Source organism: Tachysurus vachellii, chromosome 26 (genome assembly GCF_030014155.1).
Source record: "Tachysurus vachellii isolate PV-2020 chromosome 26, HZAU_Pvac_v1, whole genome shotgun sequence".
NCBI lineage: Eukaryota > Metazoa > Chordata > Actinopteri > Siluriformes > Bagridae > Tachysurus > Tachysurus vachellii.
The window spans coordinates 7,180,590-7,308,317 of record NC_083485.1 but is presented as its reverse complement, the minus strand read 5'-3'; the positions used below and the strand labels follow the sequence as shown (position 1 = coordinate 7,308,317).

General features: G+C 37.3%; 2 protein-coding genes, 1 non-coding gene and 1 pseudogene across 5 annotated transcripts; 1 reads left to right on the top strand and 3 right to left on the bottom strand.

The window, feature by feature from the left end:
* The first annotated feature begins 1,930 nt into the window (after positions 1–1,930).
* ajm1 (apical junction component 1 homolog) lies at positions 1,931–13,041 on the top strand. 2 transcript variants are annotated; one of them, XM_060862386.1, is made up of 2 exons: positions 1,931–2,215; positions 7,290–13,041. In XM_060862386.1, exon 2 carries the CDS (start codon positions 7,338–7,340, stop codon positions 10,545–10,547), a length of 3,210 nt encoding a protein of 1,069 aa, XP_060718369.1. In that variant the 5' UTR covers positions 1,931–2,215; positions 7,290–7,337; the 3' UTR covers positions 10,548–13,041. The 2 variants fall into 2 exon arrangements, with proteins under 2 accessions (XP_060718369.1, XP_060718370.1); XM_060862387.1 differs by lacking the exon at positions 1,931–2,215 and adding an exon at positions 6,330–6,637.
* Positions 13,042–39,116: 26,075 nt separating this feature from the next.
* On the bottom strand, positions 39,117–100,423 carry mvb12ba (multivesicular body subunit 12Ba). 2 transcript variants are annotated; one of them, XM_060862756.1, is made up of 10 exons: positions 100,285–100,423; positions 82,055–82,174; positions 62,427–62,534; positions 55,765–55,861; positions 55,211–55,340; positions 50,531–50,659; positions 46,694–46,785; positions 46,376–46,431; positions 45,913–45,972; positions 39,117–39,801 (listed from the first exon to the last, which is right to left on the bottom strand). In XM_060862756.1, the coding sequence occupies exons 2-10, from the start codon at positions 82,166–82,168 to the stop codon at positions 39,715–39,717; spliced, it is 873 nt and encodes a 290-aa protein (XP_060718739.1). In that variant the 5' UTR covers positions 82,169–82,174; positions 100,285–100,423; the 3' UTR covers positions 39,117–39,714. The 2 variants fall into 2 exon arrangements, with proteins under 2 accessions (XP_060718739.1, XP_060718740.1); XM_060862757.1 differs by lacking the exon at positions 82,055–82,174 and having other exon boundaries at positions 100,285–100,408.
* A 20,216-nt stretch (positions 100,424–120,639) lies between these two features.
* LOC132841419 (5S ribosomal RNA) lies at positions 120,640–120,769 on the bottom strand (annotated as a pseudogene).
* Positions 120,770–120,921: 152 nt separating this feature from the next.
* LOC132841412 (5S ribosomal RNA) lies at positions 120,922–121,040 on the bottom strand. The gene has a single exon (XR_009647905.1). It is a non-coding gene; the product is annotated as a 5S ribosomal RNA (ribosomal RNA).
* Between the last annotated feature and the right edge of the window lie 6,688 nt (positions 121,041–127,728).

Genomic DNA, 127,728 nt, shown 5'->3' with positions numbered 1-127,728 from the left:
GATAACATGCAGTCTTTTGTCATAATTGTGCATGAGGTCCTTAATTCTCTCGGGTGGCATAGCTTCCCAACCTTCATGGCAAAATGCCTCGAGTTCCTGTAAATATTTTGGTTGTCTTGCACAAAGTGCAGGTTTGAGATCTCCACAAAGTGGCTCAATGATATTGAGGTCAGGAGACCACTCCAGAACCTTCACCTTTTTCTGCTGTAGCTATTGGAACCTTGGTAAACTTACCCTGTGCTTTTGATCATTGTCATGTTGGAACATCCAATTCAAATGCTATAAAACTGATATGATGGTGCTTCACAGTAAAAATAAATATTAACCCAAATATACCCCAAAATCAAAATCATCAGCTTGCAAAAAAACGAAATGTTCTTAAATGGCTGAATCAGTCACCTGACTCAACCCAACTGAACATACTTTTCCTTTACTAAAGACAAAATTGAAGAAAGAACGACCAACAATCATTTAAGGCTGCTGCAGTAAAGGCCTGGCAAAGCATATCAAGGCAGGAAACTCTGTATTTGGTGATATCTATGGGTTACAGACTTCAGGCAATCTGCAAAGAATGGACAGTAATTGTCTCACTGTCCAATTACTTGTTGACCTGTTACAATGAATACACAAAACAAACATACATAGATTAATTCCACCTGACTACTACTGTGTATCCTGCATACTATCCCACTTGTACTACAAAACAGCACTGACCTCTTTAAAGCATGGGCTTACAAGACTAATAAAATGGTTCTGTGGTATCTAGCACCAAGATATCATACTGCATCAGAGCATCATACTGCCTCTACCAGCTCGCCTTCTTTCCATAGGGCATCCTGCTACCATCTCTTCCCCAGGTAAGCAATGCACTGATGTAGATGAAAAAATTAATCAGACCAGGCCACCTTTATCCATTGCTCCATGGTCCAGTTTTGGTGCTCGCATGCCCATTGTGGGCACTTGCATCGGGTGACGGGCTTCAGCATGGGCACTTTGACTGGTCAGAGGCTCCAGGCTATGGCTTTTCTGAAGTGAAGTGTCCAGTTTTGCTGAGCCTCTGCTTTCTGTTCTCAACTGACAGAACTAGAATCTGACAGTTTTTTTGCTGGCCCATCAACCTGAATGAGAATCAGAATGATTATCGGAGTTATTGTAGCCTTTCAGTCAACTCAAACCAGTTTTGCCATTCTTCAATGACCTCTCTCACCAACAACACATTTCCATCCACAGATCTCATTCTGTTGACATTCTGTTTTTACTTTATTACACTATTCTGAGTAAACACTAGAGATGTGCATGAAACTCCCAGGAGATCTGCAGTTATAGAAACCAGCCCATCTTGCACTAACAATCATCTGACTAAGATCACATTTTGTCTATTCTGATGGTTTATGAGGACATTACCAAAAGTTGCTTGCACATATCTGCATGTTTTATATAATGCTGACACATGACTGGTTTACAGGTATTCTTAAGAAAGTGTTGATACAGGTTGATACACTTTAACTGTGGCATGGATTCAAACCAGAAGGGCTGATTTAAGTATGAATGTGTATGAATATATATTTATTTGCTTATTACTACAACTACTCATTTTAGTAATAGTAAACATGTTGGATCATAAGAAAATTTACCTGTTAAATACTGAGTTGCAGCAATGTATGACATTTTACTATATATTTAAAAGCAAGTCACTTAACCCTCAACTGCTCAGTTGTATAAATTAAATAAGGGTAAGTCGCACCGAATAAGGATAAATGCCTAAAATGTAAAGGAGTTTGCACCATCCAATTCCAACATTACGATACCCTCTGAATTATTTATTATTATTATCATTATTATTATTATTATTATTATTATTATTATTATTATTATTATTATTATTATTATTATTATTGTACTTTTTAAAAAGCTTTTTTTCCCCAAAAATATGTGAATCGGCTCTTTACGTTAAAATCTGAAAGAGCCGGTTTAAAGAGTCGAATCGTTGGCTTTCGGCACACATCACTGCTAGCAACCCGATTCTACCGAGAAGAGAGGCAGAGGCAGTAATAACGCGACGTATGCAGTTCAAAGATTACTAGGCCCGAAAAAGCGAAATAACTGGCTCTATTTTCTTCTAACTGACATACAGATAAAACACCCATGAAATTATGCGTCATTGTGGTGCACCTGAAAAGTGGATAATTCTACTTATGGCTGCTGGATTTCACCGGTAAGATTATCGCCGTACACCTCGGTCTGTTGTGCTGTCACTCTCATCTTTTGTAAATGATGGGGGAGTAGAAATGTTAGTTCCGAGTTTAGTTCATCCTACTGACTCTACCGCTCTGTCGTGTCCGCGACCACGCTGAGTTATCAGTTAGCCATTTAAAAACGTTACGTGCTACACGGTCAATATTTACGAAACGACGGCACCGCAAACGTATCGATACATGTTTGTGTGCATGTTGCTCTCCTGGGCGGAAGGAATATTAGTCGTGTGCCAAATATCGTGTCATCATGTTTCATCAAGACGTTGCGTACTTCTAATAACACTTTACTAATAACACTTAATGACATCGTTTAATTGAGTTCGGAATATGTATTTTGAATTACGATATGATTCAGTATGATTTTATGTTAGTCAGAGGTACGCTCATCTTAAATGATGCATGATGCATTTTCACGTCACGTGGCAAGAAATGCTGTATTATAGGTATTACACGGTCGTTAGTCCTGGTCCATCCATTAACTTAGCGAGTTAAACGTAGATAAGGCCATCACATTCACCTGATGTGCTGAATCAGGGGAGAAAGACTGGTACTACAGAACCAGCTGAAATTGCATACATTATATATATATATATATATATATACACACACACATTGCTGTTACTCTGAGCATGCTTTGCCAGATGACATACACCATTTTGCAGTAAGATGGTGCAGTGATGTATTTGCTACAGCCTAGAAGATTCTGTAACTCAGTGCTCTGTAAAAACCCTTTGGATTAATTTGCTCCCACAATGCTGGATTACTGTATGTTTAATACCGTGTACCTAAGTTGCTTTAACCACACCAAACTAGTTTCATTATGACCCAATCATTTTTATTATGTATGACTAAGAACAGGGATTTAAATACATTTCAATTATAAAACAAAAAGCAAGAATATAAAATGGAATGTTCATAATTAGATTGATAATAGGTATGTGTTAAAAAACCAACATGCAGCATTACATTTAAATATTATTTACTAAAATTGATTGAATTAGTTATTAACTAATATACTCAATAGCCACTTTTTTAGAAGAACACCAGTTTATTTGCTTTTCAAGCAATTATTCACTGCAGTTATCTTAATAGGGCAACTGCACAATGTATGAAATCATGCAAGAGCTTCAGATAATGTTCATATCAAACATTAAAATTGGGAAATGTGTGACCTCTGTGACTTGGTTGACATGGTTGTTGTTGCCAGACAGGGTGGTTGAACTTTCCTAAATCAGATGTATTTAGTGTCAGCATATGTACCAAAGAGACCCAAGATATCTGGACCAACTGTATGTTTTAGAATAGACTTAGAGGATGCATGAATGTTCAAATTCAAATTGTCTTCGTCATACATACATGTATGACCAATATAATTTGACAAGTGATGTGTGTTTTACAACTGTTCCTTATTTGAAGTAAGTAGAAGTATAAGGAAAAATAGTTCCAGTGCGAGAAGGGCCCCAAAGTGAAATGTGTAATGTATAGTGAGCAAAAGGTCCGTCTGAGGTAGTTAGTGTTGTGTGTGAGGGAGTGCGTCCAGGTTCTAGGTGTCCTGCCAGTTGAGGGCTTAGAATGGCCTGTGGGAATAAGCTCCTCCTAGTTCTCTCTGTGTTTGCCTTCAGGGAATGGAAATGCTTTCCTGACTGCCACAGAGAAAAGAGTCCATTGTTGGGATGGCTGGGGTCCTTGACAATCTTCCTGCAGAACATTCTTTAGATCCTGGGAGATGTGAACACTTAGTTAAAAAACTGTCCGCTCTCTCCATTGGGGTCCCATTGATTGTGAGCAATTGGTAGTTCCTCTCCTGCTTCGTGCTGAAGTCCACTATCAGCTCATTTGTCTTGCTGACGTTGAGAAGGAGATTGTGTAACTGGCACAAAGTCTCCAGGCTTTTAATCTCCTGTAGGTAGGCCATCTTGTTGTTGTTGAAGATGAGGCCCAACACAAGTGTCATCAGCTAGCTTGATGATGTTAGTGAAGCTGGAAGTGGCCACACAGCCATGAGTGTACAGTGAGTACACCAGGGGGCTCTGTACACAACCCTGTGGGGCTCCAGTGTTGAGGGTGAGAGGAGATAACGCATGTTTATCGCATGTAACGCATAACGCATGAGGATTACTCTGGAGGACTGGACACTGCCCTGGTGTTTTGTAGTCCGTGATCATTCTCAGTCTCTGGCATAGGATCCTGGAGTCACCACGGTGAACTGTGACTAGTTGTAGGATGCAGCTTTGTAGTCATCCATGTTCCTGGTGGCAAGCCCCATGTTGTAGGCAGCAGAGAGGGATCTCAGAGAGTCGTACAGAAGTTCTGTAATTTGAGGTATTCTATGTATGCCCATCCCATCCCACAGATGTTTGATTGCTTTAAGGTCTGGGGAATTTGGAGGCAAAGTCATCAAGTCAAGACAACAACTATTTTTCATGTTCACAAACCACTCCTGAACAATTTTGCAGTGTGGTAGGGCATTATCCTACCAAATCAATAGCCATGAAACAAGGGCAAGCTTGTTCTTAAGCCGCCTTCACACTGCACACGACAAACGGACACGACTGTCGGATTTCGCCCCCTAGTGACAGTCGCACGGAATATGCAATATAATCGTGTAGACGTCAACATGGGAGAGAAGTTAATTGTCGCGGTCTCGGAAAACCCATTACTAGATGATCGTGAAAAAAATGTTCTCCATTAAGGCGCAACTCTTGCACTAAACGGTGATACTCACCGAGACTTTTTCTCCGAGTCAGGTGGTGTTTTATACACACTGATTTGCAATGTTTTCTTTGCGTCTCCAGCGTCTCCAGTAAAAGAGAGTAAAAGCAAGAGCCTGTATTCTCCCTCCATTTATCATGGTGAATGAAGGAATTAATTAATGAAGGAGTAAATACAAACAATCAATACAACAATAAATCCAGAAAGACCGTGAATAATTTTTGAGGAAACATGGACACAACATTAAAAATAATACAATATAAATATTAATAATTTATTACTTTTTTATCAATAACAATGTATTTAAAACAAAAAGATTGTTTTTGGTAAAGTTTAAAAATTACTAAAGTTAATATTAATACTTTTCAATAATTCTTATCATCTCGCGCACACAAACCTGATAGGACAACATTAGAATACATCACATCCGGTCGGCATATCGGATGCGGTGTAGTCGCACAAGTTCAATTTTTTTAATGGATCCAACGCTCAAATCGGATCCGAAAATTACGGCTCCGCAGTTGGTCGGCACCTCACGCAGCGACCTTGCAACTCTCCATAGGAAATGAATGACTTCCGGTTTATCTGCGGTCGTTTGTCGTGTGCAGTGTGAAGGCGGCTTTATTCTTTCTAAAAACAAATGCAAAACGAAGAGTAGACATTCACAGTTATTGATGTTATCAATGAATCTAAAATGAGCACACTTGGGAAACAAAAAACACCTGTCAGTCACATGTTCCAATATTTCTTATTTCACATACAAAGGAATTGACTTTCTTGTTTCAGTACATTTGGAGGGGAATACTCTTACCATGGAAGAGTGTAATTGGTCATTAACAATGTTTAGGTATGTACATATTAAAGTACCATCCACTTGAATGCCAGGACCCAAGAATTCCCAAAAGAAAAATGGCAGGAACATCATACTTCCTCTGTCAGCCTTAAGACCATGGTACTTCTTAATGGCTGTGGCATGTTTCAGCAGGATAATGCACCCCACCATGCTGTAAAAATTGTTCAAGTATGTTCTGAGGTGCATGAAAAAAACTGACCATTTGAAATCCCCAGATCTCAGACCCACACCCAAATCCATGTAGGCCCCACCTTGCAATTTACAGCAAACCTTTAAAGGTCTTATAGTGACTGTAACTTGATGGGTCAAGGAGAGCTTCACAATAGTAGGCAGGTGGTTTTAATGTTATGGTTTTGGTCTTTCATGTGTTCAACACCACTTTTGGTCAAGCAACATATTTAAAAGGAATTGTATGTATTTTATGTTTAAATTTAAATGTTAAAATTTTTTACAACTGTATTTTAGAAGGGGCATTGTGGATGTGTAAATATTACTTTGTTCCTCCTCTGTTTTTGCATGTACTTCAACACCATTGATGATCATATAAACATACAGCATATATACAAGGAGCTGTATCTGCAACCAAAACTTCTATTTTAACAGAGGTTACTTGTAAATGTCATCAGCTGAGTGACTGTGTTGATAGATAGATGTGCTGTAATGGTAGCAGGAATATTGCTGTTTATAAAGGACATATTTTTTTCCAGGCATATCATCACAATAAATCTGCAATGGAGTTATAATTATTATAACAAGAAATATCTTTGGTAGTGAAGTACAAAAGCCTGGCCCAGCACACAGGATTAGAAAACACAAGGTGAAATAACTTTTTCAGCTCCCGATACAGAAGAGAGAGATAGCAAACTGTGCATGTTTGAGCTTCTCTTCAGTCTAAGTTCTCTTTAGTCTTGGTTTTGGACAAAAAAGTTTAGCAAGGAAAAAATAACCTCACTTGTGTCAAAATACTCTATTACTATTACTGAGTAATATCTGTACCTCAATAATTATCAAAAATGTATTGAGGATTAATTTACTCAGTTATAACATTCATTTGTAATGTTATGTGATATATTTAGATTTTGAGACCATGTCCTAAGCTTGGGGTATGAATATCCACAGACGATGTGGGTTAAGTTTAAATACTTTTTTTAATTAGTGTTATTAAGTGTTAATGGGAATGTTGGTGTAATGCATCTGTTGATTGCTCTAAGCCATAAAAATGAGCCAAACACCTCAGCTTTGACCTCTTTTAAGAAAAATCCAAACAAAAACATAAAAAGTGCTTGACAAACAAACAAAAAGAGGGTTGTTGTCATTATTATTATTATTATTATTATTATTATTATTATTATTATTATTATTGTTGTTGTTGTTGTTGCCATTGTCGTTGTTGTTCTTACTGTTAGCAGTTGCAGTTAGTATACACATTTTTTTTAATTGAGCATAATTTTTCCTCCCTAATTTTGCAGGGTATATTCACCTGAAAATGATTTGATGAAGAAAAATAATTGACTAAGATGACAATCACAGATCCAACCAATATATTGGAGTCTGCTGTGTATCAAACTGCTAAACTGAATTCCATCTATATTCACATAAAGCTCTACTCTTGCTATAAACAATGTGATTCCAAATATATCAGTGCACTGGAGGATTCCTGGAACAACCAAAACGAGCACAGTCATTTGTTTGATGCTGCATCTCTACACAAGCCCGAATATAACAAAATCAATATGGAGTACCATTGGATAAGGGATGACAGATTTATCGCCAACCCAGATGATGCCTGGAATGTGTTAGCACAACATAAAAGACACAAACTGCACCGTTTTTCATCCCCAGATCTTTATAACTTGCAAGTAACCCCTCAAGTTCTAACTGCTGAAATGGCTGGTGAGGTTGCACTTAGAAGAAGAACAAGATCAAGAAGTGCCTCACGAGTCCAGACCAACTTTATTCCTTTAATAACTGATTCTTCCCCTCCTGCAGTAAGAAGGAATCAAAGATCTCCAAAACATTCTCAGTGCAGGCAAGAGTTTTCTGCCAGAGACACCTTCTATGGACCAACTTATACTGTCCTTAATGAGGTACATCCCATCAAACTGCAACCACAGAGGACTGATACCATTAGGCACTCTCCTTTTTATATGCCTGAAGGTTTGGATGAGGGAAGGACTGTTAAACTTGCTACCAGTCCTCATGTAAAATGTCGAGTGGACATTAAACCTGATGAGGCAGCTTTGCAGCAACGTGGTCAAAAGTCATCCATTACAAAGATGGACATACCATCGCATAGGTATACCAGTAATGGCAGCCAAGGTCTTAGAGTACCTCCCCATGGCTCCACCTTTAGACCGCCAACTCCCACCGAATATTTTAAAGGTGAATATACACCTACCTATCAGTATTCTCAAAGTATGCCAACCAGTAACATGTTGCCATTAAAGACTCCACCACACAGGATACCTTCCCAATGGGAGATGAGACCATATGGAAGGGAGAGAAGAGCTAAGTCAAACCCCAATGTGCCAACTAAATTCTCCAATGTAGACAATTTGGGGAAATATGAATCTTCACCTTCCAAAAGAACGTACTATCAGGATGATTATTTTACCATTCCTACCCAAAGCTTCTCTCCTAAATTACATTATTTCCAAGATAAAAAAACTCATGTGGTTCATACTATACCTGACAGGCCATATATCACAGAAGGAGGTCTTTATAATACTGACCCAGCACAGTACATAATACAGACACCACCTGCACGAACCTTAATTGAGGATGATCCTAGGACACATCAGGTTCAAACAGTTCCTCCTAGGATTTTTTATGTTGGTGATCCCTTTGTACCTGCAATGGAAAGTTACATCCCAGCTCAGGTATACTACACAGAGGACAGGCATCATACAAACATGGTTCAGCCAAAATCAAATGATTTTTATGGCTCAGATGTGTCTGGCTTTTCTACACCCTATCCTTCATACACACCTAATGTTACACTGGCAAAAGTTAGACAAGAGTCTATGTCTACCCCTTGGTACAGTAACCTGTGTATGGAGACAAGATCAGTAACTGACTCAAGGACTCACTCAAGGTCTTGGGACAATATCCTCAATACTCATGTAGCACAGGAACAACCTGTGTCTCATGGAAAAAGTGATGAAAATCTCCTATATCAAAGGAGACAAACTTCAATAAATGACAGACCAAAACCTGTGGTGGTAAATCTGTCAAGTTCACCTCGACGTTATGCAGCTTTATCCTTGTCTGATAATTCCTTGATTGAGAAAAACCCAGTTGATACTAAGAGAACCTCAAGCAAACACTGGTATGTTACTCCGGAAATTACTATTACAGACAATGATATCAAACCTTGCAAAGGCTATAAGGCAGAGGTACGCTCAGCCAGTTGGGATGTGCTTGATTCTAAAATTGTTCCAGATGAAGATGCTGCTTTCCTTGAGACAATTCCCATTTCAACTAAAGATAAGACCTATCATAGCACTTCACTCCAACAAAGCTTAGAACAACTTGACAAGCTTTTAGCTGACCTGGTTGTTGATTATAAACACCCCTCTAGTATACAGGCCAGTGAAGCTGTGATGGATCAATTCAAGCATATTGATGAAGAAGCAGTAGCATCAGGAAGAAAGACTTCAAAGCCAGTATATGAGATTAGCATGTCCTGTGACAAACCATCAACATCCATAACAACAGATCCTCACACCATAAGAGACACTGAGGTGAGATGTGATGGCCTGCAAAATAATAAGGACTGCTCTCCTGACCAGAGTCCAGATGAGGATGAGACAATGATGTGTTCCAACAATAAATGTCGTCGGACAGAGACATTGTTTAATGCTTGCCTCTACTTTAAATCCTGCCACAGCTGTTACACTTACTACTGCTCTCGCAACTGCCGCAGAGAGGACTGGGCTATTCACAAGGAGAGCTGTCTGTATGGAAGAATCGGCAGTATATGTCGCCACATTATTAAATATTGTAGAGAAACCTCAGATGTCCACAAAGCTTTCTCACGTATAGCCAAAGTGGGATACCTGTCACGAGGAAAAGGGGTGTTGTTTTTGAGCTTTCCAAACCCAGGATCATCAACAAATTTCCTTCAGTATGGCCTAGAAAGTCTTTTAATGTCTCCAACATATCTGTCCATACGTGAACTAGATAGTTACATGGATAACCTTGGAGATTATTGTAAAGAGCTCCAGGATGCAGGCAAGGACTATGATCCAAACGAATGTTTTCTCTTGAATGTATCCATTGCTGTTGGTGAAGTGCCTGAGAGATCACAACCAAGGGTAAAGGCCCCAACAGTTAGGAAGTATGCAAAGGTTGCTTTGGCCTCTTACAGCCCAGAAAGGAGTGTTCATGGGAAAGAACGTGAAATGGAGACTTTGATACTTACTCCACCACCAGGTACAGCTGATATTGACAGGGAAGGTGAAGAGGGGAGAAAAGCTAGAGAGATTTGTTTCATTAATATTCAACGGGAACTAAGAATTCGTGGAGTGTTCCTTCGCCATGAATACCCCCATGTGTATCAGAAACTGTGTGAGTTTGTTGAGAGCAACAGAAGGTTTACTCCTACCAGTATTTATCCCATTGACAAGAGAACTGGCAAACAGTTCATGTGCATGATAATGGCAGCTTCTGAGCCACGGACTTTGGATTGGGTTGCTACCCCTCATCTTCTAGATGATATTATTTAAATAAATGCACCTATATATACATTATATAGTTATTTAGTTATGTGTGACAGATGTAAATACATATACAAAACTTATATTATTTTGTTATTTAAACATGTATTAATGCATCTAATATAGTATTACATTGTTACAAAAAAGGAAACCACAAACTATTTATTGACATTTTTATTGACATTTTGCTACAATGGGTATCATGACTCCTTGCCAATCAGTGCTACTTTCAGGAAGTCACTAAATCAGTCATAACTCAACAAGACTACCAAAAATTACCCAAAAAGACAAATTTAAATGATGTATTGTGGCTAAATCAAGTATTTGCACACTGTTACTTCATATAAAATGAATTGAAGAATAAAAACACAAGCAACTGGATCATACTTCGATATTTTGTAATGATAGATAGAAAGACAGACAGAGGCTATGGCCAAAAATATGGGGACATCTGAACTGAAACCATGGGCAGTCATGTGGAGTTGGTCTTTCCCTTTGCAACCCAAATAACCTCCACTTTTCTTGGAAGACTTGGAATATTTTGGATTGTTTCTGAGAATTTAAGCCCATTAAGTCAGATGAGCATTTGTGAGTTCAGGCTTGCCTTTAACATTTCAGTTCATCTCAAAATGGGTGCAGTGGGATTGAGGTCACTTGTCAAAATTGTCAAACCATGCCTTTTATGATCTTTGCTTTGTTCACATAGGCATTAACATTCTGAACAGGAAAGGGTATATCCTAAACTCTTCATATATATTACTATTACCCTTCACTTGAAGCAATCTATTATCTCTTCTCTACCAAATCCAATTATTGTCTGTCACAACCAGATCAGACTCCCAGAAAGTGAAGCATGATTTATCACTCAAGTGATTTTCACCGCTCCACTTGATGCTTGGCATAGTGCATAGTAATCTTAGACTTGTGTTAATTTCACAATAATACAAATTACTGTTGATGGGGCAGATCTAGCAGGGCAGAAATTCCATGTACTGACTTAAGGCAACTTATAAGGTGGCATCCTATAACAGTACCAAGTTTAAAGTCACTGACATCTTCACAGTATGGATTATTCTACTGCTAGATTTTGTATATGAATATTGCATGATTTTATGTACCTGTTAGCAACTGGTTGTGGCAAAAACACCTGAATGGAATGATTGAGCGGTATCCACATACTTTTGGCCATACAATAAACATAGATGTGGTGACTTTGAAGAGTAAGGTATTTGGAGCCTGGAAAAAGTATGTATCAAATGTTAAAAAAAGCTCTCAATGTTAACAATGGTGCATTTCTATTTGTTTTATAGATTATCTTGAGCCATGATTGACTTGAAAACAATTATACTGAACAAAAAAAACCCTAATTGCCTCAACAAATAATTTTTGCTGCATAGTGGGTTACATTTTTTCTATTTCTCTTCCATTTTAAAAACTGCAAAATTAATTTCTTGCATGTTATGAACATGATCCCTATAAACTAGACTTAGAAATACATTTAAACCATTATCAGCATGCTATGTGCACTTAGAAAACAGTGTTTGTAAATCTATTTTTTTATCCTGATACAATGATATATTTTTAAAATATCACGCCTGCGTGTGAAAGTTTTCAGTCACCAAGTAATTTAATGTTTCAAGGAATAAGTATTGAGAGATGGACTTGATATTCATGATGATATTTTGCTAATCCCTGCTATTTATAATCTGTAAATATCTGTGAAATTATATGATGTTGTAGTCTTAACTGGTATGAAACTAATGAAGTTGCAAATTACTATATTTGTGTGTAAAACCCATTTGTATGAAGAAGAAAATTAGTTATTTATCGTGCATGTGCATACACAACTGTATGCAGTGGCCATTGATAAATCTCACCAATTATAAATTGCTTGTTCATGGTAACATAATTTGCATAAAAACCCTCAAATCACCATCTATGATTAAAAAAAACAAACTGTTCCCTCAAAATAGCACAGTAGCCTGCTAATGGTAATGCTTGTTTCAAACGACATGGAAAATGTCTAAAGATGAAATAATGATATTGTTGTATAAAGTAGAACAGAAGCAAAATGGTTTATTTTATTATTGAGTAGTTCATCTGTCTGCATTTTGTGGCCACTGAAATCAGTAATTACTCATTCTTGATGATATGACTGACAGCATATTTCAATTCAATTTATTTGTATAGCACTTTTAACAATTCACATTGTCTAAAATCAGATTTACAGAAATATAGAAACAGAGAAAGAAAGAAATCCATGAATTGAAACTTAAATTTTAAATAAATATTTTTTAATTAATTTTAAAAATACTATGTATCTCTAACATCTATCCCTATTGAGCAAGCTAGAGGTGACGGTGGCAAGGAAAATCTCCCTGAGATGATATGAGGAAGAAACCTTCAGAGGAACCAGACTCAGAAGGGAACCCATCCTCATTTGAGTAACACTGGACAGTAAATAATGTAAATGTAAATAATGTCCTTTCTACAACCATTTATAATTGTGCAACCAAGAGGTCCTTAGGAACTAATGTTTCAGTTCAAATTCTGAGTTCACAGACCCAGCACTAATTCCTTCCTGACGAAGTCTTCAAATGACTTTATGACTCGACCATAAAGCTGACTGATGCAGCAGTGCTTCAAAGAAGGCATGCACAGTAAATTTACCGGTGTTGATTTTCCAGTGTTACAAAAGTGTTATAAAGTGTTAAAATAAAGTGTTGAATTAACACTAAACAGATTAAGTTTAACACCAGAAGTGTCAGCTGTAAATGAGAGCATTGTTTCAAGTCTTAACTCTCCTTTAGTGTTAACCAAGCGACACAGTTTATGTGCAAAACGTCTTAATTGAACCAGACCAACTGCGGACAGATGCCATTTTACTTCTGTTAGAAAAGTGGTGGTAAGTCTGATACTTTCACTTGATAATACAGATAAATCAGAAAAATCATGCAAATCCCAGTATTTATCATTTCTAATCTCAGTCTTATCTTGTTCATTCAAAAAATGAATGAGGAATCTAAACATAATAACATAGTTATTGCTTTTATTTATTTTAAATTGTTATGGTTTTACTTTGAAGATTTTGCTTGGATTTTGCTTGGATTTCTTTTTTAATTCTGTGAGATTCTTAACTATAGCAAGTTGATATGTGAACTTTTAGAACAGTCTGATATGATTTAAACTTTTGTGATTTAACCTTTTAGTTACCTCTTAATTAATAGAATGTAGAATATAGGTAGAAATAGTATACAAAGGCAGAGTTCTCTAATGAAAGATTATTTGACATTCTTGACAATGTCAACATTAAAAAGGTTTGCTGACAGATATTTTAATTAAGTAATCAACCTGTATTTTATAGAAAACCAGTAAGAGTTGTTTCTTCCTCTCAAAGCCAGGAGTTCTCAATACCAGAAGATCTTGCTGTTACAGTCACAGATGAAACCGGTATGGAGGTGGATACAGACATGTTTTCTAATATAGTGACAACCATTGGATTGGATTTTGTCATAAATTATGTAAATGACATATGTAAGTGTCCCAATATCAGAATGACTGCTGGTACTGTTTAATATGTTCAACATTTTAAATGGTGTAGGTAGTGTAGAAATATATTTCTAAATAGTAAGCAAATGAATGTCATTGCAAGTACCAGGACAAATCTCTTTAACCTTTTAGCTAAAGTCCTTTACTAAAAATTCTCAAAATTAGTTTGCTAAATGCAGTGTTGAATTGACATGAACATGACATTAACAGGAACTTCTACACCTTGATCTTCAGTCAGCTTAGATACAGATACACTCTCTCTGACTTCAAAAAGCAGTGAAAACAGTGACTGGTTTAGTCCAAAATGACTCAGAAAGGATGATGAGGCTTCAAAAAACTCACAGGGTGATGATGTGAGTGCCACCAGCTTTATACAGACATATTACTTATGTTTTTTCATATTGATTGGGAATTATCACTTTGTTTCCCTCACTCAGAGATCCCCAAGGGAGGACTGGATATGTAAGTCATTATGTAAGTCATTTGTCTTAAATGTCTTAACCCTCCTGCAGACCTCCTCTGAATTCCTATGCAAATTAGTCAAGTTGCTAGTCAAGTTGCCGAGTCAAGTTGACCTTGTCTGTTTTGACTGCTTATAAAAAAAAAGTTAGACACCTTTTTTGTCTAACTTGTTTACAACATATTAACATATATTTTGCAAAAATCTTTGTTATATGTGGTATAATAAACCTCATTAATATGCAAAGATGCCTCATTTTCTAGTAAAAAGAAAAACAGAAATTTTGAATTATTTTCACTATAGAGGCACAAATGTTAATGCACAATTACAGGCTGGTATATTTCAAAGCCAGGAGATTGCTTTGAAACCATTTTGACCATTTTTAATGTCAGTAAATAATAAAACCTGTTTTTTTTCCAGGTCAAATTGACTTGAATACTTATAAATCAAAAATTCTACAATTATCACCATTCTGTATGATCAGCTTACATTTGTGAACATTTTACACTTATGTCTATTTTGCCTACCAGATGCCATCTGATCACCCAAAAACGGGCTACGCACACACAAACACCACTCAAAAACATGGCATAATTTATTGTGAATAAAACTTCCTTTACACCTCTTATGTTTTTTATTATATTTAATTTATAAACAATAAACCTCATGAAATTATGCCATGTTTTTAAGTATGTTTTAATGTTTTTATGAGTAAAATAAGAAGAAATTATTAAATATTATTTTGGATAACCACTGGCTGGTGTATGTCAAACATTGCCAGGTCAAAGCTGACTGATGCAACTAAATTCATAAATAAGAGAGAGGAGACAAATATGATTTGAATATGAAAACACAATGTGTGTGTGTGTGTGTAAAGCTTGTTGGTAGAAGAAGAAGAGAAGATTTTGTCCCCAGCTGGACAAATGCATATAACAAGTGTGAAATATTTACAAATGAGTAGCTTTTGTTTTTTTTCTGGAGGCCTAATGAATTGCAATGCCCAATGCTTGTGTGTGTGTGTGTAGAATCATTTCGGTAGATCATATTTTGCCCTCTTGCTAGGCAAAGGCATATCAAAAGTGTGAAATATTTACAAATGTGTACTTTTTTTTCTGGAGGCCTAATGAAATGCAATGCCCAATTTGCGTGTGTGTGTGCGCATGTGTGTGAAATGTTTACAAATGTGTAGCTTTTGTTTTGTCTGGAGGCCAACTGAAATGTTATGCCCAATGCTTTGAACAGTGTTTGACTGTGTGTGTGTGCGTGTGTGTATCATCATTTCGGTAGATCATATTCTGCCCTCTGCTAGGCAAAGGCATATAAAAAGTGTGAAATATTTACAAATGTGTGGGTTTTTTTTTCTGGAGGCCTAATGAAATGCAATGCCCAATCTCTGTGTGTGTGTGTGTGTGTGGTGCGTGTGTGTGTTTTGGGTGCGTGTGTTAGTGGACATTTTATGTGTGCATTTTTGTGTCTGTATGTATGATCATTGCGCTGAAAAGGGCAAAAGTGTGACCTATTGCCCCACTAAGTGTGGCCGAGTCAAATTGACTCGGGAGGACTTGAGGAGGAAAGTATTTATTTTACGAAAACATAGTTCAACGAAAATAGACAAAATTAATTTGAAATAAAATAAATGAACTTGCAAAGTTCATAATTTGGAACAATCCTGGTAAATTTCAGGCAAATATGTGGAAGGAAACCCAAGTTATGACACATTAAACTTTCCAGATGAGTCAAATAGACCCCAGGTCTGCACAAGGGTTAAATGTTATAATTTTCAAGGGAGGGTTACCTTTTGAGTTTGAATTTGTCATTTTGTCAGGGACGTTTTTATGAAGGGCCAAAAAACCACCGGATTCTTGTTCTAGTGCCTCAAGGGGACAAAGGGGACAAAATCTTTTGCAAATAAGGATGATCCAAAAACAGAAGAAAATGGGAGGCCCTCTGCTTCACAGACAGCTGAGCTACCTTGAAGATCAGCTAGATCTAATGATTAAAGTCTACATGCCATCTCTTTAATAAACTATTCAAGTGAACATGATGTCATCATGCAGAAGATGAGGGCAAGGTTTGAATGCAGACAGTGCCTTGTCCATCATCCAGAGAGGTCCACCACTGTTGGAGAGGCGGGGCTTATCATGGACGTCAGTCACAACCCTGGAGGAGCCAACACAGAAGTTGCATCTGGAGAGCGAAGCCATGCTCCAAGCTGGGACTGTTTGCCTCTGCGTCCAGTGAAGTGGTGTGCGTGCATGACTAATTGTGTGTACTAGACGATTTTCTGACAGTTATAGTAGCTGTTCTAAGTGGAACCTGTCCTATTAAACCGCTGTATGGTCTTGGCCACCTTGCTGCAGCTCAGTTTCAGGGTCTTGGCAATCTTCTTATAGCCTATGCCATCTTTATGTAGATCAGCAATTCTTTTTTTTCTTTGCCATGAGGTGCCATGTTGAACTTCCAGTGACCAGTATGAGAGAGTGAGAGCGATAACACCAAATTTAACCCACCTGCTTCCCATTCACTCCTGAGACCTTGTAACACTAACGAGTCACATGACACCGGGGAGAGAAAATGGCTAATTGGGCCCAATTTGGACATTTTCACTTAGGGGTGTACTCACTTTTGTGGTTTAGACATTAATGGCTGTGTGTTGAGTTATTTTGAGGGGACAGCAAATTTACACTATTATACAAGCTGTACACTCACTATTTACATTGTAGCAAAGTGTCATTTCTTCACTGATGTCACATGAAAAGATATAATAAAATATTTACAAATACGTGAGGGGTGTACTCACTTCTGTCAGATACTGTATAATTTAGTTTGATATACCATACATGATAATTTATATATATATATATATATATATATATATATATATATATATATATATATATATATATATATATATATATATATATGTATAAGCTGAATAATTGACATTACCTCTGTGTTCCTGAAGCAAAATGCAGTGAGATGTCAGCAGCTTTCTTTCCAGAAACTTCTGAAGTAAAGTTACAAACCCCTTCTGTCTTTCTGTCATACTTGGTGCCCCATCAGTAGCCACTGACACCATGTAATCACATAAAGTCTTTATTTCTTTGGCTTTTACACAATCTACCACAGCCTCACAGATGTTTGGCCTTAAGTATTTGAATAACAGCCCTATTTGCCCTATCATTTAAATCTTTTGACATGCGAATCACAGGCGATTGAGTAGACTAGAGATGAATTAATGTCCTTAATTTGTTGACTGGTGATGTTTTCAGCCATCTTTATGATTCTGTCCTTAACAGTTTTTGCAGAAAGAAGCATATCTCTAATTTTCTAAGCAATTTCATATTTGTTATTGAAGTTCAAGAATAAATGCTCTGATATTTCAATGAATAATTCTTTGATGTATTCTCGATCAGTGAAATGCTTTCCACGCCTAGCAATCTTCTGAACAGCCACAAAACTAGCAACAGTAGAGTTTGTAGACTTGATCCACTTCTTGAAAGTTTGTTTGCTCTGCTCAGCTTTCAGCAGCAGTAATCAAACATTAATCAAACATTAATTGAAGATATGGGAAAGTACTATCTGTGAAAAATTACGTCTTGTGAGATAGTCTCAGAGCATTATGAAATGATTGGAGCCCAAGGGCAAGTGGTGGGATTGCAGGACAATAGGACTTACAGGATCTGTTCTGTTAACTGATGTAGAAAAAAATGTGCCTGCAAAAGCTGCTGAGTTGGAGTTAAGGTCTGGCAAATCTTATTTCATAAAAGTTGGCAAAGTCATCAAAAGCCAGGGAGGACATGGAAGGAAGAGCAAGCAAAAATCATTTTTGTGTTTGTGAGGATCTTGTGCATAAAATGTAATCTTTTCCCTTTAGAAGTGACATCAGGTGAGAATTTGGACAGGAAAGCATGGTAAGTGTGCAAAGTAAGATTTGCATCAAGTTATAATTTCTTCTACTATCTCCGTGTTCTCAATTCTCTCAGATAGCTTGTACAACATACCTGATAACAAAAGGATTGGGCAAAAATTTTCCTGGGTTTTCCATGGATGAAAAAAGTATTGAAAGTGTTAAAGAAAAAAGATAAGATGATGATAATTAGATTTCTGAAAATGGGGGAAAGGTATTGATGGCTAATATTAGGAACGACAGGAAGGGTGATCATGAGGGATATGCTGTTAGTCCCAAAATGACAGAAAACGCAAAATATTCATGTTGCTGGCCATTTCCTTTTCATTTGCCACTTTGCCATTTCATTTTCAAGCTGACCAACATGAATGAAGCAACTAAGGGACTGGCTTCAAACAACATTTTTAAATAGAATATACCTTGAATTGAAAAACAATTTTTACAAGTGGAAAATGGTATATGCAGCTTGGAATACATAGGACCCGCTCATAATGGAGATCACATCTCATTTAGTTTAAAATGCGCATCGGAAATGACATTTGCAATTTGCCACGTCACCATCAAGTCACCATTAACCTTCAAGTCTCAAGCAAGTCCGAGTCAATTTTTGTGAGAGTCAAGTCAAGTCAAGTCGTAGCTTGAGTCAAGCAAGTCACTGGCAAGTCAAACAGATGTTTGATGAACTAAATGTATATATTAAATAAAGTTAAATGTACAGTATTTAAAACTCTATGAGAGTTTTCTTTGCAACAAAACAGTATATGCATTTATTTTTAAAAGTTCACCACATACAGGTGAGTTGTAAATACAATAAAAATCTAAAAATGAATAAAAATCAAAACTACAAAGCCTAAGATGTAAATGTAACTGAAATAAGGCCAACATAAAAGCATGAAAAGTTTCAATATGCCTCAAACATGGCAGAAGACCATGGAAAAGTATATATATATAAAAAAGTGCAATGGTTTCTATGCAACCAAATGGCATTTTTTGAACAGGCATTCACCTTTAATGGGACATGAACACATCCTTAAATTAGATCCTTCCTTTTTAACAACAGAATAACAACAATCACATCAATCAAATCAATCAATGTAAATTATCGAATCACACAAACCTTGAAGTGAATTAACTATTGGAGAGAGAGAGAGAGAGAAAGATGATTGGAGTGAGTGTAATTTATTAATATTAAAGGGATAGTTCACCTAAAAATTACAATTCTATCATCATTTTCTAACCCTCATGATGTTACAAACCTGTATAAATTTCTTTGTTTTGATGAACACACGTGAATATTTTAACGAATGTTTGTAACCAAACCAACCTACAAACTACAATTATTTTTTTCCACTCAATTATGTCATAATAACCAGTCATTAAAACGATATATGTCGTTAAAACGAGATAATGTCGTTTTAACGAGAAAATGTCATAATAACGAGAAAATATGTCATAATAACGAGAAAATATGTTGTTAAAATGAGAAAATATGTCATTAAAACGAGAAAATATGTCGTTAAAACGAAATCCTATGTCGTTAAAACGATATATTTTTGGTAGCAGTTTTCATAGGTGAACCACGGCACGGCCCACTGTAGGCTACGGTAGTCAACATCGCCACAAGACGGTCAGGTCATCATGGATTTTTGGACCTTTCTGGAAAATCAAGGGGTTTCAGATGAACATATTCAAAATATGAAGCTAGACAAAGTAAGCCTTTTGAATTGTGTTCATGCAAAATGTAGGCACATTTATTTAATTCTCATGTATGATTATTGTTTACTATGAGGCGCCGTACACGGTTTAAATCAAACATTGCTTATGAATTATAAACAATAACTCGCATATATAGATATATTATCGGTTGTTCAAACAAATACATGTTAAATACATGTGCATACTAATATGAAATCGATCAATACAATCGATACATCTTATAAGTGCGCATATGTTTAATAGTGATGTGATGTTTCGAGTTTGTATGTTTGTGTGAGTGATTTAAAGGTATATACGCATGGATCATGTTTATAAAAATATGCGAATGCAAAAATATATATATATATTCAAAATGTTTGATTTAAACCCCATACAGCGCCTCACAGTTACAGTGGGCTTCTTAACGTGTAGGCTACTGTAGGTAAACGTAGCAACGTTTTAGCAAATAACGTGTCTATGAATCTATACCTATAAAATCTAAGATTTTATCATCTTTTAACAGATAGATGAAGCTGCAATAGAAGACCTTGATGATGACAGCTTATCAAGGTACATTCCCATATATGGTGACAGGATTGCAGCAACAGGCTTCTACAGAAGCCTTTTTTTTTTTTTACAAAAAAAATGGCAAAAAAATCAAATCACATGATACAAGACAGACTCTGCTTAAAAAACTAAGACAAAAGATGGTAATAAATACCAGAACAGAGGCTGGTTCATCTGAGGACTTTCAACCTAAATCTAGACGACATCTGAGGAACAACAGGATGGCTGAGAAGAAAACAAGAAAAATAGAGATAGGATGGTTTCATGAAGGTAAACAAGTAAGGAAGCGCTCAGGTGGAGGAACTCGAACTGTTGACCTCTCTAAAAATGCAAAGAAATCAGACATTTTAAGTCAAGCCAAAGAACTGTTCTTCCCAAGAGGTGTGTCCAAAAAAGGACAGTGAGAGAACTTTAGTCACGATATTTTTGATTTTCAAGAAACAGTTTTAGAAGATGACATTAGTGTGGGAGAAATCTACACAGTACTGAAAATGGGAATGCTAAGGTGTAGCTGCCCATTGGTATCCATAAAAGAGACACAGAGAGTTTCTGACGGGTGCTTCTTTCTTTATTTTGCTCGCGAAGTACGCCATTAAACTTTAGTTTGCGTAGCACCGTGAAACTACACAAAGAAACAACATAAATACGACTCATATAAAAAATACAATAAATAAAGTTCACATTTACAGAGAAACATATAAAATATAAATGATAAAGTGAATGAAGACAATATGAAATGATTAATTAACAAAAAGAGCTCAATGATTAACATGTACATGCTAACAGGCTCATAGGACTTTGAAATAAACTATAACATGTAACATACAACGTGTCGACATCACATACCTCGCTCCGCTTTACCAAAGGGAACTAAGATGAAATTAAGCAGAATTTAGTCTCTGCTCACTGGAAAACACATATACGTATATGGACTGTATAGGAACTCGAATCTACGCTCTTTTCTCTCTGCTGATCTAATTACCTTTGTGTTACTCCCCCTACTGCATAACCTAACATGCTCAAGAAACATGCTGAAACATGTAACATCCTCAAGAAAAATTTAAAGTGACACAACCATATACGGTCATTTACTGTACACTCCCACCAATCATGGAATGATGAATCAACAGAACAAACTGAAAATGAATCAGAACATGATTCTGGACCTTTACATGACCTCCATTCAGTTTCATGAATGTATGTAATGACTAGAAAGCATTTTAGAAATAATTACTTGGTCTGATGTGAGGTTATCACCCAAGCCATTAACAGTCACTCTTCTTTAAGAAGCACCACCAATTTCTGGATGGGCCTTTCAATGATTGTGGGCTTGGACTGTTGATCACGTTTTCTTCCTCCTACTTGTACCTTCACTTGCCTAACAAATCCATCACTCTCTTTGACAGTTTCAATCACTCTGACTAACTGCCACTGACTTCTTGGGAGCATATCTTCTTTGATGATTACAACATCATTTATTCTGAGGTTTCGGCGAGGAGTATGCCACTTTTGGCGCGTTGAAATGTTAAGAAGATACTCCTTCTTCCAGCGACTCCAAAACTGCTCGACCAAGTATTGGACTCTACGCCATCGTTTCGTAGTGTACATGTCTTCTTTGACAAATTTTCCTGGAGGTGGAAGTGCAACATCAGACTTCATCAATATTAAATGGTTTGGGGTCAGAGGTTCAAGTGAATTTGGATCATTAATGCTATCCACCATTAGTGGACGACTATTAACTATGGCCATTGCTTCATAGAACAGTGTTTTGAGTGAAGCATTGTCAAGCCTACCTGGGCACTGAGCAAGTGTGGCATTGAGTACATTTCGCACTGTACAAATTTGACGCTCCCAGATGCCTCCAGAGAAACACTTGCAGAGCTTTGGGGTCAAATTGTTTCATTGATTCTTTGAGCTCATTTCTGGCTCCCACAAAGTTGGTACCATGGTCACACTGAAGTTTGCGTACTGCTACTCTAAGACTGATAAAGCACCTCAAGGCATTAATAAAGGCATCTGTGGACAAATGTTTTTAAGGTAACAGTGTGATTAATTATTATACATACTGAATAGCGTGCAACAATAGCAAAAAAAAAAAGGAAAAGCGGAAGGGTTTCCCCTTTGTCGAATTAGCATACAGTACACCCTGAGTAGCTTGGCAACCACAGCACAAGGCAAAACGGAAGTCTCTCGTCACTTCTTTTCCTGGCGCTTTTATATCCGCCGGCTGAAGTTCATTGCCAGCAGATAGGTCAAGCCGAGGGAGGATTGACGTCCCCAAGCCAATCAGTACTCCCGGAAGTGTCTAAGAGTGAGAGACGAGAGAGAGAGAGACAAAACACCAACATTCCCCCAGTTCCAACAGTTTTAGGGACGTAACAATGACAAATGGCCCAAAACAATCCATGCCGCAGAATGTGAATGGAGCAGATACTTCAACACGTTCTTTGGGAAGTTCTGCCATTCGCTGTTCTTCTGTTGGTCGTCTAAGTTTTCGGCATCGCACAAACTTGTGTATCAGCTTGGCTCCAATGATCCAAAATCCATTCATTCTAAGCGTAAGAGTTTGGTTTCGACCCTGATGACAAACTTTGGTGTGGTAATGTGACTTAATTAGATTGGTGATGTAACTCTCCTTTGGGAGAACCTCTGGATGTCTGGACTGAGTGATGACCATTTCAGTCTTCCGCCTACACGAAGAATACCTTTGTCGAAAATAGGAACTTGGAAGAACTTCCCCTTATCAATCATTCTTGCTTCTTTGGAGAATGCTTCCTGCTGCATAAGCTTAATCACTGCTTCAGGAGCCTTCTGACGCTCCTCGACAGTCACATGATCGCTGGGGAATTTCTGTTTTGGTCCCAGGCTTTTTATCCTTGCAACAACCTTTAGAAGCATTGGCCAAGAAGAAAATCGGCTGAAACGACTAAGAATGATTTAACTTCAGGGTCATCAACAAGCAGGTTGACAGATTTGTACGGTGTTGGACTTACTTCTTGTTCCCACAGAAATGTGGGTCCTGATAACCAATTCGATGAAGAGATGTCAGAGGCGTGAAGCCCTCTAGAGGCGTTATCAGCTGGATTTTCTGTTGTATTAACATAATGCCAGTGACTCAGATCCATAATGTCTCTTATGAGCTGCACACGGTTAGCAACGAATACAAGAAACCTTCGTGCTTCATTGTTAATGTATGCCAGAACAACCTGTGAATCTGTCCAGAAGAACTCTTGGTCAATCTTCATGTCAAGCTCTGTTTTCAGCATGACACTCATTCTTGCAGACACAACAGCTGCTGCAAGCTCCAATCTTATGATTACTGCTAAACTACTGCTGCAAGCTACAATACTTGTGATTTTTGTAGGTGCAACTCTGGACTTTGCCATCACCAAACTGCAATGCACTTCATTCTTGTCATTTTTGAAACGGACATAAGAGAAAACTCCATATCCGGCATTACTTGCATCGGAGAAATGGTGCAGTTCCGTTCTAATGATTTTATTGAAAGCAGTTGGGTGATAACATCTTGGTATGGCAACTTCATTAAGCCTTTGAAGACCATTTTTCCAATCCTCCCACCGTGAACATAATTCACCTGGAAGCTGATCATCCCATCCTATGCCTCTTCTACAGAGTTCTTGCAGGATACACTTTCCCTGCAGAATGAATGGTGAAACAAACCCTAGTGGATCGTACAGGGAAGCAATGACAAATAAGATACCACGGCGAGTTGATGGCTGATCTTTAAAGTTGATGTTGAATCTGAAAGTGTCATCTTTTGTTGACCACTGAATTCCAAGTACACGTCCTGTTGGCGTCGCTTCAAGGTTTAAGTCAAGGGGCTTAGATGTGATATCCCTTTCTGATGGGTCTATGCAGCAGAGAACATCTTCCTCATTTGAGTTGAATTTATGAAGCCATAAGCCTCCACGTTTACAGAGTGCTTGAGCATCAACGATCAGTTCTTTGGCTTCATTGACAGAATGAACACTGGTCAAACCATCGTCTACATAGAAGTTCTTTTCAACAAACACTGAGGCTGATGGGTGTTTGGCTTTGTGCTGCTGTGCCAGGTACTTTAAACCAAAATTTGCGCACCCAGGAGATGATGTAGTGCCGAAAAGATGGACTGCCATGCGATAGTCTTGAGGCTCTTTCTCTAAGTCTCCAACCCTCCCACCATAGAAACCTTAGAAAATTGCGTTCATCTGGAGGGACAAGGAACTGTTGAAACATCCTTTCTATGTCACAAGTGACTGCCACTAGTTCCTTTCTGAAGCGACAAAGTACTCCCAACAAAGAGTTAATTAGGTCAGGTCCAGTCAGAAGAGTGTCATTTAGAGATATACTACAAAACTTAGCTGAACAATCAAACACAACCCTCAGCTTATCTGGTTTCTGAGGGTGGTACACCCCATGGTGTGGAATGTACCATACAGTCTCTCCTTCAGGTATCTCTGGGGCTATTCAGCATCACCTTTGTTAATGATCTCGTCCATAAAGGCCTTGTAATGATCAGAGTATTGCTTGTTAGACTTGAACCTTTTCTTCAAATGCTGCAAACGGGCCTCTGTTAGCCGCTTGTTATTTGGCAGTGAGGGTTGGCCATTATACTTGAAAGGGAGAGGAAGTTCATAATGTCCATTATCCTTCTGTTTGATATTGGCACTAAGATGCTGTATGAAACGAACATCCTCTTGGGACACAGTTTTACCCTCATAACCTTTCTCGTAGAAATCAGACTCTAGAATCTTCAAAACATCGTTTTTGTAATGGGACTGGTATTTCTTTCACCGCAACTCTATGAACGAATCTCTGATTTCCCTGTCTGTCTAGGTGTGGATTGGAAAGGCCTATAATACTCCAGCCAAGTTCAGTTCTTTGTGCAAATGGTTCATTTTGTAAATGGTTCTTTGTGCAATGGTTCACCACCTATTATGACTTCGAGGGGGGCTAGAGCTGATGAGCAGTCATATCCATTTAAAAGTCCAACTTCATAGTTCTGAAGAGGTGGCAATTGATTGGCCAGATGTCTGAGGTGAGGCCATTGCAGTGCTGTTTTTTTTCTTTGGGATATAAGACTTGTCAACAGGAATGAAGTCTCTAGTTTATGCTTGGTGTAGCTGAATAGAGTTTGCTGCTTGAAGCCCTCGATTTTGCAGCCCACGAACCCTTTTACTTGCAGTGATGGTGTCAACAGCTGTCATAGTGCTGAGTCTAAGTTACTGGTTGAGTGATTGCATATAAGTTATCAAGAAGATCTTCCAAACTGAATGATGAGTCACTCTGCATGTCCAGTAGAGCATAAGTAAGAACTTCTCTTTGTGGCTCTTCCAGGACTGTCACGATACTGGAAGTAGCACAAGAACTTTGTGTGTGTACATGGGCCATGACTTTGTGAACTTCCTGACTTGCTTGAACATCTGTGGAAGTTTTCCTTGATGCTTTCAAAGGCACTTTATCTCTTTCTTCATGCAAGCAGGTAGGGTGATTTCGACCACATGTTCCACATTTATGTCGTCTTTTGCAATCTTTAACAATATGCCCTTTCCTGAGACAACGAAGCAGAGGTGATTTTCTTGAACGAAAGTCTTCTTGTCTTCAGTGGTTCTTTCTGCAAATGTAGAACATTGAGCAATGTTGTGTTTTTCATCTTTACAGATGAAGCAAGTCACCTTTGGCTTAAAGCTGGATGTTTCAAGCCTTTTAGAGCTGAAATCTTTCACATCAGCCTTTGTAATGAGAGCCTTAGCTCGCTTGGGAAACCTTTCATCTAAATTTTTCAGATTCATGAAGACTGGGGAAGTGATGGGGTTGCATGCTATTCTGGTTTCCTTTTGCATGAACTCTGTAAAGTGTTTGAAACTTGGATAGTCGCCTGACGCATCAAGCTTTTCCACCACAATTCGATTCCACTTGCGTATAATCCATTCGGGAAGTTTCTTTAGCAGCTTGGGTTTTCTTCACAGTCATTTAGAATGGCTAGTCCTTTAAAGTGAGGAATTGCCTTGACACATCCTTGAAGGAAGTCTGTGAAGTCTCATAGAGTGAGAGGGTCATTTCCCCCAATTTTCGGCCATCTCATCAACTTGTCTCGAAAAGCCCTTTGCAGTATGAATGGATTCCCATATCTATCTTGCAAGACCTTCCAGGCACCTTGGTATGCATCCTCAGAATTTCTGTAGAAATATCCCTCCACCGCTTTGCAAGCTTCTCCAACAAGGTAGTTCTTAATAGAACAGCTTTTCACCAGGTGGGAGGGGCTTTCGATCAATAAGGGCCATGAAGGACATTTTCCAATCTATGAATTTCAAGGGATCACCAGCAAAGATGCTGGGTTCAGGAACAGGCAGTCGATGTGTGCTTAGTGAATCTGCTATCGCTTGAGCAAGAGCAACATTATCTTGAGATGGCTGGGCTTTATGCTCTTCACAGACTGCTTGCTGGGGTAAGAACTATTCAGCTTCTGGGTTTAGTCGAAATGTGGGTTCTGTCCTGTGACAGCCAATGTGAGTGCTAGTGTCTAGTTCTTCATTATTGCCTTGAATGACACCTTCGAGATCGTTATACACCTTGACACGAGCTGCTGCTACATCTTTGTCTACTTGCAACTGATGTAACTGTTTTCTTTCCTCTTCTAGCTTTAGTTGCATTTCGATCTCCCTTTGTTTTATTTCTGCAAGCATTTTAGTTTCACAAAGCTTCCAATCACTCTCCATCTTATCAAGCTTCAGTTGTTGATCATGGATTTCTTGCATAGCTTTAGCTTGTTCTCGTTTTGCTGCAAGTTCTGCCTCTGCATCAGCTCGTTTACTTGAGATCGTGGAAAAAGTCTTTGATTGATTACAGGATCCATGTGATGACTGAAGTTACTGTGTTTGTTACTGTAAATCCAAAGATAGATCCATACTGATCTTTTTTTAGCAATTGTCTCACTCTTTCCTTCACTCTAAGCACTTCATTATAATCTTCATCTATTGTGTTTACTCACAAGATCACTGATCTGAGAGGTCAGTGTGGCACAAGCGCCCATACGATTGACAATGTCTGGAGATGTAGCATTGTTACGCAGTATTGGTTCATAGTGCTGATAGACTGAGTTTTGCCTGCTTTGAATGTCTTGCAGTATTCTTTCAAGATTTTCACATGAACAGAACATTTTCAGTCTAGATCTAGTCTTTTTTGCAGTCTCCTTCCAAAAGTTAGAAGCCTTATAGAAAGCTTTCTCTTGCTTCTTGGCTTCCTGTTCACGCATCTCTAGACCTTTCTCTGTCAAGCTTCTTTCACGTGAACTTGATCTGATCTGCTGTGCAGGTGGGTTACTTATTTCTACTGCTGGGAGTGACATCTCACTTATTTGTTCAACAATTCTTACAACAGTATCTTCCATGGCCTCCTCTGCATTCACAGCTTCCATTATCGGGGAGAAAACAGTTCAGGTAACTGAATGCAATGTGATCTTAAACTCTCTTATAACTCAAATTCTCACTGCATCTGCGACGTAGAAACGACAATACCGCCACCTGCTGTCCTTTGCTCTTTAAGGCTCTCCAATGACGTCACAACACCCAGCCGCTTGACTCGAAGAATCGCCGTGCTTTAGAGTTGCAATCTCGTGAAGACGACGACAGCAGCGATGTATACATATGCGTGGTTCCTTTAAGCGTCGAGTTTCACTGTAGCTGTCCATTGGTATCCATAAAAGAGACACAGAGAGCTTCTTTCTTTATTTCGCTCGCAAAGTGCGCCATTAAACTTTAGTTTGCGTAGCACTATGAAACTACACAAAGGAACAACATAGCAAATAAATCCGACTCATATACAAAAAAAAATACACTAAATAAAGTTCACATTTACAGAGAAACATATAAAATATAAATGATAAAGTGAATGAAGACAATATGAAACGATTAATTAACAAAAAGAGCTCAATGATTAACATGTACATGCTAACAGGCTCATAGGACTTTGAAATAAACTATAACACGTAACATATGTCGACATCACATACCTCGCTCCGCTTTACCAAAGGGAACTAAGATGAACTTAAGCAGAATTTAGTCTCTGCTCACTGGAAAACACATATATGTATATGGACTGTATAGGAACATGAATCTTCGCTCTTTTCTCTCTGCTGATCTAATTACCTTTGCGCTACTCCCCCTACTGCATAACCTAACATGCTCAAGAAACATGCTGAAACATGTAACATCCTCAAGAAAAAATTTTGTGACACAACCATATACGATCATTTACATAAGGTTTTACCTGAGTACAAAGAGTATCCCAAATGATGAAATCACTCTCTCTCTCTCTCTCTCTCATTTTCTACCGCTTATCCGAACTACCTCGGGTCACAGGGAGCCTGTGCCTATCTCAGGCGTCATTGGGCATCAAGGCAGGATACACCCTGGATGGAGTGCCAATCCATCACAGGGCACACACACTCTCATTCACTCACGCAATCACACACTACGGACAATTTTCCAGAGATGCCAATCAACCTACCATGCATGTCTTTGGACCGTGGAGGAAACTGGAGTACCCGGAGGAAACCCCCGAGGCACGGGGAGAACATGCAAACTCCACACACACAAGGCGGAGGCAGGAATCGAACCCCCAACCCTGGAGGTGTGAGGCGAACATGCTAACCACTAAGCCACCGTGCCCCATGATGAAATCAATGTCAGTGATATTGAGACACAAGAAGAAATGCAAACACCACAAGAACAATGTTCCACTCCTGTCATTTCTGCTCATACAGCTGACGCTTTGTCTCAGTCATCCAAGGTTATAATATGCCCATACTCAGGGGAACCTCTGGCATGCAGTTTGGAAGACACTTTGGTGTATGAACCCCTTGCCTATCACACAAGACTCTGACTTGGTAATCACAAATATAATTTTTCCCTCAACAAGTGATTCAATCAGTGTGATTGATTTGAGTGAGTCAGAGGAGGATTACAGCCCTATCACAGATCAAGCAGAAGCTGCAGCTCATGGGGTCACGGTTTCAGCTTCAGAAAATACACTCCTACATGTAACCACAAAGCTGCATAGGAGCACTCTTTTGGATGAGATGATTGGCCAGTTTAAAGATTCAAGGATCATGACATACAACTTAAAGTACAGCATCATAGATGAGAAGGGAGCTGATGAAGAGGGTGTGTCCAGAGATGTGTACTCAGGCTTCTGGTCAGAATTTTTGGATCATGCAGCTGAAGGGGAGGATATGAGAGTGCCATCACTCTCTGCAAAATGGCAGGGTGAAGACTGGAAGTCAACTGGAAGAATCCTGGCCAAAAGATTTAAGGACCACAGATACTTTCCAACCCGTCTGGCAACAGCTTTCACAGTGGCACTCATTTTTGGATTGAATCATTTCTCTCATACCTAAGTCAGTCAGACAGGGACCTGGTCTCTTTGGCCTTAAAAGAAGATCTCCTTGGTGATGATAGAGATGAGCTGCTGGATCTCTTGGATCGTTTGGGTGTAACCACCATGCCAACACAATAAAACCTAAAAGAACTGTTGCTAAAAGCTGGTCACAAACAAATAATCCAACTGCCAAAATATGCTTTAGACAACATGTCTGGAGAAGCCAAACAGATTTTCAGAGAAACGTTCAATAGCCCAGTGGATGTGCTACAGATGTATGAAGACAAAAGACCCACAACAAGAAGGTTCTTGAAATTGCTGGATGTCTCACCTCAAACTCAAGCAGAGAGCAAGTGCTTGCATTTTTTACAGCAGTACATCAGAGGATTAGATGGAGTGGGATTGAGGAAAATGCTTAGATTTGTCACCAGCTCTGATGTTGTCTGTGTCAATGAAATAAAAGTGATTTTCACATCTTTGGATAGACTGGCATCTTTGTGGCCCAGTTCTGGAGCTTCCTTCCACATACAGCTCTTACCCAGAGCTACGCTCTGACTTCGAAAGTATATTGTCAAGTACACATGCACTTATCATGGACATTGTATGAATCATGACCTAAATGTTAACAGAGGACTATGGTGGTAATTGTTATTGTATTTGCCCTAAAAATTGGAGTTACCTGTTAAAAATGTTACCTCAAACATGTGCACAGCATGGTTTTTCATTTTTGAAAGTTCAGCTTTTTCAAAATGTTTACATTGTTTACAAATGTTCATATTAGGGATGAGCGAGTACAGCATTATCTGTATCTGTATCTGTATCTGTTAATCATATGAATTATCTGTATCTGTATCTGTACTCGGAGTAGGCGGGGCTTGTCTTGAAATGGGCGGGGCTTTAACCGGTATGTTATTTTAAGCATGCAATTGATATGGGTTGATCAGAAATTATTATATTTATTGCTGATTAGAAAAATATTTACAGGACAGCATCAGGATTGAGCTTCAGATCAATGGTTTTGCTCACGATAGCAAACGAACTATATTACAGAACAAGTTTTGCAACAATGAAAACAAAACAATGCAGTGCAATTATGAAGTAAAATGTAATGAACAACATAACTTTCTTTTTTAACTTTTAATTTTTTTATGATCAGTGATTTTTTTTATTTTTTTATTTCCACACCAGGTGTGTGTGTGTGTGTGTGTGTGTGTGTGTGTAGCTTAATAATTAATTTTTAATATTTATAACACTAGCTTACTACCTTTATGCTTTTATGAAATACAGCAAAAACGTGTCAGACATTCAGTGTCTGGTTACTGGTTATAGACAGCTAAAGGCTTAAAAAAGAAAACACAATCAGCTACCCAATGATGATTTTCATTCAATCCAAGCACAGATATTGACTCGTATTACTCGTATAATACTCGTACTCGGCAGAAGTGCTTTATCCGTACCGGATACTCGTTTCAGCCGAGTATCCGACTCATCTCTAGTTCATATTCAGCATATAAACCGTTGATTTGATGTAAATTTGCACAGTTGATCTTATCCTCTTCAAATAATGTAATTAATGTAAGGTGTTCAAGGCTGCTCAGGTGACTTTTTTATTTAAATCTTCAAATGTAATTCAATCTTTCTTTTTTTACAGTTCATGTTAACTGGAAATGTTATAAATAGGTTGCATTTCCTGTGACATAAATAAAAAGAACCCAGTTAATTTTATATAACAGTATGAAATTTATTATTGCAATTTGATTTTACATTGTGCTTGATGTTATAATTGTTAGTCAGTCTCACATTTCGCAATAGATTAGATTACATTGTACATTTTTGCATCATTCACTTCTCAAATTGTAATGCAGATGAACTGATGGATGAAAGATGATTACCAAATTACACAATTACCAAATCTTCAGTCTGATGTACAACAAATGCAAATATGAAAGTCAAACTGAGGCGACAGATTTACAGATTTAGAACTATACAGTTCCTCTCATCACATGAGTATGGTCCACTTTGAAGACATTCCTCTCTACAGGCATCCACAGCATCCTGAGAGACAGGTTTCAGGTAATCTCAATGATATTCAGACAAGTGAATAATATCAATTGTGTGTCCAGAAAACCACCTGTGAAATAATCCTTGTCCTTCAAATTCTGGAAACGATTTATCTCTGTATGCGCTGATTGTGATTGCTTGAACCGTAAACGAAGCAGTTTTCAGCATATTCGTCATTGTGGCCATAACGGAGGAACTTTTGCATTTGTTCCAAGTAACAATTCTCTGTTCCCAGATCTGACCTCAGTCTGGCTGGTGTCCCCATTCTCTCTGCAACTTAACTTAAATAAAGTAGCTCACGATGACCTTCGGGTTAGAATTAGTAGTATAAGCATGTAGCCAAATTACCATCCTAGAAAATCCATCGATTGCGCCGTTAATGCAGATACCAAAAGGTTTCAGTTTGTTATAGGAGTCCAGGTGCCACATAAAATTGGGGCCAGGATTTACATACATACGACATCTTAAGCGATTTCTCTTTCTGAGTTGCACTCCATACGGATCCAGAATATTTAATAAATGTCGAATTACACATTGACTGACAACAAATCCAGCCTGATTAAATTTTAGATGTTGTAGTTTATAGCCATGTAGCTTCCTGTAACGGTCTAGTTCATCAACAAGGAATAATGCCACATCCAATGGATCCGTTTGATCCTTTCATCTGTACAGTCTCAGATGTTTAAGATGCCGACACAGTGTCCTCATACTGATAATAATTCCGTCAACATGGCTTAATGCCATTAAAATCTCTTTGTGGTTTAAACCGATAGATCTCCTTAAAACAACATATTTTCCTGTTATGACATATTTTCTCATTAAAATGACATATTTTCTTGTTTTAACAACATATATCGTTTTAACAATATATTTTCTCGTTAAAACGAGATGTTTTAACGACATATCATTTTAACGTCATATTTTCTCATTATTATGACATAATTGAGTCGAAAAAAATAATTGTAGGTGGCAGCAATGCGCCACCGTACATGAGCCCCATTCACTTCCATAGTATTCTTTTTCCCACTATGGAAGTGAATGTGGCTCATGAATGGTTTGGTTACAAACATTCCTTAAAATAATCTTCCTCCTGTTCATCAAAACAAAGAAATTTATACAGGTTTGTAACATCATGAGGGTGAGAAAATGATAATTTTATATATATATATATATATATATATATATACATACATACATACATATATGTATATATGTATGTATGTATGTATGTATGTATGTATATATATATATATATATATATATATATATATATATATATTTATATATATATATATATATATATAAATAATGTGCAAATATGTGCAAACAGTGGTTAAACCGAATAAGGGGACTGGATCCCCAAAATCCCGGTACCTGAAATTATTTTTGGTGTAGCGCCTTCCATGTTTTGTCTCAACTGTTAAGGTTTATTACTTAGTGCGCGCTCTCCCTCTGCTGCTCTCCCTCTGTCATGTGGTTAGATTATGCTCTTGCGTGCGTTCAAAAACAGATTAAAAAAAAACAAGAAGTTATTTCAAGTCATTTAACTCAAGTCACAAGTAAGTCTCAAGTCTTGAATGTCAAGTCAAAGTCAAGTCGAGTCATTTTGTAATATTTGTCAAGCAAGTCCCAAGTCTCAAATTTGAGACTTTAAGTCTGACTCGAGTCAAGTCATATGACTCAAGTCCCCCATTTCTGGCTATTGCAGAGCGATTCACCCATAGTCTTCCGGATTTATCATCCATGGAAAGCCTTAATAGCTTCAAAAAATCTCTTAGTGCTGCTAGATCTGTGTATTTCGCCAGTCTAATTGAAAATAATCCTAATTTTGACCAATATCAACCCTCCCCTTTATCTCCAAGATCCTAGCAGTTATGCTCATATGTACCTTCTATAGATATTATTCATATGTAGCTGTCAGGATTTAGGCCTCATCATAGCACAGAGACAGCACTGCTTAAAGTTGTAAAGGACCTGCTACTGGCCTCTGATCAGGGTTGTGTCTCTTTTGATACCATTAATCATGACCACTGATTTTACTTACAGTTTTTTCCAATTGCTAACACAATTTTTCAAACTAGTCTGGTTTTATCAAAATACTTAACACAATTCACAAAACTACACACCCAAACTGCAAAATACCTCATATATCCTGCAAAATGAAGCACTGCAACCGAAACTACACATAGCATTATCAAAATCAAACTTTTGCATGAAATGGCACACACTTCCTTCATATTACCAGATTTTTGCCTAACCAACTACACACTGTTGGGCATAATGAAAAGCACCCCATCTTTAGCATGCTTTGCCATAATACTAAAATATGTATCAGATTGTTCACATGCACAGAAATATTTGCAGATACACACATGCTGTTGCAACATTTTTTTTTCACTACAGTAAACAAGTCAGTGTATCATATGCACAGCAGATATATTTACATGGGACTGAACAAAAATATTCTTACAAAAAACAGTAAACTGAAAAAGAAAATTTCAGAAAAAATATATTACAGTAAAAATAAGAGGCAAGAAAAATAATTAGGCAGCATCTTGCCGCACAGCCGGGTCTGGCCACAACGCCTCGTCAACATCACAGGCAATATCTTCCCTTGCCAGACATCAAGGGAAGAAGCGCCTTGAGTGCCTTATCCATCCCTGAATTGCACCCACATCCATGGCCTGCACAAGAGGCATGCGCACAAAGGGCTGCCGGTCGTATACCTTCCACCGCCATGCCGAAAAGAACTCTTCTTTGCTAGGTTGAACCCAGCCTCATCTATAAAGATGAACTCATGTGGGATTGCATGAGCATCCATTTCCAGTACTCCCTGAAAACAAAGAACAAAAATCAGTCAATATGGTGTTATCTAGTACACTGGGAAACAATGTTGCGTGTAGTGTGCTGCAGTCAATATAGTACTTACATCCACATATGCTCGTCTGAACTCTTTGTTTCTTTGAGAGTTTCTCTCAAACGGCACCTTATATAAGTTGTTTCATTCTGATTTGGTTTCGCTTGAGAATGCGAGCCAATGTGGACAGACTGACTCGTTGAATGTTGTTGAATAAGGTGTTGTCTTGAATGATGTGGCTTTGAATTTATCGTAATCTGATTTCATTAATTTCCAAAACCAAGTTTACAATGGCAGCTTCCTCCACCATGGTGTCGTCTCTCAGTCCTTTAGAAAAAAAAAAATAAAAATATATATAGGGCTTGGACAATGCAGCCTAAATATTTTCCCCCACAGTAAAGTACATTGTACAGGAAACTTGTACAGTTCATGAATGGCTGATGTCATACACTAAGTAAACAGGTGTCACCCAACTGAAACACTATGACAGGGGTATACTACATGTGTACTACATGAAATTTTGGTTACATACCTGTTCTCCAGTCTAAAGGTCCAGATGACAGAGGTGACAGTAAAACGGCTCAGGTTTGGCTGCACTCATTGTCCAGCCTCACGCATTGTCAGCCTATGGTTGATGACATGATCTACTAAGGTTGCTCTGATTTCATTTGAAAGTGTTTGTCTTCTTTGGCCATGAACTCCTCTACCTGCTCTACCCCTACCTCTCACTCTTCCTCCCCCTTTTATTCTCAACCTCCTTCTTCCTCTTCCTCTCGCTGCAATGTCTTCCATTGTTGTTGTAAAAAAAAAAAAGGTTCTCACCTGTGGTCTTTTCATAGTGCTTACATCCTGATTGAAGTGATAACAATTAACCATTGAGGTGTTTGGCCAGATGGCACATGTAATTGGCCAATTAGCTCATGTAGTGTAATTTTGAATGGCAGTGTTTTGAAATGGCAAACATGTGACTTTGTCAGATTGTTGTGTCTTATGCAGAGAACTGTGTTCAGTGCATTTAAAAAGTGCCATTTTGAAATGCAAAATGTGTGTAAAGCAGAAAATGTGTTTAGACTTTTGGAGACTTGAGAAGAAGTTTTGCTCTCTGTGTGTCAGTTTAAATCAGGGGTACTCAATAGGCGGACACCGGTCCGTGTGCAGACACAAACAGGGTTAAATCTGGACCGACGCCCAACCCAAATTGCTATTTTAATCATAATCCAAATGAGTTTTCTGTGCAGCATGCAATCGTGATTCCTTGCTATATACAGTATCTTTGAAGCGTCTACTACTCTGTTTGATTCATCTATGTCCAATCACAGAAGCGGTAATAGCATCGCCGCTCGCTCGCTTGCGGCAGCCAGACCGGTCACGTGCTCAGAGGTCAGACATGTGAAAAGGCAGACTCATTGTGCAAATAACAGTGCAAATATCGGTAACTGACTCACTCACTCACTCATTTTCTACCGCTTATCTGAATTACCTCGGGTCACGGGGAGCCTGTGCCTATCTCAGGCGTCATCGGGCATCAAGGCAGGATACACCCTGGACGGAGTGCCAACCCATCACAGGGCACACACACACTCTCATTCACTCACGCAATCACACACTACGGACAATTTTCCAGAGATGCCAATCAACCTACCATGCATGTCTTTGGACTGGGGGAGGAAACCGGAGTACCCGGAGGAAACTCCCGAGGCACGGGGAGAACATGCAAACTCCACACACACAAGGCGGAGGCGGGAATCGAACCCCCAACCCTGGAGGTGTGAGGCGAATGTACTAACCACTAAGCCACCATGACCCCATCGGTAACTGACATTTTTATTAATTTCTTTTGCTGACTAAAAGTGAAAATGGCTTGTTTATAGCTGCCCGTTGATAAGAAAAGAAAAGTTGATCTTGAAAACCGCGAGTTTAAAAGTAAGTGTAAAAAATATGCATTCATGCTCCCCGGTGAAAGCAAAAAACCAATGTGTTTAATCTGCAACGACACGGTAGCAATCATCAAAAGTGGTAATGTAAAATGTCACTATGAAACCAAGCATGCATATTTTGAACAAAATTGCCCTCAGAACACAGAGTTAAGGACAACAAAAATAAACCAGCTGAAATCATACTATGAAGCTACAAGCAGTGTAATAGTTAGATCAGGCCATCACACTTTTTATGCCCAAGTTTAAACAACTGGTGGCACAAAGAAGGTGTCACCTTTCACACTAAAAGACCTACCATGATGTTTTTTGTGTATAGTTTGAAAGTTCTGGGCATTTTTTTGTTGGAGTTCTCTATTTGTAATTTGACGATCACTTTTCCGGACTTCGGACTGAATGGAAATTTGGTAAGTGGACCTCTCAAGTTTATATTTGAGTACCCCTGGTTTAAATAATAGTGCTATGCATGTCATTTTACTGTGTTAGCAATTGGAAAAAACTGTAATAGGCTAGAACATGTTGTTGGGGTTAAAGGGACAGCCCTCTCCTGGCTCAGGTCTTATTTGACTGATTGCTATCAGTTCATAGATTTAAATGATGACTACACTAAATAAACTAAGGTAATGTTCCGCAAGGTTCTGTTTTAGGCCCATTGCTTTTCTCCCTATATATACACACACTACCCCTTAGTGGAAGCAATGTTTACATATAATTGCACCGTTATGCTGATGACACAGCTATATGTAGCAGATCTGGTTCATGGGCAAAGGGTGTTTGGTGAACTGGGTCTGGATGCTGTTACCTTACCACCCTTACAAGTCACTCAGACTGTGGAGTGGTGGGACACTTTATGTTCCAGGAAGCTTTCATGTCTGTGTCGCCTTCTGGTTATGCCTGTTTTTTATGCTAGTCTTGCCGGAGTCCCTGTCTTCACTTTGCACATAATGTAATCATGTGACAATGTACCATCATACCTAACATCTATCTCTCGCTGCCACTATCGAGCTCTCACTGTTCTGAGTGCCTAGTCTCATTGTCCCTTCTTATGGACCTACTTCTTCAATCCTGACGTTCTACCCCTGGTTGGAGTCTTGTTGCCCGGTGTGCACTCTGCCGGGGATTTATCTGCATGGTCAACCAGTGACTCATGGGACTGTTGTGGATGGGCCACCCAGCGACTGTCATGCCTTCTTTGAACCATTGCTGATAAAGACCAGACCATACAGCTGACTGATGCAATAATAATTTGAAGACTTTGGCAGGAAGGAATTAGTGTTGGGTCCATGGTGAACTCAGAGTTTGCGCTGAACCATTAGTTCCTCAGGAGCTCTCGGTTGCACTATTATAAACCGTTGTATAAAGGACATTATTTACATTTACATTATTGACTGTCCAGTGTTACTCAAATAAGAATGGGTTCCCTTCTGAGCCTGGTTCCTCTGAAGGTTTTTTCCTCATATCATCTAAGGGAGATTTTCTTTGCCACCGTCACCTCCAGCTTGCTCATTAGGGATAGATGTTAGAGATACATAGTATTTTAATTTTTAAATAAATATTTTAAAATTAATTTTAAAGTTTCAATTCATAGATTTATTTATTTCTCTGTTTCTATATTTCTGTAAAACTGCTTTTATACAATGTGAATTGTTAAAAGTGCTATACAAATAAATTGAATTGAATGGCATGATCAACCTGCCCAGTGATAACAAAGAATGACTTCTGGCCAATCAATGAGACCGAGAGCTGCAGAGAAAGATGTGGTATGTGGGATGAGGTAGCCTAGTGGTTAGGGTGTTGGGCTACCAATCAGAAGGTTGTGAGTTTGATTCCTACGTCCACTAAGCTGCCACTGCTGGGCCCCTGAGCAAGGCCCTTAACCCTCAATTGCTCAGTTGTATAAAAATGAGATAAAATGTAAGTCGCTCTGGATAAGGGCCTCTGCTAAATGCTGTAAATGAAAGAGAGAGTGCAAGCAAACATTTCCATGTTTCTTATTTTTGTACACCAGTGCTTATGCATACATAAGCACTGGTCTACTCCAATGTTAAACTGTGGAGCTACTACAGAAACCAATTACAACAACTACAACTACAGCTGACCCCCATCCCCCTACAACCTCCTCTTTAAATAAACAAACATACACAAACATTTGTACACACAGATGAAATTACATTACACAAATTACAAGTGCATTTATTGTACAGCATATTGGGCTACATTTTTAACAGCAAAACACAGAACTCTATACATGTTCTTAGAAAAGTTAAACTTTTCTCATTAGGCAGTGAATCAGGCAACAAAAAATACAATAACTCCTCGCATTTTATTCAGATTTAGTTCAATTTAATCTACATTTTTTCTCCTTTTTTTAAAACTTTGTTAACTCAAAAGATTTGAGAGTCCATGCTAAAGCCTTTAAACACTACAGTTAACTCCAGCTGGGATAAGACATTTCACTGATCAGATGGTGATGCATTTTGTGTAGTGATGTGTAGTTCATACGTAAAAGTTCTGAGAAATTCCCACAAGCTCCCTGTTTTGCCCTCCTTTTTACTTCAATAGTAGATCTGATTAGGTCATAAATTGACATAGTGGTTTTGACTAGGTCCTGAATTTTTGCCACTTCTGTCAGCAGTAAATGCTGGGCAAATGTATACTCTCAATTTCCACAAAAAATAAATCATATTAAATACCAAAGAAATAATGCTGGGGATGTTTTTGGGCCTGGCACTCTTTTCCTCCCTTGCTGCTCCTTTTCCATGTGTTTATGCCTCAGAACCTAGAGAAGTCCTGGTAGGACTGGGGGGCAGGCGGGCAGCTGCGCTGTGTTCCGTACGAAAGCTATACTCATACTACGACATGAGAACAGGCACACACACGCACAGTCACCCAGTAAAAGAGAGAAAGCGAGAGAGAAATGTAAAATTTCAATGTCTAAACATTGTGAAAGTGAAATTCAAACATTTTAGGACATATAAAAAAAAAGAAATCAGTAGCAATACCATAGGTGCATACCCTTTTATAATTGGGGATGTGGCTGTGTTTCTCATGTCATCTTCAAAAGCAATTATCATACAGCAGATAACAGTGAAATTATTTTAATTAATTCCAAATAAAGATTATCAATCAATCAATCAATCAATCAAATTTTATTTATAGAGCACCTTACAACAGCTAAAAGGAGCACAAGATGCTTTCCAGTGAAACTAAAAAATAAAATCAATAAGAACACAATGAACATAAAATAGCAGTTGAAACAGGGTCTACATGTTAAAAGCTTGTATGAATAAATGAGTTTTCAACTGCGATTTAAAAACACTCAGCACAGTGATGGATCGTAAGTGTGCTGGAAGTGCGTTCCACAGCTTTGGTCCCTTGGTGGCAAATGACCGGCCTCCAAACTTCTCATATTTGTATTTGGGAGTGACCAGAGAGGTATGTCCAGAGGAGCGGAGAGATCTGGCTGGTTGGTAGACCTTTATTAATTCTGTGAGGTAAGCCGGGGCCAGACCATTGATGGCCTTAAACACAAAGAGAAGGACCTTATACTCCACCCTAAACCGCACCGGAAGCTAGTGAAGCGAGTGGAGGTCAGGGGTGATGTGTGAGCGTTTGGAGGTGTTGGAGAGAAGACGTGCTGCCGCGTTTTGTACCATTTGAAGCCGATTGAGAAGTGATTGATTAAGTCCAGTGTAGAGAGCATTACAGTAGTCAATCCTTGAGCTGCTGAAGCCATGTATAGCTTTTTCAAGGTCAGCTTGAGACAAAAATGATTTTACCTTGCTGAGTAGTCTTAGCTGGTACAGTAAAAGCTCGCCTTCACTACTGCACTGATCTGCTTATCGAAGTGCATACTTTTGTCAAAGATAACACCCAGGTTACACATGGTAGGAGCAAACTGAGGTGTTAGAGGACCAAAACTAAGAGAACTGCTGGGTGAATCTGGGCTAACACAGGATGTACTCAGTCTTTTCTTCATTCAGATGAAGGAAGTTCTGGGAAAGCCACTGTTTGATATCCTGAAGGCAATTATGGAGCGGGTCCAATGCAGAACGATTACTCAGGATCACAGGAAGATAGATCTGGAGGTCGTCAGTATAGAAATGAAATTGAACGTTGTGATTGGAGATGAGTTGACCAAGTGGCAGCATATAGAGTGAGAACAGAGTAGGACCAAGAATAGATCCTTGAGGCACACCAGATGACAGAGGAGCAACCGAGGAAGAATACTCATTAAGCATTACTGAAAAGGTTCTGTTAGTGAGGTATGATGAGAACCAATTTAGCACCGCACCCTGCAGACCAACAACATGTTGAAGACGAGAGATGAGGATGGCATGATCCACGGTGTCAAATGCAGTGGTTAGGTCCAGTAACACCAAAACCACAGCGCTTTTACCATCCAAGAATGTCATTATGGACCCTCAATAGCGCTGATTCAGTGCTATGTCTTGACCTGAAACCGGACTGAAATGTATCACCAATGCCGTGCAGTTGAATGTGAGACTGAAGCTGCGCGAAAACAAGCTTCTCCATCAACTTAGTCAGAAATGACAGGTTAGATATAGGACGGAAGTTGGAGAGTATGGAGTGATCAAGGTTGGGTTTCTTGAGCAGCGGTCTAACAATAGGGTTAGGGTTAGGGTTAGGGTAGCGTGTTTGAGAGCAGCGGGAACAGTACCCACCCTAAAACAGCTGTTTATGAAGGGGACAAGGATGGGTCCTATGATGTCAATAGCCTCCTTCAAAATCCTGGCAGGAACAGCATCTAGGGGGCAGGTGATAGGCTTCAACTCGTGGACAGCTTTTTTGAGGTCCACCAGAGTAACTGCATCAAAGTTCTCTAACACACATTGTGCCGCACGAGTAGACATGGCAACAACAGGGACTTGTGTAACGGTTTGCCTAACAGACAAAACCTTGTCCAAAAAATGTTGCTTGAATGCATTGCATGCGTTTACAGATACGTCATCCAAGGCGACAGACACCGGATTCATAACAGAATTGATAGTGTTGAATAAAATTCCAGGGTGGTGGCTATTGCTATTGATGAGAGCAGAAAGATACTGTCCTTTAGCTTCCTTCAGAGCACTCTGAAATGTGGCAAGACTCTTGCCTCTCAAGTCTCTAAACATCTAAAGTGACACCTGCCGCCTGTCCTTCTTCCATTTTTGCTCGGCCTGTCTACACCGGCGCCTGAGGGCCCGAGTTGTATCATTGAGCCAGGGGTCCAATGCACCATTGGTCGACTTTACCTTGTAGGGCGCAACAGAGTCCATAATCTGGGAGCAGATGGTATGGAAGGAGGCGAGGAAACGGTCCGGGCAAAGAGGCAATGCTAATTCAGCAGTAGAGGCGAGATCAGAAACAGAGAAGGCAGCAACAAAATCATTGACTGTGGATGAGGTAATAATGCGACGGCGATGGGGGCAATAGACGTTGGTGCAGGTGGAACAGCACAAATGTCAAACCGTATGAGAGAGTGGTCAGAGATAGGAAAATCCATGACCTCACAGGTTGACAGAATCACCCCATGAGAGATAATAAGGTCAAGAGTGTGGTCAACCTATGGGAGTGTGGTCAACCTATGGGTGGGACAGGAAATGGATTGAGCCAGATCTAATGAGTCTAAAAGTGCCTTAAATTCATTAGCAGGTTTATCAGAGGGGCAGCAAACATGAATGTTAAAGTCACCACAGATTAGAATATCGTCAAACTTTGCTAAAAACTCTGTCAGAAACTCTGAGAACTATTGGGCTTTCGCCCTCCAGCTTGTACTTATGCCTGAGATTTCTTATCTCCGGTTGGCCCATCACTTGTCTCGCTGTTTTAATGCATCACATATTAGATGAGGTGTGCACACATTCATTTGGAGCATAATAAAAAATATATATATTTTATATATTTATAAATATATATATAAAAACTCACACATAGGGTAAGTGTGGCGCGAGCATGGCGGCCTGGGCTTTGCACTGGGCTGGTTCCATGCTACACGCCATGCTTTTTTAATGCATCATACACTAGTTGACATAAACATATCATGATTATAACAATGAAAGCCAAAAAAAAAAACAAAAAAAAAAACAAAAAACACACACAAACAGGGTAAGCGGGGCATGTGTGGGACGGCTGGGGATGGGGATGGATTTTGGGACCCTGGACCCGGCAGCACCTCACTTTGATAGCCCGTTGTAATATGACGCTGGCGGGGGTCTATACTATGCCATGGCCATGAGGGGTATCAGAAGCAGCTTTATAATACCTAATCATTAATAGCCGTATCAATATTACCATTATTATTATTATTATTATTATTATTATTATTATTATTATTATTATCGTTGCTATTATAAGTACTACTATTATCATTACTATTAATGGCTGTATCAGCATTATTATTGCTATTTGTCTTTTTGCATTATTAAATGCTATTTGCATTATTATTTCTATTTGTCCTCTTCCTGATCCTTTAACCTCCCCTTCACTCTGGAGGAAATGAGTATATTTGTAAATATGTTTATTATTACTACTACTGCTAATACTATATTACTATTTCTTATTAATTGGGTTTTTCATTATAATTATTATTATTATTATTACTGTTGATACTGTCACTTTTTTTTTTTTTTTGTGTGATACTATTACTATCTTTATCATTATTATTGTCATTATAATTATTATTATTTAAATTAATATATATATATTCCTCTTTGATTTATATATATATATATATATATATATATATATATATATATATATATATATATATATATATATATATATGTATATATACGTATACAGTTTATATTTGTTGTACTTCCCTACATGCTCCTTCATTCATATCCTTCATGCCACTCCCACACCCAGTTACACTTACAGTTTTACACAAACACACACGCACGTTTTGTTTCGTTGGTCTTAGTATTTGTATTTTGCATCTAAGAACTCTGAGAACTCAATTAAAAAATCCTTATTTAATTTGGGCGGCCAGTAGATTACTGCACATAAAATTGGACAGGGTAGTGTAAGCACAAATACTTGTAACTCAAAACTGGAAAACCCTCTAGTGGACAACTGGCAGCACTTCAGGGACTGTCTATGTATGGTGGCTATCCCCCCGCCCCTACCCGTTTGCCACGGCGTGTTTAGGTAAAGATAACCAGAGGGGAGGATTTCCGAAAAGGCGCTGACGTCACCTGGGGGAAGCCAAGTTTCGGTGAGGATAAACAGATCCAGATTGTGAGAGGAGATGACATCATTGAGGACAAATGTTTTGTTATTGAGCAATCTGGTGTTACAAAGTGCCATGCGGAACGTGGACAAGTTGACAGACGAAGATGTCACACAAGGAATTGGACGGAGGTTTCCTTGGACACAACCCCGGGTGGATGTTTCAGCGCGGCGGGGACACGGAAATGGAAAACCAGTGTTGGAGCCAACCAGCCGAAGCCATCGGTAGTATTCCCGCGATCTTCTAGCATTTTCTCATCCTGGTTGATCTTGACCTCTCGGAGACGAAGAATCCAGGTGAGTCTTCAGCCTGACATGTAACCCGCCTCTCCAACCGCGTCTTCTGCTGCGCTTCCTGCCTGGTAGCAGACAGACAGGGCGTCTCAGGAAAACTGTCTCAGGAATTAATGTCAACAGTGGCGGTGGTGGTTTAAAGGACTGGGTATTTAAAAGGCGATTAGTTGTACAACGCAGTTCCATCAGCATGGTGCGATCATACACAATTAACGACGAGATGGTAGCAAAAACAAACATGAAAAAACAGAGGAGCAAGTGGCAGGCCAAACACAGCGGCGCCATCTTGTCTCTGTCTCTCATAGTTATTATCATAGTTTGTGTAGTATTTTCTTGACATCTTGACATTTTCATTTGGCCACTTAAGTAATGATCTACGAAGAGCTTACAAAGCATGCATTACATCTTACTTGTTGAAAGGTAATGAATAAGGAAATGAATATAAAAGACTTTCTAACACTGATACACCATGGCACACTGTAAAGGTTATCCTCAACAAATAAATAAAACAAATAGTGACATCAACAAGAAATGGACATCCCTAAAACTTACCAGGAGGCTCCCAATAAACCTACAGTAAAAGAGCTGTAGGAATATGTGACACATAACTCTCTGCATGTGATCTCTTATTCTTCACATTTTCTTCTTTTGCATATTTCGCATATTTTTTTTCGTTGAAAATGTTTGCTTTTTATTTTATTTTATTTTTTTTATTTTATTTTTTAACTAAATTGTATAGGTTGTAATTTCACATTCAACGGTGGAAATGGTTCTGACATGATTTTTCACGGTTTAATTTTTTTTATTTAGTCTGTGGCTTAGCAGCCCTTATATGCAGCAAGCTGGAAATCACAGTGTTCCAACACCTTTCTCTTATTACTTTTTCATTCATACTACAGTAAGGTTAAAGGTTCATCTGTGGGAATGAACAAGACAGGCTAGCCTCTTCTCCCTACGTATCAGTGAACCTTGGGCACTGATGACCCTGTCACCAATTCTTTTAGTAAGTACTAACAACTGAACACCCTACACCCTCCAAAATTTGGAGAATGCTGTATCAGTAAGATACAATAATCTCAATAAGAGAGCAGAGAAAGAGGGCCAGATTGGTTTGAGCTGCCACGCTTTACAACCATGGTGAATGGCAGAATCAAAAAGTCAGTGGTGCTGCAGCACCCTCAGCAACCCTACTTCTTGCATTCTTGGTGACAGTAGTAGTAGTAAAAGTAGTAATTGTAGTAGTTATAGAGTGCTGCTGTACACTTTATGTTACTGCAGTGTGTTTCCAAAATGAAAATTAATTGGGGTGGCGGTGCTTCAGAAATGTGTAGTGATACTTTTGTATCACCCATATTTTTTTCTACAGTGCTATGATTAGGTCATGTTGAAGTCTGGTTGCAGGACTATAGATACTAAAAAAACAAAAAAAAACTCACCTCTTTTTCAATCTCCGCAAGGGACTTGATCCTTATGGCCATCAAGTCTACCTGTTGTAACTGTAAAAGCGAGTAAAAGGTTAGGGAAACTAGTAGGTGCCATTATTATTACTCAACAAAATGTGACAAAATATCACTTCCTGTTTATGCTGGCACACGTTTCATTATCAGAAATCAATGAACAGAAATACTAAGCACCCATTCGGTAAAGCTAACATTTAGACCCACAGTAACAGCATATGCTGTAGCACTGATAAAAAAATCAAACTGCATGGAAGTTGTAACTATTCTAGATGGAACAGGAATCACAATCACAAGTCTTCTTATTTTATTGTAGCAAACTGTGGTAGCTATTTTGTGGATGCTTGTGAATGGTAGATTAATTGCATTTGGAATTACCGGTTTACTGTTTACTGTTGTCTACATTACATTAAGGTGACAAAAAAATTAAAGTCAGACTTACATCACTGGAAGCACATGTAAACTTCTCAGAGATCACAAATGGCACTCCATCCATAGCTACAATTCAAAACAGAGATATCCCAGATGTATTACTGAAATAATGCTAGACAATAAGAAGTAAAGACCTTTAATAAGAATCTTCCAATGAAATTAGAAAGGGAAAAAGGTAATGGCCCACAGAGTAATGGGGTCACATCAAAAGGTAGTGTCCCATACATTGTACACATATATACATAAAATGGCATACATTGTACACATACATAAGATGCCAAACGAACAGTAGCACTGAACAAAACTGAGACAACATAAAAGTTTTTACCTGAAATAGCATATAGGTTGGAGCTCTGGTGTTCATAGTCAGGTCGAGTAGTATTTCTCTTAAAACTGGCAGGTAGGGTCATAGATATGTGTCTGTGAAAAAAATACAAATCAAATAAAATTTTATTTGTCATATACAAATACATACAAAGTACAACATGAATGAAAGTGAAAAGTGAAATATTTTTTACGTCTGTCCGGTATTCAAGCATAAAAATGAATGGAATTAAGGATAAAAATAAAACCAAAAGGAGGTAGATAAATAAAAAGTATTAACTATATAAAAACTATACAAAATATATGTATATACAAAAATACATATGTTTTAGTGATTGATCACTATTGATACATGATTGATGCATGCATTTCCTTATGATTAAACAATACCACCGTAAAATGAAATAAAATTAAAGAAAACTTCTTATTCTACTTCAACAATATACATTCATACATTCTTCACACTGTTCTTTCTTTTGTCTTTCTTTCTATTTTGATCATTGTCTTTTGTGTTTCGTTGTTAGTGCATTATTTATCCTTGCTGTTTACTGACTTGCACTTCATTTTGGAATTGCCTGCCTGCCTGCCTGTGGATTAATTATACCCAACATTCAGACTATATTAAAAACAAAACTCTTGGCTAAATGATGTGTGATACACATTTTAGTGGTGATTAAATGTATTATTTAAGAATATTTAAGCTTAGAATTTAATATTTTTCTAATAGATACTCATTAAAATTACAGAAAGGAATGTCCATCAGTTCCGTGATGTCATAAACATGAACACATAAACAAGTGTTCATGGTCTGCACTTTCTCTCACAATATAACTTTTCCCAAATCAATCCTATCTCACCTCATCACATCCTTTATTTTTTTTTATTCTTTGTTTACAATTTATTTTATATATTTTCTTTTTCACTTTCCTTCATGAAACTTTCTTTTTTTTTTTTTTTTTTTACAATTTTATATTCTCATTTGTCCTGTCTTTAATATAAAGTCTCTAGCAACCACGTATACAGAATAACATAATATTTACTTACACTTACACGATAACAGCCACTGCCAAGCAACCACCTAAAATACCATAACACTAGCAACTGCCTCACAAAACAATTACATGGAATACCACAATAGCACATTAGAAACCTACTAGCGTCATTCTCCTAACAACCTATTGACCACCTGGGTTAATACTTTTCTTTATCTTAATTACTGATTATTCCTTTCGTATTGTTAAAATAACCCTGTCAGTCGTTTTAAAGACTATATTTTCTTAATGTAATGCAACTCTTTTTGTAATACATCAACAAATTTGAGTTATTAATATAGCCCAAACGGATTAACTTACAGTACAGCCTCATTTCAAAGCTGTTTGCCATAACATAGGAACATAATGGCATATTAGTAATACCTACACACCTGCTTATTCATGAAGTTATACAAACAGATAATCATGTGGCAGCAATTCATTTCATAAAACCATGCAGTCACAGGTCAAAAGTTAATGTTAATATACATCAGAATGATAAAATATGGCTTTGTGACTTTAACTGTAGCATGCTTAACTGTGGCAACACTCCAGAGACTTGTGTGTGAAATTCCCGGGAAATCAGCAGTTCAATGATTTTAAGTGCAGAAATTCAGAGGCCATATCACATGATGCAACCCACTCGTAAGGAGTAAATATCAGATGACCGATTAAGCAACAAAATTTCTGAAACCAAGACCTGTCTACCAAAGTGATAGAAGAACAAACAAGGACACCATAATCAAATCAGAGATATTAGAAGACAGAGACGGAGGCTGTCTTCGATGAGGCTGAGGGAGACTGAGGCAAGCCATTTTATGATTTAAAGAAGTCAAAAGGCATAGAAACCACTCTAAAATGCATCTACATTAAGAATGGTTCTCAAACTTTAGGAAAAACTCTGATTTATTTATTCAAATAAATTCAGAACATGTAAATAAAAAAGAAACAATGAAGGCAATGAACTTTAAAAATATAGTAATCAAAATAGTAAATTTCATAACAACAATATTTACATTGGTACTAATTGAGTAAATTTTACTTTTTACTGTGGTCTGGGCTACATTTTACTGTGTGTTGGGTAACAGTATGTCATTCTATGTGCCACCTGGAAGATATTGTGTGAAACACAATGCATGTTTTTCAGTTTTATGAAGCATGCCTTCTGGGTGCTAATATGTGACGAATATCAATAATAAAATCACGTAAAAAACTGAATTCTTCAATGCTACCATGCACTTCACAGGCAGAGCAGTGATGACCATTTATTGTAATTTATCAACCACAGCAAATTTTTACAAAGCATAAATGAAGACTCCACAATCTCTGAACCGACAACTTCACCAGATTTAGCAGTTGACATTCACTTTGCATGATGCATAGAGATCATTTTAATTGCTAATAAAGAATGCAGTGCTTTCTTGCTTCTGGCTTGTTTCATGCCACATCTGGGTTATAACCAAGATTCACTTGGAATGAACCCATAGGATTAGAAATTTAAGCATGCAATCATACCTTAAAAATGTCAATAAATAAATAAATCAATAACTTGCATAAAATCCAATGCTGATAATCAGATACTAACCTAAATTGTCTCATGCTTAACCTAGCAATATATTTTGTTAATTAAAATCAAATTTAATTTGGGAATAGGGCTGGGATCATGAAAAATTACATTTTATCTACCGTATTTTCCGCACTATAAGGCGCACCTAAGAGCCTTAAATTTATTCAAAAATCGTCCGTGCGCCTAATAATCCGGTGCACTGAGTTCCAAAAATCTGTAAAAATGTTGTTGTGTGACTTTGGTAAGCGCTCTGCTTGATTGACTGTCGGACCATTTCCCGCTGACACAGGGACGTAATACATAACACTACGTACACTGGCAACGATAAACCAATCAGAGAACATTATGTAATACGTACAGTACGTACGCTTACCTCCGCCACGCCTCCGGTAGGTATACTACCGGTATGTTGCAAAACAACATTTGTTTCTTCCTAACCATTATGAGCTCCACACTCCAGTCCAGTAGGTGGCAGTAAATGCACCTTAAGTTGGTTTGCCATCCACCAATAAAAATCAGAAGAAGAAGACAACATTTTCATTTAAGGACCTAAGGGTCTAAGGACCCCCGAAAATGGCACCAGTGAAGAGACATGCTTACAAGGCACAATTCAAACTACAGGCTATCAGTTACGCGGTTGTAAATGGGAATAGAGCAGCTGCGAAAGATTTCAACATCAATGAATCTATGGTTCGGAAGTGGAAGAAGCAAGAAAATGAACTGCGTCAAGTTAAGAAGACACAGTAGATGAGGACTTTGATGGATTTGTGGGAGGAGATTGATTAAAAAATGTGTGTGTATTGTTAAGCAGTAGAATAAAGTTCAGCTAAACTCACTGTTTTGCTTCCGTTACCTTTATTGTAGACCGTATGTTTTAGCATGCGCCTTATAATACGGTGCGCCTTATGTATGGGTTAAGTACAGAAATAGACCCCGTAATTGAGACTGCGCCTTATAATTCGGTGCGCTTTATAGTTCAGAAAATACGGTATGTATAAATATATATATATATATATATATATATATATATATATATATATATATATATATATATATATATATATTTTTTTTTTTTCATTCATTCATTCATCTTCTACCGCTTATCCGAACTACCTCTCAGGCTTAAAATTAAAAATCAGGCTAATAATCTAAAAAGTTTATATTATACTCAAACCACACTCTGATGCTCAAACAAATATTACATTTTTGTGTATATTAACACAGTTTGGTCAGGCACACATACTTGGGCAGTACAGGAACTGAAGTAGAGTTGGTGACTGTTTGTATGCTCGTTGTGGTAGCTGTGGGAGAGCAGTCTTGAGTTCTAGGCACCTTCCCCATTCGGTACCAGATCCCCATGTTGTTCAGCTCTCTGTGGGGATATGCTCAGTTAGATTAGAAATGTATAAACAACAGCCAACAATTAATGGTGCCATAAGCAATGCGTGATTTGATTTTCTCATCTATCATCCAACACTCCTCTCCTATTTAAAAATACTGGATAGATTTGTTACTTAATAGCTATGTTCTTTATTTTAAGTAAAAATTACAGTTATGGGACACTTCTTTGTTCAGGTTCAATGAGGCGAGTTAAACACCACATGCCTCATTATGTATAGTTTAAATCTAAATATTATTGGACTTGAGTGAAGCATTTCACATATTGTGCATGATTTGCTTAAAATGACAATTTATTATTGCACAAGGGTTTTAAGGATCCTATTATTCTCCTTTGAACATCAATCCCCTTTATAGATATCGTAATGAACTAAAGTTTTTGGTATACATTTGAAATGTTTGGGTGAAGATAAATAAATAAATAAATAAATAAATAATATGGGATTATAAATCAGAATTACAACTTTCATTTCAACTATATTGACATAAATCTATTTATATCAACAAAAATAAGTATTTCAACAGAAGAAAAAGTTAGGACACCCTATGCCTAAGCTATTGTATTCCCCTTTGGCTGAAATTCCTTGCAGTCATCTACCAGTTTCTGACATTGACTTGAAGAAAGTTTCTCCTACTCTTCAATGCAGAATTCTTTCAGCTGTGTGATACTTTAGGAATTTCTTGCATGCACAGTTCGTTTCAAATCACCCGACAGGGTCTCAATCAGATTTAGATCTAGGCTTTGACTTAGCCATTCCAGATTTCATTCCAGTTTTTTTATTTTTCAGTGAATCCTTTGTGGATTTACTGGTATGTTTTGAATCATTGTCATGTTGCAAGGTCCAGCTCTTTTTCAGCTTCAATTTCTTGACATATGTTCTCACATGTTCCTCAAGCACCTTTTGATACAATGTAGGATTCCTAGTGGATTCTATGATAATGAGCTGGTCAGGTAATGATGCAGCAAAGCATCCCCAAAGCAGAACACTTTCACCTCCATGTTTCACAGTTGGTATAAGGTTCTTTTGCTGAAATGCTGTATTTGGTTTACATTAATAATTACATTTGTGGCTCATCTGTCCAAAGCACATTATTCCAGAAGTCTCTACCATTGTGGTGTTTTGCAAGCTTCAGTCTTGCCCTGATGTTTTTCTTAGATGACAAAGGTTTCCTCTTTGCACACCTCCCATAATAAAGTTGTGCAGTCTATGTCTGATTGTATATTCATGCACTTTGGCCTCAACTGTAGCAAACGCTTGCTGTAAGTCCAGTTTTTGGAGACTTGTTTAAGCATCTTGCAGTCTGCTCTTGGGTTGAATTTGCTTGGATGGCCTGACTGGGCCATGTTGTCGGTTGTTTTAAATGATTATAAATGATTTACAGACAGAGGAATGGCTGATTCCAAATTCATTTGAGATCTTTTTATATCCCTTAACAGATTCATCTTCTTTCTGAAGGCCTCAGAGAGCTCTTCGGATCTCCCCATGGTGATACATCTCACTTCAACAAATAAGAGCTAACCAAACTAAATATCTGAGGTTTAAATAAGGCAAGCCTCCTTCAAAATGCTCTGTAACAATGATACACATGTAGGTAATTCTATTCATTTTAAGTACAAATAAATGTCAGGGTGTAGTAACGTTTTCTTTACAAGAAATTATATTTTTTAAATTACATTTTACCAAACATTAAAAAAGAATTTTCTTTGGCTATTTTACTTGAGTCTTTCAATATTGTTAGAATGAAGATCAAATACCCATATGTTTAACCTCAGGCTTTCACGGGGCGTAATAATTTTTTCACATGACTGTATATATATGCATGTATGAATGTGTGTGTGTGCATGTGTGTGTATGTATATATATATATATATATATATATATATATATATATATATATATATATATATATATATATATATATATATACATACACACACACACACACATACACAGTAATACCTCGAGATACGAGTTTAATTCGAGATACGAGCAATCTCAAATTGCTCGTATCTCAAAGCAATTTCCCCCATTTAAATTAATTGAAATCCCATTAATCCGTTCCAGCTCGCAAAATTCCACTCTAGTTGTTTTGTTTATGTTTTGAATATGAAAAATGTACAGTACCTGTATTTATAAATGACAAATATTGTATAAAAGCATACAGTAATAAAAGAGAATGTTAAAAAAAACAGTTTTTACTATAAAATGTATTATTTACCTTGGAGATCAGACGACTTGAGCTAACGGAAGATGCGCACAGAGGTTGAGGGAGGAGTAAACAGGCGGAGGAGTTAGGAGGAATTATACTTTCACTTTCGTTCACTTACTCGCTACTGTACACTCTTAATGCTACTTTACACTTAAATGGAACTTAACTTCATTAAAATTAATGAACTTAATTAATGAATCCATGGTTTTAAATGCGATAAAGTTGTACTGTATGCAAAATAAAAGCACAAAATACGAGCACAGCTTTACACAAGTGTTAACAAAGCTAGCTACTGTACACAAACACTAACCGAGTGAGACGCGAGAAGCTGAGGCGGGGGAAACAAAGCACACGTGGTTGTTGGGATCTTTGTTTCGGCGGCGGCGGCTCGGATAATCATATCTCAAAAATTTGTTCGTATTCAAGACAAAAATCTGGTTGAATCACAGCTCGTATCTCAAAAAATTCGTATGTCAAAGCACTCGTATCTCGAGGTATCACTCTGTGTGTGTGTGTGTGTGTGTGTGTGTGTGTGTGTGTGTATGTATATATATATATATATATATATATATATATATATATATATATATATATATATATATATATGTAGCTTTGCACATCTAGAGAGTGAAATATTTGCCCATTCTTCTTTGAAAAATAGCTCAAGCTCAGTCAGATTGGATGGTGAGCGTCTGTGAACAGCGATTTCTCAAAGTCTCACTACAGATTCTCAATTGGATTTAGAATGGCACAGTCAAAGTCCAGACCTAACACATGAATATGCTTTGTTCTAAACCACTCCATTGTAGCTCTGGCTGTATGTTTTGGGTCATTGTCTTGCTGGAAGACTAACAGGTTTTCATCTACTGCCCTGTATTTGGCTCCATCTATCTTCCCATCAACTCTGACCAGCTTCCCAGTCCCTGCTGAAGAAAAGCATCCCCACAACATGATGCTGCCATGACCATGTTTCATGGTGGGGATGGTGTGTTCAGGGTGGTGTGCAGTGTTAGGTGTCCGCCACACATAACGTTTTGAATTTAGGCACCTACTGGGTCATCTCTCACTCAAATCTACAGTAGACAACATTTAGTTTTGGAAGATGGGAGGTTAAGAGTACAGGGAGGGATCATCAATACGAGGAAGAATCATTTGCAGAATGTGGTTGATTCAACTTAATGAAGTATTGTTGGGCTACTCTTAGATTACCCAAAACTGTGTTTTAGCCTCCCAATACTCCCAATTCTACTGTCCATATTCTTGAGCTTCAAATTTGAACCAAGGTTTGTTGTTGGAGAAGCAGGTGATGATTTTGAGGGGGTACAGTTTTACTGACAGAAACTAATTCAAGATGCAATTCTTGATAGCTCATATTTTTGTCATATGCCTTTGCACCAGACTTAATTAACATAGAGGCACATATCTCCTTAATTTTTCTTATTAAAAAGACAATGCCTTGAGTCACTGTATAGAAATCCTTGTAATTCCACTATAGTTTCTGGAATTGTGCTGTTCAGCCAAGTCTCAATGAAGCAGTAAACTGATGTCAGTCAAAAGACATTTATTGTGCTTGGGGTAGTACACCAAGTACAGTTCTGATATTAAGATGCATGTCCTTAGAATATTAAATCTGAACTGGATCACCAAACAACAAAAAAAAAACAATCACAGATACAGGTACAGATGCCACAACACTTTGGCTGCCATCTTGCACACTAATCTGAGTAAGCCACACAAAGAATTCTCAATTTGGTGGATGAAGGTTTATTATCTGGGATTCCAAATGGGTCACTGATAGAATCATCCCTAAACTGATAAGACTGCTTTGCTTGTGGCCTGCCCATGAGCCAAGACAAAAAAAAATGAGACAGTTCCACAGCAGAATATTAACACAGCTTTATGATTTTTAACTTACCGGCTTCCTGCTCTCGACTTCACTCATATAAAAGTCATATAAATACTTTTTCCATATTTCACTTAAAATCTCAAAATTCTAGTGAAAAATGGTTGGAAACTTTGCGGAAAAACATCCAACATTATTTACCTAAGATTTATAATCATCCTCATTACAAAACATTTTAACAGAAGTGTATAGACTTCTTAGTGTATACACTAATGTATAGTAAACATAATGTGACTGATTTTTGTGGGTCTCCTGACATTAAAATTTGAGTTACATATTCAGTTTTGTAAAGCATGTCATTATGATTAAAAAGAGTACATAGATAAGTAAATAAAGCATAACAATGGCCATAAAATATATGTGTTCAGTTGGGAATTATTCATCAGACTGCAGGTCTTTATGAACACTAACCCTATGAATGTATACTGTGGTGGGGCCTGTTTGGAGCGTCCCAGGATGCGAATGTCACAAATTGCAGCCTCAGTGGAGTCTCTGGGGATAAACTTAATACACAGCCTTCGTTTCCTGAAAGCTGGCTCCTCTGAAGAAAATAAGAAAAAGATAGGAACAGAAGTAGCATTATAATTAAAAGCATAGGTTAGGACTAATGAACTGATTCCTTAACACTTTTATTTTGCATTGGGTAGATTTTGAAAAAATGGTGCAAATCTGCAAACATGGGCTTTACAAGTTACAACATGTATTTGTTAACTGAAGAAATTCTCTCTTTCAGTGGTATTTTGTATAATAAAAATAATACTTTGCTACAATTCCTGCAAATCACCATTCATCCTACTTGGATATATATCCCCTTGAAATTAAAGCTATAAGTCTGCATTTTGAGTTTATAGTTGTTAATTAATTTATGCAAATAAACATAATACTGCTAAATGTATGAAAATCAATTGTCAGCTTTGTTACAAAAAATATATTACCTACAAGAACAAAAGAAGAGGAGTGCTTACGTGTGTCCACGGTCTCTTGAATCGGGATAAAGCCAACAGGCAGTGTATCTTTAATGTCAATTAGCTTCATGTCCACCAGCACATTTCCTAAATGACTCTGTGCAAAGATGCATACAACATGCACAGATCATGAGGAATAGGGTAGCGGTATTGCCGAGGGTCAATGGCTTATTGACACTCCAGCCAGATAAATTATAAATGAAAAGGAAGGTGTTCTATAGTGACTCAACAGTTGATGGGTAATATAGAGAGTACAGATACATGCAGAGCATGTGTTCATCGACTGCTACTGTACATTGAAGCTACAAAAATATGCTTTGTCATGTCTTGGTTAAATGTGGTGCTTATTTTAATAATCTTCTCCATTGTTATATAAATTACAAATCAATGTAATGCTCCAATGACGATTACTCACCAACCTATAGTAGCCTACATTTAAACTATCCTAGAATGTCTCTAAAAACATTCAAATAGTTTAAAATGACACAAACATGCATATTTGTATCTATTGTACAGTAGGTTCAGAAAGTATTTGGACAGCTTCAGATTTTGCACAATTTACTTAATGAAATATTGCATTATAAACATATATATATATATAAACACACACATACTGTACACACACATGCTGTATATACATACACACACACACAGTAGTTGCTGTACAATATTTATATACTTGAAACTTTCTCAAATGTGGTTAAATAGTCCGTGTACCTGTTATTCAAATAGATTAATAAAATTAATATTTAATAAGATTAATAAGATTAATAAAAAATAAAATTTTTTTTACTTAATAATTTAAAATGTGAAGCTCTTAGTCATATAAAATAGTTTCCCAAAAACAAAAATTGTTGAAATGCTTGGTGACTAGTGTAACTAAATCTGACTTTGAAAAAGATTTTTTTCTAACGACAGATGTTCAGCATCATCATTAAGGCACCCGTCTCAAGTACCGGACCTACGTTGGTTCGAGGCCTGCTCAGAGCTGGTTGAGTAGGATTAGTTATTCTTATCATTTTGGAAAACCACTATCCACAGTATCAAGCCCTGTTTACAGGTATAAGTTTACCATTTGTTAACTTTATTATTCTTTATATTTATTAAAGTTTAATGATGTACAGCATTTATTGGTAATATTAAGTGTTAAAAATAATATAAATAGTAGTTAAGTAGTAGTTATATGCTATTGGTTTTTATAAATATTGACAGATACTATTTGCAACTCAGTATTGTTGTGCATTAGAGTGTAAATCATTATATTTTTAAAAAATATTAAAAGGATGATAACATTGAGATAATAAAGCCCTACACCAGCGGTAACACCACACCAGATTCCACCTGTTTAATCAGTTGTTCTTGGCTTTTAGTAGACACTGGTGTGGCTTCTGCTTGTCAAAGCTGCACATACACACTCAACAAATCACACCACTGGAGCCACTGTTTGTGCGATAGTTTCATGCAGTCACTATTTCAAGCACAATTAGCATTATATTTCATTATGTTATCTGAGATAAAGCAAATAAACTAGTGCAGAGATTCCTCTCATTATTAAAGCTCTAAGTTAGCAAACATCAGTAAGGCATTTTTTAACATTTATTACAAAATTATTGAGTTTAATAAAAGTAAGATTGTTACATTTTGTAAAGTCTTATAACAGACTGAATACAAGCTTAGAATTTAAGAGGTTACAACATGAAGCATTAATTATCCTCTAAATATGTCTGTGTCTCACACTTGCAAGTTGTCTAAGTAAAATGTCAAATATGAAAAATGTCTCATGTCAAATTAAATAACAAGCCAGTGTAAAAATATAACACATCAAATATGCTCATATGATATTTTTCTGGTGAGGGGTTTAATTACAAATGAAGCCGCACACTTTTACCCCTTTTCCACCAAAAAGAACCGGGTGCTGGTTCAGAGCTAGCACTGGTGCTGGTTGAAAGTTGGTTCCACTGGCAAATCTTCTAAGAACCGGTTTGCCTTTCCATCGGTTAGAGAGCCATCACAGAGCCGAGTCTGACGTCACTGTATACGTGTCACGCTACACAGCTACGTTAGCGCAGCAGCGGCAAACACACAACAACAATGGCGGATGTTGCTTAACTGTTAATGCTCATGGCTTTGTGAACCTACATTGGCATCCAAACACGGCGAATCCAGCTTGTACGGGCAGCTCCATGTAATTTGTATAAAAGGAGGTTGTAATCGAGAAAGTACATAACTTTATCATTAACACAGAAAAAAGTTAGCCTTAGCATGTAGCTACCTACTATCATGTGTGTTTATAATTGATCATATTGCGGTAAAGTAAAAGTGTATTAAACATTAGTATACTTAAAGTACGTTATCAAACGTACACAGTAGCTAACAGTAGCCCCGCCCACAGCCCCTGACAGAAGCGGTTCTTAAGTCTAGACCAGCAACGTTTTGGTGCTACTTAAGAAAAAAGAAAGAACTGGTTCTATATTAGGCTATGGCTCCGAACCAGCACTCAAATTGCCTCGGTGGAAAAGGGGCATTACTTAACTAGAACAGTCTGAAGCAGATGGGTTTTGTAACAATTACATTTCTAACCGGTTACTGCAAGGCAACAAACCTTATGAAGGACTTTAACCTTATGAAAGAGTCTGCTGAGTTTGGTGTAAATAGCTTGAAAGCTCAATGAAAAAAGTCAGAAAGTTTGGCCACTTTCAGGAAAACATTCCACTCAGTTAGAAAAATTATAGGACATGAAGTCACAGATTGAATGTTTTTCTTAAGTTTGATCAATGTAGTTAGAAGAGTCTAAGAGGTGTAGAGTTTAGAAATGTTTGTCCTCAGAAGATAAATAACTAGATAGGTAAAGCTACGGTGGCCGGGAAGTGCAAAACACATTAACAAATCCGAAAACACATTAACAAATCCGAAAACAAATTAACAAATCAGAAAACACAGTAACAAATCAAAAAACACATTAACAAATTAACAAATCCGAAAACATATTAACAAATCCGAAAACACATTAACAAATCAGAAAACACATTAACAAATCCCAAAACAAATTAACAAATCCCAAAACACATTAACAAATCAAAAAACAAATTAACAAATCAGAAAACACATTAACAAATCAGAAAACACATTAACAAATGCTAAAACACATTAACAAATCCGACAACCCAGAAACGGTAGTGTATCGTTTTTGAATGGAAACTTACCGATCATTGGACAAGACACCTGTCACTCAAGATATACAGGTATGGAATCTTATGTGTAATGTGTAAAGTTCTCCGTTTAAATAAAGTTCTCCGTTCAAGAAAATAACAGAATTAATCCACAGTAATCCATTCCATCCATCCATTCCAACTTTTCCCTGCGGCAGACTGTTGAACTTCATGTATACTTTGAGTGACAGGTGTCTTGTCCAATCACAAACTATACCAACCGCTTCCGGGTTGTCTGAAATGTCGTTGTGTTTTCTGATTTTTTAATTTGTTTTCTGATTTGTTAATGTGTTTCATGCACCGATTCAGACAACCCGGAAGCATTGGATCATTGGACAAGACGACTGTCATTAAAGATATAAAGATATTAAAGATATAAAGGTGAATGAAAGGTGTCTCGTCCGATGATGGTAAGTTTCCATTCACAAACTATACCAACCTCTTCCGGGTTGTCTGACTTGTTAATGTGTTTTCGGATTTGTTAATTTGTTTTGGGATTTGTTAATGTGTTTTGGGATTTGTTAATTTGTTTTCGGATTTGTTAATGTGTTTTTGGGATTTGTTCATTTGTTTTCGGATTTGTTAATGTGTTTTGGGATTTGTTAATTTGTTTTGGGATTTGTTAATGTGTTTTGGGATTTGTTAATGTGTTTTGGGATTTGTTCATTTGTTTTCTGATTTGTTCATTTGTTTTGGGATTTGTTAATGTGTTTTGGGATTTGTCCATTTGTTTTGGGATTTGTTCATTTGTTTTGGGATTTGTTAATGTGTTTTGGGATTTTTTAATTTGTTTTCGGATTTGTTAATTTGTTTTCGGATTTGTTAATGTGTTTTGCACTTCCCGGCCACCGTATGCTGGCTTGTCAAAGCTAATCTGAAACTTTTAAATCATTATCTGCTTGAAATGTGAAGGTAATGTGCAGTGTTAAAAAAGATAGACAATTGACTTATTTTGTGGGTTAAGAATCAAGTCACATCCCTATAATACTCGTAAGATAATTTATCTCCAGGTTGATTACTGTTTCAATTTCTGGCTAATTGGAGATTTCATAAGTCTGATAACTTTGATAAAGCATATGAAATTAGTGAAATTAATCCTTTTTCGGGTTGAAAAATGTGCCAGTCAAGAGAAGGGGAATCCTTCTTGTGTAGGTGTATGTCGAGAAAGTCAGTGTAGAAAAAGAAAGAGTTTTTCAATCTTCTTGTCATAGAAGGAGACAAATTAGGGGAAGCCTGGGGTTGGATTTGTTAAGTGTTGTTCAAAGGTTTTTCTTCTTATCCGAATCTACCCTCTTAATATCAACTGAAGAGTGGGTAGTTTCTGAAACCTTGGTGTTCACATAGTGGTGCAGTCACCCTGAACAACTTACATTTACAGTGGCAAGAAAAAGTATTGTGACCTCAAAAAAGTTAATTGGAGTCAGGTTTTAGCACACCTGGGGTCTTGTTAAGATAATACTTTTGGAGGTGTGGACTACAGCTACTTTGACTGATTAAAACCCCTCATATTTTTGGAGTTTGCTCTGCACAAGAAGAACACGCTTAAGTGAGCCATGCCTCGCCAAAAAGAGCTTTCGGAGGACCTACGATCAAGAATTGTTGATTTACATAAAGTTGAAAAGGGTTACAAAGTTATTTCAAAGACTTTAAAATTCACTAGTCTACAGTTAGGCAAACAATCTACAATGCTTTGGGACTGTTGCTACTTTACCAAGAGGTGGGTGCCAAGTCCTGACACCAAGAGCACAACAAAGACTGATCAATGTGGTAAAGAAACAACCCCAAATGACAGCCAAAGATTTGAAGGCATCATTGGAACTTGCTAACATCTCTGTTCATGAGTCTACAATAAGTAAAACACTGAAGCAGGGTATCCACGGCAGGACACCACAAAGGAAGCCACTGCTTACTAAAAAGTACATTGCTGCACACCTGAAGTTTGCAAAAGAGCACATTGACACTCCACAGCGGTATTGGCAAAATGTTTTGTGGACTGATGAAACTAAGATTGAACTATTTGGGAAAAAAAACACAGCGTTACATCTGGCGTAAAAAGGGCACGGCATATCATCATGAAAACATCATCCCAACTGTAAAGTATGGTGTAGGAAACATCTTGATTTGGGCCGGCATCAGGGCCTGGCCAGCTTGCAATCATTGAGGGAAAGATGAATTCCCAAGTATATCAGACAATTCTTCATGATAATGTGAGAATGTGTGTACGTCAGCTGAAACTGTGTAGAAGGTGGGTGATGCAACAGGAAAACGACCCAAAACGCCGGAGCAAGTCCACAACAAAATTGCTTCAGAAAAACTTGTGTGTGTATGTGTCCAACCAGTTATTAATTCTAAGGGTTCACTTACTTTTTCCACTGTCATTTTGAATGTTGAATGAGTGTGTTCAATAAAGACATGAAAGATCAGAATTTTATGTGTAATTATTTTTACAAACACATTATGTTTGTCAATACCCTTGACTTAGATGAAGATCAGATCACATTTTATGACAAATCTATTTAGAAAACCATGAAATTCTAAAAGGTTCACATACTTTTTCTTGCCACTGTATTTATCTCATTTATACACTTAATAGTCCAACATCTTAATCACTGAGTTACCTACATTAACACCCTGTTGAGGAAGGCCCACCAGCATCTTTGTTACATTAGATGCTAAAGGGGCCCTCTAAGGTGGTAAGGAACTATTAAGAGCTCCAGCAGCAGTATAGGTGGGGCTTCCGGATGGAGATGTAATCATCATCCACACAGAGCTCCCTAGAGCATGTATAATACCCGAATGCATATTATACAGAAACAAATATCAATTGTGTTCAATTGTCTGCCATTAAAAGACTTAAAAACAGAGAAACAAGAGTCCACCGAAAATTTTGGCCTCTCTTTTCATGTCCTTTATGGTCATAGAAGTTGGATTCTTACAAAAGGTGGACGACCAGTTGATGTGTTACAGGGACTTCACTGTCCAAAATGGCAGAGTCTGCTGTGTTTTCACAATTCAAAGAGGTGCTACCTAAACCAATTAAAGGGTACATACTCTGAAACTTGGTAAATGCATGAGATCAACAAAGAAATGCTTTACAAAAAACCTTCTGGCAACTCCAACTTACCATTATTAAAACTAAAATTCTCATCTATCGCCCCATTCACGATTTGAACATACACCCAAATGTTGTCAGTGTATTTCAAATAAATAAATCAATAAGGAGGGGACTGCATAGAGGACAATTAGCTCAAGTTATAGTTGTCGCCTTCAGTGGTTTCTGTTCTCTGTCCCTACAGGCTGTGGACAGAAGGTGTTTGGCTTCCTAAACTGCCGCCTGCATGAATATTTTTAATGTGTATTTTCAATTGCAATTCATACCAAAAAGTCAAACCAAATTGCAACACATCAAATTATAAAGCATTATAAATTAAACAGAAAAAGCACATTACTTACATTTTCCTTGGAGAAGACCCTAGTGAAGCAAAGGTAGCGCGTCACCTTTGATTTAAACAGTCCATCCTTCCATAAGTCAGCATCCATTCCATCTGTGGTTTGTGCAACCTTTGAGAAGAAAAAGAATGAATGAATAGACCAGTGTGCCCTTTTGTAAGACTTCCCTGCATTTAAAAAAAAAAATTTTTTTTATCAATTTTGGTAATTGGAACAAAGTGATCAACACAGATTTTCACTTTTTCAATATTTCAAACAAAAAGTAAAATGGTTTTTAAAAGCATTTAAAAAAGTGATGAGACAAATAATTCTGACTAGGTTCTTAAGGAGTAAACAGCAAATAATAAATAAATAAAATCAATCAATCACGATAGAGTCTGGTCTGAGACCTCATGGCTCCAGGTCACACACTAAGCAATGTGGATCATTAAAGATATTAGATTTATAATTAGATTTAGATTAGATTTAAGATATGCATCTTTAATAAATAGGCTACAATTAGACCAAAATGCAGCTGCCAGAGTTCTCACTAGGACAAGAAAGTAAAAACCCCAATTTTATCATCTCTACGCTGGCTACCTGTTAAGTTTAGAATTGATTACAAGCTGCTGCTACTTACATACAAGGCTCTTAATGGTTTAGCTCCCATGTATCTAACCAGTCTTCTAACACATTACAATCCTTCGCACTATCTCAGATCACAAAGCTCAGGACGCCTGGTAGTTCTCAGAATATCTAAGTCCACTAAAGGTTGTAGAGCATTCTCTTATATAGCTCCCAAACTTTGGAACAGTCTTCCTGACAGCGTTCGGAGCTCAGACACACTTTCCCAGTTCAAATGCAGATTAAAATCTCTTTAGTCAGGCATACACATAATACATCCCATAATATTGTGCACTATTACATTAGACTTGCACATTTTTTATGAACAGCAGATATGTTAATCCCTCTACACTGCTTCTCTCTTTCTACCCATCCCGAGCCATCTAGACATTGTACCAGCTCCGATCGGTGCGATGAAGATTTCGGACCTCCACTGAGATGATGCCGACTCTGTAAGAATCCTGAGACATCTACAGATCTACCAGCTCCAGCTGGACTCTGTGATACTAAAGAGGAGATCTGAACTCCATGTGATCCTTACACCAATACAACAGTTGTTTGAATGTATATTTGTAATCACACCCTCCAGTGTCACCCATATGAGGATGGGTTCCCCCTTGAGTCTGGTTCCTCTCAAGGTTTCTTCCTTTACCAATTTAAGTGAGTTTTTCCTTGCCACTGCTGCCTGAGTCACCTCAGACTTGCTCATTGGGGATAAATACCTACACATTGTGAACTAATATATATATATATATATATATATATAAATATAATAATCTTGATTTTTTTTGTTATATTAATTCTTTATATTATTCCTTATGTTTACCTTCTGTTCTATGTTTATGTTCTGTAAAGCTGCTTTGAGACAATGTCATTTGTAAAAAGTGCTATACAAATAAACTTGAATTGAATTGAATAGATTTAACACCAAGTCAAGTCAAGTCAAGTCGCTTTTATTGTCATTTCAACCATATATAGCTGTTGCAGTACACAGTGAAATGAGACGTTTCTCCAGGACCATGGTGCTATATAAAAGCAAAGACTTAGGACTTAGTTAATAAGTCTTAGCCACATAAAGTGCAAACAGGACAAGACAAACAAGACAGAGCAGGACAAAAGACAATGCAAACAAAAAAAGACAATACATAAAAGACAATAAGCAGAAACAGTGCTGACCAGTGTAAATACTGTAGGTTCAAATAATATTGTGTGTGCAGTAATATTAGAATGAACACAGTGTTATAGCAGCAGGTCCCTGAGATAATGTAAAGTATTGTGCAAAACAGCAAATGGCTGAAATGTGAGACAAAATGTATGCAGTCAGTGGTAAAATGTAAAGGAAAGGACTAACATTTATTCACCTGCTTTTTAATTGCATATTTAATTTTGCTGCACTTACTCTGTCACACAATCTTGTCATGACACACAACTACAGTCAGAAGAAATTTTCTGTGGTCCTGAAGATCTTCATGATGTAGGTTAACAAATCCCTGTCCATTTGTGTGCAAAGGATGGGATTAAAGGAGAGCGCACACTCCCAGTGCAAATAACACAAATTCACTTACCATAACACTATTTTAAGTCTCAATATTCAATGTCATGGGACACAATAAAGGATTTAAATGAGTGTAACACAGATTCGGGTCCGAAATGAAGAAGCTGGAGGCAGAATTGGAATAACACCAAAGTTCTTTATTCTTTTTCTTTTAAATTTCAGGGGTTTTATTTTAGAAATATAAACACATGAATGCACACATGTGGCTCCATGCTGGTTCTCTCTGTCTCTATCCCTTGTTGCTCTCCTTTTCATTCATACCATGGATCACAACAACACAGAACATTCATTAATCTAATTCCCACTCACATTCTGCAGCTTTGCTCTCCATTCATAAACCGTCATAAAGAGTCATTGCTAGAAAAACGTGCCATTATACAGTGCCTTACATTGGAATTCATCTCTTTGCCTCTTTCCTATTTTGTTGCATTGCAACATGCAGCACAATGAAGACCAAGGAGCTCTCCAACCAGGTCAAGGGCCAACATTTTGGAGAAGTCTAAATCAGGGTTGGGTTAAAAAAAAAATCCAAAACTTTGACTATCCCATGAAGCACCATGAAACACCGAATTTGTTTGTGTCCCGAACAGGTTTTCTGGCAGAAGTGGCTTAGTATCAACAGAACCTCTTATTTTCCACCTCTTCATCAGAGTTTGAATAATACTGACTAGAACTGGGCGATATGTCCTATAAATCAAATCTCTGATTTTGAGGCAAAATTTGATTTTTGATTTTAAAACAATTATTTAAATAAAATGAATAAAAACACCAGAGACTCTAGGATAGATTTTTTTTTTTATTTGAACAAAAACAATGTAACCAAACATATGAAATGCTTATTTGGACTAAAAGTGCAAACGCTAACAAGTTGTCTTTTTATTTTAGAAAAACAATAATCAATACAACAAAAATTTTTTGGTGAATTAATAAAGTGAAAACCAGTCTTTACAAGTTCTGTTTATTCTAGCAAAATAAAGTAATATAACAATATGAGGGATTTGTAAAATGCAAACTGCAGACTTAAATCACTTTTTATAAAATAAATAGTTGTCTCCTGGAAAAGAAAAAATCCCTGAAGAAAAACAATTTTGTAAACCAGTTCATGCAGCCTTCATGCTAAGTAAAATCAAACAGGTGCCAGACAGCATTTTACATGTTTTTAGCAAGGAACACAAGCCTGTCCACTGCATCAGACTTGAGACATGCCCTGTGGCATGTTACAATGCCCTCACCTATGCTAAAGACCCTCTCTGATGGGGCACTTGTAGCAGGAATAGAGAGGTACTTCTTGGCCAGTTTACTAAACCTTTGAAAGTTTGCCTCATGTTGCTTCCACCACTAAAGTGGATCAGTGTCCTTGTCTGTATCTGGGGACAAGTAGGACGTCATCTCCGTTTCAATTTTGTCTGCCTCTGACTGTGGAGAAGGTGCCACTTTCTATGTGAAAAAGCTTCCTAGCATTTTTTTTCTTCAGCTCAAGCTGAGCTTCTTCTTGGTGCAGCAGTACAAATGACCCAGGTGGTGATGTGCGTTTTTCAGTGGGTAGCAGCTCTGTGATGGCTCTTTTCTTAATTTCAATCTTGTCAATCTCAATATAAGCTGTGCGGAACTTAGGGTCTATGAGTGAGGCCATGTCCAACAGTTCATCGGTAACAGGATTACTGTATTTGTCACTGAGTTAAGTCAGCATGTTTTTGTTTTTTTTGTGAGCTCAGTATCTTCCTCCTCTGGTTGAAGAGACTGCTTTTGAACACATGGAGCACAGGTTTGATGCACAAAACGCTCACACAATCTTCTGCATCAGTAAAAGCTTGCACTGGTTTTATGGCTTTGTTCACAGACTCCAACATATCTATGTCTTGCCACGTGGGCACAAGATGTCTGCTTTTTTAATCTGACCCCAGGACTGTGCAATGGCTTTCTCTTGTTCCAAGACACTTTGTATCATTTTTTGACTTAAACCCCACCATGTTGGGATCTCTGTGATAAGCTGACGAGTGGGCTGTCCGAGCTCTGTGCTTTAGCTAAATCTCCTCTTTTTTTCCAACTAAAGGAAAAAGCACAAACAACCATTTTGCAAATCCCAATAACACATTCAACACGATCCTTCACACCACTTTTTGTATGAATAAAGAATAATAAATAAATCAGTGCTTCACATGGACTATATTCACACATTATGTGTGCTATTTTGCTTACATGTGTGGAATTAATGTGAATGTATTTGATTAACAAATTATAGAAGATATATACTATAAAAATATTTGATAAATTATTTTATTATAAAAAAATAATATTTAAATGAATAATGTTGATTATGGCTTCAGTAATCTATAAATAACAAAACAACAACAAAATAAAAGTGCATTGTCATTTAGAAACTCACCGATGGCGTTATGCAGGTTGTGTTCAAAACACTGGAGGTTGGTCCTCTCGTTTAGTTTCAGAGCTTTATTCATGTTGGTGCCACTGTCTGTTGTCATGCAGACATGCCTGTCTTCCCCAAGTTTACATGAAGCTAACGCATCTTTCAGACCTTGAGCGATAACCACAATAAGCTCTCTTGAGGCAGAAACTTTGCAGAATCCAGTCGTCTGTTATGTAATGAAATGTGCCGTCAAACTCAAATAGAGCTGCATGTTCCGACTGGACCAAAGGTCTCAAATGATGGAGTAAAACGACATATTCTCCAGCTGCTTTTCAATCTTTTCATGTGTAGCGTTGTATAACTTAGGGAGTGCAACTTCTGAAAAATACTTTCAGCTTGGAAGCTCATATCGGGGGTCGATTATTTTGAGCATATGAATAAATCCAGGCTTTTCAACTGTGTATATGGGCAGAATGTCTTTAGCGATGTAATGCGCCACAGCATCAGTAATGTCTTTCCATTAATACAGGGGGAAAATGTGTCCGCTATTTTTACCCACTTTTTAGCTGGTGTTTTAGGGCCGATGCTCTCCTTTTTTAGCTCTCATCGCCTCATTCAACAACGTGGTTCTGTTTGAGGTTCTGGAATAAATTAGTCATGCTGCTTCCTTTAGTTGCCACAAACTTCATACAAATTTGACAGCGTGCTTTGGCTTGTTCAACGTCTCAAGTTGTGAACCCGCACCATTTCCATACGATTGAAGAAACAGCGCCTCTTTTGGAAACAAGCTCTTTGGTTTTGTCAGAGCACACTGCCATATTGTATTTCGTATTTCCCTTGTGTTAATCTCGGCGGTGGGGGTGTTTTGTACGGTGGCCGAGAAGTGCAAAACACATTAACAAATCCGAAAACAAATGAACAAATCCCAAAACACATTAACAAATCCGAAAACAAATTAACAAATCCGAAAACACATTAACAAATCCCAAAACACATTAACAAATCCGAAAACAAATTAACAAATCAGAATACACATTAACAAATCTGAAAACACATTAACAAATCCGAAAACACAAGGACAAGTCAGACAACCCAGAAACGGTAGTGTATCGTTTTTGAATGGAAACTTACGGATCATTGGACAAGACACCTGTCACTCAAGATATACAGGTATGGAATCTTATGTGTAAAGTTCTCCGTTTAAATATAAGAAAATAACAGAATTAATCCACAGTAATCCATTCCATCCATCCATTCCAACTTTTCCCTGTGGCAGACTGTTGAACTTCATGTATACCTTGAGTGACAGGTGTCTTGTCCAATCACAAACTATAACAACCGCTTCCGGGTTGTCTGAAATGTCGTTGTGTTTTCTGATTTGTTAATGTGTTTTCTGATTTGTTAATGTGTTTTCTGATTTGTTAATGTGTTTTCTGATTTGTTAATGTGTTGCGTGCACCGATTCAGACAACCCGGAAGCGGTAGGTATAGTTTGTGAATGGAAACTTACCGATCATTGGACAAGACACCTGTCGTTAAAGATATACAGGTGAATGAAAGGTGTCTCGTCTGATGATAGTAAGTTTCCATTCACAAACTATACCAACCGCTTCTGGGTTGTCTGATTAGTTAATGTGTTTTCGGATTTGTTCATTTGTTTTGGGATTTGTTAATTTGTTTTGGGATTTGTTAATGTGTTTTCGGATTTGTTCATGTGTTTTCGGATTTGTTAATTTGTTTTCAGATTTGTTAATTTGTTTTGGGATTTGTTAATTTGTTTTCAGATTTGTTAATTTGTTTTGGGATTTGTTAATGTCTTTTTGGATTTGTTAATTTGTTTTGGGATTTGTTAATTTGTTTTCAGATTTGTTAATGTGTTTTTGGATTTGTTCATTTGTTTTGGGATTTGTTCATTTGTTTTGGGATTTGTTAGTGTTTTGGGATTTGTTAATTTGTTTTCAGATTTGTTAATTTGTTTTTGGATTTGTTAATTTGTTTTTCACTTCCCGGCCACTGTAGTTTTGAGTGAAAATCGATCGTGTTTTTTCAACATCAACATAAACCACAAATTCAAATTAATATTCAGTATCCAGCCAAGTCAGTGCATCACTTCATGAGCAGAGAAACTCACCATTTATGAACAGACACTAATTACAATTACAATGAGTCAGAGGTGTAGAAACTTCCCTTTAATAGCCATTTTAACCTGTGTGTCAACCTTTATGTTTGTAATGGGCCAAACATAAAGGATATGTAAACTTTTGATCAGGGTTGTTTTAGGTGATTTTATTCATCATTAGGTTTTAAAATGGAGTCAAACAGTTATTGTCAGATAATTAATGAATCCATGTGACCACTATCCTTAAATAAATAATAAAAAAAAATCTGTTGCATTATCAGTCATATTTTCCAAAATAAATGTCAATGTTTTACAAATTCATTCAGGGTATGCAAACTTTTGAGTACAACATTATATGTGGCTTCCATTCCTCATTTATTCATGCTAATGCATTTACCCCATGATTCAAGTCATCTGCAAGGGAAAAGTCAGCTTTCACCACAGCAATGGATTGGACACTGAAGCTACTGATTGTCATCAGTATCTGCCAGATGAGCCAGGCATTAATGAGCTGAAATTGAGACTTCTCCCACCCCCCTACAGGAGTGGACAGGCTTTTACTGGGCGTCAAAGAGCCTAGCACATAATTTGTTCTCTCGTACCCTGACAAGGGCCCTGCATTGTATGCAGCCATGTGTGGGTTCAAGGCAGCTTGGAACAGAAACACAAAGGAGGATGCAGGTGTCGGTTACTGTGAAGTTTATTCATAGTACTAATAATAATAATCCAAAATGCAAGGCCTAATATCATCCCAGGCAGTTTGCCTCTATTACGCTCATTAGGGATAAGCTAATTTATTTATATTGTAAAAATGCATTTAAGTTTTAGATTTTCTTTGCTTTGTGACAATGACCATTGTTAAAAGTGCTATAGAAATAAAATTCTATTGAATAACCATGGACATGACAACCCATTCTCTCTGAAAGCTGTTTGCTTATTTCATACACTACACCGCTATCCGCTAATTAAAAAAAAAACCCAGTGAGTTTCAGTTTAGGCAGTGGCACGTGTGGCGTGTATGGTCATGTCGTGACCTTTTCCCGGTTTGCAGCACGGAACGGGTGAAGATGGATGCCGAGCAGACGGACACTGAACTGGTGGCCAGAAAAAATGCTACCTCTGTTATATGCCGATATTTTGGCTATAAGATATCTGACACTGAGCAGAGAGAGGTACTGTGCAGAATTTGTAAAAATAAAGTTGCTACATCATGTGGCAACACAACAAACTTATATCAGCACCTGAAACAGCACAGAGAAAAATATGATGAATGCATGAAGGTAAAAGCCCAGATTATTAAAGAAACAACTGAACAAAAAGAACAATCTGTAAGACAAAAAAAACAAACCACATTTACAGATGTGTTTAAGAGTGTTGCGCCATATGAAAGGTCTTCACAGAGATATAGAGAAATCACCAACTCTATAACGCACTGCTTGGCAGGAGACATGTTGCCCATATACACCGTTAGCAAGGCCGGATTTCAGAAAATGATCCGCACACTGGACAAGAGGTACCAGCTGCCCTCGCGGAACTATTTCTCTCAAGTTGCAACCCCTGAGCTTTACAACAAATGGTTCAACTAGAAATGGCTACGTTGACGTTCTTTTCAACAACTACAGACCTGTGGTCAAGCAGAACAACTGAACCCTATATTAGCCTAACTGTGCACTTTGTTGACGAGGAGTTTGAACTGAAAAGACGCTGCCTGCAAACATCCTATTTCCCCGAGGACCACACGGGAGAGAACATAGCCATGGGCTTGAGAGAGGCATTGGCTGCATGGCATTGGCTGCATTCTGCATGGCTCAGTGAGGAGCGTCAGGTTGCCATAACAACATCACTCACAGGAAATGCCCTGAAAGATAATGCACAATGCATTAACCGGGCTACTGGGATATGCAGGAAGATTGTGGGCCACTTCTCCCATAGCTGGAAGAAGATAGTTGCTTTGAGGGAAGCACAAAGAGAGCTTAAACTCCCAGAGCATGCCATGGTGACAGACTGCTCAACACGATGGGGTTCTACTCAGAAAATGATCGCAAGAGTCCTGGAGCAGCAAAATGCTTTGTCCAAGGTTCTCACTGCAGATCGCAAAGTACGACACCTACTGATCTCATGGCAGGACCTGGAGGTCCTGGAATCTGTCAACAAAGCACTCAGCCCACTCCAGGACTTCACGGATGCCCTGTCAGGTGAATGCTATGTGAGCATATCTTATGTCAAGCCTGCTCTGCATATTTTGAATACCTCAGTGCTGGCTAAAGAGGAAGAGGACACTGGCCTGACTAAATCACTCAAATCAAAAATTTTGAACTACCTCAACGAGAAATATGAAGTCACGCAGGACCTGCTAAACATGCCCACATTCCTAGATCCAAGGTTCCGAACACAATACATCTCTGCAGAAGAGACCCAGACCTTAAAGGACCGAGTCATCTCTGAGTTGATAGTGAGTGAAAACTTATTTACTTAACTGACTACAATTCTATGTAACAGATTTCTAAAACATGTGCACTTTTTATTTGTTTCAGGAAATTCATCAGCAGCAGCCTGTAGCCCAAACAAGCAATGCAGCGATGGACAAGGATAGCCTGGATGTGGAAAATCCACCTGCTGCTAAAGCCAAGAAGAAACCTCTGGCCTGTTTCTTCAAGGAAAACACACGCACAACACCACCAACAGCATCAACCACATTTGATACCATGGTACAATTTAGAGAAGCAGTGGCTACTGAACTCAACGCTTACATTTACATGCCAAGTGTAAACCATGGAGAAGATCCACTGAAATGGTGGAAGTTACACAAAATAAACTTCCCTAGGCTATGCAAACTAGCAGAGAAATATCTGTGCATACAAGCAACAAGCTCTGCATCAGAGAGAGCTTTTAGCACTAGTGGTAATGTATCGAATCATCGCTCCTGTCTGAAACCAGACAAGGTGGATATGCTTGTTTTTTTGGCAAAGAACCTCTCAAGTGACAAGTACAGCTTTTTAGAAAGAGGATTTGGAAGTACCAGTTTGTTGCTTTGTTTTTGTTTTTTTAAATGACCAACAACAGTTTTAGTGGTTTGAACCACACATTTATATCCAAATTCCTTTTTGAAAGTTTATACAAAAATGTTACGTCCAGGTAAAATATCCCTCTTTGTACAGAATGTTCAAAAGATCTTATTTTTATGAACATAGAATTTACTTTGTTCTATTTATTATATTTAGCTATACTACTGAGACAATAACAAGTTTGTTTGCAGTAATGCAAAGATGTTATTTTGTAAAAATATTTTAATTTGAAAACGTTTTGCATTTGTTTGTTGTTGCTAGTTTGAGTTGAGAAATACAAATTTCAGCATCATCAGTAATCTGTGTGTGCATTTTCCTTGAGAACCAAGCAAGTTGACTCATGATACCATTTGTTTATTATATCGCAATCACAATATTGACCTCAATAATCGCAATATGACATTGTCCCTAAATCGTGCAGCCCTAACTACCATAAAAGATTCATGGCTAGGGGAAGCTAGGAACACAGGTGCAGATGTGAATAATTACACCCATAACCATTAACAATTTAGTTTTGCCCCTCACTGAACATACCTCTAAGATCAGCAGTACATTTCAGTTGAAGTCAAAAACTCTAGGGCAATCAATGAAGGTTTAATCCCACATTTCTAATACACACATGGACAAAATTGTTGGTACCCTTCCCTTAAAGAAATAAAAACCCATAATGGTCACTGACAAAAGAAATAAATAAGAATGTACTCAAAATTTACAAATGAAAATCAGACATTGATTTAGAATTGTGGATCAGTCAAAAAAAAAAAACTAATAAAACTGGCATAGACAAAAATGACAGTAGCCTGAAATTAATGTTTTGTTGCACAACCTTTTGAAGCAATCACTGCAATCAAGCGATGTCTCTGTCATTGAAACATGTATTTTCAGAATCAGAATGGTCTTTATTGCCAAGTATGTTTTCACATACGAGGATTTTTTTCTAGTACAGGAGCTCCACAGTGTAAACATATAGGCAATGATAAGAAATGAACACACAAATAATAGACAGTTGTATGTACAGTGGAAAAATAAATTAATAAATTTGTGCAAATTGAAATATAAATGTGCAAATTAAAATATAAATGAGTACTTGTAAACGATGTAAGAATAGGGTTTGTTCTGTGTGTATTTTGGCCCACTCCTTGTGAGGAAACTGCTCCTGCTTTCTCAGGTTTGAAGGGTGCCTTCTCCAGACTGCATCTTTCAGCTCTTTACACAGATGTTCAATAGGATTTAGATCAGGGTTCATAGAAGGCTTCTTCAGAATAGTCCAATATTTTATTCTTAGCCATTGTTGGGTGTTTTGGGTCATTTGGGTCATTATCCTGTTGGAGGACCCAGGACCTGTGACTTAGACCAAGCTTTCTTACACTCAAACTAAATTTAAGCATCTGACACTGATGTACCTTGTCATCAATTTTCTTTGTGTGGCCAAGGAGGTTGGCTACAGTCCCATGGACATCAAACTTCTGAATAATATGTGCAACTGCTAGGAAATGGTCTTATAGCCTTTACCTTTAACATGCCTTTTAACATTTTTCTCCAGGCCAGCTTCATTAGTTTGTTTTTAAAATGCTGCTGTTGAACAATTCAAAAACAATATCTGATTTTCATAATAAGTACATTTTTATTTGTTATTATTGTTGTGGGTTTTTGCTTTCTTTAATGGAAGGGTACCAAAATTTTTTGTCAATGTGTAGATTTCTTGCAACCCCACATAGCTATGAATTATACCAGCATTATTTTGAATAGGCACATTCAGGATAAAGGTTTCATTAGGGTTCAAGCGTGAAGCGCTGGAAACCTATTGTATTCGTTAGGATTTTATTATTATCATTAGGGTTCAAGCGCGAAGCGCTGGAAACCTATTGTATTCGTTAGGATTTTTAGGGTTCAAGCGCGAAGCGCTGGAAACCTATTGTATTCGTTCTGATTTTTATTATTAGGGTTCAAGCGCAAAGCGCTGGAAACCTATTGATTTTGTTAGGATATTTATTATTAGAGTTCAAGCGCGGAGCGCTGGAAACCTATTGTTTTTGTTAGGATTTTTATTATTAGGGGTCAAGGCCCAAAGGGGCGTAGACACCTATTGTTATCGTTAGTTTTCTTCTACTTATTAGGGGTCAAGCCCCGAAGGGGCGTAGACACCTATTGTTATCGTTAGTTTTCTTATTATTATATTATTATTAGGGGTCAAGCCCCGAAGGGGCGTAGACACCTATTGTTATCGTTAGTTTTCTTCTTCTTATTATTATTATTAGGAGTCAAGCCCCGAAGGGGCGTAGACACCTATTGTTATCGTTAGTTTTCTTCTTATTATTATTATTATTAGGAGTCAAGCCCCGAAGGGGCGTAGACACCTATTGTTATCGTTAGTTTTCTTATTAGGGGTCAAGCCCCGAAGGGGCGTAGACACCTATTGTTATCGTTAGTTTTCTTCTTATTATTATTATTCTTCCTCTTCCGCCATTGAAGTCAATGGCAGCCCATAGAACCATACGTAGGAAAGTTATGAAATTTGGCACACATGTAGAGGCCAGTCTTCGAAGTAAGGCCTAGAGGCAAAATTCTTGCAAAATCAGAATGGTCTTTATTGCCAAGTATGTTTTCACATACGAGGAACACACACACTTAAACACACATTTACACACACATTTACACACACACTCACAGTCACATACTCACTCGCACACTCACATACACACACATTTACACACACACACACACTTTATTGCCAAGTATGTTTTCACATACGAGGAACACACACACACTTACACACACATTTACACATACACACACACAGACACCCACACACACTCTCACACATACAATCACGTTGTATATTTATATAGGTACAATGGGCATCTGTCTGTCTGTCTCTCTCTCTCTGTCTGTCTCTCTCTCTCGCTCAGTCTGTCTGTCTGTTCATGGTAAACATTTGAACACACAGCGCCTGAGCTGTCACTTTATTTTCTCCTTGTGGTGAGCGCTCTTCAGTGTGTCCTCTACTCTCATCAGTCTTCCTGTAAATCCACAGCATCACAGAGCTCTGTTTCTGCTTTCAGGGGAACTTGTGAGGCTTGGTGCAAATGACCAGCACCACAGTGACACACACACACACAGACGCATACAGACACACACACTCACACACAGACTCACACACACAGACTCACACACACAGACTCACACACACAGACTCACACACACAGACTCACACACACAGACTCACACACAGACACAAACACAGACACAAACACAGACACAAACACAGACACAGACACACAAACTTCTTGTTGTGGCTCAGGCCGATCCCAAAAATATCACTTCCTGTCCGCCACTTTGATTGTAAAAACAGCTATTTTCGCTTATAACTTCTGCAAACTTGAGTCTAAAATCATGAAGGGGAGGTGTTGTTAGACTCCTTGAGGCATGCTGAGTCAAACGATACCAAACGGTTTTCGGACGGCCATTTTGAATTTTCAAGTTAAGTTCAGTATTTTACTAATGCAATGCCATATCACTACGAAACTTGGTATGGTTCATCAGCGACATGTTCTGATATGATCGGCTTGACCCTGGTATCGCTGCTTGCAGCTATATTTAGGGTTCATGCGCGAAGCACTGGAAACCTATTGTTTCTGTTAGGATTTTTATTATTAGGGTTCAAGCGCGAAGCGCTGGAACACTATTGTATTTGCTCTGATTTTTATTATTATTATTATTATTCCGCCCTAGAAATGATCGTGCAGCCCAAACCGTAAGGCCTAGAGAGCTCAAACTTGGTCAGATGGTAGTACTGGTCACAGTTACTCAGGGCCAAGGACTCAGCGAAATCGGCCAATCTGGGGCGCTTCAGCGCCCCAAAACGCGTTTGTGCCCATAGGTCCAAAAACCCAATTTTGTGCTGACTCGTAAGGCAAAGTCTCAGAATCAGAATGGTCTTTATTGCCAAGTATGTTTTCATACTTCGTTTTGCTTCGCACGAGGATTGTAGACTCACCGATATGACTTTGTTTATTTGTCACTTTGTGTATGTGAAAATCCTTTAAGGCCTTAAACTCCCTAAAGGCCTTAAACGCTTGAACCCGAGAAATGCTGCTTGCAGCTTTAATTATTATTATTATTATTATTCCGCCCTAGAAACGGTCGTGCAGCCCAAACCATAAGGCCTAGAGAGCTCAAACTTGGTCAGATGGTAGTACTGGTCACAGTTACCCAAAATCTCAGCGGAATCGGACAATTTGGGGCGCTCTGGAGTCTCAATGTCAATGATTATCGAAAAAAAGTCGAAATTTTGATTCAGGGTCCTTAAGGGGCCCCAAAACGTTCGGACTGTGAGGAGCCAGTTTTACTAAAACGTCAATAACTCAATAACTAAACGAGCTATCAACACCAAACCTGGGACACATGTGAAAGAGGTCAAACTGAGGTCACAGTTCAAAAGCCGTGGCGATTGGCCACTTGGTGGCGCTATAACGGAAAAATCACTAAAAACAGCCCTTTTTAAAAAAAGCCCTCTAGCGCCACCAACAGTCCAAAAACCCAATTTTGTGCTGACTCGTAAGGCAAAGTCTCAGAATCAGAATGGTCTTTATTGCCAAGTATGTTTTCACATACGAGGAACACACACTTACACACACATTTACACACACACTCACACTCGAACACTCACATACTCACTCGCACACTCAGTGAACGTGATAACTGAATAAAAGACAAAACAGAGACGTTTTGCTTTGCACGAGGATTGTAGACTCACCGATATGACTTTGTTTATTTTGGGGAAAACTGGACAGGTGAGTACTTCACATGACACATATTGTGCAACACGTTGGTAAGCTTTTCTGTATTAGAGACACTAGGTTAGGAGTGGGTGCCACCCTCTGTAACTTGCGGGTCACTTTGTGTATGTGAAAATCCTTTAAGGCCTTAAACTCCCTAAAGGCCTTAAACGCTTGAACCCGGGAAATGCTGCTTGCAGCTTTAATTTTCTTTGTTATTACTTTGGTACACCACTCATTGCATTTCTCCATACAGAAGAATTTATATCTCAGTAATCCATAAATGCAGATTTCAGACATGCATCCTTAGACCTCAGCATTCTATGTCAAAAAGACACACTGCTGGCTTTCAAAAAAGTGCAATATATTTATGAACAGCAATGTGATGTCTTAATGATACCCAAGGTATAAATTGCATAAGTAAGCATAAGTATTAAAAGAGTAGAAGTTGACGGACTATTGTCACACCAATGGCACACATGACATCTCCAAGCCTGCAAAGGGCTCCTCCACGGTTTTCTAAACTCCTCACTTCCTGTTCTGATAAGAGTTACTTTCAATTAACATGAAAACTATTAACAAAAAAAAAAAAAACAACAACATCGAAGTGCTCCAAAAGCTGTTAAGTTGAAGCTTACAGTGATCCATTTCTTCTTTCTTTTTTGATTGGGTTTTGAGTCCTCAGAACTCCTCCTTTTCAACAATTTTTCTGAGCTATTTGATGAGGCTGGTGCAGTGGAAACTATGAAAAAATCTCCTTCTGTTTTGTTCATGTCTCAATATCATAACATACATCAGAGCAGAAATCTTCAACTTCTGACCTGAACAGGCTCACAAGTTCCTCGGCAGCAACTTTATGGACAGTGTCTCCTTCTTAGCTTGGGTCTCAAATCCAGCCTTCTTTCCCCTCATGATTGCACAATTGCCCAGTAGAATACCGGTGACTTGTTTACAGTCAAGAAACTTTCAGTTCTTGAATAAGTGCTGTAAATGTCTGTGCTGTGTGTTGGAGATTGTGGACATCTTCTCTATGCCCGTGGTCTAATTGTGACATGGTAGCACTTTTTATCTTACACCAGCTACCAAAAGGCTTATTGTCTCTGCCTATTTCTTCTATCCATGCCTAGCACCATTTATTTTTTGTGTCTTCCCCAGCCAACTCCCTATCCTGCTAACGATGTTTGCTTTGCTACTTTGCTGGACATCTCCGCCCCAGCATCTATATTTAGAAGGACTCGGTTGCAGCTGGATCTCAACCATGCCTTTTCCAAGACCTGCACCATTCTTGAGCACTTGCATGCTTATGAAGTGTGCAGTTTGCCTTCACTGCAAGTTGTTCTGCCTTCTGAATTAAATGACCTTAATACATTTGCCTTGAGACGGAAGGAAATTATCCACTCTGAACCTCCAGTCTGTTATATCTAGAGGTAGTGGCAAGTACTTATCACAGAAAGCCAGGTTTTTGTTTTCTTTTTACATTTTCACGAGTGTTTTTTTATGAATTGTTTATTTGAAAGTTGTTAACCACTCTATGTTCGTGGTTAGATCTTCGCAAAATTCAATCGCATATCTGGCGGGATCTGAGTTCTACACAGCGTTGGGGACACACTGCATGTTTCTTTGAAATTTTTCAGAAATATGGAGGAAGTCAGGGAAGAATACTAGATGAAATATTGCATCAGGTTTATTCTGATGTACTCTTTTATGATGTTGAATGTCATCTTTGAGTCATAATTTGAATGATTGTTTACCTTGTCCCATAACATGCCTCCCTGTCTCACTTTTTTCATGGTAATCTGATATAACTTCTATGCATACTGCAGTACTGAGGGTCCTTCCAGTCCTTCTGAGGGATGACCCAGAGGAGTTTTATAGGATGTGCTTTGTAAGTAATGTCGATGTTTCTGCTTTCTTTAATTGTTTTTTCAAGTCTATGAGGGTATACACATCAGGGTATTAAGAGTTAGGACCTGTTAGAATAGTTTTTATTCTGAATATTTTCTAAAACATACTTCAGATGTATGATGAAAACTCAGAAGAATGCAAAAGTACAATAAATTGATCTTTGGAACTTGTATATAATATTCCAAGTCTGCTAAAGTCATGCAGTAAAAAAATATTTACCACCAAATAATTCAAACTTATGCTGTGTTTTAATCATTGTTTTCTGAAATTAACATTCTCTTTAATTCTTGAAATCACTCTCTGGTGATAATGATTTGAAGCTTGGTGATCAACAATAATCAGGCACAAGGACGTATCTGTGACCATTATTTTATTTAGCTCAAGAGTTTCTGTTCACTGTATATTTTTATAGCTAGGATTCTTTAGAGCATTGTACTGTTTGAATGATGAAAAAACTCTTTCCTTATTTTTTCTTCTTCTTACAATACAGACATAAATGCAGACTTCAGTCAGATTGATGTTGGCCTTCTTACAGTTTTTTAACTGTAGAAATGTCTGCCAAAAATCCACATGCCCTCAGTGATAACTCCTCAAGGGTAATCTTCTTTGGGTTGTTTGTCTTCTTTTTGCTTTAATCGATGATCTAAATTTGAATTCCCTAAAGACAATAATGAATGTGCTTGATTTTATTCAGAGGGTATTTGTCTCTGGGAGGGAAGAACCTTAAACCCAAAATTCAAACCCTTAAAAATCAGCTTTTAAAGAGATCATTGATCTCTTATTTCTGCCTGGGATGCTAATTTGTTAAATGTGGAGCTGGCATATTTTGTTTTAGTGGCCAGTGGTTTTATATGTTCAACGGTGTACAGTGATGGGCTCAGTTATTGATTACTGCTGACAGCAGCAATCAGTCATTAATCAGTCATTAGTCAGAAAATGTAAATTTAATTCAGATTTGTACTGTTTAATTACCTGGACATGTGTAGGTGCATCATGTTATTACTGTGATGTTCTTTATGCATATTTCTAATGTTTGTTACATAAAAGATTGCACTTTGTATTACTACTAAAAACATGATCAGTTTACATTTGCACATATTTCTTTAAATCTCAATAGCTTAAAATGAAGATTAAACCCATGTTGAGAACAACAGTTTTCAGAAACTTCATGGAATTAGTACAGTAAACTTACTATAAAATCTTAAGTAACAATACTAAACTTTCATTAGCATGTTAACAGAAATTGACAAATTAAACTAACGATATTTTTAGTTAAGTTACTCAAAGTATTAGCTTTTACTTTGCAAAAATGAGGCAATCGGTTTTCAAATTTTTTTTTAGGTAAACTGAACTGGTTAGAATTTACAGTGTAAATTCACATTGTTACCACTTATTCGTCTGCTACCTCCTCCTTAAATATGTCTGCATTTTCTGGTATCTCTCTTTCTAACTTTACTGTTCATGACTCTCAGTCACTATGTAATATGGTTTCAAAACCGAAAGCTTCAACTTCCAGAGTTGATCCAATACCATCTTTTCTTTTTAAAACTTGTTTTGATTCCCTCTCTCCTGTTGTTTTGAGAATTATCAATAACTCACTGTGCACCAGTGCACTGTGCAAACTAACAACATGAATTTTGATAATCCAAATAATTTTCGTCCCACCTCTAATCTTCCATTCCTCGCCAAAATTTTAGAACAAACAGTTCTAAACAGTTCATCTTTCCACTAATGATCTTTTTGAGCCACTTCAGTCTGGATTCCGTAAACTCCACAGCACTGAAACAGCGTTAGTTAAGGTCACTAATGACTTGTTAATGGCTTCTTATTCTGGCCGTCTATCTATTCTGATTCATCTTCATCTTAGTGCCGCTTTTGATACTATAGATCACTCCATTTTAATCACCTGCTTAGAGACTATCTTTAGAGTTTCTGATTCTGCATTAAAGTGGTTTAAGTCCTACCTCTCAGATCGTAAGCAGTTAGTTGTGATGGATGACTGCAAGTCTGTCGGTGTGGTGCAATCTGGTGTTCCTCAGGGATTAGTTTTGGGCCCATTACTTTTTAGTATTTACATTTTTCCATTTGGCCAGCTTTTAAGATCACTTGGTCTTAACTATCACTTTTCTGCCGATGACACTCAGATCTATATACATTCAAAACCAGATATCAATTTCTTAATCTCAGTAAAACATTGAGAAAGAAAAGACACAGGCATATTGACGTCTGAAAATTTTCTTTGTCTGAACAGTGACAAGACTGAAGTGATGCTTATTGGTTCGCCTCATCAGTTGCGTAAAGCAGAGTCCATAACATTAAGTGTGGATGGCTCTGCTTTACAATTCCAAACTAAACAAAAAAATTAGGGGGTGATATTTGACGCCAATTTAACATTTGACCATCATGTTCGTAACACTGTCAAAGCATAATTTTTTCACCTCAGAAACATTGCCAAATTACGACCCATGTTGACTTTCTCTGTGGCTGAAAAGTTAATCAACACTTTTGTTTTTTTACATATTGATTACTGTAATGCTTTGCTGGCAAGAGTTCCTTAAGCTACCCTAAGTAAGTTACAGTTGGTACAAAATTCTGCTAGAATTCTGACTAGGACCAATGCAAGGGAGCACATCACACCTATCCTGGAAAAATTGCACTGGCTTCCTGTTAGTTTTCGTATTGATTTTAAAATGATCCTTTTTAAAAAAAAAAAAAATTACTGTCATTTATTGCCTTTTTATTTTTTGTAAGGTTAGTTTTAGTGCCTGTAGTTTTTAGTGTAGCCTGTGTAGTGTATCTTTTAATTTCATCTTTTTATGTCAAGCGCTTTGAGATGCTACTTTTAAAGGCACTATACAAATAAAATTTTATTATTATTATTATTATTATTATTATTATTATTATTATTATTATTATTATTATTATCATCATCATCATGATTATTATTATTATCATTATTATTATATCTTTCCCTATGCTGATATTAGATGAACGTAATCTGAAGCACATGAGTAGATAATTAGATAGTAGCTGGACAGGATTAGATAACTAATGGATAGAAGGTTTAAAGTGGATGGTGAGTATATGTAAATTTTTAATGTGTAATGGCTCATCAGGAACCACTACTAATTAGCAATAAAATCTATTACAATTACTTTTTTCCCCCTAAGAAATCAATATTGCTGGATTATTAGCAAAGCGTCGCTTTCTGGAAATCAATGTATACAGGGACACTTACCACATCATAGCCAGTGGGTGCTCGATTTCTTGAGGCAACAACACCTACACCAGTAATGGGATCCATAAGCATTTCTGGCAGGGCATCTGACAAATCCCGTACCTCGGGCATCATGAGGCTCTAAGCACATAAAAAGGCAAAATTAATCATTAAATGTATGACCCCACCCTCAAAAAAGTTTTTTAGTTTCTGTTTTAACAGTTGTTTTGCAACAGGTAAGTTTGTCTGTGAACTTAAAAGACTAATATAAAATGAACTTTTCATTTTGCCTACCCACATGCTCAATTTGCACTGAACAATGTAGTATAGAAAGATACAGTTACTACTCTACACATAGAACTGTCTGTTCCCTGAGGACCTGTGTGCAAACAATGGAGATACATTTTTCTGTTCTACAAACAACCAGAATTTGATGCAAACAGTATCGACAGAGATGCATCTGCTGAAAACATGGTCTTTATCATTATTAGCTTGTATGCCTCAAAAAATCATAAAATAGAAGGGGAAAAAAGTCACCAACTAAATTTAAGTACCGTAATTTCCGGACTTTGCGAGACAAAAGACTACGCAAACAGACAATACAACACACTACAGGACAAATACACAAAAGAGCACCGACTTGTGTGCATACTGTATCATAAAGTACATTGTGTAAAACTAGAGAAATTGTAAACAAAGGTAAAAAGTGTGTGAGGGGTGTCTGGGGTCAATCACAAATGCAGTGTGTGGTGTGAATGTCCTTCATGGAGGGAAGATAGATTCTGTGATCTTCCCAGCTGTCCTCACTATCTGCTGCAGGGTCTTGCGATCTGTGCAGTTCCCAAATGTATATAGTCCCTCTATAAAAGGAGGTGAGGATGGGTGGAGGGAGATGAACTTTCCACAGACTTCATAAGAAGTAGAGGTGCTGCTGGGCTTCAAGCTGGTGTTAAGCTGGCCAGCACAAGTTCTCTTCCAGGTGAACACCATAGAATTTGGTGCTCCTGATGATCTAGATGGAAGATCAATCAATGTTCCTTCAGTTACCTGCTTCACCTCCTCTCTGTTTGCTGACTCATCTTTCTTGCTGATGAGGCTCACCATGGTCATGCTATCGGTGAACTTGATGATGTGGTTCGATCTGTGCATTGCTACACAGTCGTGAGTCAGCAGAGTGAACAGCAGTGGACTGGGCATAGATTGAATAGCATTAGCATAATTTTTTAGCATTAGTGCTAGGGGAGAATATACACTCCGACAATGAAAACAGTGGTGAATTCCCTTGGTAGATAAAATGGTCTTCAGTAACAAATTCCACCAGCGATAAGCAATAATTCGATACAAGCACTGAGTTTCGGTAGGTAGGTCTATTTTTTTTTTTCAAGTTTCAATGTAAAAAAAAAAAAAGCACAATTTTGGTGATGGTGATTACGTAGGTATGAATTTAAACAAATTAGCATATCGTGACGTCACTGACTGGGTCTTCAACCCATGCCTTCGGTCGAACACACTATTCACATTTCTGTTGTAAAAAGAGAAACCGATTGGGGCCGATCACCGATTACCGATCACCAAGATCATGATCTGCCGATTGCCGATCACTGCCGATCACAGAATGGCAGGGGAATGGGAATCTTTTATCTATAATCTAGCAGAGTTTGCACCATTTTTAGAAATGAAATTAATTCTAAATGAACTGTATTGAGAAAAAAACTGTAGAAATAGGCTACAGTCAAGATCTTGAAGAACCACCAAGTGTTTATTTTAGAAAATGAGAACTTAAGGCTACTGTAGGCCATCTTTCCCAAATAAGGCAGAGTAACTTAAAATTATTCCAAACAAAGAGGGGTCAGGCAGACCAACACACATCAGATCAGCTTAATGGGATGTAGCCTCTTAATACACTGATTACATTTTATAATTGGCAGCAAAATGTAAAACTTGTTACACCAAAACTGGCTACTGCCACAAAGGACAAAACTATGGCAAGTGTTTTTTTTCTGTTATTATTATGAACGTCTGAATCCAAAAAATAAAATAATGAAAGCTACTGTAAGCCAATGCCATCCTTTCTAAATAACAAGCAGAGAAACAAGGAGGCCAAGCAGTTACCAACCAGATGAACTAGGGATGGTATGAGGTTACATAGGCCCAGGCTACTTGTAAAATGTAAATAAAATGTAAATAAAATTTTTAATATATTAAAATTAAACAATTGGCCACAAAATGTTTCCAACCAAAACATGCTGGGCCTTGGCCTACTAACACAGAGTACAAAATCCTTCAGGTCTCAATCATAAAAGGCATCACTCACACTCACATCACTACTAGTTTAAATGCATCACTCACAGTCGGCTGGTTGAGGGATGGGGATGTTGTTGCCTTCGGCTGGTTTAGTTTCTCATACTCGGCATATTCAGTTGTATGGCGTGTTCTATGATGCCTAATCATGTTAGTGGTATTAAAAGGTGCTTGCTTCCACCTCACGATTTCATCACGACATACATTGCAAACGGCTAACTTTACGTCTGTATCGGACACTCTGAAAAACTTCCAGACGGGAGAACTCATGTTGCCACTGGTAAGCTCCGCTCTGCTGTTGTTTACCTGTGCACCGTGCATGCACGTTTGAAAAAGTCGCGCGAGTAATTTACGTCACGTGATCGGCTTTTTTGAACGGCGCTTTTGGGGTTCGCCGATCAAGCTATTTTTAGCCAATATCGGCCGATCATGATCGGTGGCCGATCAAGATCAATCGGAGCATGTGTTCCCCAGGTGAGAAATGCGTACACACCTAACCATTGTCTTGATCTAAAAAAAGATGTGATTCATCATACCAGGCCATCTTCTTACACTGTTCCATGGTCCAGTTATGATGCCCACTTGACCATTGTTGGAGCTTTCGGTGATGGACAGGGGATAGTATGGGCTCCCTAACAGGTCTGCAGCTATGCAGCCTTATACAACACTACAGCATACAAACAAACTGCAATGCAGTGTATATTGTAACACCGTTCCTAATATCAGCATTACTGTCTTCAGCAATTTGAGTTACAGTAGCTTGTGTGTTGGATCGGACCACTTGGGCCAGTCTTAGCACCCCATGTGGATCCATGAGCCTTGGCTGCTGAAGACTGTTCCTTACTTGGACTACTTTTGATAGATGCGAACCACAACTGCACCAACCGTCGTCTAGCCATCGCATTTTAGCCCTTATCAAACTTTCTCAAAAAAAAAAAAAAATGTTTTTTTATATATATAAATAAATATAAATAATTTTTTTTATAATATGTAAATAAAACACACACACTATATATATATATATATATATATATATATATATATATATATATATATATATATATATATATATATATATATATATATATACACACACATACATACATTAGGGCTGGGCAAGTTAACGCGTTTTTATCGCGTTTACGCATTAATTAGTTAACGGCGACAATTAGTTTATCGCGCGTTAACGTACTTTTTATTTTGAAAGTCTGTTGCTCACTGCGTTTGAATACACATAGATAGACTGTAATAATACAACCGAATACAACACAAACCATGGGTCACAGGAGGGGTGGGATGTTTATCAGTAGGCTACTGGCTGCTTGGGATGAGCGTCATCACACGTCTCAACCAATGAAAGCATTTGTTGTGTGCCTAAGAGAGTTACAGCGTGAAACAGAAAATATCTGGTGCGGACAGAAAAATGGAAAAAGGTACCGAAATCTTAAATGGACATTTTTATTTTAAACCTCTTCCACATGGTGGAGTTGATAGAACTAAAGCTATTTGTAACCACTGCAAAGCTGAATTGTCTTATCATCGGAGTACTTCGAGTCTGAAGTATCACTTAAATGCAATGCACACCGTTGATGCCAGCAAATCACCCACCCAAACATTGGATGCAGCATGTGGGAGAACTATAGATAAACAAAAGAAAGACAAGCTAACAAATGCCATTGCGAAGTGGGTAGCTACAAACTGCAGGTCGATTAGTATTGTGGAAGATGTCGGTCTGAAGAATGTTATTAGGATCGCAACGAATGACTGCACGTATGAGCCTCCGCCAAGACGCACCATCGCAAGAAAAATACATGAATTGTATGAAAAGGAGAGGACTATAAAGGCGACGGCGTTACAACGTGCACCAACTGTTGCCCTCACCGGAGACTACTGGACATCTCTGGGTAACCATAATTACCTCGGAGTTACAGTGCATTACATTGATGAACAATGGGAACTGCATTCACATGCTCTGACTGTAATGAAGACACAAGAGAGACATTTTGCTGAAACGTGCGCTGAACATTTTATTCATGTTGCACAGCAGTGGGACGTTTCAAATAAAGTCAGCACACTTAGCACAGATAGTGCAAGAAATATGATCGCTGCTGCGAGACATCTGCCTTTTGAACACGTCCCCTGCGTCCCCTGAGGGTTGTTGCAGAGGAACCTGTGGAAGCAACAACATCAAATCGTAAACATTTGCGATCGTTGTTTATTTACATCCGATATTAGACAGTGGCAACGCGGAACACAAATGTAACCCACACATTTTCTAGTGGGACTGCTTAAAGCGGAACACAACATTATCGCAAAACGTGCAACGTGCAGTTTTTTTCTACTCAGAAGTTGGTGGAAGTTTTGCTCAAATATTATTATTGAAGACTTCAAGCAAAGAAGGAAATATAGAGGTGAGTAAAGTTGTTAATATGTTGTATTTGTATTAAATGCATTACAGAATAATGCATATGTAAATGCATAACGTTAGATCAGCTAATCTCAAGCTGGCCGTTTGTTAGTTTGTGGCAGTTTGAAAAGGGATAAAATATATAAATCAACAAACTCATAGTTCTGAGTTAGTTACCTAGCAAGTCAGTTATTTTCAGTAAATTATTTCATAAGCTTCTTGGTCCCCATTGATTTTGCTCTATAGTTCTCACCAAAATGAAGAGAAAGAAGGACATCATGTCATTCTTCCAAAAAAAGGATAAGGTAGACAGTGAGGCAGAGCCAGATGGTTCAGGTGTGGAGAGAGCAAGAGTGAGTGCAGAGAGAGAGCAGGAAGAGTTATCCATTGGAGAGACTGAGAGTGAAGGAATAGTAGAGGAGGAAAGTGAGACAGATGGAGAGACCGAGGCTGAGAGTGATACACCTACAGAGGAGACATGTGCGTCCACTAGCAGTGGACCATCAGGTTTGTGCTGTTAAATACATCTGTAATAGGTTCTGCAATAAGTCACTTTATATGGTGTATAGAAATTAATCAGTTTGTGATTGAAATTAATTCTTGTTTAACATGCTATGAGCTTGTGATATCAGGTGGATTTCAGAAGTTGCCTGATGGCAATTATATATCTAAAATTAGCCAAATACATACCTTTTTATGATTTATTGTATCATATACTAAGGTAGACAGATGAAGTAATAAGTGTGCTTAAAACTTAATTCTCAATATTTATGTAAATGAAAACTATTTACTGAAATGAAAAGGGTATATATACTTTATATATATATATATATATTTATTTATTTATTTTTTTTTTCCCTTTGGCAGATATCAGCAAATCCCGGGAAGAACCACCTGTGCAGCCAATAATGAATACATACCCAAGAACTCTGATGGGGGACCGGAGGAGGAGCTTCAAGGCAGCCTGGTACCATATCCACTCCTGGCTTGAATATTCCAAACAATCAGACTGTGTTTTGTTATGCCTGCAGGCATTTTAGCCCTCCCAATGTCTCAGAGACGGTATTTGATTCAAAATTGGGTTTTAACAATTGGAAAAAGGCAACTTACAAACAGGGGGGATTTGCAATTCATGCAAGGTCTGAGCGGCACAAACAAGCAATGATTACATGGAGTGACTATCAGAAAGCTGTAAAAAGTAATGCAACACTGGTAAATGCCCTAAACAAGGAACACAACAAACAGGTTCAAGAAAATCGGGACTATACTTAAACAATACTACTACTTACAGCCACACAAAACATCGCACAAAGAGGACACGATGAGTCTGCAGAGTCAGATAATAAAGGGAACTTCATGGCAATCTTAGAAACAATAGCTAAGCATGACAAAACTGTGCAAAAAAGGTTGACTTCCATTCATAATGCAAAATATATTAGCAAAGGGATTCAGAATGAGGTTCTGAGTTGTTTGGCAGACATGGTTCGAACAAAAATGATCGAAGAAGTGAAAGACAGTGAGGATTATAGCATAATTGCCGATGAAACAAAAGATGTAAAAAAAAAAGCAGCAGATATCTCTAGTACTCAGGTACTATTTCAGTGGGTCTGTCCATGAGAGCTTTCTCCACTTTGAATCGGCTGATCGACTAGATGCAGCAGGGCTTACTGACAAAACATACATACATTAGAAAATCATGGTCTTGAATACAAAAACAACCTAGTAGGCCAAGCATATGACGGTGCTTCAGTTATGAGTGTCAAGCATTCAGGTGTCCAGGCACGCATTAAAGAACAAGCAAAGCATGCCTTTTACATCCACTGCAATGCACACTGTCTGAATTTAGTTTTAGTGGATACAGTCAAAGCTATCCCTGAGGTATGAGAATTCTTCGCCTTACTACAAAGACTGTATGTATTCACATCTGGGTCATATGTGCATCAAAAATGGCTTAAGATACAGAAAGAGATGTACCCAGGTGCACCGGCTAGAGAGCTTCAGAGGCTAGGTGACACTCGCTGGGCATGTCGATATATGGCTCTACACACTATTATGGATAGATTGCCTGTCATTAAGCAAGTCCTGCAAGACATAGTCCAAGAACACAGTGGTGACAGATCTGTTGAGGCTAGAGGTCTGCTTGCACAGATAGATTTACAGTTCATTGTGTGCCTTGTTACCCTCCATAAAGTGTTTGGAGAAGCAAAATGTCAGATATCAGATATGCTACAGTCTTCATCACTTGACCTGTCAAAGGCTGTTGATTTAGTTGAAGCCTTAGTTCAGACTTTGAATGACTACAGGGATGAGTCATTTTTTGATGACCTATGGAGTAAAGTGTTGAACACAGCTGAGCAATGTGATACTGCAATACAGCCCCCTGCAAAACGACCAAAAAAGCTAAGCTCTCAATTTAATGCAGACTGTGTACTCAGTACAGTGGGTCAGAGGTCAGATTCAGAACGAGAAAAAGAGAGTTTTTGCACAACCCTTTTCTACCCTGTTTTAGATCAGATGCTCAATGAGCTTAACAGAATGTTTTCTAGCAAAAACTGTGAAATAATGACTGGCATCCAAACTCTAAACCCTACAAGTGATGTGTTTCTCAAAGAAAAGTCTCTGTTTCCATTTGCTAGAATGTACGAATCAAATATTGAGGACTTGGGGCATGAACTACATCAGTTCAGAAGAATTTTAGAAAGGAAATTACAGAGTGGCATGCAGAAACCCTCCAGTGTAGTAGAGCTGGCATTATTCATTAAACCTTATAAAGAAGTTTTCTTTGAGCTTTTTAAACTATGCAAGATAGCTGTTTCAATCCCTGTTAGTACTGCTTCTTGTGAACGGAGTTTTTCTGCACTAAAGCTGGTGAAAACCTCTCAGGTCCACAATGTCAGATGACAGATTAAGCAATTTAGGTGTGCTGAGTATTGAGTCAAGGAGGGCAAAAGCCTTAAATTTAGATGAATTTGTTAATCTTTTTGCAAAAAACCACAAAAACCGTAGGATACAGTTACTGTGACTGATACTGTATATGTTATGTAAATGTAAAAATATAATTAAAATGCAAATAGTTACTGTATCTGATACTGCAAATGTAAACAATAAAATGTTGTTGAATGATTATAAACATGGTATTTTGCCTGTTAATGCCTGCAGTGCAGGGCAGAAAATGATATGACAACAATAAGGTCTTAATGTAACTGGCCCCTCTAACAGTACAACTGGCCCCAGCTTGGCCCCAGTTGAAATGGTCTAGAACCACCACTGCATCAGTACAGAGGCCTGTCCATTACAGTGGTGGTCCAAACATGCAGGCTCACACAGCAGGCTGGCCTCAATTGCACAGAGGTACTTGGCCACACCTGCAACATCCGTACCCTGTGAAAGGTTGTTTTCTCTTGCTGGTCATATTGTACAGAAGAAGAGAGTTTCTTTATCATCTGAAAATGTGAATGATCTTGTGTGTCTTAGCAACTGGCTTGGTGCAGATGAGTAAGTAAATGTAAAGTTAGATACATGCAGTTAATTTTGTCCACTCAACCTGCATCACTGAAAGTTATTTTTTTATTTTTTTTGGACTGAGATTCTCAGTCTCTTAAAGGAGATTGATGTTGTTGCTCTGGACATTTTTTTTTTTTTTTTTTTTTTTTACAAACTAAACAAAACGTTAATGTTTTATTTAATAAAATATAAACATTGTTTTTATGTTTTATTTATACGTTAATTATATTTAATTTGATTACATTAATGTTTAAGTTAAGATTTAGTGGAAGTGTTAAGAAGTGTTCTTTAGAAGAAGTGTTAACTGCTACTAACTTAACTGCTGTAAAAAAGCACTTTATTTGTTTAAAGTTTTGACAAACCAAATGTTATTGCACTTTTGTTCATACAGCAGTACTTTGAAAGAATACAATTACGCAATACACTACTTCTGATTTCATTATTGAATTTTGCGCATGCTGCGATTAATCGCGATTAATCACAGAAAAATCATGCGATTAATCGCGATTAAAATATTTAATCGTTGCCAAGCACACATACACACACACACACACATATATACATACATACATAGCACCTGAGAAAACTCATAGAAAATAACCAGAACAATCCCAGGTATTTATTAGAGATGATCCGGATACTCGGCTGAAATGAGTATCCGGTACGGATAAAGCACTTCTGCCGAGTACGAGTATTGCACAAGTAATACGAGTCAATATTTGTGCTCGGATTTAATGAAAATCATCATTGGGTAGCTGATTGTGTCAGCGTTCTGTGATAGGCTAGTCACAGCGCCCCTCCCCTACACACATACAGATGTATTGTGTTGCTGTGTCTCGCTCTGCTCACTCACAGTCACACACAGAACAGCTCTCTATCTCTTCCTCAGTCACTCAGGTTTGCGGGTCTTTTCCGTTAACGTTTAGGGTTTCTTCAGCTTTTTACTTCAGGTTGTAACGTTAATAATACGTACTTACTAACCAGTAGAGTAAACGGTAAACGTGGGTTCGTTCAGACGTGGTGCTTGCTTGGTAGTATGCGACTCGCATTGCGTCTCTGCCTGTCGGAGATTTTTTTTCTTTTTTAAACCTTCAGCTGTCTAACCAGTAACCAGACACTGAGTGTCTGACACGTTTTTGCTGTATTTCATAAAAACATAAAGGTAGTAAGCTAGTATTCTAAATATTACAAATTAATTATTAAGCTACACACACACACACACACACCTGGTGTGGAAATAAAAAATGAAAAAGAACCGAAAAAAAAACTAAAAAAAATCACACTGATCATAAAAAATTTAAAAGTTAAAAAAGAAATTTATGTTGTTCATTACATTTTACTTCATAATTGCACTGCATTGTTTTGTTTTCATTGTTGCAAAACCTGTTCTGTAATATAGTTCGTTTGCTAGCGTGATCAATACCATTGATCTGAAGCTCAATCCTGATGCTGTCCTGTTAATATTTTTCTAATCAGCAATAAATATAACAATTTCTGATCAACCCATATCAATCGCATGCTTAAAATAACATACCGGTTAAAGCCCTGCCCATTTCAAGACATGCCCCGCCTACTTCCGGGTTAGGCCCCACCCACTCTACAGATACAGATAATTCATAGGGTTAACAGATACAGATACAGCTGTACTCGCTCATCACTAGTATTTATTTAGCACAGTGACTAGATTTACAAAAAAAAATGCAATCCGAACACACTATTCCATCACTGTTCAGTAGTGAGGACTTCATGAGATTCTTCACTGATAAAATCGAAAGCATCAGGAACAAAATAGTTAATTGTTCAACATATGAGAGCATCTTGTGACCCAGTCTCACCTAAAGCTCTACACTCACAACTACAGTGCTTTACAAGTACAGGACAGGAAGAGTTAGATAAGCTTATTACTACAGCTAAACCGACAACTTGTTCACTAGACCCCATTCCAACTAGATTACTGAAAGAAGTGTTACATAAAGCTGGTGAGCCTCTTATTAATATTATTAACTCCTCGCTATCTTTAGGTTACGTCCCTAAATCTTTCAAGTTGGCAGTTATTAGGTCATGCATTAAGAAACAGAATTTAGATTCCAATGAACTATCCAATTACAGACCTATTTCATCTTCGGTTTATATCTAAGATACTAGAAAAGGTTGTGTCTATTCAACTGAGCTCCTTCTTACAGGAGAACAATATCTTTCAGTCAGGTTTCAGACCCCATCATAGCACAGAAACTGCAATTGTTAAAGTTACAAATGACTTGTTCCTGGCTTCGGACCAAGACTGCATGTCACTATTAGTTCTACTTGACCATATTGCTGCATTAGACACTATAGATCACAACATTCTCCTAGATCGCTTACAAAATTACACAGGTATTCAGGGACAGGTTTTAAGTTGGTTTAGATCCTACCTGTCTGATCGACACCATTTTGTAGTTAGTTAGTTAGTTGCCATAATTTACTGCCATGTCAGCTACTGAGGCTATCTTCATGGCAAGAACGGTTAATAAGAACTAAAATAACCATATAGACAATATAGACATAAATATAGACAAATATAGACAATGTAAATGAACATTTTTACATTAATATATGACAGAAACTCTAAAACTCACCATTTTGTAGAATTAAATGGTAAATCCTCCAGTTTATTGCCAGAGTCTAGGACCTCTGCTTTTCTCAATATACATTCTTCCACTTGGGAACATCATTAGAAGACATGGGATTAGTTTCCACTGTTATGCTGATGATACACAGTTATATATCTCATCAAAATATTGCCAAGAAACATCCTATCTGTACCTGATTCTGAGAAGCTAGTTCACGCAATCATGACCTCTAGACTGGATTATTGTAAAGCTTTACTAGGTGGCTGTCCTGTAGCTTTAATAAATAGGCTACAGTTAGTCCAAAACGCAGCTGCCAGAGTTCTTACCAGGACAAGAAAGTATGATCATATAACCCCAATTTTATCATAAGTTTAGAACTGATTACAAACTGCTGATACTTACATTCAAGGCTCTTAATGGTTTAGCTCCCATGTATCTAACTAGTCTTCTAACACGCTACAAACCTTCAGGCTCCCTGAGATAAAAAAAACTCAGGACTCCTGGTAGTTCCCAGAATATCTAACTTCACTAAAGGCGGTAGAGTGTTTTCGTATTTAGCTCCCAAACTTTGGAATAGAATTCCTGATAGTGTTTGGGGCTCAAACACACTTTCCCAGTTTAAATGTAGATTAAAAACTCATCTCTTTAGCCAGGCATACACATAATACGTCTCGTAATATTATGCACTATTACATCAAACTTGCAAACATTATGAACAGCAGCTATGTTAATCCCTCTCCACTGCTTCTCTCTTTCTACCCATCCCGAGGCATACAGAAATTGTACCAGCTCCGACTGTCTTCCGTGCGACAAAAACTGAGATGAGGCCAACTCTGTGAGAATCCTGAGGCATCTAAAGATCTACCAGCTCCAGTTAGACTCTGCGATACTAAAGAGGAGATATGAACTCTGTGTGGTCTTTTACATCAATACAACATTTGTCAGACTGTATATTTGTAAACACACCCTCCAGTGTCACCCATATGAGGATGGGTTCCCCTTTGAGTCTGGATCCTCTCAAGGTTTCTTTCTTTCATTCTAAGGAGATTTTCCCTTTCTACAGTCTCCTGAGTCACCTCAGACTTGCTCATTGGGGATACATGCATACACATATAAATATATCTCAGGGTTTCCCGCTGAAAATTTGTTAGTTAAGGTGGTAGGGTTGGGCGGGGGGGTCTTCTTTGTGAGATAGACCACAGACGCTGTACTACATTTAACAATTATTTATTTAACACTAACTATAAAATTTAAATAATATATACAAATAAATAAGAAAGTGCAAAACAACATTCAAAATTTGTCTCACGGACACATGTTTTATCAAATGGCTAGTTATCCTCCAGACAGTGACGGACCACGTCTTTCTCTCATTTCGGCCGTGTGGCGCGCATGCCCGCTCGCGGTGTGAAGCGCGTCCGTGCTATTTTCTGAGATGCACTTGATGGCCTTTTGTGCGGCGGAATTTTTTTTTTTTTTGGACAACCTAGTTAAGGCGGTAGGGTTTCCCAGCTTAGGCGGGCCGCCCGAACTGCAAAGTGCTGAGGGAAACCCTGTATCTAATATTAATCTTGAATTTTGTATTCTATTAATCTTTATATTATTCTTTATATTAACCTTTGTTCTATGTTTATGTTCTGTAAAGCCACTTTGAGACAATGTCAATTGTAAAAAACTCTATACAAATAAACTTGAATTTAATTAAATTGAATTTTAACCTGCCACTTGACATGCAGTCAGGGAAAGATCTGAAAAACCTTTTTTGGGAATTGAAACACGCAGCCAGCTGTTCTCTAGATGTCACAATGTGATGCCATGAACAAAATGGTGCTAACTACCTAGAAAATATAAGTGGAGTCCAGATTACTCTATAACCCTACTTTCTTCGGCGTACATGTTATTTCATTTTGTTCCTCTCTGACCAGCAATGAAAAATATTTTACTAGGCAGCACTTCTCTTCAACTTTAAAGCTTGTGCAAACAAGTTGGGATAGCATATTGCTGCAAATGCTATGGTAGCCATGCTGGTTAAGGGTGCCCTCAATTTTGAATAATCACCAACAGTGTCACCAGTAAAGTACACTACACTCCCCACATCATCACACCTCCTCCTTCATGCTTCACAGTGGCAAATGCACGTTTAGGAACTATTTGTTCACACTTTCTACATCTAAGAAAGAAAAGGCAGTTAGAACTAAAACATCACAATTTGGACTCCTCATACCAAATAGTTTGCCACTGATCTATTGTCCATCCCTTGTTTCTTGCCCCAAACACGTCTGTTTCTTTTGAAGTAGGGCTGGGCGATATGGCCGAAAACTGTATCACGATATCAGTGTTTCATATCGGTCGATCTCTATAATTATTGAACTTTTATATGGCCCATTTAAAATAAGGACCAGGAGAAAAATATATTACATTTAAACATTTTTTTAAAGCTAAACCTTCCTCTTATCGTAATCCCTTCAGTTATTAAGACAGAAATGTCACCAACCAGGAAAACTCAAATAAGTCTAAAGTCACAATGAACACTTAACAATTATCTCTTAACATTTAAGGTGCAAAATGAAAGAAAATGTAAGAAATGCTTAATAAAGTGTAATAAAATAGTGCAAAGTGTTAAATATAAACATAGAGAAACCTGAGAATTTAGTGCTGTTTAGTGTTAGGAAGTTCACTAGCTGTTCACCTTCTGGTGAATAAAGTGTTTTAAAATATGTGCAGTGTTTTGTAAACATAAATAAAACTGAGGTAGGCTGAGATACATCTGTAATATAAAAAAAACAAACCTGATACAGTACAATAACATTGTTTGAAATATAAAACCTGCAGAAATATGAAAAAGTAACTCAAGTTATTCTTTTCGTTGAACTATTCAAGTATATTTTGGTAGACTTATAATTAGGGCTGTAGCTATGGAATATTTTAGTAATCGAGTATTCTACCAAAAATTTCATCGATTAATCGAGTAATCTGATAAAATGTATTTTTGCTTAATTAAAGAGCAATATTAAATATACAAGAGAAAATAAGACAGGTCTCTTAAAATGAATAACTAATTGGTTTCCTTTTTTACAAAAGTTAACTTTTATTTTTTTAAATGCATAGTATGCAATGCATACAACAATATTTTCTATCAAAAATAAACATTTAGATATTACCCATTGTTTCTCTGTCTGTACTTGTACTGTGAACAATGACAAAGTTGACTGAGAAGAATTAAGTACATTTGTGTCATACATTCTGGGTTTTAAATGAACCCTTTTCTGAGATGCAAAAACAAAAAAATGTATTATTTTCAAATTACTTTTTTAAAGTATCAAAACTAAGGCATACATTAAAATAAATAGTAATAATAATAAAAAATACTGCCTTTAAGTCATGCAACTTAACTTTCAGAACTAAAAGATTCAAAATCTACAGCTCAGGCATAACAAACCTTTACTGTCTAATTTGGAATGCTTTGTGGTATTTAAGAGGCAAAAAACAAACAGGACCTAGAGGCCATGCATGGTATCCCACCGAGTGCTTTAAGCATATAATATATATATATATATATATATATATATATATATATATATATATATATATATATATATATATATATATATATATTTTTTTTTTTTTTTTTAATCAGAATATAAAAGTCTCTCTCAATGTGTGTGTGATTTAAAAGTCTTTAAAGGAGCATGTGATTGCAGCGAAAAAAGGTATCAACATGCTCAGAACTGAGGCTTGCCCTGCGCTTTGAAGAAATGTTTCCTGCTGCTGAAAACAGACGATCTAATAGTGTCCCAAAACTTGGACATTTTCTGTCATTTAATCATGTTTGTTTCTTCTCTTTGCTCATTGACATTGTTTTCGCACCCTTACATTTTGCAGCCCGCACTAGCACGCGCCCTCAAATCAAAAGACCGATAACTCCTCGCGTCTCCTTCCGCTTTTACGTAAGCACGTTGTCACACACACCAAATAATTGCACAAGAATGTGACGTGAGCTTTAAGATGAATTAAAAGAGGCTTCGAGGCAGAGAAATTTCAGCCCTAGTTAGAATATCCAAAAAACTGCCATACTGGCGCGCTGAATTTTCTTCTTTTATTTACAATTTCCTCACTCGCTGTGGCTCATTTTCTGCTTATCAGTCGCCGGTTACTGAAGAGGAATCCAGCACCAGCAGGAGACAACCTCTGTTTTCTTCCGACGAAGAATAAAAAATATCGAACGTCTTATCGATCACGTGTCTATCGTGATACATATCGTTATCGTTTTATCGCCCAGCCCTATTTTGAAGCATTTCAATTCAGCCACAATTCGACCATAAAGGCTGCCCGCAGTCTCCTCTGAACATTGGATGTTAAAATACGTCTGCCACTTGAACATTAAAAAGCATTTACGTGTGCTGTAACATGAGTTTATGTAAATCAGCGGTTTCTGAGTCTGGTAATTCTAATAGACTTATCCTCTGCAGCAAAGATATCTCTTGGTACTTTCCTTTCCTCATGAGTTTTGTCATAGCATTTGATGATTTTGCAAATGAATTTGGGGACACGTTTAAAGTTTTTGAGATTTTTCAGATTGGCTAACCTTCATTTCTTCAAGTTTTGATAGACTGTCTTCTCTTTACTGTTTCTTGCCATAATATGGATTTGAACTAAAGCACTGGATTTGTGTCTAAAGAACATTAAGAAAGAAAGAAAAGTCACAAAATAACTCTAAAATTCAAGAACACTCTAGATGACTACATTGTGAGTTTGATGTGAGAGAATGCCACGAGTGTGCCAAGCAGTCATCAAAGCTAACTTTTTTACTACACAATTCAGACAGTTTGAATGTCTTCATTATTAAAGTTACAATGTTGAAAATTATAAAACTAAAACACACTGAATAATAAGATGGGTCTAAACTTTTAAGTGTTACTGAACCTAGCTAAGAAAATTACTGTCATCATAATACGATATTACTGTTAAAAGGAAAAAGGAGTAATAACTTCTCATAAACCTACTTAATGATTTTGTATAAGTAATGTGAAATATCTGCAGAAACTGCTTGCTCTTATTTTTAAATTGATAGATGATTTGAAATCCAGCTACAGATTAATATCACCAAGTGCACATCTGACATCTGCACATGCCTTTAAAATTTAATAAATTCAAATCAATATCACTAAATAAGCATAAATAACTTCTAATATATACAAGTTATTTAATTTACACTAATAAATTCTAGCAAAGCTTCTTTTCAGAATAATATAAAATTTTCTATTGTGCCTTAATGAAGGGTTATGAAGTTACCCTGAAAACAAATTCATATTGTTTTTTTGTTAAATAGCTTAATAGAAAAAAATCTATGAATAATGTGACATTAATAAGTGTCTGTCTAATCATCCTTGGTCTAATTATTGAATACTGTGAGGGAATGGAAGGTATATGGGAGGCTTTGTAAATAATGCAAACACAAGGGTTGCATACGTTTTAAATGCATTTTTTGAATATGAAATTAGGAAATACTCTTTACATGCATTTGAATAGATATTTCAGTAATTAATTCTAGGTTTAATAAATAGCAGAACATCTAAAATCTGGTAATTTCACCATAATGTGTCTCAAATTCAGGATGGAATTGGATACATTTGTTGATGCATCTAGCTGAGAGTGCATAATTGTAATTTGTCTGTATGCCCTTTTCTTCATGTCCTCAGATGTGCAGAGATCATCCATAATATTAAAACAACAAAACTACTGACCCTTCACACCCTGGATACAACCTCTTTCAGCTTCTCTCTTCTGGCAGGCACTACAGAACTTTGCTTACCAAAACTGACAAGAACAGTTTCTTTCCCCAGACAATCACCCTGATTAACTACTCACCATAATTATATTCCCCGCTTCATATCTATAAGTACTGCATTACCAGAACTGTCCGTCATCACATCCGTGTATGTTACACACACTACTGCTGCTGTATATTGTACAAACGCATATCGCACAATATTGTTATTTGTACCACCATGTACTCCTCACACTTTATGTACATAACTGATCAGTCATATATTCATTCATTCATATTTAATACTCATACTGTCTATATTGTATCACATTGTGTCTGCATTGTCTTGTATAGTCTGTATCGTCTTGTATTGTAAAAACGTTATGCCTGTACTTTTGAGAGTCACATACATCTGGAACCAAATTCCTTGTGTGTGTAAACACACTTGGCCAATAAACCTGATTCTGAAAAGTGAAGTGAATAACGTTTATCATCCTGGTAAAATAGCACTTCTGAATGGGTAGGATATATTAAGTGAACAGTCAGTTCTCAAAGTTAAGGTTTTTGAAGCAAGAAAAATGGCCAAGTGTAAGGATCTGAGAAACTATGGGTAAAAATATCTTAAAATAGCAGGTCATATAGGGTCTTCTCAGTATGGATAGTACCTGCCAATTGTTGTCCACAGACAGACAACCAGTGAACTGTCAAAAATGCCACGGATGCCTAAGGCTCACTAATTCACATAGGAATCAACGGCTATCACCTCTCGACCAACAGAAGTGCGAATGCTACACTGATGAAAAAGTTCCTGCTCTCTATTATAAACAGGTGTCAAAACACAGTTCTGTGTAAATATTTTGTAATTAGAGAAACAGTTACCGATGGCTATGTTGATAAACCTAAACATTGATGACAAAATGTTGGGTCAGGATTTTGGAAAGGGACTTGATGTGTTCCAAAACTTTCTTTTAATTATAATTCAAAAATAATAAAAATGTTATATAATCAGGACTAATTTAATATTTCAACACTATTATAAAGACAATATTATAAAGACAATATTATAAAGAAGCTGTAATATTAAAAATATTCTCTGAAATATACACCAATTAAAATCTCGAGATAATGTCAGGCCAGAGTTTAATAAAACTGTAATATTAAGTGTGAACATTTAAGGAATGACCTCAACACATGGTGTTTAACTAGCTTTAAGAGTTCTGTTTGTCGAGTTAACGTTAAGCCTTAAATATTGCTGGGCATTAGCTTAGCTATCTTGCTGAAAGAGAAGAGATTATATTTGAGATTATATTGATATTATTGAGATAATTTGATTCTACCAGCTATATAATATATTCCATAAAACATCCCCTTGCCATGAAGCAGTGAGAACCTTTACTTGTCTAGCTGTATGATATGAGGCTTAATAAGTGACCAAAGAACGATAAATAAAGTGAAAGGTATAAAGCTCTTTCACAAGTCTTCTCGCCTCAAACTGTTACTCTCCTTTAACGTTCTTTCTTTTCTAACAGCCTTTTACTGCTTTGACTATAGCTCACAGAGCCTTGGTTGAGTTTGAGGCCTATGCGAAGAGAAGCGGCACAAAACACTCGCGCTTCAGATACAGTGGCAGCAAAATAACTAGCTATTAGCTTTCATGTCTTACCCAGTTATGATCAACAATCTGAATATTCCGGGTTCCGCAGCAAAATCCACAAGATCCTGCTATTTTTCCTTACGACCTCCTTATTTCATGCCGTTATTATCGTCAAGCTGCTGCTTCTTCTTCTTCTTCTTCTTCTTCTACTACTACTTCCATAGATATCTATACACTAGATGTCGCATTGGGGTCCTAAAAATGCGTCAAAACCGCCGCCATCTTTGTACGGTGCTCCTTTACCTCAAATGCATGGACGATGCCGGACTTCTGTGCTGCATATGGTTGTTCAAACAAAAGAAATCTAAAAATCAGACAGCAAGGGATTACATTTCACAAGTGAGAATGTGTTTTATGATATTGAATGCTAGGAAATTATATTTCTTTTTCCGTTGGTTTGTTTTAGTCCTTGGTTAACGACCGCAGCTAATCCATGCTAGTTAGGGGAGACCAGGGACAGTTGTAACACTTTTTGCAATCTTTAGCAATACATCAAAAAACATTTTTACTGGAATAACCAATTTGTTATATTATAAACTTCAATCTGTCAACTGCTGAAACAATGTATTTAATTGGTTTTATGAAATATGTACAGGTTGCAAAATTAATTTTAATAAAGTCCCTCCACTGTTACAACTGTCCCAGTGTACAGGGAAGGTTGTAACATGTCTAAAATATACATAATGAATAAATCATATACTCAAAATAGAAAATATTATTTATCAGCCGTGTTATTGTGACTATTCATTTCGTGTTTTTAAGTAATGATTACCTTTTTTTCACACAAATGACAAAAAAGAGGATGAAGCTGTCAAATTATAATGCAAGAAAATTATTTATTGGGTAGAACACCTCAAAAAAGGTTAAACATGAACTCAAACATTCTCAAAAACAGAGAGAGAGTGGGTGGGGGGCTCAGTAGACCTAGTCTGAGTTACAGTTGTGGCAAGTGTAAAAATCCCTTCAATCTGTGCAGTTCTTGTGTGCCCAGATTTCCCTTCTTTTCCTGCCCTTTGTCGTCTGCTTTCTTGTCCTAGCTTTTGGGTGTGGACGGATGGACACAGGTGAAAAAGTTGTGTCCATAGCAGAGGATGATGGCTCAGGCTCAGGCTTGGACACCACACATGGTGTGACAGGGGATGATGCTCTACATTTTGTTGCCACATTGGGTGATGGAGTTGTAGAGGAAGATGGAACCTCTGGTGTCACTGCTGGCATTGGGCGGTCTGTGACTAGGGATGGTGCAAAGTCACTGTCAGTGAAAATATTCCTATTAAAAGGCCAAATTCCAGTGCATACAAACCCTGCCTGAATATTTGCCGGTGATGCAGCATGGGGAGGGCACTCTTCACAATGCCTGGCAGATAATAAATGGACATTGTGGCTCCTGGATGAGCTTTCATCCAGCCGTCACAGCAGTTGTATACCAGCCTCTTCAGTGGCCCATATACACTGCATTCCAAGGGCTGCAATTTATGGGAACAGTGTGGGGGGAATGAGAGGAGGATGATGCCATGGCTATTGCAAAAATCAATCTCCTCCACAGAAAGGTGGGATGTATGTGATTTGATGACATTTTACATTTAATTTGCAATGCACATTAACAACAAGGAGGTAACGTACGCGTGCATGACGACAAGGAGGTTACTGTGGTGCGTAAAGCGAGTTACCCCTCCCACTTCTGCTAGTTTTACTGAGATGGCTTGTCCCGTGCGAATTGACCAATTAATATTACAGACGTCCTGAGGTAAAATTGCATTACTCCACGTCCCCACGTAAAACTAATCCCGTCCAAACAGGGCTATAGACATTTGATCCTATAACAGCATCCAAAAAAGTACATCAGAAAGAAAAGTAATTTTTTTACCTCAAAAACAAGCTTTTGTAGATAACTCTGTCAGGAAGATTCTAATGTGGCTCCCTTTATGGCAAAAATGGAGGGAAACATTGTTGCATAAAAACAAATGTTTTAAACTCATGGTATCTTAAGTATGTAACTTAGTGAGCCAGCATTAATGTATTCAATGCTAGAGATTTAAGCACTTATGTACGTCGCTCTGGATAAGGGCGTCTGCCAAATGCTGTAAATGTAAATGAAACAAACTGAGCATGTGCACAGTGATTGTCATCATTCTAGGTTGTTTCTGATTGGAGGAATTCAAGGTGTTACAACCGTCCCCTGTTACAACTGTCCCTGGTCTCCCCTACTCATTAGTTTTTGACAGTTAGGAAAACAGACAATGTTAGTAGATTCCGAAGCTCTTAATAAGGACATTAAAAATTGACCCATGCTTTTTTGCTTAAAGGTGAAAACCCAACTTTATGTATGTTTTGTAAGATTCCCTTATCTGTCAAACATATTTTTTTAGATTGTCCAGGACTTAACACAAGCAGAATGCTCTTTTATCAACTTACTTCACTTAAAGACATATTTAATGACATTATGCCTAAAAAGGCATAATCGTATGTTTTTATCGTATGTTAATTAAAATAAAAAATTGTATAATATGACTTGCTGTTTATATTTGTTTTGTTTGATATCATATGATATCATATGATATTTGTGTTTTTGTAATTGAATTTTGACATGAAAATAGCTTTTCATTGCTGACATGGTATTAAATAAAATAATCTGAATCTGAATCTGTTTGTAGATTCCCAAGTGATAAACAGAGACGAGTTGCAGTTGCAGCACTAAACACTTTTTTTTAAATGGTTAATTCAGCTGACAGTCCTGGAAAGATGTCACCGGTTAGGTTGGCAGTTCAGCCTCAAAGTCAAACTTTGTGGTTTTTTTTTTTGTTTATGTGACTTTAGTAAATACTTATTTAATGTGGCAAAAGTATTGCGGGAAAAGAATAAATAAAAGCTTCAACAGTCTTTGGTACCTCAACTATCTAACTTTCACATTATGTTTTCAAATTTGTGATTTGCTTCCACCTGCAAATTGCTTTGTGTATCATATTTAACAAACCAATACAATTTAAATGTTTAAATTAACATGTATAGTCACACCATTGTAGCAGTGTTACATGCAGTAGGCTATAAGGTCAGTAGTGATTGTTCATTTGAAGTTTACTCAAGTGGAAGAATGTAAGTAATAAACTTACACCTACTAGCACTATGCATTATATTGTGAAGAAGTAGATTGTCTTCATATCAAAACCAGAGAAAATCTAAGGTTTTGATATGAAGACAATCTACTTCTTCACAATGCCTACATTGACGCTAATGCATTAAGAGGAGGGGGTCCCCCGTACCAAGATGGCGGCTCTATTGACGCATTCGGTCCAATGTACTGCCCTATACAAGGCGACATCTAGTGTATATATCTATGTACTACTTCTACTTAGTCTTCTTCTTCTTCTTCTTCTTCTTCTTCTTCTTCTTTTCAAGCATTTTGCATAACAGTTGTGCACATCGCCACCTATCAGAAAAGACTCGCCTGCTGGTATCATTTGTGAGTCTATAAAGGAATAAAATGGAAAATACTGTTTCTACTACTACTACTACTACTACTACTAATAACAATAATAATAATAATAATAATAATAATAATAATAATAATAATTACTAAGGATTTGGTTATTATTCGACTAGGGATATCATTGATTAAATTTTTTTATTTACAAAAGAATCATATTTTTTCAATGATACATATATCAATGATATAACTTTACAAAATCCCCAACTTTTAATTAATGGTGTTTCATTTCATTAATGTCAATCATCCATGTAAATAAAAATGGCTTAAACCTCAATATTTATCATGGCACAACATTTGGACATTACCTTATAAATATGTTTTCTGTGTAAATAAATGATTTAAGTTATAAGATTATTCATCATATTATCCAGTAAACAATGACATTAGTAAAGATATCCAGATAGTATATGTTAAATGTACCCTTTGGAACACACCAATTGAAGATATTGAACATTTTATTTTATTGACCTTTCTGTAATTTATTTTAACTTGACTTTAAAATGGACATGACAATAAAATTTATTTGAGCAATTTAGTCATTTTGAAATTTTACATTTAAAAGGGAAAAGTAAAAAACCCTCATATATTACCTTCTGTAATATTGATCTTAGGGATATTTTGAAGCCCTTTCAGACATTCATTCATTCATTCATTCATTTTCTACCGCTTATCCGAACTACCTCGGGTCACGGGGAGCCTGTGCCAATCTCAGGCGTCATCGGGCATCAAGGCAGGATACACCCTGGACAGAGTTCCAACCCATCGCAGGGCACAAACACACTCACTCATTCACTCACACAGTCACACACTAGGGACAATTTTCCAGAGATACCAATCAACCTACAATGCATGTCTTTGGACCGGGAGAGGAAACCGGAGTACCAGAAGGAAACCCCCGAGGCACGGGGAGAACATGCAAACTCCACACACACAAGGCGGAGGCGGGAATCGAACCCCCAACCCTGGAGGTGTGAGGTGAACGTGCTAACCACTAAGCCACCGTGCCCCCCTGTTATTGTTATTTTTGTTCTTTATTTTATTTAACATTCTCTGAACTGTTAAGCAATGTAATTGACTTTTTGTTTTGTACTATATTTATTGATATAAATATAATAATGTAAAAAAGACCATGTGTTTATGTATCAGGTGTAGATGACTTATCTCTAGCATATCCCTTGCATAATCCATTGAGAAAAACATTCTTATTTGTTACTGTCAGGAATAGCTGGGTCTATTCCCTACCTGGACACTAGGGGGACATTCTTTTTTTTTGTGTCTTGTGTAGTGTGCTTTTGTTTTTGTATCACCAGGGGCCTATTGCACAAAACGAGGATAGGGGATTAGGCCGGGATATCTTGGTGATCCTGGCTCAAATTATCCGTGATCTGGTTGCACTAAAGCTGGATTGGGGGCGGTATGATGTTATAAATGTATAAATTACCATGGAGATTTATTCTGTGGACCTAGCCTGCTCCAAACCAGGCTAAGTTCTAGGATCTATTTAATCTCATCCCTTATGTCAGTCAGCAGTCACCACAAACGAAAACCAATAGTTATTCCACTGCCCACTATACATTGTTATCACATATAACTAGACCCACTGTCATTATTTAAACATTTGTGATCATTAATTTCAATCATTTTGGATAAATGATTTTTAGATGATGTTGCTATTATTAGATAATTTACAGTTTCCCATAGACTATAAGGCTATATATAAAATGATAGAATATTAGGGCCACAGAGGAAAAAAAAAGAAAATTCACAGACTTTGAGAATGAAGTCATACTATTGTACACCGTTGTTTTAGAGGAGGACAGTTGTTAAAAAGACAGCTGTGGTGCATTTCGTGGAATTGTTCTTCAGTATGGTTTCACAAACAAGGACATATTTAATCTTCTGTCACATCAGCATCACTGTCATAAGTATCAGGACTGTAAAAAGAACATGCATCTTTTCCGCAGAAAGAACCAGCCTCATAAATTTATGACTTTTTCCTTCTTCCTCAGTCTGGCCCTAATACTCTGTCTTTAAAATACACATTGGATTTAATATAAAAACACAAAGTGTAACATTATGTTCCTTTATTGAATAAGGATAAAACAAAGCAGGTAAACCATCAGCTCCTTTCGAAACTGTCACACACAGTGACTCTACAAGATGGAAAGCACAAAATCAAAGCATATTATACAACAAAAGGACCCCGCATGTCTGCACACTGAAATAAATGCAGGACAAATCCATACACATCAACTGAACAGACAAATGAATGGATGCAGTAGCCTTCCTGCAAGCTTGTATTACACACAATATACAGCACAAACATCATAATAGGCCAAATCAATTAAAAAAAAAATATTGAACACAAAAAACCCCAAATTCCTCTGCCACCGCAGGACATATTTAACCAAAATTGAAAGCACACATATTAGCTAAAATAATTCAACACATATTGGTCCCTTAGAAGCTGACCGCTTTCATCATCAGGGAAGATTGCCGGATTGTCCCATTGCATGGCTTGTGGCACTCTGGGGGCCCTCTCCTTCCTCAGGCAGGCCACATTTTGGAGGACAGCACAAGCCACAGTAATGTCACATGCCCTCACAGGGCTGAACCTTAATTTGTAAAGGCAGTGAAAGGTCAGGAGGCCAAAGGTCATTTCAACTCTGGCCCTGGTCCTGGCATGGGCATGGTTGTAGGCCTGCTGTGCTTCCTGGGGGTCTGTGAAAGGTGTCAGGAGAAAAGGCTGGCAGCCATACCCCTGTCTCTCAGCAACACACCAGAGAGTTCACCTGTCAACACAAAATCTCATCATTACTACCTCAATAAACACAATGATATTCTTGACACAGCCATGATGTAAAAAGTGGACCATTTTGGCACGGTCATGTTTAATCTACATCCCACACACACCACACACACACAAAAAGAGACACTTTCTTTATCACACAAGAACATTCAATGTGAGCATTCAGTGAGCATTCAGTGAGCAAGCGACCTTGGGTGCTTTGAAAGGCGCTATATAAATTTAAGTGATTATTATTATTAGCTCATCTATTTTATTTATATAGCGCTTTTCACAATTGTTTCATTGTTTCAAAGAAGATTTACATTAATAAAAGCAGGAGAACACAGAAAAATCGGTGGACAACATAAGAAGCAGAGTACAACGGCTAAGATTAAACCGTACTAGTGAGCATAGTAATAATGTAAGGCTTTGATAATAATTTATCAAAGCCTTATACAGTGTGATGGAGTTACTTTACACAATTTCACTCATATCTGCAGTCCATTTCAATTAAAAATTCAATTGTTTCAATTTCAATTTCATGTTCTTTTTCATGAGTTTGCATGTTCTCCCCGTGTCTCGGGGGTTTCCTCCGGGTACTCTGGTTTCCTCCCCCGGTCTGTGTGTGTGCCCTGCGATGGGTTGGAACTCTGTCCAGGGTGTATCCTGCCTTGATGCCCAATGACACCTGAGATAGGCACAGGCTCCCTGTGACCCGTGGTAGTTCGGATAAGCGGTAGAAGATGAATGAATGAATGAATGAATGAATGAATTTCAGAGTACGACTGCGTTTTTGGAGATGCTAATTAACTATTTGGATTGTAATTGTGATGTTTCAGCGGAGCGGTGAGTGTGTAATTGTGCACTACTTACGCATTCAGGCAGCCTGCAATACTTTGCCACACTTTTTCTCTTTGCTTTATCACTGTGGCGGTGTTGACTTTCTTCTTAATTATGTCTTTTACCTCCTCGTATATGCTTCAATGAGGATTTGTGCCTCCGACGGGGAAAAGTATGTCGCTCTAGTTGCCATGGTGAATCATTGAATCTGTGATCGGTTGGAGGATCTGTTTGAGTGAGTCGTGAGCGCGCACCAATCCAGGATTGGTTTCATAGATATCTATACGTAGATGTCTCCTTGGGGTCCTAAAAATGCGCCAAAACAGCTGCCATCTTTGTACAGGTGTCTTGTACTTCAAATGCATGCACGATGCTGGACGTCTGTGCTGCATTTGGATGTTCAAACTAAAGAAATTTAAAAACCAGACAGCAAGGGATTACTTTTCACAGGTGAGAATGTGTTTTATGACATTGAATGTTAGGAAATTATATTTCTGGTTACGTTGGTTTGTTTCAGTCCTTGGTTAACGACTGCAGCTAATCCATGCTAGTTACCAGTGAATTTTTGACAGTTAGGAAAACCGACAATGTTTCTAGATTCCGAAGTGCTTAATAAGGACATTAAAAATTGACCCATGCTTTTTTTGCTTAAAGGTGAAGACCCAACTTTATGTATGTTTTGAAAGATTCCCTTATCTGTCAAACATATTTTATTAGATTGTCCTGGACTTAACACAAGCAGAATGCTCTTTTTTTAGTTACTTCACTTAAGGACATATTTAATCAGATTATGCCTGAAAAGGGTTTGGATTTTTTTATCGTATGTTAATTAAAAAAAATGTATAATATGACATATTTGGTCTTCGTAATCACATTGTTGAGACTCAGGATGGCATAGACAACCATCAATTTAGCTTAATTTCACTGGTTGTCTGTACCTTTCATAAGTTTATACCATAAGTTTAACACCATGTCACAACGGTTCATACTCTGGTTAACAAATGGTTACCTCAGCTGACAGTCCTGGAAGAATGTCACCAGTAAGGTTGGCAGTGTAACACACAAGTTCAGCCATAAAGTCAAACTTTGTTGTTTTTTTTTTGAAGAAAAAAGAATAAAGAAAAAAGAATAAAGAAAAGATTGAACGGTCTTTGGCACCTCAACTATCTAACTTTCACATTATGTTCTTCTCAAATTTGTGATTTGCTTCCACCTGCAAATTGCTTTTGTATCATATTTAATAAACCAATACAATTTAATGTGTAAATTAATGTTCATTTGAAGTTTACTCAAGTGGAAGAATGTAAGTAATAAACTTAGACCTACTAGAAGTATGCATTATATTTTGAAAAATTAGATTATCTTAATATCAAAACCTTAAATTTTCTCTGGACTTAATGATAAATACATGTCTGACCTTTGGAACAAACCAAAAAAACTAGAAAATCGCATTCTTGACGATTTATGGTGATTTTATTTCATTGCCTACATTGACGCTGATGCATTAAGAGGAGGGGGTCCCCTGTACCAAGATGGCAGCTCTATTGATGCATTTGTGCCTGGACGCACTTGTTTTGGCTTCATTGAGCTCAGCTTAGACATTTATCCTGAATGTCTTACAGTAATTCTACATTTGTGCAACAGGCCCCTGTGTTTGTCTGCAGTATCCTTATCCTTGTGTTTCAATGATTAATCTTATTTATACCAGGGGCCTGTTTCAGAAAGGAGGTTAAGTGAAAACTCTGAGTATGTTAACCCTGAAATGAGGGGAAACTCTGGGTTTTCCGTTTCAGAAAGGGAGGTATGTTAAACCAGAGAAAGCAGGTTAAGTCAAGCCCATTTCTGAAAGAGAGGTAACTTATACACAGAGTCAGTTACCATTGTAACTTACTCTGTGAACCTAACCTGGTCGGGAGCAGGTTTTCTTCGATAAACCCAGAGTTTCTGTCGGTCTCCTCCCCTTTTTTAAAGAGGAAGCGATGTTTAAACACCTCATTCATTGCACACATTTCAGTTACGCAGAGAGCATCAAAGGGAATGAAATGTCCTTTTATGGATGATCCTGTTGACAAAGAGGCTGTATTAATTCGTAGAGAGGCTGTATTAATTCGTACATCGGGAGAGGATTTTGAGGCCCAGAGTGGATGTCTATGAGGCCCCTATGCATTTTTATTTGAGCGGTACCGTTTTTCTTTACAGTATATAAGATCCATAATCTCATCCATCCTTACATCAGAAACATCAGCCATCACGGCCGTGCTCTTACATCCGAACAGATGCTTTGCATTGCCTTACGTTTGAGGTTTGTCCAGGTTCTCTTTCGCGAAGATCAATCGTTCCTTTATATGTCTTTTCTTAAGTAATGGGGTCTTTGTTGGCCTCTGCCCATAAAGCACCGCTTTGTTTAGTGTGCGGCATATGGTACTTATTGAAACAATTACACCAGACTGCTCCAGGTTGGTTTTTAGGTCTTTAGATGTTTGACGTGGTGTTTTTTCCACTATTCGCACCAACCATCGAAGACTTCTGTCATCAATTTTTCTCTTCCCCCCACGTCCAGGGAGGTTCTTGACAGTTCCATGCCTGGAAAACGTCTTAATAACATTATGCACCGTTGAAACAGGGATACCAAGGTCTTTGGAGATGGCCTTATACCCTTTGGAGGTCTTGTGCTTGCAAATAATAGCATTTCTGGTGTCCTCAGACAGCTCCTTTGTCTTTACCATTGTCACACATGAAGAGGGAATAACAGGTGGCTTTTTAAAACACCAAAATGATCATTCATTGGCTAATTCATGTCACATGGATGGAGGCAATTCATCACAGGTGATCCTCATTTGTGATTTGCAACGGGTGAGCCAAATTGGGTTTCCATACTGATTTGCAGCAAAGGGTGCCAATACCATTGACACGGCAAGCATTATGTTTTTCTATGTTTTCCTCATAATGTTGATCTTTTTAAATGTTCTTTATCATTTGCTGTTTTGTATCAAACACAAGCTATCTGTAGACATATGTTGTTTCACTTGATAAATTTCCTTCAGTAGATATTCCACAATACTGTATCTACATGAACTTCATGAGTGCCAATAATGGTGAGCAGGACTGTAATGCTTTCAAATAAACAATATACAGAGTTTCCCATCTCAGGGTAAATTAACTCAGAGTTTAAGTTTAAACTCAGAGTTGGTTGAACCTCCTTTCTGAAACAGGCCCCAGTTGTCTTGTGTCTGTTTTTTGCCGAGTCTGAGTCCTTGTCTCTTGTTTGTTGTCTGTGGTTTGCGCCCGGTTCTGTGATCTGTCAGAAATTCGGGGTGTCTTCACGGAAAAAAGACCCAAACGCAGCGATAACATAAAAAAGGGGGTAAATATTTGTGGGGGAAAACGAAGGGCAAGATACACTAAGAAACCGGGAACATAAAACAAAGGAACTCAGAAACAACTATATACTGTATCTATTCACTGATCTTTTTTGCTGTATGTCCCGATATACTGTAGGCTATAGAATTAGCCATAACTTATAAAACCAGTTAATTTGCTAAAAGATGTAGAAATGTCTCAAAACTACACCAGGTTACGTATGTAACCCGGTTCCCTGAGAAGGGAACGAGACGCTGCGTCAGTGCTGACACTATGGGAATGTTTCTTTGAGGAAGTTGTGTCTGAAGCTCTGTGTGCACACACGCCATTTTAATGGCTCGGAAAGGACATGTGACAAAGCGATTACTTGCCAGTAAGTCCATATAAGAGCATCTACGTCACGCTGCTCCAGCATCTATTTGTCTGGAGGAAGTGCGAACGGACGCCCGGGGCGTGGTCAGCAACGCACCATCTCATTCCCTTCTCAGGGAACCGGGTTACATACGTAACCTGTTGTAGTTCCCTTTTAAGGGAACTCAACGCTGCATCAGTGCTGACGCTATGGGAACGTCAATACCCACACCACCACGCACCGGTCGATGACTGCACCAGAGGCCATGAGAGAGCACGAGCAGACTGGGAACAGAACATCAAAGGCACTGCAGTACCTGGGACCCTGGAGTGGGGTCCAAATCCAGGTCATAGAATCTGATAAAGTGTGCGAAGAGGACCATCCTGCTGCAGCACAAATATCTTCAAGGGGGAAACCCCTGGCCAAGGTGATACCCCTAGTGGAGTGAGCCCTATGCCGAGAGGCGAGGCAAGACCGCGCAACTCATAGGCCTGAGTAATGACCTCCACTACCCAGTGCACCAGGCGCTGTTTGGAAACTGGATTACCCCTATTCCGGCCCCCAAAACAGACAAAAAGTGCGGAGGAGTTATGCCACGAGATAGAGCGGTGGACATAAGTCCTCAAGGCCCTTACGGGCAAAGCAAATGCAGCCTCTCCTGTTCTGCTGACTCATGGGGCGGGGGACAGTAGGCCTGCAGGATGATTGGACAACCCGCCATCCTGGGCACCTTAGGGACATATCCTGCCCTGGGGTGCAGAATAGCCTTTGCATGAATGAAAGCATGACTGAAAACAGTTACAAATTTGTTGATGTTTTTAGTCACTGCTTGCCCCTTTATGTACATATGGGTTGTACTCAAGTACTTTTGCTTTTTTTAATTGCTTGTATTGGAAATGATCAAGAAGAGAATGTCTCTGTAAGTGGTATCCAAATGTCATAATGTGATCATCGTGACACCAAAACAAACAGCTATTTATAAGTTGAAGTGCTGCTGTGGTTTATGCTATGTGCTGTTAAGCATTAGTGAGTGCAAATGTGTACAGTGTACAGACCAGAAAGAAAGAAGCAGAAAAATCTAGAGAATTATAAAACCTGTAATTCGACTCGAAAGAAATCGCACCTGATTCATTCACATTTATTCATTAGTTTTAACACCCCGACCAGGACTAAACCTTCGTTTCGTCAACGAGGAAAAATCTGACACACAGTGTCCGAATATTATATTTCAGTGGTTCGGAATCGGCGGTGTAACGGAACGCGTAAAGCCAGAAGGGAAGTCACGCGTTCAGGTTCACGTTCTGCGTCCATTTGCATGACACAGCTTTGGAGATTTGTCGGCTTCGAATAACCGAGTTATGATCAGGCCACCTGTTGATTTCTGAGGAAATGCATTACCGCCGAAATGTAACACCATCTGATGGAGATCTATGAGTGCACGATTAGGACGGAGAGATACAAACGTTTCTGGTCGCCTGAAATCTTGTGCCTGCTTTCCTTGAACTGAGCAGAAGCTTAAAGGGAATTTGTGTCTCTGGAAAAGTTGCACACATTTGATGCACACGTTACGAGTCCTGCGTCCAGGACCTGTGCAGTCTTATATGAAGCTGACTGCAACTGATACAGGATAACTGCTGATAACTGATAACTGCTTTTCCTGAGATATTGTGAAAGCTGTCATTATTTATAGATTTGGCTTTTTCATGCACATGTCTCCAATCCAACGCAGATTTTTCGTGATAATAGGAATCCTTCAGATATTTAAGGAAATTGAGTCGCATCTAAAGATCATCCTTGTCGACACACCCAGAGGGACACAGGAAATTTTCTCAGTATACCAGTGGTTGTGAAAAGTGCATTATGATTATGAAAATGGGAAGAAAATGTGCACAGTATATATTACTGCAAAACATAATAATGATATCAAACCACTTCAGAGGATCCACTCGAGTCTCTACCCAGTAGTGTTAATTTCGTCAGACGAGACGAGACGAAATATGTTCGTCAACAACCCTTTTTTTCATGTCTAAGACGAGACGATGACTGCACCACTGTCCAAAAACACTGATTAAGACTAAATTAACATGCATTATTGTTGACAAAAAAAGACGAGACGAAAATGTTTTGTATAAAATAAAAACTAAGATAAAATCTCTCTTCATTTTTGTCTACAATTGTCTCTGCTATTTCATCAGCTGTTACGCCTTTAAAATATTCAGAACGAGTTTGCGGCTTCGCGCTGTTGCTCAAGTTACAGGTCCGCGAAGCGGATCCCGCTTATTATATTGCTACCTACCAAATAAATCAATAATTTGACTCAAAATGATGATTTAAAAAGAAGTTTATTGATTTAAAAACAATTGTATTGTTTCTGCTGAAGAAAATAGTGCGCTCCGTCTCTACGGTTAGAATCCTGTTTGTCCATGGCAACGCTCTGTTTTTCATGGCAAAGGTGTGTTATAGTTTGCAGCGGTCTGCTATCAAGAAATAAAATAGTGTGTGCGTAGAAAGAATTCGTCCACATGCCGCTCAAAAAAAAAAAAAATAAAGTCCTGAGCGCAAGTCCACCCTAGGTCTAGGCAGGCTTTTTGTGTTAAATTATATTTCCTGTCGCTGTGCAGGCTCTTTTATTGTACATGACAGCTTATGTCCCGATGACCGGTCTTTGCATTACGATTAAAAGCAGTATCAATAAAGTAAAAAATGTGATGTGCAGTCAAGTTCGAGTATATGCACTGTTTAAAGTGTTAAAGTTTTAAGTGTTCTCAACTTCTCACTGATACTTTTGTGATTCGTGGAGTTTTGACAAGTTTTATAGCCTTGATGTTGTTTCTTATTCAAAAGTGGTGACAGAAAAAACTCAGCACCCCCAACCTGAAACCTCTTCCCACGCCCCTGTCACAATCACATCATAATCAAAATTAATAATTAGGCTTAAAAGCAAATGTATATGTAAAGGAATCAAGTTTAACAACTACATGTAATATTGCTCCAAATATCATCAATAATGGTGTGTGCAATACCATAACTTGCATTAAGTTGGTCATTTATATGTGTGTATGTATATATATATATATATATATATATATATATATATATATATATATATATATATATATATATATATATATATATATATATATATATATATATATATATATATATATATATATATATATATATATATATATATATATATATATATATATACAGTGTTGTATAAAGTACTAGAAAGCAATACTTGAGTAAAAGTACAAGTATCGTACTAGAAAAAGACTTTGGTAGAAGTGAAAGTCACCTTTTAGAATATTACTCAAGTAAAAGTCTTAAAGTATCTGATATTTACTGTACTTAAGTATCAAAAGTAATTTTCTGATATTTAATGTACTTAAGTATTTGAAGTAAAAGTAAAAAGTAAAATTTCAGTGATTTTCGGTAGGCATAAGAGGCACTTCATCCGGTAGGAAGAATCTTTCATTCCAATGTACAGAAACATTTCTTGCAAATATGGCCAGGGGTGTATAACGTTATCTTCTTCACCCTGTTCACCACTATCGTCGGGGTGGTCGTCTACAACAGAGGTGGCTAAACCGTGGCTCCCGAGCCGCATGCGGCTCTTTGCCCGGTTTCATGCGGTTCTTACGTTCATATCGAAGTTTGTGTGTTTCGCTTCGCGAAGTTTCGCTTCGCTTGAGTTAAATACGGTATTTTCGTCAAACGCGCATGTGAGTGGGATGAAAATACCTCAAAGTTTCCCAGTAGGAGCAAGATCATTTGAGTAAACAATTTGTGTCAAGTTCGATCTCAAAATGGCAGGGAAAAAAGGTGATGATCATGTGTGCCCATGTGTATGATGTGGCTCTTTGTGGTAACACAGTAAAAAATGTGGCTCTGTTGTGGCTCAGGTTCAGTTGTGCTTCCGCCTCCTTTTGGCAACATTACGCTGAAATAGAGCGTGTGGACGTGCGTAATGCAATCTAGGAGCAGTGATTCGCCAAAACCTCCCTTATTGCAGTCGCAATTTTATTATTTTTTTTTATTTGTTTTTTTTTTTATTTTATTTTGTAGTAACGAGTAACGAAGATGCTTAGTGGAAATATAGCGGAGTAAAAGTATACATTTGTAAAGAAAATGTAGTGGAGTAAAAGTGAAAGTTGACAAATTTAAATAGCGAAGTAAAGTACAGATACGTGAAATTTCTACTTAAGTACGGTAACGAAGTATTTATACTTCGTTACATTACAACACTGTATATATATATATATATATATATATATATATATATATATATATATATATATATATATATATATATATATACCTACAGTTTTCATCTTAGGCTTTTCATTAAGTTATTTATTTCCACTATAACACTTGTGTTCCTGATATTATTGTATTTAATGAGGCCTCGTTGTAATTATTCTTACAATAGATTCCAGATGTGGTCAACCTACAATTTTTTGACTAAAACTAGACTAAAATTAAAAGACTTTTAGTTGACTAAAACTTGACTAAGATACCTTGAGTTTTCTTTTGACTAAAACTAGACTAAAATGACGAGACTTTTAGTCGACTAAAACTAAGACTAACAAAAAAGATATGTGAATGACTAAATATGACTAAAACTAACAAGAACATTTGGCAAAAGACTAAGACTAAATTAAAAATAGGTGACGAAATTAACACTACTACCCAGGCAATCATTTAAGCTTAGCTTAAGATCCTGTGTGATAAAGAATAAAGACTCGCCGGTCCGATGTTTGGATGATCTTTGACCACCTTGACAGAAGTCCTGAATCACGGCACCAATGTGATCTTTGGTTTTCTTTCTTTCTGTCCCTGTCTCACCCTTCAACAGGACACATACGCCAAGTATGGACGATACTGAATTTATTTTCCTGCACACAGAGCAGTAATGGAGAGACAGTAGTGAATCATGTAGTCGTAGTTGAGCTCCACACACTGCAGTTCTCCCTTCCTCTGCTGCTCAGCAGTACGCTAACAGTACATTGTCTCAACAACTACAAAGTGTTATGATTAGTAACTTTTACTTAAAGCATTACATATTTTTCAGCTTTACGTAACAAACACTTGTGCATACAACTTGAAAATATACATCATAATGTGAACTTAAGACAAAAACTGTTAAAAGTAACTAAATGTAGCATGAAAATGTAAGTATTTATATTTGAGGTATAAGTATTTCTTTGGTGTCTAAATAAATGTTATCCGTTCTTTGGTAATGTAAAAGTGCGTGCTTCCCCAAAAGCGTAGTGCCAGATTTGGGCCGCGTCACGTCGTTGTGTTGCTCGCCTTAACTATGCAAAAGGATTGCATAAAGTTCAGATCTCTCTGATTGCAGTTTGTTTATGAGCTCATTTGAATCTGATGTCTATAACGTTTTCCTCTGTCACCAATATTGTAGCTTTGTACCTGTAAAATCATGACTGACAGCTCAAATATAAACCTTTTTTTTTTTTTTTAGAAATTTTTAATTGTGAATCAAGTAAAGGGGAAAGCCTACTGTATAATAGAACATATACAACTGATTTTTGTCATGTTTATGTCATTAGTATTTTGTGTCACATTTTCTTGTGACTCATTCAGAAAGTTCTGCATTGCAATTATGGGGAGGACGGAGTTGAACACTGAAAATAAAATAACACAAAATGTAATAAAGGTAAAGGTATGTGAGATTGCTGTAAAATAAGTGTATATATTACCACGCCAGAGTAAGCGAAGCTGGAACAGAGCTAATTCTGAGAGATAATTCTGTCTGAATTCTTTTTCCAATTCTAGAGAATATATCTCTATGAATTCATTTATTTAGAGGCATAAAAACTAAGAAAACTATTTTCTAAAGAATACTTTTGCCTCCTATGTATAGAGAATACTATGGGTATGCCCAGAAATTATTGAGATGTTTTGTTAGCAAGTTTACAAATATATTTGGGACAAAATTTCTCATTAACAATACAAACAATCTTTCACATTGAGCAGATGATGCTGAAAAGCATGGCACTCTGGATTCAGTTTCATGTTTTCCATTTGAAAATTATTTGGAACACTTGAAGGCCACAGAATCCTGTGCAACAAATTGGCAGGTGTGTTTATGAAAGGCAGTTGTTTGCTCACATGTCTAAAGAATTGTCTGAAGATGTTAAGCTAACACAACCTCATGAATCTGGACGAATTGACATTGAAAAATTCAATGTCAACATTGGTTGACAGAATTTCCCATTCATCAGTATGTTCAATACAAGGTGTATAAACACAAAGACACAGTTCTCTCAAAAATCACTGGTAACAATTGTTGTGGTTGTGCGGAACATTGTTCATTCCACTGGAGGAACACGTGGTGTATGAGCTTTTTTGAGGCAGGAACATGTTTCTTCAACTATCAATTCTTGAGTAAAAGTACAAGTATCGTACTAGAAAAAGACTTTGGTAGAAGTGAAAGTCACCTTTTAGAATATTACTCAAGTAAAAGTCTTAAATTATCTGATATATACTGTACTTAAGTATCAAAAGTAATTTTCTGATATTTACAGTTTTTTCCAATTGCTAACACACTAAAATGACATGCACAGCACAATTATTTAAACTGACACACCAGAGATGGGGGACTCGAGTCATTTGACTTGACTCGAGTCAGACTTAAGTCTCAAATTTGAGACTTGAGACTTGCTTGACAAATATTAAAAAAAGACTCGACTTGACTTTGACTTGAGACTTACTTGTGACTTGAGTTAAAAGACTCGAAATAACTTTTTTTTTTTTAAATCTGTTTTTGAACGCATGCAAGAGCGTATAATCTAACAGAGGGGTGTCCCTGGCATTTGATTGGACACACCAGGTGCCACCCCGAATATTTATTTGATAGCATTGGAAGTTTGATGCTGATCGAGATTTCATTTCACCTATCAAAAGAAGTCTTCGTTTGACGTTTGGTCGCGGCGCCGCTCAACATTTCAAATCCATCAATCAATGACAAGAAAGAGTTGAGATGTAGAGAAGAATACTGTAACATCAAATTTTGGTAAGTTTTAAGATTAAACATCAGGATTTAGTTTTCCAGAAAAATATTTTGAAAGTTACGTCGCTATATAAATTGACGTTAGACGCTTTTAACAGATTAATCAGAGAAAAGAGATCGGTTCGTTCCCCAGTTTAGCCATAATATACATAATATACATAATATACCTAAAGTTGCCTTGGCCACCCCCTGGCCACCCCATGTATAAAACTCTAGTTCCGCCACTGAAGCAGAGGGAGAGCGCGCACTAACTAATAAACCTCAACGGTCGTGACGAAACATGGAAGGCGCAAGAATTATTAACCAAAAATAATTAAGTTCGGGTACCAGGATTTTGTGATGGACAGGACTCCCTGCAGTTTTGGGCTGTGAACAGACACCCTCCCCCTCTTTGTTCAAGGTAGCGGTAAGAGTTATGGCCATCCCTGCATCAGGTGCACCTGCTGAACGTGTATTCAGCCATGGTGGGGTGATAATGCGACCACATCTCTCACAATTGAGTTACAAAGTTCTATCAAATTAAGTTTGTTGCAAGCGCAATGTAGTGTAAATGTTTGGTCACTGTTTATGTGGAAATGTCAGCTGTTTTGCAATAGCACTTATAATTGGTCTTCAGTGTTAGGCTTTGAGTGAAAAGCGTATGGATCGTTTATGGGGATGCACATATATATATATATATATATATATATATAAATATATATATATATATATATATATATATATATATATATATAAACCTAAATATAAAAATAAAAAACCTCAGAGTTGCAAGCACAGCCATATTCTTGTCTCGCATGCAAACACACACGTTCAAATTTAAGGGATAGTTCACCCAAAAATGAAAATTCTTTCATCATTTTCTCACCCTCATGATGTTACAAACCTGTATAAATTCCTTTGTTTTGATGAACACACATGTAGATATTTTAAGGAATGTTTGTAACCAAACCAAACCAAGCCCCATTCACTTCCATAATGGGGAAAAAAGATTACTATGGAAGTGAATTAAATTACACTCACTCCAATCATCTCTCTCTCTCTCTCTCTCTCTCTCTCTCTCTCTCTCTCTCTCTCTCTCCAATAGTTAATTCACTTCAAGGTTTGTGTGATTCAATAATTTACATTTTTTGATTGATGTGATTGATTGTTGTTGTTATTCTGTTGATAAAAAGGAAGGATCTAATTTAAGGATGTGTTCATGTCCCATTAAAAGTGAATGCCTGTTCAAAAAATGGCATTTGGTTGCATAGAAGCCATTGTACTTTTTTATATATACTTTTCCATGGTCTTCTGCCATGTTTGAGGCATATTGAAACTTCATGCTTTTATGGTGCCTTATTTCAGTTACATTTACATCTTTGTAGTTTTGATTTTTATTCATTTTTAGATTTTTATTGTATTTACAACTCACCTGCATGTGGACACCTTTTAAAAATAAATGCAGATAATAATTTTTTTGTTGCAAATAAAAGTCTTTAAAAATTTTTTTTCAATTTTTAAATACTGTAAATACTAGAGATGAGCCGGATACTCGGCTGAAACGAGTATCCGGTACGGATAAAGCACTTCTTTTTTTCTTTTTTAAACCTTCAGCTGTCTCTAACCAGTAACCAGACACTGAGTGTCTGACACATTTTTGCTGTATTTCATAAAAACATAAAGGTAGTAAGCTTGTGTTATAAATATTACAAATTAATTATTAAGCTACACACACACACCTGGTGTGGAAATAAAAAAATAAAAAAGAACCAAAAAAATGTAAAAAAATTACACTGATCATAAAAAAAGTTAAAAGTTAAAAAAGAAAGTTATGTTGTTCATTACATTTTACTTCATAATTGCACTGCATTGTTTTGTTTTCATTGTTGCAAAACTTGTTCTGTAATATAGTTCGTTTGCTATCGTGATCAAAACCATTGATCTGAAGCTCAATCCTGATGCTGTCCTGTAAATATTTTTCTAATCAACAATAAATATAACAATTTCTGATCAACCCATATCAATTGCATGCTTAAAATAACATACCGGTTAAAGCCCCACCAATTTCAATACAAGCCACGCCTACTTCAGAGTTAGGCCACACCCACTCCGAGTACAGATACAGATACAGATAATTCATATGATTAACAGATACAGATAATGCTGTACTCGCTCATCCCTAATACATATATATATATATATATATATATATATATATATATATATATATATATATATATATATATATATATATCAACCTCCAACTGGTTACCCAGAGTTTATGCGCGTGCACGGTGCATATATAAAGACATTTTCAATGGATCGCCGATTTCACGAGTCACCATGGAAACTCAAAGCGAAAAAAAGAGAGCGGCGTATTTCACAGAGGCGGAGTTGGAGGTTTTAATGCACGCTTATGAGGAGTTATGTCACATAACCTGCTTTCTGGAATACCCCCCTAAATATTAAGATGTTGTTGTTAGAGAATTCAAATAGTAAAGTAAAGGAATGCCTATGTCAAAAGCTTACAGCACCTGGTATTCCCAGGCAGTCGCCTATCCAAGTACTAACCAGTTACTAACCAGGCCCGACTCTGCTTAGCTTCCGAGTTCAGACGAGATCGGGGGTTCTCAGAGTGGAATGGCTGTAAGCAAAAGGAAAGTTGGAATGGAACCCATTTATAAATTGTTTGTTATTTCTTTTTTCTTTTCTTTTTTTTCTATCGAAACATTAGCAAAAGCATCTGAATATTAAGATGTTGTTAGAGAATTCAAATAGTAAAGTAAATGAATGCCTATGTCAAAACCTTACAGCACCTGGTATTCCCAGGCAGTCGCCTATCCAAGTACTAACCAGGCCTGACCCTGCTTAGCTTCCGAGTTCAAACGAGATCGGGGGTTCTCAGAGTGGAATGGCCGTAAGCGAAAGGAAAGTTGGAATGGAACCCATTTATAAATTGTTTGTTTTTTTCTTTTTTGTTTTTTTTTTCTTTCTTTTTTTTGTTGTTTTCTATCGAAACATTAGCAAAAGGGTCTGAATATTAAGATGTTGTTGTTAGAGAATTCAAATAGTAAAGTAAATGAATGCCTATGTCAAAAGCTTACAGCACCTGGTATTCCCAGGCAGTCGCCTATCCAAGTACTAACCAGGCCCGACTCTGCTTAGCTTCCAAGTTCAGACGAGATCGGGGGTTCTTTTTTTTTTTTTTATTAAGAAATTTCAGAATTCTCCTTCACTCCCCGGCAGCTTCCACATTGGTTCTTTTAAAACACAACAAACTTGTGGTGTAAAAACATGATAAAAGGCATCCAACATTTTTTCAGATTTAAAATACACTTTGAAATAAACTTTCAATGTACATTTCTGATTTCCTTTTAAACACATTCCAACCGTCCAACACAATTTTTTCCTTTTTAGCCACAATTCTTCTCTCCCATATTGCACTTTTCATCAACATTACCCACAGATTTATGAACTTCTTGTTTTGACACTTCTTTTCCCAACCAAACATAACCACTCTGTTCCATTCCATTACATTTTCATCCCACTCCCCTGTCAAATCTTTAATCACACATTTGCATTTGCTTAAAAAATCCTCCAGTTCTTCACAATATAAAAACATATGTAAAATCCCCTCTTCCTTTTCTTGACACACTTTACACATAGCATTTTGTTCCATCCCAATTTTATTTAAAATAGTCTCAGTAAAAACCACTTTATGTATTATAAAATACTCCAAACATTCCAACTTTGTCTCCACACATTTTCCCCTCATGTTTCTCCATATACACTCTTCTTTTAAATCTTTGAATTTTTCCACCCAGTACTTGTTTACAATCGGTTCTTTAAAAACACCATCTCTAAAAACACAATAAAACATTTTTACAGTACATTCTTTAAAATCACACAATTTTCCCCCCAGTTTCACGTAAATGTTTTTTTCTATTTGCTCTTCTTCCATAAACTCTATTCTTTCAATCCACAGTTTTGGTATTGCATTTTTAATGATTTCATATTTCTTTGTTATTTCTTGTTTACTGTGCTCTTCTTTTGCTACTTCCATTGCATCTACAATAACTTGTGTTGGTAAGAAACCTTCTTTAAACTCATACAAAACATCTCTCACTCTCGTTATGCCCACTTCCATCCACTTCTTAAAAAATATTTCCTTCCCTTGTTTTAAAATGTTGTTATTTAAGAACAGAGGTTGATTTAAACTCCCATGTGGAGGTTGATTTAAACTCCCATGTGGATCATACTCAATTTTCATTAAAAACTTTCCCCAAGCACTAAAAATTTCTCTATAAAACACAGGTAATCCTTCCGTCATCCAATTTTTTGTTTTCATCCATAAAATTCCATCCCCCATGTTAAAATCCCCACATTTGTTTAAAAAGTAATTCATTGTTTTCTTCCACTCCGTTTTGTGCTCTTCATTAAGGTATTTCTTCACAATTTTCACTCTCATAGCATGTTTTCGTTGTTCCACATCCATTAACCCCAAGCCCCCTTTTTCCACCGCCCCTAAAATCGTGTTATATGCAATTCTTGCAGGTTTCCCCAAGAAAACATTTCTTCAACCTCTGTTCTGTCCATAAAGGCATTTCAGAAACATATAAAACATACCAAAGTTTAGAAACCATTAAGACATTCAATATTAAAACTTTCCCCTTTAAAGTTCTTAATTTCCAAAAATTCAACCTCCTCTCCATATCTGTTACTATTTGCTCCCACATTTCATCTCTTACTTTCTTCTCATTCTTCCCCATTAAAACTCCTAAAATCCTCATTTCTTTCACTTCCTTGAAATTAAAACAATCCGTTAAAACCATAGCTTTACCAAATCTCATATATACCGTTTTATCCTCATTAACTTTACTTCCAGACCCTCTACAATATTCTTTTACAACATTCATTGTTTCCTTAACACTTGCTTTGTCTTTTACAATTAACTTTGTATCATCAGCATACTGAAAAACTTTCCCCTCTGACTTATTTTCTTCAATTTCAATCCCTATTTTTCCTTCCTTTTCTCTAATTGCCAATCCTAACGGTTCGGATACAAGTGAGTACAGTAATGCAGAGAGTGGACAACCTTGTCTTATTGAACGTGTTATTTTAAAACAATCTGTTAAAACCCATTACATTTAATTCTTGTTAGTGCACCCTTATATAAAATCTCAATCCATTTAATAAAATTCTCTCCAAACCCAAAACTCCTTAAAACCTCAAATAAATACCCGTGCTCAACCCTATCAAAAGCCTTTTCGAAATCCAAACTTATTACGTATCCCTCTTCATTTTTTCTTTTCATGTACCAAATTGTGTCTCTTATACTCATTGTTATGTCGGCTATATCTCTTCCTTTTATTCCATACGCTTGATTTGTTTTAATTATACTGGGCATTACTTCTTTTAATCTGTTTGCTAAAACCTTTGCTAAATTCTTAAGATCTGTGTTTAACATCGTGATCAGTCGGTAGTTTTTTAAATCTACTTTCTCTCCTTCCTTTTATATATCAGTTTATCAACCCCATCCTTGTTCTTTCATTAATTTCTCTCTTTTCTTTAAAAACCTCATTTAAAATCTTTATTAACACTTCTTTAAAACATACATAAAATTCAGTTCCCAAACCATCTATTCCTGGACTTTTCTTTTTATTCAGTTGATTTATTGCTCTTTCAATCTCTTCTGATTTCCTGGTCACAGTCTTTTCTATCTTCTTCACTAACTTTTGCTTTTATCTGATTCAACAATTTATTTTTTTTCCTCCTCTTCCACACCCCTTGCACTAAACAGATCCTCATAAAAACATTTTATTTCTTCTAAAATCTTTTTATTTCCTTCTACAATTTCCCCATTTTTCCCTCTTATTTCTTTTATCATTTCAGCTTTCCCTCTCTTTTTTCTCCCTCCACTACATATTTTGCTTTGCTTCTTATCCTCGCCCCCTCATATTCTTTTTCTTCCATTTCTTTCAGTTTCCCCTCTATTTCCTTTATCTTTTGTATGTCCTTATTTTCTTTATTTAATTCCTTTTCCAAACTTGCCTTCATTTCTCTTTCTTTGTATCTTTTGCATTTCTGTGTTAAACTACAATATTTGATAGAGAACTTCTTGATTAAAAACTTTACATTCTCCCACCATATTCTTTTATCCTCTTCATACATTCCATTTTCCTTTTCTTTTGCTATAATTTCTTTAACCTTTGCAGCATAATCTTCATTCTTTAAAATCTGTGTATTTAAAATCCATACTCCTGCTCCTCTTTGCATTTGACTCCAGTCCAACTTAAAAAATAAAAACTTATGATCACTAAAACTTGTTTCTTCATACTTAATCTTTTCTATAAATTTTCCACAGTTCTTGTACATAAAACAGTCAATTCTGGTTTGGCACACAAACTGCCCCACTATTTGTCTCCTTGAAAATTCTTTTTTCTTTTCATTTCTTTCCCTCCACACATCTATTATATTATTTTCCTCCATTAGTGCTTTTAATTCTTTTCTTCCCGTATCAGTTTTTAAAACCATTCCTTCAGCCATATCTTGTTTACTAAAAACCGTGTTAAAATCCCCCATCATTATTATTTCTTTGTACTTCTTTACAACATTTCTTAAAACATTAAAAAACTCTTTCTTTTCCTTCTCCTCCACTGGTGCATGTACATTTACTAAAATCAAATCTCTTCCTTCATATATTGTCTCTACTACTATACATTTCCCCACCTTGTCCTTGTACACAATTTTGCTCACTTTAAAAACAGCATCCTTCATTAAACCTCTCCCCAACCTCCCATCTCCATTATTATATAAAATGCCTCCATCCCATCTCTCTTTAAAATCAGTTATCACATTTTCTCTTCAGTTTGTTTCTTGTAGTGCAATAATATGTTCCCTTTTACATTTTTCTTTTACTTTTTCAAATTTTCTAATATCCATCAGTCCCCTTGCATTAAACGTAACACAACTTAAAGCCATTAAAAGAAAGATAAATAAATACTTAAAAAACATTATTCACTATATTCTCCCTACAAACCCCTTAACACATCATATCTGCTAATCTTTCCCATGATCTTTTTTCTTGCACCTTCCAAATTAGGCTTTACCTTCAATGCTCTTCTTCTTATTCGTCCTCTCCCCTCCCTGTCTTTGTCCTTCTTTACTCCTTCTTCACTGCTCATTCCTTCCTTTTGGTCCATAAGTCCTTGTCCAAATCTCTCCCCGCCCTCCAGAAAAGTATAAAAACTGTTATATTTTTATATAACTGAATATTAAGATGTTGTTGTTAGAGAATTCAAATAGTAAAGTAAATGAATGCCTATGTCAAAAGCTTACAGCACCTGGTATTCCCAGGCAGTCGCCTATCCAAGTACTAACCAGGCCCTATGCCTAACCTCCACCATAGGAAGCAGCTAGAGCGCTGATACTGGGGGAATCGCGTTTTCAGCTCCCGAGAAGCACTTTTGTACATGCACGCAGGGATTCTGTCGACACATGCTGATACCTAAGATTGCATGAAAATGATCATACCACACACAAATCATCAGATTTTTGAGTTTAAATCATATTTTTTATCAACATATTGGCCTTTAATATGAACTATTAGATTTTATATTATTTACCATAAAATAATGTAAAAAAGCATTTTTCAGAGATTTCTGACATAAACACAATGTGTCCTATCATGTTTCATCAAAACAAAGTGAAACAGCCCTTTTCAAGCTTGTCAGATGTGTGCTTACAGAAGGTTGCACGAAAAACTACTATAGGAAGCAGGTAGAGCGCTTAGACTGCGGGAATCGCGTTTTCAGCTCCCGAGAAGCACTTTTGTACATGCACGCAGGGATTCTGTCAAAACACATGCTGATACCTAAGATTGCATGAAAATCATCATACCACATACAAATCATCAGATTTTCGAGTTTAAATCATATTTTTATCAACGTATTGGCCTTTAATATGAACTATTATATTTTATATTATTTACCATAAAATAATGTAAAAAAAAAAACTTTTTTTCAGAGATTTCTGACATAAACACACTGTGTCCTATCATGTTTCATCTAAACAAGGTGAAACAGCCCTTTTCAAGCTTGTCAGATGTGTGCTTACAGAAGATTGCACGAAAAACCCTAATTAGGGACTGATAGGGAACTATATCAAGAACCTGGGTCACTTTTTAATTAAGCACTTTATTAGGATCGGGACTCCTGGCAAGATTCTGAGATTTTAGATAAAAAAATCGTCTTTCTACGACCTTCCTATCAGAAGCTGGGCTACTTGTAATTTCCCTCCAACAAAAAAGGGGCATGGCTGACGCTAAGGACATGTACTCCGCTTCACAAGTAGATAATGCCACTGTGGATTGTTTTCTGGTTTTCCAGGAAATCAAAGAACTTCCTTTACTTAGATTAACACAATATCCTGAGGTACTACGTCTGTCTTTTGTATCTGACGCCCAGTCAGCATCACAATATACTCTAAGACCTAGTTTCTCTGAGTCATTTCTTCTGAAGCATAGTTCCTGTTTTGTCGTACCTTTAAGGTATCTGAACACATGTTTTACTGTGTTCCAGTGTTGTTCTGTTGGTTCAGCAAAATGTTGAGATAGCCTACTGACAACAAAACTTAAATCTGGTCGTGTACAAGTGGACAAATAGATTAGACTTCCCACTGCCTCCCTGAACTTCTTTGGATCTTTCAATTTTTCTGCATCTTCTGAATAATCAAGCTTAGTTTCACATGGGGTTTCTCTAATTTTACAGTCTTGCATATCAAATCGATCTAGTAGTTTGCATACATATCTCTCCTGTGACATTTTGACTAGACCATCTGTTTGTTCAAAATCTATGCCTAGGAAATGTTTCAACTTTCCCATGTCTTTCATTTTGAACCTCTCAGTTAGCATTTGCTTTACATCTTTCAGAACATTTACACTGTTAGCAGCTATGATAAGGTCGTCAACCCATACAATCAGTATTACTTTCTCATTCTGCTTTTCCTTTGTATACACACAGTTATCAGCTGAGTTCTGTGTAAAGTCATTCTCAGTTAAACATGCATGTAACATAGCATTCCAGTTTCTACCTGATTGTTTGAGACCATAGAGAGATTTCTCTAATTTACATACCAGTTTTTCACCAGTCTTAGATTTTTGTTCATAACCTTCTGGTTGTTCCATATATATCTCATGGTCAATTTGTGCATGCAAATAAGCTGTCTCAACGTCCATCTGATGTAAGATCAAGTCCTCTTGTGCTGCTTTCTGCATAACCACTCTCACGCTTGTCATATCTGCTGTGGGTGAGAATGTCTCATCATAGTCAGTCCCTTGTTTCTGACTGTAGCCTTTTGCAACAAATCTTGCCTTGTACTTTTCAGATCCATCAATGTCTCGTTTAATTGTGTAAACCCATCTGCCTCCAACTGGTTGTTTTCCTGGTGGCAATTGAGTAAGTGTGAAGGTTTTGTTCTCTTCCAGTGATCGCATTTCTTTGTCCATGGCATTCTTCCATTGCCTTGATTTCGTTGATGTTATGGCTTCATGGTAGGTTATCGGCATATCGCATACAGCTCTATAACAAAAGTCTATGCATGTTTGCAGTTTG

Bases quoted from the DNA above. Each gene is read 5' to 3' on its own strand.
- mvb12ba (XM_060862756.1), bottom strand. From the start codon at position 82,168: ATGATGCCCGAGGTACGGGATTTGTCAGATGCCCTGCCAGAAATGCTT. The intron at 45,973-46,375 runs GTAAGTCTGACT...TCGCTTTTACAG, and splicing joins TTACATGTGCTTCCAGTGAT to TTACAACAGGTAGACTTGAT. The intron at 39,802-45,912 runs GTGAGTTTTTTT...CTCATGTCGTAG, and splicing joins TTGCGGAGATTGAAAAAGAG to TATGAGTATAGCTTTCGTAC.
- ajm1 (XM_060862386.1), top strand. From the start codon at position 7,338: ATGACAATCACAGATCCAACCAATATATTGGAGTCTGCTGTGTATCAA.